Raw genomic sequence first — 144,179 nt, 5'->3', positions numbered from 1 at the left:
TAAAAGGAAGTTATTCACTGCTTCCACAGCAGAAGACATGTTGCAGACGGCTTGCTCAGTTTTAAACACTCCCACCACCACCCCTGAAAAAAATAAGAACCAAGACATATGTGTTTGCATTGAAAAACAGCCTTATTACAACCTATTTTTTGTGGATAGAGAATTAAAAGACTGAATAGTGGGTGGTGGGGATTTAGGTTCAGGAGCTCTGGGTCTTTCCTCCCTTGGTCTGAAAAGAAAAGCTGCACACCCAATGAAACTTGTGCTTCTGTGCATACTTAATCTGATGGTGCAAGTTGTTATGCAGCATGGAAATTTGATTGCTTAGTCATCATATGATTAACCAGCTTTAAAAAAACAACAACAAACAGAAGCAAACAAACAATCAGTTCACAGCCCTAAAGTGAAGTGTATTAACATCTCATTTGATGCATTCCAGGGTTAAGGCCTGACATTTGAAATAAGTTCCATCCTGATGCTCTAGGGAGGTCTGGCACAAGTTAAGCCGTTTTCTTAGCTCTTACCACTGAACTTAATTCATGTAAGAATATAAGAAGAGCCCTGCTAGGTCAGAGCAGAAGCCCATCTAGTCCAGCACTGTTCTTCTTGCAGCTGGCAACCACATAATTTGCATAAGCCCATCAGCAGAACATGAAGGTAAAAGCCACTCCCTAGGTCAGAGGTTTGCAACCTTTTGGGTCCCTGGCTCCCTTGACCAGCTACAGTCATTCTGTGGGGCTCAGGAGCCCCTTGCCTGCAAAGCTGGCAGCCTCTCATCCTTTTTCGAACTCCCTCCCTTGTGGAGTTATTTCATCAGCCTCCTCTCCTCTTCCCTCTCCTTGGGTGTCCTCTGGGCAGCTGCTGCTGCCATCCCAGTTCTCTGAGCTGCCCCCCCCCCAAAGACAGGTGCTACCTCACACTTCCCCACAAGGGCCTGGAAAGCACTCCCTGGCTAGCTCCAGAGACACCCAACACCTGGGGAGCTTGTAGCCAGGGCTGCTGTAACGAACAGCTATGCAAGCCTTTAGGAAGCAGAGATGCAAGAGGGCATCAGAGGAGGGAGGAAAGGAAAGAGGGACAGAGACCAATGTTGCCCATGGCACCCCTGACCACCATTCAAGGCACCCCAGGGTGCCACAACACACTGGTTGAAAACCATTTCCCTAGGTTGCTTCCCAGCCTCTGCTATAAGTAACAGACAGAGAATTGTCACCCAGTTCTTTGAAAACCAGCCTTCCTTGCCTCTGGACAACAGTTTTCACTGAGAGATGCCAAACTCCATTGCAGGCCATTGGTGCAGTTGCATCCAGCATCTCATTGAATGACTTGTCAGGCAATCAAGCAGCCTTTTTCTGTTTCACACCTCCCACAGTGCGCTAAAATGTGGAAACAGTTGTACCGCATGATGCATAGTAAAAGCGGGGAGAAGTCAATTAATCACATATGCAGTGAAGCTATGTTCTCCTTCATTTTGTTTCTGCTAACACAGTCACCCCTAAGCCCCACCACAATGGGCAGATATTAATCCTACACATGTTTACTCCGGGTGAGTAGTCTGCCTGAGTTCCACGAGGCTTTCCACCTCTTAGGCTGATCCGACATGGGCTACAAAACAGCACAAATTGGCCATAAACTGACATGCCTCATTTGTCCTTAGGATGTCACAAGCTGGCTAGGCGGCTAGCTGATCTGAATCATATGCTAGGAAAAAGCTTTGCAAAGGATTTCTGTGCCTCTTTGGTGTTATAATTCATCTTTAGAACAGTGCACAGATTTCAGCCTCAATTGAGTTCACGATTAGTTGCTTTACTGAGTCAGGCCTCCAGTTCACCAAAGCTCAGCATTTTAAAGCCTAAGGGCCACAGTTCCTTTCTGAGCAGCCTTCCAGGGGCCGCATGCCAGGAGTGGGGCTACCCACTTTTTGCCTTGGCTCTCCTCTGCAGGATGTCCCCCCCCCAGAAGGCCACCCAGCAGGATTGTTGTAGCAAGGGATTCCCTGCATCACCACGGGATAGACGATGACCTTGAGGTTCTTTTATTATTCTCTGATTCAAACACACAAAGCGACAGAAGGCTGCCCAAAAGAAGCATGATATTTTTAAACCGGCTTTCTAGAGTTCTTTGTGAAGTACAGTTTCTAGATTTTGAATCTTAGCTCAGTGGTCGAGCATCTGCTTTGCATGCAGGAGGTCCCGTGTTCAATCTCCAGCGGCATCTCTTGCTAGAGCTGGGAGAGTTTCTTATCTGAAACCCTGGAGAGTCGCTGCCAGTCAGTGTGGGCACTGCTGTGCTAGAGGGAACAGTGTTGTAAGGCAGATTCCAAGGTGCCTATGAGCCAGCTGCTACAGCTCTGCCTTCAACCATTATTTGATTTGAGGAAATTAGGAAGCGATGTTGCTTTTCTCTGCATCATTAAATTTCCCAAAAGTTGCATCTTAGGCTGCTCTTAACCAGCCCTGCTCTTGTGCTTTTGTGGGGTTGGGGAGGGTTTGTGATCAGCTGGCTACCTTAGGAAGGTGATTCTGATTTGCTTGTCTGTGGTTTTAAGTACAGGTTGGTGCAATGGGAATGGGATATTAACTATTCTGCATTAATTCACATGATGCAGCAATAGTGTGATAGGTGGCAGCTCATTTTCTCCTCTCTCTTTATCACCAATTTTGTGCATTTGACACAGATATTATTTTGCATGCCTTGTAGGAAGAAGGTGTAGATACAGTATCTTTATGTGCACATCATTATAAACACTGTTTTGGTGGTAGTGGTGGTGTCATTGTGGTTATTTTGAGACACCAATGTATTCATGCACCAATGATGACTTCAGTGTATCTCATAAGATTGCTCTCTCCAGGTACCTTAAAGGCAGATGGTGAGGGTCAGAATTGTTCTTCTTATTACTGCTACTCCTCTGCCGCTGCTACTATTACTAAAGTCTATTTCAAAATACTCAGATGATAAAGAGAGAGACCAGATTCTCTGTTAGGAAACAGTGAGGATAGAGAACTAGTGGCCTTCCAGTTGTTGTTGGACTACAGCTCTCATCATCACTGCCCCTTGGACCTGCTGGTTGCAGGCTGATGGGAGCTGGAGCCCAACAACTGCTGGATTTTCACAGATTCTCCATGGTGGAGGTTTGTTTGCCAAAGCTAAACCACTGCACCACATAGGTATTTTAGAGAACCTTGTGGGCATTCCTTGCTCAGCCTCCCAGAAAGCCTACATAATACTAACTTATCAGCAAATGTGCTTTGGATCAAACTGAAAAACAACACTGATTGAACTACAAATAATATTCTGGCACTTTTAAAGGCAAAGGTTGCATTCCTAAATATGATTTCCTGGGAGTAGGTGCATTGAACTAGGGTTGCCATATTGTGGGGAAAGTTGTTGCGCTTTTGTTTTCAGGGAGGGGGACAAAGTTGTTGTTGAACTTTTTTTCAGTTTTGCCCAAAGTTGTTTCCAACAACCAATTGATGGCTATGTCTGGGCCTGGCAACCCTAACTAAACAGAAAGGGGCATACATCTGAGTAAACATGTAAGAGTAAACATGTGCCAAAACTTTAATTGGCTTACTTTAGGGGGTTTTTATTTTAAAAATACTTCTTTGCAGAAAATATTAGTGAATACTAATGGCTTTAAAAGAATCAATGAAACATTAAATATAATTGAATGGAAAGACAGTCAACTGTAGCCTTTTGCATTCCTTTTAATACAAAGAACTTCCATTTTTTTCGAGATTGTTTTCTAAAAATAATTATTGGCAATATAGCCAGTAGTGAATGGACTGGCTTCCTTTCCATTTAACATTTATTTGCAAACAAACAAATGCAAAACCAATAATTGCTTAAGGCATCCACAAGCCCTGTCTAAGGAATCTTGCCCAATCTCAGTGGCTTGACGGATTCATTGGTGATGAAAGCACACCCTACACATACTCAGAGGCACTGTTGTGTGAATAAAGATTTGTTCTCCAAGGAGTGTTTATAGGTTTGGTAGTTCTATTCTGTGTGCCTGTACAATTCAAATGGTGTCTGTGAAAATGTGTTTAGCAGAGGCAGAAATGATTTCCTTCCCCACCAGCCAGTTAGAATATGCAAAACTGTTACTCTCTCATTTTACAGTTTCTGAGCTTGCTCTGAACTGAGCTTACTAGCAACCTTCATTTCAAATTAAACCCTGTTGCTAATCCAGGAAAGTTGAACCACTCATTCTAACATACATTGATGAACCATTTTATTATTTCCCCCCTGGACCACCTCATTCCCCCACCCCCTAGAAAAACTAGATTTGTCTTCATGCTGGGCATAATTCTGTCTACACAACACACACACACACCTCCACACTTAGGAGCCACTTTTGACAGACAGGGCAGTTTCCCAAGAAGTACTTCACCACAACAAACACATAAAATTAGCAGAGAACCAGCCTGGTGCAGTGGCTAGAGTGTTGACCCAGGACCAAGTGACCTGTGTTTGTTCATTTGCTTGTTTTTGTATTTATATCCCACCTTCTCACAACCCTTTAAGGCAGGTTAGAGTGAGAATTGGTGAGTGGCCCAAGGTGACTCAGTGAAAAAAGAAGCAGGGAACCCAATCATCTAGAGAAACCCCCTACCCCCATATATGTAGCTATATGCAAGTGGAGTGTGCTACCACAATGCCCCTCCTCATCCACATGCATATTCATTAGACACAGCATTATACACACATGGGGACAGGTGAACCTGTGTGCATAGGGAATAAGTGTACAACACTCAAAAGCAAAAGAGAGGAAAATGCATGAGTGAATTAGTCCTAACGTAGGCATGCAGTGTTGACTGCAGAATATCATGATGTAACATAGGTCTGCAGATGTGATATAACTAGTGATGTTGATGGTAATAGGAACAGAAGAAGAGCCCTGTTGGATCAGGCCAAAGGCCATTCTAGTCCAGCATCCTGCTTTCACAGTGGCCAGACAGATGCCTGCAGGAAACCTGCAAGCAGGACCTTTACACAAGAGCACACTCTCATCCTGTGGTTTCCAGCAACCGGCATGCAGAAGCATTACTCCCTCTGACCATGGAGACATAATAGAGGCTAGTGGCCACTGATAGCTTCATTCCTCTATTAATTTATCTAGTCCTCTTTAAAAGCCATCCAAGTTGGTGGGCATCACTCCCTTCTGTTGCCCACAAGCAGAGTGGTAGGAACACTGGAACCAGCTTTGGTCCATATAGCTCAGTACTGCCTACACTGGCCAGAAGCAGCTCTTGTGGTTCCAAGCAGAGGCCTCTCCCTGCCATACCTGGAAATGGAAAGAATTGAAACTGCATACAAAGCCGATACTCTACCACTGAGCTATGATCCTTCTGAGTGGAACGACACTTTCCCCACTTATGAAACCCAATAGCTCCCAGCATCTGTCTGTGACAGTGGAGAGAGAGCATAAATACAAAACAGGAGCTTACTCACCCTGTCTTCTTCTTCCCTTAAGTCTGGCATGGTGCTGACACAAAGGCTTATCGCTGTGGTGGCCACAAAGAGGATGGAGAGGCAAGCAAAGATTTTCCCTGGGAGGCCCGACCGGGGGTTTTCCACCATGTCCCTCAGCTTGCTCATAAACTGGCCATATTTGGTCTCCTCTTCCAGGACGCAGGCTGTCACTTTGCTCATCTGCATTTCCTCCTCTCTGCGCATCTCGGCCAGCTCCTCAGCCTTCTGGAAGAGCTTCCGGAAGCAGCAGTTCTCCAAGTTGGACTCCTCGATCCCCCAGTACTTCAACTCCTCCTGGAAGGACAAGGCACAGGTGTCGCTGAGGAGCATCAGTTTCCCTGCTGTGAGGAAGCTGACAATCACCCCAAAAGCGCTGGGGTTCCGGTCAAAGAAAAACTCTTGCGTGTCTTCATCATAGTCATCGCACAGCTGGATTATCTCTTCGTAGCTGCTGCAGAACTTCAGCTTGCTTAGCCGGGATGCGGGGAACTCGTCCAAGGTGCTCCAGGGCAACAGGTACTTGAAGCCGCCAACATTGACCATGATCTCCCTCTTCAGATCAACTGTCCGGAGCCGATCTGGGTGGTAAATCCTCTGGGCCCGTTGGTAGTGGACCCCTTTGGCGGGGGGAGTCTCGACCACTGAGATGGGAAACAGGTGGTTCAAGGAAGTGCAGGAATTGTAGCTGTAGTCGTGGTCGCTGCCACCGGAGAGAATAGGCATCTCTGAGGGTTGTCACTGGAGCTCCAACACAGAAGCAGCATCAGAGCCAAGCTGGCTAGGGAGGTGGAAGTGGGAGGGAAAACAGAGACAGGATCATGACCATTGTGAGATGAGGAAGATAGTAACATAAGAAGAGCCCTGCTGGATCAGGCTAATGGCCCATCTAGTCCAGCATCCTGTTCACCCAGGTCTCTGTGGACAACCTATAAGCAGGAGCCAAACACAAGGGCATTCTCCACTCCTGTGATTTCAAGCAACTTGTATTCAGAGGCATACCACCTCTGACAACAGAAGCACAACATAGCCATTGTAGCTAGCAGCCCCAATTTGTTGAATCTTCTGTTAAAACTACCCTAGCTGGTGGCCATCTTTTCTTCCTATGGAAGTGAGTTCCACAGTTTGGCTATGTGCTGCATGAGCAAAAGCATCTGTCTCTCCTAACCAGTTGTTGTTTTTAGAATGTTAACACCAGCTTTCTTTTTAACAAGAAATGCCAGGATAGTTTGCAAACAAATAAAGTCCAACAACAAAATATCCCTTTTCAGTGGTACCTCGGGTTACGGACGCTTCAGGTTACAGACTCTGCTAACCCAGATATAGTACCTCGGGTTAAGAACTTTACTTCAGGATGAGAACAGAAATCACGCAATGGTGGCGGGAGGCCCCATTACCTCAGGTTAAGAACAGTTTCAGGTTCAGAACGGACCTCCAGAACAAATTAAGTTCTTAACCCGAGGTACCACTGTATTTACAAGGAGGGATTGGGGATCTCAGGCCCTGCAGGCCTCTCTATCAGGCCCTCAGGACTCTCCACAGACCACACAAGAGCCATACCATCTCACTGGCCTGGCTTTACATCCTCAAGTGCTTTTGTCTGGCCGGAGTGTGTCCTCTGGCAATTTTTCTTACTTGCCTGGACAGGGGATAGAGAGGGATATGTGGGTGTGTCCAGAAACTAGCCTTCTGCACTGAGGTAAATTTCACATCTATTGCTCCGCCCACTTTTGCCTTTGGCCCCACCCACCACTGGCATGTGGCCCTTGGAAAGTTGCCCAGAAGCTACCTTCAGAATGCAGGGAATGCATCCCTCAGGCTGAAAAATGTCCCACACCCTTTGTTTATGGCACACCTTAGGTGTTTCTGCTGACACATTCTATTTTTATTTTTATTTTTTAAAGAAGGGTAGCCAGTGGATTCAATCAAAGCTCATTCCTGGGGAAACTTGGTGTATAACCTTCAAATCTGCATATATATTGAAGTCCTTCTCAGTGATACCCTGGTGGAGAAGCCACTCCTGTAGTGCAAACAGAAGTGTCGCAGTGAAAACAGCCCTGCTGGGATCAAGCCCAAAGTCTTGTCTGGGTGCAGGATATAGACAAGCTGGAATGTGTGCAGTGGAGGAGAACCAAGATGGCAAAGAGTCTGGAAACCAAGGCTTATGAGGAATGGCTGAGGGAGCTGGGGATGTTTAACCTGGAGGAGAGAAGGCTGGCAGGTGATATGATAGCCATCTTCAAATGTCTGAAGGGCTGTCCCATGGAAGATGGAGCAAGCTTGTCTTCTGCTGCTCTAGAGGGGAGGACTCGAACCAAAGCGTTCAAATTAAAAGAAAGGAGATTCTGATTAAACATTAGGATGACCTTTTTGATGGTATGAGCTATTTGACAATGGAATAGACTACCTTAGAAGGTGGTAGACTCTCCTTCGGTGGAACGCCATCTGCCAGGAATTCTTTAGTTGTGATTCCTGTATTGCAAGGGGTTGGACTAAATGACCCCTGGGGTACCTTGCAACTTTACAATCCTGTACTTTACAGCAGAGACCAGCCAGATGCCTCCAGCAGGACACGAAGGTGATGTCTTCTTCTTTGGCTTGTCCTCATCCTTTCGTATTCAGAGACACGGTGCCTCTGGATGTGAAAGTTCTATTTAACCATGAAGCCCAAAAGCTTTTGGCAGATCAACTCATCCTGAGTTTTTCTAATCCTAATAAAATAAAATAAATCTAAGCACTTTCCCCCCACCTCACTAGACCCCAATTCCATAAGTTAATCATGTTTATATGGGCAGGATTTATTTTTGCCTGCCCTGAATCTGCTGCAAATCAAGTTCATTGAGTGATGGCATTTCAGCAAGAAATCCTTCTAGGTAGTACAGCAGTACCTAGGATACTCTCAGGGATTAATTAACATGATGGCAGTTTGTCCTAAGAGAGCAGGCAACAGTACTTACAAAGGCTGCCCACCTTAGCTGGAAATTCTAAATGTTGTTCTTCTTCTGCTGATGTTTTAAAGTTATACACATTTGCACACCCCCAAAAGAGAGAGAAGCAGAAACGGCAATAACATATAAGTGAATAACTTCTCAAGGGTTTGACAAGTGTCTAACAGGATTCTCTTGAGCATCCACAGACTGGTTCCATTTCACATTCACAGGGAGACCGGAAGCTTCCTCTATACTGAGTTAGACCATTTGTCCATCTAGCTCAGTACTGTCGACACTGACTGGCAGCTGCTTTCCAGGATTTCAGTCCAGAATGTCCCCACCGCAGCTCTACCTGGAGATGCCAGAGATTGAACCTGAGACCTTCTGCATGCAAAGCTGATGCTCTGTCAATGAGCTACAACATGCCCCTTCCACATTTTACTATGGATGCAACAAAAGCAAATAGAAAATCAGAGAAGCCCGAAGTTTTACAGTTGCTGAGCTGCTGTGAATCTTGAAAAGCATAGGAGGAAGCTGAAAGTTAGCATATGTCCCCCACCATAAGCTGAAACAGCAATGATGTATGGTAGGGCTTTCTGAGCATTCAATTCCTTCACACAAATTATCTTATAACCTTTACAACAACCCTGTAAGGTAGGCCAAATATCAATATCCCCATATTGCAGACTGTGGGGCTGAGGTTGGTGTTCATCCTCTCCTTTTCACAGACACCGCCTGCAGCTGGAATTCTGCCTTATTATTGCTAAATACATACATGCCCCCCCCCCTTCAAGTAGACATCGCACGAAACCAATTAGACATACAATGCTGAGAAGCAAACCCCCTTGTAGACGTTTGGAGCTGATGGGGAGTAAGTACAAAACCCCTCCAGTCTTATTCCTCTCTGCCTCCGGCTTGCCATCCCTCCCGGCGCAGGCTGACAGCATTCCAGAACGAAGTTTCGCAAAGTTACTTACTGCGCTAAACACGGGCTGAGTCTGAGTCAACTGTCTCCCCAGCAGCAAGAGCAGAACACATTGCAAGGAATTATTGCCATTCCTGGGTGATGGAGAAGCATCAAAGCACATTTGTTGCCCTGATTCCATGGATGTAATGAAATTGCTCTTGGCCAGCATCTGCTTCTTGGTATTCTCTCTTTCCTTTATAGACTGACTCCCTCACTCAAAGACCCTTTCAAAGACTTGGAAGGCATCCCTGAATCTTCATGGGGAACTGAAAAGAGAGACAAAGTCTGTATTCTCCCTCTCTCCCGCTTTTCCTCCCTGGAGGGCTGTCAGTGTGGTCCTCCTGACAGAAGGAGGAGGGAGGGAAGAGGGAAGGGCTTAGACATAATCTCTCCCTTGTTCTCTCTTTCCAGCATCCTCCAGCCCTTCATCCTTAGAGCAGACTGCAGGGCATACCAGCAATTCAGCAGCAGTCTGGAGTGGAAGCAGAGAGACCCAACACATGCTCAATAATAAATTGATGCTGACAAAGACAGTTCTCAGCTCCATAACACTTGACAGTGTTTTTATTCTCTCCCTGTTCTTTGACTTTGGAGGCAGCAAGTGAATTGTTTCAGGGTGTTTCCCCACATACCCCAGAAGCAGCTTCCTTTCAGGTGTTGAGTTCTGAAAGTTCCAGGTTTCTAAAAAAGCACTTTACTATTCCACATAAGGTTTAATAGGGCATGTGCACGGAGTAAGTTTGCTGTTGTGGTGGTGGTTCGGGGTGTGTGTGTGTGTGCGCCAGGATGATGGATCCAGCCAGTCATCTCACTACGGGGAAGAAGGCTCCTTCCCCTTATGTAACAACCTGCTGACAAAAGGTTTGGGACAGCTCCATGAGTGACAGAGCTTGTAGGGGGTCGCACAACAGCTGTTCCTGACTTTGCATTTAGATCAAGACTCTTGCATACACACAGAGCCAATGGATGATTTGGAATATTAATATGAATTGCACATAGTATGTATGCAATGAACTTGTGTAATTTCAAACTTGTTTGGTTGAAAGCTGGCTGGTTGAAATCTCACATATTACCGTAACTGTGCGCAAGGTGGATAGCTCTAAAGTGTTGGGTTTTTCCTGGTGCAGAAACACATTTCTGCATATTCGCACCACCCCCAGAACAGAACCCCTGTGGAAGACACAATCATACTGTATATATATTTGATCTCCCACAAAAATTACTAGCCTGCTGGAGTCTGGCAGAGGAATGATGGAGTTATCTGCTGCTTCTGCAACAGCTTGGTGTTCTGGATATGATGGAGAGGACTTCCCCCATCTGGCTGCCTTCTTAGTTTCTATGCCAGGTGCAGAAGAGAGACAGAATGCTCCATCCTTCCTGCAACATTTGGCCCAATTGCCTTTAAGGAATTCCTTGTCGCCTATAGCAACTGGGCATATCCTTACAGTGTATTTTGTGTATACACACGTACTAGCTGCCAAAAATCCTTCCCACTCTCCCAACTTTCTGTCACATTCCAGTGCATGGGTAGGGAATCTCAGGCCCAGGGATTACATGTGTCCCTCCAGGGTGCTCTATCTGGCCTTCAGGACTCTTCCCAGACTACATTCCCTCACTGCCTCTGCTTTCATCCTCCTTAAGAGTTTTTGCCTGACTGGACTGTGTCCTTGAATTCTGATAGTGTTTCTTGTTTGCATGAATGGAGGATAGAGAGGGAGTCTGTGTGTGCGTGCGTGTGTGTGTGTGTGTGTAGAAACTAGTCTACTGTATAAGGGTCACTTTTTCATCCACTGTGCCACCCACTTTTGTCTCTGTCCTCTCCCAACACTGGTATGTGGCCCCTGGAAGGCTGCCTAGAAGAGTTTGAGGCCCTTGGGTTGATCATGGTTCCCTTTCCTTGGTCTAGTGTGATCCAGGTTCCTTGCATAATGGAACTTTTGAGTTATTTAGCTACATTTATATCCTGTCTTTCTTTCACCATGGAATTCAAGCTGGCATACATAGAATTGAAAGGAACCCTCAAGGGTCATCTGATCCAACCCCCTACAATCACAGCTATTGTTAGTAATCCGTGACATCCAACTTCTGTTTAAAAACCTCCAATGATGAAGAGTCCACCAGCTTCTGAGGTAGTCAAGGTATGTGTGGTATGTGTGTGTGTTTGAGTTCAGCCTGTTGGCGATCCCCAGACTCTAGACACTACATTATACCATGTTTCAAAATAGCCAGCACATAGGCTGTATAATATCTACATTTGCCTGTCTGATTATGTTCAATAGTAATTTCATTTCCTTTGATACAGGAATCCTCCTGAAAGGGATGTTGTGCAATCTGCACACTTAACATTCTTTGGGGCTTGCGCCTCTTAGGCAAAAACAGTTGCATAATTTCATAAAGAGACATTATTTATCAAACACAACACTCTCTCTCATGCCCACCATCTAACTAACATCCTCACCTGTTACATTTGCAAATGATTTAACAATAATACATGTGTAATTGGTTTCCCCGCTGCTCCGTTGCAAGCAGAGACATTTTTCAAGCTTGTGTCATCACAGAGAAGGCTATGTGTGAATGAAATTAATTTTGGGAAGGCTAAGGGGCAGGCATGGCAAGACAGAAAATCTGACTTGAAGTTCCTTTCTCCACCTATTTGAATACCAAGTAGTTTTGTTCATAGTCAATAAGAAAAACAACAAGAGGGTTGATAGCAAGTATACATTGCCTGCCTGGTTTTTCTTCTTCTCAGCATGCACATCCAAACTTTCATTTACTCTTAATAGCATTAGTATAGATTTTGCACTCTATATGCTTTGATCTGCTCATTGATGCAGGAGATGTTTCAAAGCTATAAATCTTTTAGCGTGGACACAGGTCCCCCCCCCTTCCCAAACCAAGTGTAAAGCACACTGCGGCTGCCAACATGCCATACTGTACATTTAAAGCACATTTTCCCTCTACACACACACACACACACACACAGAGAGAGAGAGAGAGAGAGAGAGAGAGAGAGAGAGAGAGAATACTGGGAATTGTAGCTTGTTATAAGGGTGCTGGGAATCATAACTCATGTGGGCTAAACTATGGTTTCCAGGATTCTCTTTTGTAGGGAAAATATGCTTTTGATGTGCTTCAAATTTACGGTGTGTGCACAGCCTGTGATTGCAGGGATTAACTTGTGAGACTTGCAACTAAATGTTGCAGTGTGGAGCCTTCCCTGCTCAGGATTCCAGCTAGTCCATTCAAACTCCCCTCCTCCCCAATTCTTAACCCTTCCCAAACATTCCCTCAGCATTCCCTGGCTACTGAGGATGCTCAGACCTCAGTCAACATTTTATGGATTTCCCCTTTTTTGATTGGGGCTTTATTTCTCATTCTTTAAAAAATGGGGGAGCTCTGCTAGCAGACTACATGGAATATTTAAAAGGTTTAACAGCCTAAATTCCCATGCAATACTGCTGCTTGCTTTTGTGACTTTAAAACTCTGCTGCAGAGTGTGCTTTAGCCATGCACTTCTGATTTAGGGATCCAGCCAAGTCTTTTATTAAGTACCCCACATGGGTGATCTATACATCTATTTCCTCCCACATTTCTGATATCATGAAATCTTCTGAAACACTACCTGGGGAATACATTCCTAGAGTTTTTACGGGAGGAAAATTGATTGCTTTTGTCTACTTGCTCCTAATACTAGACTGTAAAATTCAATTACTATACAAATTCAGCTCTGTGTTTATGATGCATTAAATGTCAGGCAAAGAGTTATTCTAATCCTTAGAGAATTCAGAGGTGATCTGTTTGAAAGGAGCACTAATAAAAGAGAGGCCTGGTTAACAAGAAGTGCATCGCAAAATTCAGGGAAGTGTGAATTCCAAAGGTATTCTTTAAAAAAAAATTGTTTAGGGAAGTGGATTCAGCCTAGTGGTGCATTAAGTCAATGGGGAACTGCCCCACCAAACTCAGTCTGCCTTCACTCAACCCTTGCCCTTCCTTCCTTCCTTCCTTCTTACAACCAGTCCAGGGGGTGACAGTGACTAACCACTATGAGACCTGTGGATATAGGGCAGTATACAAATTTAATAAATAAAAATAATCAGTGCCCTTTTTTCTAGGGGGTACTCAAGGCTATGCAGTACCGGCACCTCTTTTGTTTTTGGTGTTGCTGTTTTGTTAAAAAGTGTGGCACTTATTGTAACAACTTCATGGTGAGTAAAAGCTAAAGGTAAAGGTACCCCTGACCATTAGGTCCAGTCGCGGACGACTCTGGGGTTGCATGCTCATCTTGCTCTATAGGCCAAGGGAGCCGGCATTTGTCCGCAGACAGCTTCTGGGTCATGTGGCCAGCCTGACTAAGCCGCTTCTGGTGAACCAGAGCAGCGCACGGAAATGCTGTTTACCTTCCCGCCGGAGTGGTACCTATTTATCTACTTGCACTTTGATGTGTTTTCAAACTGCTATATTGGCAAGAGCAGCGGGAGCTCACCCCACCGTGGGGATTCGAACCACCAACTTTCCGATCAGCAAGCCCTACACTCTGTGGTTTAACCCACAGCACCACCCGCATCCCTTCATGGTGAGTACCAGCATCTATTTTTCTAGAAAAAAGAGCACTGAAAAAAATAAAAAAAATAAAGCTTCCTTCTCCTTAGTCTCAGTGTTGCCCTTTGTAGAACATGTCACAGAGGAGGATGGGGACAAAACTAGAATTTGTTGGCTCTGCCTCCTCCTCATGTGATCCTCTCTGCCTTCCCCACCCCCCATCAGTCACAGGGGGCACCAGCACTAACCTTCTCACCACTTTGCTTCACCCCAATGCAGAAAAAATCAAGTGATGATGCTGATTCCCAGGTCTTAAGAATAAGGGTTTGTCCACACTTTCACTTGCTATCTAGATATGTATCCAAGTGGTTTTGCTCCACTGCTTCCCTGGAAAATCCACTCTTTAGTGATAAATTGGAGCAAATGTCAGTCTGGAGAAAAGCTGGTTGATGTTTGCTTCAGTATTCCATGCTAAAGATTGGGTTTTCCTGGGGGAAAGTAGCAGGGCAATGACAAGTCTGGATAAGCCCTGGATAAGTGATGCTGCTGCTGCTGCTGCTGATGATGATGATGATGAGCAGGACAGCCTCCAGATGCAGCAGAGGTAGCTCACTCGATTGTGGAGTGATGCAATACACATTATCCTCTAAAGGGGGGGGGGTTCATAAGACCAATGAATTATCTCCTTATCTACTATCTCCTCCTTGAAACTAGAGATGCCAGGGACTGAACTTTGAACCTTCTGCAAGCAAAGCATGTGTGATGCCACTGAGCTGAAGGTCCCTGAGATCAGCAGCTTTGAAACCAGAGCCTGTATGTACAGGAATTAAAAGGCACCTCTCCATTGATTCTTCTTGGCCAAAGAATCCTCAGGAAAGCACTATTAACATAGAAAATAACTCTCCTGTTACAGCTGCTTGCTTTGGGGTGACAGATGTGCTAATTCCCTTTCCTCCCAACTGAGAAATCAAAACAATTCATTCCACATTTAGGAAATATTGCATCTGCAAGGATGGACTGCAGCCAGCCAAATCGACCTTTGTGGCCTCTCCATTGATTTCACAGTCCACAAGTTCTCTGATTTGTCTCTGAGATCAGTAAGTCGCAGCCTATGTAAGTCTCTTGCAACCTCTTGCACCATCAGCCAAGGTCTCTAAACTCTGGGTCCTTAGCTTCTCCTCCTAGCTACAGAAGAGAATCAGTTTCTTAAGTCTCCATGCTATGCCCAAGGCTGCCCTGTGAGCTTCAAGGCTGACTTCAACCCCAGAGCCATCTGACTCTCTGGGGCAGAGTTACCCATGCAGTTCGCAACTGACCTAGAAAATTACTTGATCTGAAAGCATCCTCATTGCAGGGGGTTCTCCTTTCATGATTCATCTGGCTCAGTCATTCCTGCTCAGTTGAAAAGGATTCCCCCTTTGCCCCCTTCTGAGAGGCCTGTTTTTGAGGAGTTCGTTATGAGTAGCAAGCAGCTTGTGAAGGCAGCTAGACCAACAGCAGAGCCTTAGAAGCCTGTCTTCAAAGAACCCCTCTCCTCAAGGATATCATGTTTGTTTTGAAAATCGATCCGCTGGCTCTATCTGCCTGGTAGGGAAGCTGGTAGGGGCTCTACTTACATCCAATTCATTTCTCTTACTCCGAACCCACCTTAATGATATCTGCAACCAAGTTGTCTGTAGTTCTAGCACCCATTAAGTGGTTCATCTCCTCCATGTTATTCTGTTATCAATCCCCCGGAGTTCACAATGGCCTGCAGTTCCTGCTGAAAGCTGCTTTACTGCTTTGAATGTATAGTGCAGATGGGGCCTCACTATTTACAACCCCCCTACTTGCTGCATGTGTACATAGACCTGAAACTCAGGATAAAACTTTGTGAATCTGATTAAGTGTTCTGCAGTCCATGAAAGCTATGGTCAAAATAAACGTGTTTATCTGTAAAGAGCAATAAGACTCTGTTGTTGTTGTTGTTGTTGGTGCAATGGATTAACACAGATACCCCTGATGGGATTGTTACATCTCAGGCCATCTCAGGCATCACACAGCTGAGAACAGCAGAGTTCTCCCTCAATCATCAGCTTACTGGGCACTCACCCCAGATGCTTAGGGTTTGAATTAAATGTGAATATTCATTTTTCTGTCCCATAATTATCTTACAAAACTAGAAGATTAAACAATCATACGGATGCATAGATGCAGTTGCTTGTTGTGCTCAGTGAGGCAAACATATTGGACTCTTGCAGAGAGTTATCCATAGGGGACCTCCCTAGTTTCATGATTTGACAACAGAGCACAGAGCAAGTTGCGAGGAGTACAATAAAGCAAAATAATATACCCAAGGTTGAAAAAATAGGCCTAGACATGTGACCCATTTTACAGAAAGAGAAGTAAGAGACTCAGGCTTGGCATTTAGTGCAGAGGTATTGTTGCTTTTAAAAAATGTATACAGCATCAGCTTGTGTGTGTGTGTGTGTGTGTGTGTGTGAAAGAGAGAGAGAGAAATATCAAGATTACAGCAGGTACAAAGGGGAGAGGTAACGCCTTTCCTTTTCCACAGACCTTGGAACAGGCAAATCTGTCAATTTCACTTTTTCTCAATTTCTCATTTTTTTACTCTTCGGGTAACATCCCCACATCAGTTTGTGATTGTTGTTGTTGTTGTTGTTGTTGTTGTTGTTAAAAATGTCCTCAATTTTGCCAAATATAACTTTTGACCAGAAGATAATGTATTTCTTTCTAAACAGCTGTCCTAGTGGTGTACATAACTTCGCTTTTATCATTCTTAAGGTTTCTTGGTTCTAGTCCTCATGGTGCCCGAGTCCATTGTACACATTGCTATAAAGCCATCCATAGGAAAGGAAAAGCCAGCTTCCTCATCTTATCTTCCCAGTTGCTGTGTTTCATTCCCAACCTCCTGGTGTGTGGACCTGGAATGTGGTGAGTTTTGATAACCTGATTCTGAAAGTTGATTTACAAGGAATCTGCACTTTTGCTAAGAGATTATATATGCAATAAAATGGGTAAAGCACACAAAGAATGTAAAACTCCAATTTGTTTTTCTTCAGAGAGAAAGTCAAGATCTGCAGGGCTAATAATTAAGATCTTTCTAATAGCTCTGAGGCTTTAGAGAGAGAGAAAAGTGTTATTCACCTCACTTGCTCTGGAGCGCTGCTGTTGATGTGTTTTAATCAAGTTCAGAGAGTTGAAAACAAGTTGGCATGCCAAGGTTTGAAGAACGGGTATTTGAGCTAATCCTTGTCAGCTTTTTCAAACATAAATCTGCCCTTTGACAAAAGCTGGCTTTCCTGCTTACCTCTCATTGCCCCCAGCCTTTCTGCCCAGGCACATGAGATACTGAGCAATGCAAATCAGAAAGCAGCACCAGCAAATTTCGGAATTGGGAGCCTTTTGGAATCAATGTGGATTTTTAGAAGACATCTGAAGACAGCCCTGTTTAGGGAAGTTTTTAATGTTTGAAGTTTTATTCTGTTTTTAATGTTTTGTTGAAAGCCTCCCAGAGTGGTTGGGAAACCCAGGCAGGTGGGCGGGAGTATTAACAACAACAACAACAACAACAACAACAACAACAACAACAATTTATTATTATTATTATTATTATTATTATTATGGCCATATCTCCTGCTTTGCACAGTACAGTTATCTGTTTCAATGTATCCTCTATCTGAAGGGTTGACTGGTCCAGTTTAAAGGCAAAGAACCCTAAGGAGAACCTCAAAACTGCCCATCCACAATTGGCACCTGCCCAGCAGATTGTGCAGGCAAACAAGCCACCTGGTTAGAGGTTCCCTCGTGTAGTGAGACTCATTGTATTTAAATTTATAGCAATTATTTCTAAATTTACTGGAAAGCGTGTTCTCCTTCATGGAGAGCACGTGTTGCGGTGGGGGCTAACAAGTCACCCCTCTGCTGCTGGGCGGGTTAGTCTGGATGGCACAACTATGATTGGGCTCTGGCTGTTGCTGGGGAGATTCATATGTTGCAACTTGTTGATGGACAGCCCAGAGCCTATAAATGACCCTGCACGCAGCGTCGGAGCTCTCCTGGCTTCATGCATCGGATCACCCGCCCTCCCACCCTGTTATTAGGCCTCTGCATTGACCTTGCTATGCCTGTCATGGGGTCGTCTGCTTTTGGAGCAGGGGCCTGGTAGGAATTTTTCCACTTGGCTGATTGGCTGGCGGTAAGGTTGGTGGTTAGGCATTGGTTATAAATTGGTTTGTGGAGGGGCAGAGTTGGCTGTGGTTGCCCCTCCTATGCTGCAAAGGGGCAGGTTAGCTGTGGTTGCCCCTTCAATGCTGCTGCTGCAAGGGGAATTCCGTTAAAGGAATCCAGGGACTCACCATGCTTGTCCGTATCCCCCGGTCGGGGGCCAGGGCCCACGCAAGAGCCCCTGGGAGCATTAGGGGAGAACAGGCGCACACTCTCTCCCCAAAGTGTTTTCCCCTATACTGACTCCACAGGCGGGTGGATGTCAGTTCTGTCCCCAGAGGGACAGATAGTCTTAACCAATGCCTAAGCAACCACTCACTTATTTTGTATTCAATAAAGTTGTGGCCAAAATAATGCCAAAAACCTTAAACTTATATCTGGTGTGAAGTGTGTTTTATTTGAGGGGTGGTTTGGGGACCTCGACACACAAACCACAGGAGGGGAGATTACTGTTGCACTCAGGTTCCTGCTTGCAGGGTTCCCACAGGCATCTGGTTGGCCGATGTGGGAATAGGCTGCAAGACTAGATGGGCCATTGGCCTGATATAGCAGGTTCTCCTTGTGTTTGCGTGTTCTTAAGACTTCCTGCAAACACCATGCACTTCAAGGTATGAGTTATGTGGAGGTACATCAGTTACATAGGCTGCAATCCTGTATACTAGGGATGAGGAACCTGTGGCCTTCCAAATGTTGCTGGACTCCAGTTCCCACCACCCCTGACTACTGGCCATGCTGGCTGGGGCTGATGGGAGTTGAAGTCCAACAGCAGGTTCCTGCTTGGATATACACTTATCTGGGAGGAAGTCCCAAGGGAGTAGAAAGCAGAGTCATCCAAATGATTGTACTGTTAGGATTGGCTCCTAGCATCACTCTAGAGTAGGTGCATGGGAGCAACAATGAGAAGGAGTTGTTCTCTGTGCTCCAAAGCTAAACATTTAGGAGCACCAGAAAAACTTGGCGCTTCAGTTTCAAGAGAATGGTGTGCAAGTTCTGTTATGTGCAACGCAGCTTCAAGGAAAACACAAATTAAGTCACTCCGAAAGGAATATATTGGAGCACTCCAAATCATTTTTCCTTGTATGTGAACAGAAAACAGAAGAGCTGGTTGGAAGGCAGCACATGGAGATCGGCACTGATCATTGCAATGCATCCCTAATTATTATTATTGTATAATTATAAGATTATTATATGCTCTTTGAAGGGCGTGTGGCTGTGAGGGGACGGCTATGAGGAGGCATAGCTGTGGTTACCATGAAGGCACCCTGCACTTCTGAATTTGCCACTACACTACTGCCATTAACCAACAAGAAATCCATGTGTTAGAGACCTGAAGAAGGCTAAGCCTCAAATGCCTCACCACAATAGATATGGTGTATGACCTTGAAATGTTTTTTGGATCACTGTAATTCTACCAAGTTCACAGTTCTGTAAACTTTGAAGATGAATGAGAAGGGGAAAGGCGCACATCAGCTCAAATGAGGGGAAAAAATGGAAACAATAATTGAAAATTAAATGAACTGGAAAAGAAGAACAGATGACTAGTTGGGGAGGGGGCAGGAAAGAAAAGCAATACAGAAACTCGGGGGTTAAAATGCCAAAGGATCAAAACAAACAGAACAAAAGAAATATGGAAAATAAAATAAAAAAAACCAGGAGAACCAAGAGGGGGAAATGTCTGTTTAAGAGGAAGGGGAAATCAAAACCAATTCTGCTATAATTATATCTATTGATAGAAAGCTATAGCGAATCACAACTTAGGCTGCATTAACATGACAATTTATTCAATTTCCCTGACATTTCTCTAACTGTTAATTTCCACAGTATATCTGTGATTTCACATAATGTAAAGGCCACTTCTGGATAACTAATGAAACATAGTTCGTGTTTAGTGCGCATTTCCCTGTTATTTGATTCCAGAAAAAAATCTGTTTGCAGCCCCCTTAACCTGGAAAATTGGAGGATTAAAATGAAGAAATTTGGGGTGATATACAGCATACAGTTCTTTATGTGGTTGTCAGGGGGAAACAGAGGCACACGTGTAAAGAAAGGGTGGGGAAATTGTCCAATGACATTTGTTGTGTCACACCATGTCCACTGTTGTAAATGAAATTGCACATGACATGCCAGTATATTGGTCACAAACCCACAGCTGCATAACACAGCAGGTACTGTAGTGCAGTATGGAAGGAACATAAGGAAATGGGATAGAAGCACTAGAGCCACATTCACGTCATACATTTAAAACAGCACCACACCACTTTAAACAGTCATGGCTTCCCCCAAAAGAATTCTGGGAGCTGTAGTTTGTGTTGTGCTGAGAGTTGTTAGGAGGCCTATTTCCCTACAATTTGCGGATTGGTTTTTAAACCAATCCCTTTTTACAGGAAACTCAGAGATTTATGGCTCTGGCAGAGGAAGAGGGGCCTCCTAACAACTCCCAGTACCCTTAGCAAACTACAGTTTGTTAATCAGAAAATGAGCTTTCAGAAGGGAGAACCCTCATCGATGCAGATTTTGCATTCATTCTAGGAGCCCGATTCGAAATGATGCCCATTGCAGCTTTATACGTGGCAAAGAATGAAGTGAGGTTGCAGCTATGGGTTGTTGTTGCTGCTGCTGCTGCTGTTGTTGTTGTTTTAAATAAAAAATGCAATTGGCCCTACATGTAAGGAAGATCTCTTTCTTCACTAACAAGAGTAAAGCTCTCTAGAGCAGAGCGGTGCAGGACATCTAAATATTTTATACCATGAATATTTAATACTTGGAAGATTACCCCTGAATTTAAGATGGCTAAAAAAAGAAGTCATCTGTTTTTTGCTGCCACCCCTTAAACTGTGGAGGCATCAGGATTGCACGATAACAGATTACTTGAGAAACAAATTTCCCTGAAACACAGATCGCTCAACACTGCCATAGAAAGTAGCCTTATACTGAGAGAGATCATTGGTTCATGTGGTCAAGCCTGGAAGGGGAAATGGCATGGAAACAACTCTCAACCAGGTTACCTGAAAGACCAGTTTCCCCTCCATTTCCTGGTAAGGGCAATGAAATCAACAAATGGAATCTGGTTAGTCTTACCACAGCCCAATGATTATCAGTTTGTGGTGATGTTGAGGTGGTCTTTTCCACTGGTGACACCAGTGTTATGGAATACGCTCCCTGCTGAAATATGAGAGGCTTCATCTGTGTTGGCTTGCCATTGGCTTTCGATGATTCACCTGTTTTCATTGGCCCTTCCTCAACCTGAGTCTCCTGTTTTAGCTGCTTTGCTGCCTTAATGGGATTGTTTTATTGTATAGTTTAATCAAGTATGTTTATATCTTATAATGCTGCATAATTGGTTTCTATACTTTGTAAACCACTTAGAATCCTATCTTGGCATTAGGCGGTATGTAAATTAAGAAATGTTCATAAAATAAACCATGTCTCAGATTCCACAACACAAGAAAGGTAGGATATAAATATACAAAAATACAAATATAAAACAGTACTTCCTCCTCGCACAGACTTCTAGTACTCTGAATTATAACCTCCATTACTTATTGAAGTTGGCTTTCTAGACATACTATGCTGGGCAGATCACTATTGCATTTGATAAAATGAAGGAAACTAACCCTTCTTAACTCATCTTCATTTCCAGTACAAGCATCTCACAATTCTCTGCCATCCATAATTAAAATACAAGAGCCTTCCTTTCATTAATAGCTAGGAAAGAGAGACGGGGTGCCTTTGTACCTGCCTGTAATGTAATCAGTCCAAAGTCTTGAGTAGATAGCATTGGTTTCTGGGCTGTTACTGGGCCCAATTTGCAACACTGGTTTTAAAGAAAGCCAGTGTGGTGTATTGTAGTGGTTAGACTGTGGGACTAGGACTTGAGAGACTGCCCTGTGTTAGGTAACTAAAAAGGTAATCAATAATCACATAGAAGGAAGGAAGGAAGGAAGGAAGGAAGGAAGGAAGGAAGGAAGGAAGGAAGGAAGGAAGGATACTTTGTGGAGTGTGTTGCTGTGTTGCTGTTGACTTGAAGAAGAAGAAGAAGAAGAAGAAGAAGAAGAAGAGGAGGAGGAGGAGTTTGGATTTGATACCCCGCTTTATCACTACCCGAAGGAGTCTCAAAGCGGCTAACATTCTCCTTTCCCTTCCTCCCCCACAACAAACACTCTGTGAGGTGAGTGGGGCTGAGAGACTCCAGAGAAGTGTGACTAGCCCAACGTCACCCAGCAGCTGCATATGGAGGAGCGGAGACATGAACCCGGTTCCCCAGATTACGAGTCTACCACTCTTAACCACTACACCACACTGGCTCTCATAGTTTTTGGTCTTATGGTTTGATGACTTAGTTTGTTTTTGTTTTTCTTATTGTAAGCAACCTGGAAAACTATGTTATGTGGTGGCATAGACAGACAGATAGATAGATAGATAGATAGATAGATAGATAGATAGATAGATAGATAGAGACAGACAGTATCTAAGAATCACAGGTAAATCCAATATGGTGCCTGATTTCATCTGCCAACCTGCTTTTTCATACACTTCCTTAGAGTATGGTCTGCTAATGGTTCCTCATTGCAAAATACTTGGTGTTACCTGTCTGTTTTATAGGAGGGAGGAGCAAAGCAACCCATACATCTGGCCTTTGCAATAGCGCTTCCTCTCCTCTGATCAAAGTCACGGGTCCTTTTCATGGGTGGCATCATTTCCCCCAACTTTCCCAAGTTCCACTTGAAATTTCAGGTCAGAGACCTGAGAAAGTGACACCTGCTTTACTTTCCTGCTGTCCTGGCTGGCGGTGACTTTTATTTCTTGGCCATTTTCTCCCATCCAATAGTGGTGACAAACAACAGCACAGGAATAGCCTGACCTCCTTTCCAATGAAATGCCAGTTACCCAATCAGGCTAATAGGCCCCAGGGGTCCTACCACTGGCACTTTCTATTGTAGACCTAAAGGAGATATATAGCAGGAGCATTAGGAACAGCCATCTGTTCCCTGTACACAGCGGTGGTGATTTGGAACCTAAGCCAACATCGCTTAAGGAAGACATGGAGCAAGTAGCTCATCAATAACAGATGGGGCTGAGTAAAGAGAAGGGACTAGATAGGATGCTTGAATCGCTCAGGTGGTTTGTGATACACTAATGTATCATATTGTTGCTCTCTTTTATTGCTGTCTGACAATGTTGATGATTACTGCTGCTTACTATGATTACTTTGTTGCTATTACTGCTGCTGCTAGCACCATTATTATTATTATTATTATTATTATTATTATTATTATTATTAGATTTGAATGAAACCAGAGTTTGCGGTGGTGGTGGTGGTTATATTGAATGAATACCCTGCCCTCCCAAACGAGTCCAAGGTGACAAACACATTAAGAACAAAACCATCTTTTTCAGAGCATTCATTTTTTTTGGAAGTATTTTTATTAAAGATTTATTGATTTACAAAAGTGTGTGCAATGTCTCTCTCTCGTATTTTTTCCATGTATCATTTTCACAAATCAGTTTCATTTGTTGAGACATTGGGAAGAAAAGGAGGAAAGAGGTGGGTGGTGGGGTGGGTGGGGTTGGGTGATGATGTTTCTATTTTGCTTAATGTATGTAGGGTTTGATGTCAGCGTTGCTTGTGCAGGTTCTCTTTCATTCGCTTGTGTTCCTTTGGTGGTGAGAGAGGTTGGGGTTGGCCTAGGGTGTGGTTGTTCATTTGTGACTGGCTGTGGTGGTCTTTGTTTTCATGTGTGAGTGGGGTGGGTGGGTGTTTTGGATCAGGTTAGCCATATTGATTTGTATGCTGTTTGTGGATTTTTGCCATTGTCTTGTTGGGCTGTGTGTGTGATAAAGGGGAGCCATACCGGAGTGAAGGCGTCTTCTTCTATTTGTACCTGTGTCATTTTCAGCTTATTGGTTAATTTTTCTAGTAAGGCTAGAAAATGCTATTTGGTACCATTGGTCCATGCTTACTCCTGACAGGTCTCTCCAGTGTCTGGTTATGATGTTTCTGGTTGCTTAAAGTAACCTCTTCGTTCTTTGTGGTGTAAGTGGGCATTATTGTCTTGGAAGATGTTTAGTAAGGCTAATTCTGGGGTGATTTCTAATACTTGCTAGGTTATTTTACATATTTCTTGTATGGTTGTTGTCCAGAATAGTTGGATTTTGGGGCACTCCCATGACATGTGGAGGTATGTGCCTGTGGAGGTTTTTCTAAAAGCAATTTTAGTCAAAACTGTCTAAAAACGGTGAAAAACATTCTCTCATCCCTGTCATCTCAGGGTTGCCAGGAACACTGTTCTTAAGCCATCAAGCATTTGGCAGACAAGAATACAACTTCCATCACTCTTGACCAATTGCCATGCTGGCTGGGGCTCATGGGAGCTGAAGTCCAAAAATGTCTGGAGCGCCACAGGTTTGCCACCCTCTGCTATTAGCTATAAAACAGGAATGGGTAACCTGGTGCCTTCCAGATCGCTTGAACTACAACTCCCTTCATTCCTGACCATTAGCCAAGTTGGCTGGGGATGATGGGATTTGGAGTTCAACAACATTTGGAGTGCCACAAGCTCCCCACATGACATGACAATGTCCACTGACCCAATCAGGGGTGGGCATTGCATGAGGCTCCAAGACCCTGGGAGCAACGTTTATTCAGGCAGCTGGTGGTTGGGGAAATCGCTGGACCAGCCGCACGGCACATTGGAAGTTCCTGCTGGTCAGCAATTTGAATTCTGGCCAATTCAGGCAGTCCTAGGGGGTGGGGCCTGGTTAAAAACTGCCACAGTAGGCTTTGCTCCCTGGGGTGGGGTCGCAACCAGCCAACTCTGAGATCCATTTAAGGCATACCCAAAGTGATGCATGTGTTCTGATGGAATTTCCCAAGGCTCTTACTTGAGAAATACATGTACCTGCTTCTAGAGTGAAGGGAAGGGCTCAGTGGCACAGCATCTGCTTGGCATGCAGAAGGTCTTGGGTTCAATTCCTGGCATCTCTAGGTAGGGCTTGGAATCTCCCCTGTGAAACCCTGGAGAGCCATAGTGATGAGCCTGGTGGGTCAAGGGGTCTAACTTGGTATAAGGAATGTGGTTCTTTTGGTGCTGGTCAAAAGTGCAATTAACAGGCACCACCATCCATGCCAAAGCCCCAATGTCTGTATACGTGATACACACAAGAAGTTTTTGCTGCTGTCCTGTGCTCAGGGCTCTCTCTCTCTCTCTCTCTCTCTCATAACTTTTTCTCAGCGGTGAGCAGAGCATCTGTTATGGGGACACATGGCTGCCCCTGGCAATGCTTTGCATCCACATATTAGCAGCAGCATAAAACATTTATGGTCAACACTTTGCTTTTTTAGATGGCTCTTAGCAGAGCCACCACATTGCCATTAATTTTTCTGCTCCCTCCCCACCACCCCAACTCTGCTTTCATTTGTCTTGATGAAATGTGAAGCTGTTGCTATGCTTTGCTGTAATCCTCTTACACTCCGTTCATGTTGTGTTTGTGTGTGTGTGTGTGTGTGAGAGAGAGAGAGAGAGAGAGAAAGAGAGAGACCGCAATAGGGAAATTCTGTGTGTGTGTGTGTGTGTGTGTGTGTGTACATACACACATACACCCAATATGCTTCTGCAGTTATGGAAAAGATTTTCAGCCTTACAACTTCGGCACCTCAAGGCTCTTGGGTGTTCTTGAGGCTAAGAAGTGCTGAGAAATCTTGACCCATCCTCTGGAACAGACTCAGCCAAGCAATCCTGCAAAATGCATCTGTTAAACATTATTTATTTGCTGGTGTGTTCTCTCACTTCATACCCCTTCCCTTTCGGACACAACAGGGCCCTTATGGCTGGTGGCTTATAACACTCCTCACAAACAGCCTCTCCAGATGTCCTTGTAATTGCGTGTTCCTATGGATTTGTGCTCGCGGTGATATCAGGGCAGTTATTTGTGATCCTGCGTTCAATAATGTTTGTGCCTGCAAAGGTTTTATGGTGACCATACTGCTTCGTTTCTGATCAGTGCTCATGCCATAGCTTCCTGCAGAAGTTATGTCACTTTTCATACCCCAAATGTTCTGGTGTGTTTGTGTGCGCTTGTTCTGTTTTGGTTGTGCCATGTGGCAAGAGGGCCCTTCCAAACAGCAAAAATGCTATAATGTTGGGGAAGCATTGCAGAACTACTAATAAAGTGGAATGATGTATTGATTGTCCAGTATAGCTCTACCACTGATGCTTTATTGTTGCATCAATGACATGTTGCAGAATATACACCCCTCCCCACAAAAAAACCTCAGCAGCCTGGAGAGTCTGTAAATAATTAAAATCCTGCTCAACAACTCCCATAAATTCAACAGGTATGGTTACACACACAGTGCAGGTAAATAAATCCCCATCACAGTAATTAAAAGCATGAAGCCTAGCAGGTTGTGGGAAGGGAGGGGGAGAGAGAGAGAAAGGTGACAGACAACCATAAAAAGTCTCCAGGGGAAGAAAAACAGGGCAAGCAAAATGTTCTAGCCTCTAATCTTGCAAATCAAACCCAATAATCTTCTTAGCTGTTCAGCAGATCTATTTTAAATGAGCCCCCACTCCTCCCAGCTGCCCCAGCCACCTGATCTCTGACTCCAGATGTGAAGCTATTGGCTAATACAGCACTTCCAGGAAGGTTTTATAATCCAGATCTAGGCACGATGTAGTTCCCTTTCATTATTACATAAATGAGATGGGAGCAACCTCCTTTGGCCACTTTGCACCACATCCGGCAAAGAAAACTGCTGTTTCCCCAATCATCAACATTTATTCAAACTTTATAAAAGATTTGTGAGGCTGAATCTTGTCAGAAAAGCATCTCTATCTTGAGCTGTGAGCCTTGCATCATGACTACTTAGTGTGTTGGCATCCTGCTGTGGTTACCCAGTGGCAGATATCATACTCTGCATGCTTATAGTTATTCTCAGATGACTGGCCATGCAAACTGGGACCAACATGAGCTGGACTCTAGCAGCATCTGGAGGGCTACAGGTTCCTCACCCCTGATTTGAAAGGACAGTCTAAAATAATAATAAAAAATAGTACAGTCACAGCAGGTTCACAAAAAGGACAACTAATAAACCCCACCGCAGCTACTCATTAACCTGAATGACTTTTTATTTCATTTTTTTTTAAAAAAAAACAAACACCTTTTTATTTCATTTTTTTGTCAAATGCACAGAATTCCATGCTTTCCTATGTTGGGTTCATGCCTGTTCCAGATTGTATTAATCCCACGTGAATAACTGTCGGAATAAACAATTATGAAACGCAGTGAGAGATTACATCCCTGGCTTACTGAAGCTGGCTTGGGAAGTGTGGACACCAGACGCTACAACACCTGTTGTTGTGGTGGTGCGGTCTGAACATGAGATTCTTGGCAAGAGCATCCATCCCTAATGGACCAGTTCATTCCATTGCCAGGTAATCTGCTTTTTTCTTTCTTTCTTTCAGAGAGGGGAGATTAGGGAAAAGGTTGCAAACAGCTGTTGCAGCACCAGCTGGGGTGGCTTTTCCAAATTACTACACACCCACCAGGATGGAGGATAGCAGCCCACACACCCATCTGTCTGGAGTGATGTCACAAGTTCCCACCCACACAGACGAAGAAGAAAATCTCTTTCGTTTTGCGCTAGGCATATATTCCCTTCCACAGGACTGCCAATCCTGCTTTGGCTGATCCCTTAATTATTGCTAGCCTTCCTTCCTTTCTTTCTTTCTTTCTTTCTTTCTTTCTTTCTTTCTTTCTTATTAAAGTTTCTCTTTTTTCAAGTTACATTTTCCATAGGTCAGTTTCATTTCTTGAGACATTAAGGTTACATTAGGAAGAAAAGGGGGGGAAGAGGTGTAGGGAGCCATGGTGAGTGGGGGTGGGGTCAGGAGGCAATGTTTCTATTTTACTTAATGTATGTATGTATGTATGTATGTATGGGTTTTGTGTTGGCGTTGCTTGTATGGGTTCTCTTTACTATTCACTTGTGTTCCTTTGGTGGTGAGAGAAGTTGGGGTTGGCCTAGGGTGTGGTTGCTTGTTTGTGATTGGCTGTGGTGAACTTTATTATCATGTATGAGTGGGGTGGGTGGGTGTTTTTGGATCAGGTTAGCCATATTGATTTGTATGCTCTTGGTGGATTCTTGTCGTTGTCTTGTTGGGCTGTGTATGTGATAAAGGGGGGCCATACCGGGATGAAGGCATCTTCTTCTATTTGTCCCCATGAGCTTGACCAAACTGCAGGAGACAGTGGAAGACAGGAGTGCCTGGCGTGCTCTGGTCCATGGGGTCAGAAAGAGTCGGACATGACTAAGCGACTAAACAACAACAATAACAGTTTCAGTTTATTGGTTAATTTTTCTAATAGGGTTGTTTCCCATACTTTGGTGCCATTGGTACATGCTTACTCCTGACTGGTCTCTTCGGTGTCTGGTTATGATGTTTCTGGTTGCTGAGAGTAGGTGGGTGTGATGGCCTGGGACTCGGGCTCAGACTCAGAACCAGAGGAGTCACGGTCTGTACCAGATCCTCTGCCTCAAACATCATCTGAACCAAGTCCAGGGCCTGATCCTGAAGAGTCCCAGTCTGCACAGATTCCCCCAGCAAACACCAGCTGGGCCGAGTCAGGGGCCTGAGCCTGTCCTGGCTCCAGATGCGGAGATTACCTCATTGCCTTCAGCTGGGCCATCACTTACAGCTGTTCCACTACCGGTTTGGTCAGGGGAGGCTGAGGCAGCCCCTGAGTCCAGTAACCCACCGGCATCTCCTGAGCTGCAGAGACTCAGGTCTGAGAGGAGGAGAGACCTGAGTACTCACAGGAGGAGTGCTCGGCTTCGGGCGAAACAGGGTGGTGAGTTACCAGGGGATCTGGACTGGCCATTGCCCTGACAAAGATAAAAGGCTGTCGGACCCCGCCCCAGGTTGTGGGAGCAACATTGCTGTAAGCCAGATCCCACCTGTGATCCTGTACCTGTCCTTGTCTGGTTTCCTGCCCTGTGTCCTGCCTTGGCTGTGTCGGACTGACTCCTCGCTGAACCTTTGGATTCTGGACCAGACCTGGACCTCGTTTCTCGGAGTACCCCTGGGCCCAGCACAGTGGGTTATGAGTTCTTTGTGATGTGAGTGGGCATTATTGTCTTGGAAGATGTTTAGTAGGGCCAATTCTGGGGTGATTTCTAATACTTGCTTAGTTATTTTACATGTTTCTCTATGGCAGTTGTACAGAATAGTTGGATTTTGGGGCATTCCCACCACATGTGGAGGTATGTGCCTGTGGAGGTGCACCCTCTCCAGCATTTTGGTGAGGTTCCGGGCGTATTAGCGCTAATTTCCTTGGTGTTAGGTACTACCTGTAGGTGAGTTTCAGAGTGAGTGCTTTCCTTTTTGTTGATATGGATTTAAAGGGGGGGGGTTAGACCACATTGTGGTCCACTGTGTGGGGTTAATCTCATAGCCTATGTCATCCTCCCATTGTTTTTTGATTACGTCTAGGAGGTTCATGGGATTTTGGAGTAGTATTTTGTATATTGCGTATACCATCCCTTTGCCATGTCCCTATGTTGTTAGGAGGAAGTTTTCAAAGGTTGTCAGGGGCCTAGTTGCTGCTGATTTTACTACTGGATTGTTTAAGAGGGCATGTAATTGCTGGAATTATTGCTAGTCTTGATTTTCACTGTGAAAAGTTGTTGTGGCAAAGCCCGTGGAAATGTTCACGACAACAAACACCTCTGTTTTCATGCATTCTGTCACTACTCATTTGCAGCAATACTTCACACTTTGTCATTGTGACAGGGAAAGGAAATTCATCCCCACTGTGAGGCCACTGACACAGTGCTTCCTCATATTCGGAAATACTGCAGACTCTCTTATATTGTCTGAGCCAATGCCTGCTGAAGAGAACAAGTTCTTTTTAACTGTAAAAGGCTGTTCCCAGAGGAAGCAAAGGTCACCGTCCAGACTGAGCTGAAGTCCTATTTGTATCTCAGTATAGGGTTGTCTATACTGGAAGCGAAAGGAAAGTCCAATGCTGTAAAGAAAAGTATTGCATAGGAACCTGGAATGTAAGAACCATGAACCTTGGTAAGCTGGATGTGGTAAAAAATGAGATGGCAAGAATAAACATTGACATCCTAGGCATCAGTGAACTAAAATGGACAGGAATGGGCGAATTCAGTTCGGATGACTATCATATCTACTACTGTGGGCAGGAATCCCGTAAAAGAAATGGAGTGGCCCTCATAGTCAACAAAAGAGTGGCGAAAGCTGTACTGGGATGCAATTTCAAAAATGATAGAATGATCTCGATACAAATCCAAGGCAGTCCTTTTAACATCACAGTAATCCAAGTTTATGCACCAACTACCAGTGCTGAAGAAACCGAAATTGACCAATTCTATGAAGACTTACAACACCTTATAGAAATGACACCAAAGAAGGATGTTCTCCTCATTATAGGGGATTGGAATGCTAAAGTAGGGAGTCAAGAGATAAAAGGAACAACTGGCAAGTTTGGCCTTGGAGATCAAAATGAAGCAGGGCAAAGGCTAATAGAGTTCTGTCAAGAGAACAAGCTGGTCATCACAAACACTCTTTTCCAACAACACAAGAGACGACTCTACACATGGACATCACCAGATGGGCAACATCGAAATCAGATTGATTATATTCTCTGCAGCCAAAGATGGAGAAGCTCTATACACTCAGCAAAAACAAGACCTGGAGCTGACTGTGGCTCAGATCATCAGCTTCTTATAGCAAAATTCCAGCTTAAACTGAAGAAAGTAGGAAAAACCACTGGGCCAGTAAGATTCAATCTAAATCAAATTCCTTATGAATATACAGTTGAAGTGAAGAACAGGTTCAAGGATTTAGATTTGGTGGATAGAGTACCTGAAGAACTGTGGATGGAGGCTCGTAACATTATACAGGAGACAGCAACGAAAACCATCCCAATGAAAAAGAAATGCAAGAAAGCAAAGTGGCTGTCCAATGAGGCCTTACAAATAGCGGGGGAGAGAAGACAAGCAAAATGCGAAGGAGATCGTGAAAGATACAGGAAATTGAATGCAGATTTCCAAAGAATAGCAAGGAGAGACAAGAGGGCCTTTCTAAACGAGCAATGCAAAGAAATAGAGGAAAATAACAGAATGGGAAAAACCAGAGATTTATTCAAGAAAATTGGAGATATGAAAGGAACATTTCGTACAAAGATTACCACAATTAAGGACAAAAGTGGAAAGGACCTAACAGAAGCAGAAGACATCAAGAAGAGGTGGCAAGAATACACAGAGGAATTATACCAGAAAGATATGGAGGTCTCATACACCCCAGGTAATGTGGTTGCTGACCTTGAGCCAGACATCCTGGAGAGTGAAGTCAAATGGGCCTTAGAAAGCCTTGCTAACAACAAGGCCAGTGGAAGTGATGATATTCCAGCTGAACTATTTAAAATTTTAAAAGAGGATGCTGTTAAGGTGCTGCACTCAATATGCCAGCAAGTTTGGAAAACTCAGCAGTGGCCAGAGGATTGGAGAAGATCAGTCTACATCCCAATCCCAAAGAAGGGCAGTGCCAAAGAATGCTCCAACTACCGCACAATTGCACTCATTTCACACGCTAGCAAGGTTATGCTTAAAATTCTACAAGGCAGGCTTAAGCAGTATGTGGACCGAGAACTCCCAGAAGTGCAAGCTGGATTTCGAAGGGGCAGAGGAACCAGAGACCAAATTGCAAACATGCGCTGGATTATGGAGAAAGCCAGAGAGTTCCAGAAAAACATCTACTTCTGCTTCATTGATTATGCAAAAGCATTTGACTGTGTCGACCACAGCAAACTATGGCAAGTTCTTAAAGAAATGGGAGTGCCGGATCACCTCATTTGCCTCCTGAGAAATCTCTATGTGGGACAAGAAGCTACAGTTAGAACTGGATATGGAACAACTGATTGGTTCAAAATTGGGAAAGGAGTACGACAAGGCTGTATATTGTCTCCCTGCTTATTTAACTTATATGCAGAATTCATCATGCGAAAGGCTGGACTGGATGAATCTCCAACCGGAATTAATATTGCCGGAAAAAATATCAACAACCTCAGATATGCTGATGATACTACCTTGATGGCAGAAAGTGAGGAAGAATTAAAGAACCTTTTAATGAGGGTGAAAGAAGAGAGCGCAAAATATGGTCTGAAGCTCAACATCAAGAAAACTAAGATCATGGCCACTGGTCCCATCACCTCCTGGCAAATAGAAGGGGAAGAAATGGAGGCAGTGAGAGATTTTACTTTCTTGGGTTCCATGATCACTGCAGATGGTGACAGCAGTCACGAAATTAGAAGACGCCTGCTTCTTGGGAGAAAAGCAATGACAAACCTAGACAGCATCTTAAAAAGCAAAGACATCACCTTGCCGACAAAGGTCCGTATAGTTAAAGCTATGGTTTTCCCAGTAGTAATGTACGGAAGTGAGAGCTGGACCATCAAGAAGGCTGATCGCCGTAGAATTGATGCTTTTGAATTATGGTGCTGGAGGAGACTCTTGAGAGTCCCATGGACTGCAAGAAGATCAAACCTATCCATTCTCAAAGAAATCAGCCCTGAGTACTCACTAGAAGGACAGATCCTGAAGTTGAGGCTCCAGTACTTTGGCCACCTCATGAGAAGAGAAGAATCCCTAGAAAAGACCCTGATGTTGGGAAAGATGGAGGGCACAAGGAGAAGGGGACGACAGAGGATGAGATGGTTGGACAGTGTTCTTGAAGCTACTAGCATGAGTTTGGCCAAACTGCGAGAGGCAGTGAAGGATAGGCGTTCCTGGCGTGCTCTGGTCCATGGGGTCACGAAGAGTCGGACACGACTGAACGACTGAACAAATAGGGTTGTCTGTTGCTGAAGCAACATTTGAGGATGCATGCATGAATCTCCAGTCTGAGCTCAACATGGAGCTGTCCATGGTGCTACCTGGAACTTGATTTTTGCCTTGTTTTGCCTTGCCTTGCCTGAAACTGGACTTTTCCTGCCTTTACATGACAGGGGGTAAAACTCTTTACGAAAGGTACCCACCTCAGTTTTGTTCCAGCACACTCACTCCACCTCAATATATTTGTAAAGTAAACAGCAACTGTGAATATAGATAGATATAGATACATAATGCTGATGGTTGCCTTAAACAGGGAAAGTTGTATTATTTAGGACTTAACACCAATTAAGCTATATTATTTTCCATTCCACTTGAGCAGAAGGATTTGGAAGAGCGGGTTCATGTCACTGATTGTCCCCAGCAACACGGAGAAGGCACCCAAATTAACTAGGTGTGGCCACTTAAGATGGCACTTCTGCTACATCACACCTGCTTGTTCAGAAACAACCTCACTCAGAACTTCTCCTAACAGTTGCCAACATTTTTACTATTTTACCTTTTCCCGCTCCTACTTCTCTGAAATCACCTGTAGAAGTTAATAGGTGGTGACTGCTTCTTTCTCTTTGCCATGGAAAACTTTGCTTGCTAATTTTGCAGAGCCAACTGCTGTGAAAGGCAGAGCAGGCCTGGCCAATTGTTTTCTGGTCAGTTGGCAACCCCCTCTCCTGCCAATAAGAAGATACCAGTCATAGATCTGAAGGCAGCAACGTCACTGCTGCAAATCTGGGGCAATCTTCATTTAGGGAGCTTGTAGTCTAGAGGAATTTCTTTTGTTACATAACATGATTTGTAAGCCAGGCTTCGCTTTGCGGCCTCGGGCAATCTCCCCTATTACACTAATAACATTTGTATTCCTGGCATGAATGCCTCAGAGGCCCTATCTGCACTATACATTTAAAGCTTGATCATACCACTTTAAATCACCTTGGCTTCCCTTGTAGAATTCTGGGAAGTGCAGTTTGTTAAGGATGATCAGCTGTTAGACCACTGTTCATGTCATAAGGCTACAATTCCCAGTGTGGCTCAACAACCAGTGCCTCTTCCCAATGAACTCTGGGAATTGAAGGGTCGTCTAAAAGTCTAACAAATTGATTAATTTAGTACTCTGTATTTTAAAACTTGAACTTTTCCCAGAAGGAAACCATTTGTCACCAATGATCACGCTTTTTGTACTGGGATCTAATGCACTTAGCATGATGCAGAGCCGTTTAATAATGAATCTCCTTAATTCCCATATGCTCAGAGGCAAATGCTTTGACAACAGCAAGGCCAGTTCCTCAAATGACCCCCCCCCCCCAGCTAGGGATGTGGGTGCAACATCTAACCCTTAAAAAGTAATAGCCTTCAAAATTATCTGTTCTCCAAAGGGTACACAAATGCATGTATTAGAGAAAAGTGTGTATATACCGAGGAAAATATTGTGCAAAAATAATGAAAGTGGGCAGAGTGCTTGCAAAATTGTATGTTAGGAAAGCTGCAAATGCAAAATGTAAATAATAGGGGAATGTAAGAAGAGCCTTGCTGGATCAGGCCAATGCGTTGTCTAGTCTAGCATCCTGTTCTGACAAGATGCCTGTGGGAAAGCAGCAAGCAGGATTAAAAAACAACAGCACTCTCCCCTAATGTGGTCTCCAGTGGTTTGTTTGCAGAAGCATTCCTGCCTCTGACTGTGGAGACAGAACAAAGCCATCATGGCTAGTAGCCATTGATTGCCCTCTCCTCCATGAATTTGTCCAGCTCTCTTTTAAAGCCATCCATGTTGGTGGCCATCGCTCTTCCTGTGGAAGTGAGTTCAACAGTTTAACTATGCACTGCATGAAGAAGTCCTTTCATTTATCTGTCCTGAATCTTCCAAAATTCAGCTTCATTGGATGCCCATGAATTTTTTGTTATGAGAGTCGAGGGGAAACCTTTTCTCCATGAGAAAAAATGAGAAACATAGAGAAACCAAAATAGACATATTTGTTCAGTGACATGACAAATTTAGGGCCATTCATTTCAATGGGTCTGCTTTGAGCAGGACTTAGTTTGACGCAATACACTAAATTCAAATTTAAAACTAACCGAGGAAAGAAGAGCAGCACATACAAAACAGCTTGGTTCTGTTTTTAAACCAGTAACTCAAAAACACATTTATATGCTCTCTGCCTCTCTTTTTCTTGCTGCCCTCATTGATATCTGGGGACCAGTTTTTTTCCCATTTTGTCAAATTGTTTTCTAATGCTTCTTATGGCTCCTGAGTAGATTATGGCTTTGAGCTTGGGAAATCTGTTTCAGAGCTCTCTGCGTGCCTGACATGGACTCAGTCAATTTAATCAGAATCTGTTTTCTTCTTTCTTTCTTTCTCTCTCTCTCTCTCTCTCCCCCCCCCCCCCGGCAACCTTCTCCGTTCACACACTATTCCCCCAGAGTTGGTTCACTGCCCCCTTGCCCTGCACTGTATCTTTAAGGAGAGCAGTTATGCGATGTATCCTTGGAAGGTGGCAGGTGATGCAGGTGGCGCTGTGGTCTAAACCACTGAGTCTCTTGAGCTTGCTGATCAGAAGGTTGCCAGTTTGAATCCACACAATGGGATGAGCTCCTGTTGTTCTGTCCCAGCTCCTGCCAACCTAGCAGTTTGAAAGCATACCAGTGCAAGTAGATGAATAGGTACCACTGCGGTGGGAAGGTAAACGGCATTTCCGTGTGATCTGGTTTCAGTCACAGTGTTCTGTTCATCAAAAGCACTTTAGTCATGCTGGCCACGTGACCCTGGCAGACGAATGCCAGCTCCCTCGGCCTGAAAGCGAGATGAGAGCCACACCCCATAGTCCAATTTGACTGGACTTAACCATCCTTTACCTTTACCTTTTACCTTTACCTTGGAAGGTTATCAACAAAGTGACAAAATTCCCACTAGTCTGGAAATGGAACAAAGAAGAATTTCAATTCAGTTCACACTGAAAGCAAACCTCCCTAATTCACACTTTCTGAAAGAATGCACAAACCAGAATACAGCCTTTTTCCAAAATTTGCTCTTCTTTTAATTTTGCTATGCAGTTCTCCCACCAAGTAAAATGTGCATAACAAGTTCATAGTTCCAGTGAAAATAAGGGGAACTCAGATCAATTTAAAAACTGTTAGATGAATTAAGAAAAATGAAATTTGTATCTAATCAATGGAGTCATTTGTTTTGATTATAGGTTACAAAAGCAATGGACAGTGTAAAGGAAAAAATAGTATTTAATAATATAGTAGAACAAATATTACGTTAGACAGAAGGTTCTTTTTTCACTTAAGATTTTTATTAATTTTTTGTAGCTTTAACTAATTAAATTAGACAGAAGATTATTTACCCTTCATGAGTGAGCAGGGATTTCAACCTGGGTCTCCCAGGTCTGCTCTAGCCACTACACCATGCTGGCTCATGCTGGAAAAAGTGTTTTCAGCAGCCGCCAAAAAGAAGACACTGTCAATAGTGGGTGCCACTACAACAAAAGACTGATGTCTTACAAATGCGGAATGTAGTTGACATTTAGTGTGCTACGTAAAGGTTAGCCTTGAAACCACTCTCCAGAGTATTTCAGCTTAAGCATAATAAAAACACTGCCTCTACATACTTTTAAAAATGGAAATGGGCATATCTTACATTTCAAATGTGTATTTTATGTTTTAAAAATTCATGCAATTTTGATGCGCCTCTTTCAAAAATAAAAATAAAAATCTGCACCAAACAGCACAGATTAGAGCTATGAATGAGGGCCAGCAAGATTGAAATGGAACAGACCATCCCTATTTCCCTGTAACCTAGAAAAATGCAGATCCTGAGCAAATGTTCTCCTCCCACCTCATCAAGCCTTCTTACAAACTCTCGTCTACCGCTTTCAATCTGGCACCTCCAAAATTAGACTGCGTGTTCTTTCAGAAATGGGACCAGATCTTCTTTTCCATACTGCAGAAGCCTCTCTCTCACTTTTCGGAAAAGGAGATCTGAAATGAAATACCTCTCCCTTTTTCCAATCAGATATACATATGCTTCCATCCAAATGCTTTATTTATTGCAGCCTGGTGCTTTCCATTCAATGTATCAATGCTGGTCAAGAACTCCAAAAGATAGGACTTCTGTCTACACAGCCACCTTTTATATGGCACAATTCAAAAATAAAATAAAATAAACGTCTCATGTGAATGTGCAATGATGGATATTAAAAGCTACATGTCAGGGTGCTCTTTCTTTTTTAAACGACCAAATGTGTTTTACCATAATGTAATTTTACATTACTTTACATTACATTAAGTTTTCTCCTGGGCGACAGCTATGCTTATTTAGAGAAATAAGGGAAATTGAAAAAATTGGTTTGATTGCTGCTATTGGAACACTTTGAGGAAAACTTGTTGGAGTCACAGAAGTGACCTGGAGTAATCTGTAGATGGCACAGACCAAGAAAAAATGGTATAGCTGGTTTAAAAATTACCTGTCTTGCAGGAATTACCTGGTGAAGCTTTTTACAAGGATGAATGCTGTTGGCTGCTAATTGCTACAAAAGCCAAGAGAAAAGTTGACAAGCCTAGCCAGGCAGTGGATGGTGAGTAGCAAGCTGGAAATGCATTCATTAAGAGAGAAAGAGTGGTCAGCAGCAAGAACAAGAGAGGGGGAGAGAGGCAGAGAGAGAAATTAACTTTAAACAAATAGAACCTGCAACAAAACATTGCAGAATGGAACGTGCCCATTGCCAGAACACTCCACTGCCCAGGAGAACGAACTTGGACCTGTGACCATGGGTGCCCAGGGCTGTGGGTGTCATGCAGCATGCATGGCCCTGGCACCAAAATTTATGGGTGCCCAGCCCCTTCATGGGGAATTTTGTGGGTGTTTGGGCACCCAGGTCCCCTGGGAGTTGGCACCTATGCCATTGCCCCTCCCTTGGTCTCAACAAGGTCCCCTTCACTTCTACTGAAAGATTGGGGGTTGGGGGGGAGCAGGGGCTTGATTTCTAAACACCTCCCTGTTGCATACTGATGGCGACATTTCAGCTACATCAGCAACAGCACTCAAAGCCTGCACACTGGAGACAGAGGAAATGCTTTCTAAGCTTTCACAATCGTATATGGGAAAAGGCTGTGGCCAATTAAGAACTCAAAGATTTAATTCTCACTGAGGTAGGAAGCCTGTCTCTTTAAAATGTACCATTTTGGATCTCAAGGCTCGGGGGCGGGGCGGGAAGCCCCACATAATAAAAGATTCTAGAAGATATAGTAAAATCATGTGGAGAGAGCCATATTGGCCACTCATGGCCTATATTAGAAGAGCCTATCTACTGGATTAGGCCAAAGGACCATTTTTCACAGTGTCCAACCAGATGCCCACGGGGAGCCGGAAAGCAGAACCTGAGCATAACAGCACTCTCCCCACTTGCAACTCGTATTCAGAGGCATACTGCCTCCAACACTGGAGGTGGATCCTAGTCATTGTGGCTAGTAGCCAACAATTCCCTTATTCTCTTTCAAAGCCATCCAAGTTGGTGGCTGAAACTACAATATGGCTTTTTAGGGTGAGATGACCAGGACTGTACACAGTATTCCAAGTGTGGTTGCACCATAGATTTGTATAACAGCATTATGCTGCTGAATTATAGCATGGAATTGACCTTTTACACAGATGCTGCACACTGGGTTTTCAGTGCATGAAATCCAATGCAGGTAGCCTGGTTTCATCAGATAAATCTCGCAATTCACTGTGCATACCCATATTTGAAGGGGAGGGCATGTGTGGTGTCACTGCCCTCCACCCATGGATCAGGCTGAAGAACCATTCAATTTAGCTGTAGAAACTGAACCAATTGAATCAAGAAAGACTTCTCTTGCTAGATCAATGGTTTGCAATCCTTGAGATTGAACTCAGATGCTGATTATAGGAACTGGTGCCCTCTTGTGGGATTCCCACAGGAAATCTCCAGGTTTAAATATGCTGAATGGGATTGGACTAGAGATTAAATGAAGCCTGCCTCTTGCCCTGATAATATTCATTTGCTAGTCTAAGCAATGCTGACACTCAACAGACGAGGACACACTACCCACAACTGAACTTCCTAAAATGCAATTCTAATCTGTCAACAACAGAAGAGGCACATTTTCTCCAGTACTATCCCAGATGTCTACAGTTTAGAAAGTCCACAATGAAAAGGCAACATGGTATGCTTCCCAAACCTAGTGCCCTCATATTTAAGACTGCAACTTCAATCAGCCTGGTCAACATGACCAATGGTCAAGGATGATGAGAGTTGTAGTCCGACAACAACTGGAAGACACTAGGTTGGGTAGCAGTAGAGGCTGCAGTTGAGATTAAATATATTTCATCATTCCAGATTAGGGTTGAGGAAGGCCAATGGTTGTATTCTAAGTCCTCCTCAGAGTGGACCCATTGAAATAAATGGATCTAAGTTAGTCATGTAAAATGTGTGCCCTTTGAGCAAGACCAGCATTGAATACAACCCAATATTTTTTCATGTGCTGATGTTTATTTGCGGCCCCTCCATATTTAGTGCTGAGAAACCAAATAATTTTTCTAAGGTACTGATCTCTCTTGGAGGGCAATGATTTTACTTGGGTCCTGCTTCTGGCCTTCCTGTTGGGGCACCTGGTTCTCCACTGAGGACATCCTGCTGGGTTGAATGGGCCTTTGGTCTGATCTGACAGGGCATTTCTTACATTCCTATCGTTTTCAGCTGGGGACCCCAAGTGAGTTTGACGTGCATTTGCTCTTGATAACTAGCCCTGCTGTATTTATGCCTCCACTAATTTCCCTTTGATTACATTTCTCATTGCCTTGTGTGAGGCCTGTTGTTAATTTGTAATCTTATATAAAGTGCCATATGTGAAGTGATTTAACTTCCAACTCAATCGGAAATGAGAAGCCTAAGTCTGGTTTCCGTTTCACTCGTCTGCAAATCAGTTTCGCAGGCATGCTCTGCACACCGCCATGGCCTCCTTAAATTGTTCATGACCATGGCGACTATTTGAGGGGTTGAATTTAAATGCACTGTAGTGAGTCAGACAGACAACTATCTTGGATCAATAGGCCAAGCAGAACCTGTAGGCTAGAGTCTAGCTGTGTTGTGAATCTTTATACAAGAATAGGGTTGCCAGGTGAGGAACATCCCAGACCCTGATATTTCCAAACCTGAGACCCAGGGGCAGTCCCTGGTGATGTCATAGGGTTGCTCTAGCTCAGAACTTTCCAAACTGTTTGTCGCAACATGTTAGTGAGAATCAAGCCCTCCACCTGCCACTTGGATGTATCAGACTGTGGTCTAACATTCTTCTTTCCAACAGTCTCTAGGTCTTGTGTGATCTCATCCACAGTTTTGCTGTTCCTCCATTCAGCTGGTCCCTTTCTCACATACTACACAATCTCCTGTTGGTAGGCATCCGTCTCTCTCGGGAGACTATGGAGGAGTGCACCTTCGGGGGTGAAATCAAGTCACTGGAGATTTACAGCACTTGGTGTGGCTGTAGAGGCCAAAACAGGAGAGACCTGTTTTGTTGAAACTGGGGCAGATGAATGCATCTGGTTGTGCTGATGCATGGTGCATCTGAGCAGTCGTTCATCCTCTACTCATTGCTACATGACCTGACTGATTGTCTCCAGGTACTGTGGTCATCTGCAAGGGATTCTCACACATCGGGTTTAATATTGCCAGCCTTTATGTCACATTTGCAAACATATTTGTAGCACAGAATTGGTCCCTTATACAGATACATACACATTATTTTCTTCAGACAAAAGGCTGCCTCCTGCAGAGAATGAGCACTGCTCTGGATAGAATTTGCTGATGCTCAGCAAAATGTACGTAATCACTCTGGTGGGAACTGGAAATACAAAACCACATCATTGTCATTCCTGCCAGCAAGGAAGTCCTTCCGCACACTATTCCTCCCCTTTATTAGGACTGATTCGTAAAATATTAATGGTTTCATCGGAACAAAAAAAAAATCTCCTGGGGAAAATGAGTCAATTAGTACTCTGTGTATCATTTCCACCATGAGGTAGAAATATTTCATTCTGAGTACCCAGGCACTATGAATTAACTATGAGCTGTCCCCTTCAATGCAACCCAGATTCTCTTCTCCCACTCTTCCTTTAGCCTACCAGAAGAAGATGGGAGGACATAACTGCTGCAGGTTCATGTTAAGAGGCCTGCCAGGGAATTATATAAACACTGTTCATAATTAACCAGCTCCTGGTAGAGCTTGAATTGATTTTACAGGTAACACACTGCACAGCACCAGTTCACTGCTGTAAAGTTATCCCTTTCTTTTTTTTTTACCATTCTCCTTTAATAGGTGAGAAAAGAAATTGAAAATATGAAAATTAGCAAAGGGAAAATAACACTAGCAACAGAATTTGGGGGCTGTTGTTTGTTTTTTTAAGCATGGAGTATAACATATGCAGCTGTTTGGCCTAGTTCCTGGGACCAGCTTCTGAGATGCTTGTTTGAAGGTCAGGGCTATCCCAAATTCCTGAAGTGTTTATAAGTGAGGGCTGAAGTCCAGCTGCAGCCAAGAAGGCTGAAATGCTGTGACAGAAGGCCATTGGTTCCAGATGCCTTCTACCAAGTCAGATACACTAAGAGCAACAGTACCTTCCTTCAAAACTGGATTATTACAACCATGGGCTGGTTTGCTGCCTCACAGAGTTTCTGTGCTAGTATGCTGCAGTGCTTTGAAGAACACTTTCAGTATGCTAGATAAATATGCTAACTGTACAAGTATGCATTCCTTGGCATTGTTAAACTGTTAAACCACAGCTAAATGGTGCTGCTTCCACAAGAGGGAGCTACAATCTAATTTTATTTTTCATCAAAAAATGAGTTTTCAGAGGAAACACTGTGCTTGATTTCTAACAGAAGACATCTCATGGCTCAAATGCATTTAGAAGCCATGGATTAAACCTAAAGACTTTTGTTTTAACAAAATAAAAAATAAAAAATTCCTTCCAGTAGCACCTTAGAGACCAACTAAGTTTGTTCTTGGTATGAGCTTTCGTCTGAAGAAGTGTGCATGCACACGAAAGCTCATACCAAGAACAAACTTAGTTGGTCTCTAAGGTGCTACTGGAAGGAATTTTTTTATTTTGTTTTGACTATGGCAGACCAACACGGCTACCTACCTGTAACTGGGACTTTTGTTTTAGTTAGTGGTAAGAGGATGGTTCACTGTACATGCCCAGATGCACTCTTCTGAATCATATTCTGCATCACTACAGAAAAGAGGTTGCGGATCTAATAGTAGTTTAGCTTAGGACGGAACCTAAACCTCTCAGAGGAGAATTTCGGTCTGAATTTGGGAAGGAGTGGGGAAAGAGAACAAGGGTGAAGGGAAGGGAATATATTCTTAAATTTGTGTCTGGCAAGTGGTTGATACAAGAAGAATATTTATGGTCTGCCTTTTCTGGACAAAATCTTCTTAAGACCCTTTGAGAAGATTCAAATTTAACTTGGTGCTGTAGACTGGTTTCCTACCTTTCAGAGTTGCCAGGGCTCAGGGACACATCATGCAATGCATAGTGAAGCTATGGAACTCCCTGCCACAGGAGGTACTAATAGCCACCAACCTGGATAGTTTTAAAAGACGATTAGAAAAATTCAGAGAGGACTATTGTTGTAAGCCAAAAATAGCTTATCTCCTGAGTTTATGCCAATAAAAAAACTCAGAAACGCGAGGAGTTGGGAGTCCAACCTTTATTGCAAAGCAATAGGTTACAGTCGGATAGTTCTGCGAAACTGCAACCCCACCCAGTGGTCCAGGCGGTGGTATTTATAACATTTCAAACAAAGCATTTCAGTTTTCACCAATCATATACATCATTACCTCATTTCATGTTTTACAAGTGTGCGATAAGCTCTGGCAATTTGTGCTGATTCAGGTTTGATTCTCACCGTGTTTTGTTACATTGTGTTACTCTGCAAGTTGGGAACCTGTGTTACTTGCAGCCATTTGCACCATGTAGCAACTTATGTTCTAGCTTTGAGCTGTATCTTTGTAACAGTCTTTGTAACAGCTTTGTAACAATAAGATCGTGGGAGCTTGCATAGCCCCTTGTCGACGTATTTTACAAGCTATGGAGCTTTTTTTTTTAAACTTAAATTTAGGTTTCTACCTTTGGAATGAAGCTTAATTAGAATCACGAGTTGGAATATTACCACTCACTATCTGGGAGTGTTCTTTTTGTTTGAAGTTTCTTATCCTCCCCCTATATTCAACAGCAACTGAGCTATCTTGAGTAATAATAAATATAATTTCCTTTTTTCCCCTTCTGAGGAAACTGATTGATCATAACAGTGAAACGAGATTTTTAGCCGGCAACTCGTCAAGGTTGTTTGGTAGTTATTTTTGGTATTCGGAGTTATTTGTTAAGTTTGTTAAGTTATTATTTTTTCCTTTGGATTAGTTTATAACTTTTTGAAGTGTTTTTTGAGCTATTCTGCTCTCGTATACATTGGTTATTTAAGTATTACTATATAAATATATGCTCATCTCGTTACAGGGATCTTTCACGGTGTGGATTTTTTCTTCTTATTTGAGCTGTATCTTAGCTTTGAGCTGTATCTTTGTGATTCACATTATTAGCTGTATTTCTGCCCCAATTGGGGGGGGGGGCGGGGGGCAGGGCGGCAACTTGCAAAATCATCAATTTTCTAAAGCAACAGGTTACCATAACTTCTCTATTAGAAGCACACTCAATGATTTCCAGGGGTACACATTATCACATTTATTGTGGCCCTTTGGTTTGTTATGTAGGGATACTCATGTCTAAGTTCTTTTTCCTCCCCAGTGAAGTAGGAGGTCAGCTGGCTGTCCCGCTGTACAATGATCTGAGGCATGAGATCGGCTGAAGCATCTTTGATAGGAGGTACCCAAACATGGAAAACCCAGGAATGGTCCCCCACTCATATCATTAAAGAATTTGGCCCAGCCACTTGGTGTCAGGATGGTGTGCAAGGGTACCGTACCCCAGTATATGTCTTGAATCGCCTTATCCACCATCCAAGCCATGGTAGAGATAATTACCAATTGCACAGCCACAGTGTTAGAATTACTCTCAGACCAAAGCTCCCAAATGAGAGAGGCCATCTATCAAACTACAATGGCCCTAGATTATCTGCTGGCTGAAGAAGTAGCTGTGTGCAGAAAATTAAATCTGATCGACTGCTGTCTGAAAATTGATGACCATGAGCATTGACTTTGAGTTTGACACCATCTCAGTCTGCAGTCTAGGAGAAGAGGGGGACATTCTTCTGAGTGTCCCAGCACCACTGGGTGCTGCTGAGCCCAAGTGGCACTCTTTGCCTTTTCTGTGTTGGCAAAGCAGTGCCTGGAGAGTGTAGTGGGATATCTGCAACCAGTTCCATTTGAGTGACAGTGGCAAGATCTGGAAGGTGGTTCTTAGCTCTGCAGATCACCCTCACTTGATCCATCTGCTGATCCGATGAAGGGCCACCTTCAAGGAGTCCACCACCACACTATCAATGGCTATTTAGCTCAGGATGAATATGCTGTGCCTCCAGTAAATGCTGCTGAATGTTGCTGGAAACCACAGGAGGGGAGAGTGCTTGGATCCTGCTAGAGGGTTTCCCACAGGCGCTTGGTTGGCCACTGTGAGAACAAGATGGTGGTTTGAGGGACCATTGGCCTGATCCAGCAGGCTCTTCTTAAGTTCTTACATTCCAGGAGGGTGTTGAGCAGGTCTGATGATGTGGGAATTAGACGCTAGTTTCCATTTGCTAGGGAATGCGGAAGACAGCCCTGGGTCATTTGACCCTTTAATTAGTTCTCTTTTCCCCTCCTATAAAAACTATGCAAGACACTCTCTTTGATAGTTTAAAGAACCAGTAACTTGTACTTGCAGATGCAGATTAAAAACACAAAGCAGGTGGATGTTTCTTTAATATGTCTTACATAGTTTAAACTGTTACAGACTAACTCTCTCTGAGGCAGACAGCAGCACAACACAGCATACCTGCTGCTCCAACTGTTAAGACTGTTCTGCTAACTGCCATAACTGTACCAACTGCCACAACTGCCTCAGATATATGACATCGCAGAATTCTATAGTTCTTCCAATCGACCCTTTACTTATGCATTTTGGATGCTAGCATCCTACAGCTGAGGAATGAGGAGGGGTGGCTGTCTGAGAGTGCCAAGGGCCAAATGGATAGGACTTGAGGGCCACATCTGGCCCATTGCTCTGCAGGGCCACAACCATGTGACCAGCGAGTTCTTTAGACCTGGTTCCCATTAGCATTTCAGCCGGAGCCTGCCAAGGATCTGGCAGCTCCTCACTTGAAGCCTGGCCTGTGTTTTCTTACCACCTGGCCAATCTAACCCTGCTCAGTCATGCAGAGTGGCAGCGCACAGGGCAGAGCGGAGCCTTCCAGTTTACATCTTGTTTAGTCTGTTCCTTCAGCTCTGCCGCTTAGCCTTCCTTGATGGATGCCTCATTCCCAGGCAGACTCCGCTGTGCCTAATTGGAAGATCTCGCAACAGGCACGCAACAGAGAAGGAAACTGACAAGGCAGCCGAGCATCAGAGTAATGAGCCTACGGAACTGCGGGCTGCTGAGCTGGCTCATGAGAAGTTGGGATAAGGAATGAGTGCGAGCGAGTTTTAGAAAATTATGTGGGAAAATATAACAGAGATTTTGAAAAAATCACATCCCTATCTCAAAGCCATATACTGCATATTTTAAACAATCAAATCAATTACACATGGTTTTTTTTAAAACAACAACAACCCTATTACACACATAAAAACAATTGCATATACAGTTTAAAACTATTTAAAATTCACACAATAATTGTGATACATGTTTTAAAAATCTTCAAAAGCTTGTTGAAAGAGGAAAGTCACTGAATGAGTGCTGGAAAGACAATAGTTTGTAGGTTGCTTTGACTTATTTTATGAGTAAAGTGATGTAGTTGTAGTAGTAGTAATGTCTGATCAAAGGGTTGATGCCTACATGATGTAGAGACAGTGGACCTCGTAAAGAGACAATATCTGCAGGATGCCCTCTTCTGCAGAGGTTTGGGATGAGAATATCTTTTAGGTATCCTTGTCCCAAGCTGTGTAGTCCTTTGCATGCCAGTACCACCAGCTTGAACCTAGCTCAGTGATGTAGCCTCCTGTGAATAAACAACACTGTGTTTACTAAATGTACTTTGACCACATGAGAAATAACAATAGGGAGATTAGCTGCTTCAAAGTGGATCCAGATTTTAGAGTTTCAGGCTTCTTTATACCATGGCTTCTGCTTATATAATCTTCAATTAAAGAAAATAGCATAAGAAAACCCTCAAACTACCAGACTCTGCGGGTCAAGATGAAAAATGCCCTGATTAAGATTGTTCCGTGGTGAAACATCCACCAAGAGCCCCACCTGGTACCTTCCAGATGTTTTAGACTCCATCACCCATCAGTCCCATCCAACATGGCCGATGGTCAGGGCTGATGGGAGTTATAAACCAGCCACATCTGCAGAAGGCTGTTCCAAGGCAGCCAAACATAAGAGTCAATGTAGCCTGTGCTAAGTTCTTTGTGGATAAATAAATGCAATCTATAGTACTAAACATTAGAAACAACAAACCCCCACTTTGGTTTTACTTTAGAGAAAAAAACATTCTCATTGGTTTGTCCCTCAATCAACATTTCCAAAGCAGAAAGAGGAAGAGAAGGAAGTTTAGGAATGCTTTTTCGTGGTCAGCCAATACATTCCCTCAGTGTCATTCCCTCTCTTTTTCCCAATGCACAGGCGCTGTTCCTTAAAAGGTACAGTGGAACCTCAGTTTTCGAACATAATCCATTCCGGAAGACCGTTCAACTTTTGAAATGTTTGAAAAGCGAGGCTCAGAGGGCAGACAGCAAATTTACAGAGAAAATTGAGAAAAATACAGTGGTGCCTCGGCAGAAGCCGTTTGGCTTCCGAGACGCGTTAAAAAATGGAAGCATTTACTTCCGGGTTTTCGGTGTTCCAAAACATTCATCAGTGGAGGCATTCAAAACCCGAGGTACCACTGTATATTTATAGTGTTTGGGTGCAACTCAGTTTCTTGAGAGGGGCTTGCATGGAGGAGAGGACTGTTGATGGTTACTAGCCATCATGGCTATGTTCTGCGCCTCCACAGTCAGAGGCAGGGATGATTCTTAATGCCTCTGAATGCCAGTTGCTGGGAACCACAGGTGAGGGGAGAACCGCCACCCTCAGGTCCTGCTTGCAAACTTCTCATAGGTATCTGGTTGGCCATTGCAAGAACAGCACTCTGGGCTAGATGAGTCTTTGGCCGGATCACTCAAAATCTCCGTATGTTCTTATTGACATAGATATTGAAAATCTAGCAAGCAGGTTCTTTATCACTCTTCTTTTTTTCTTTTTTTTTAAAGCAACAACTAACATATATCAAGCTGGGTTGAAAACCTCAATTATGATAGGAAATTTTGCAATGATACGGTTCAGACATTTATTGACCTCCTGGCGCCTGAGCTGTTGTAAGGTCCTGTCTGAGATGTTTTCTTGTTGATTGATGCATTTCCACACAAAAGCTGAGGTTACAGGGAGGGCGCAACCTTCCACTCCATCCCTTGCACTGAAAACAGATGACATTTGGTTGCTGCTTTCTAACTGCCGCCGCCTTTCTAATTTGTCACCTTGATGTGCCAAAGCATTTCCCTGACTGCCCTTCCCTCTCTTCCTTTAAATTCCTCGAATCCGAGTCCTCCTTCTCTTTTGGAGAAGTCTTCCCTGGCCCCACCTTCCATTCCTCTCCTTTCCAGGTTCTTCACACACAGCGCAACCCTGTGCAAAGCTACTCCAGAAGCCAAATTACGATAAACAGGAGGGTGAGCTAAGTGTGTACGAGATTGCAAGTCTAACTTGCTCTCGCCTTCAGCTTTCTACTGTTAATATTCCCTCAGTTCTGTTCTCAGCTGCTTTGTATTTGCTAGTGACTGTTAAACATTAAATGCTGCATTAGCCTATAGAAGCATTAACACAAACCCATTTCCTACTTTCCAGAAAGGAAATAATATCCCTTTGTCCACAGTTTTAAATGTGGAAGCAGGGGCTGGGTGGCAGCTATTGGTTTGGTTTGTTCTGTTATTTTTATTACATATGTTGTGTTTTTTATATCGTATTTTTATGCTGTGAACCATCCTAAGATCTTTGGATGAAGGTATAAAAAATTAAAAAAATAAATGTAGGCCTAAGCATGGAGATCAAGTGATGGAGGTCTACTGCACCTGTTGTACTTCTGGCTGCCAGGCATACTGGAGCTCTGCTGCACAGGGGCAAAAGAGATGTTTGTTGAGTCTGCATGCTAAAGTGAACCAGTCTTGTTTGCCAGTCCTGGGTTTATACATTAATTGAAATGCACCTCTCAATGGATTGCACACATCTCCATACTTTGCAATATAGTTTCAGGGTGTTGTGTTTTTTATGCCAAGTATTTGAGGCAAATAATGCATGAAAAATGAAAACAAAATGGATACAATTTAAACATGCATTTTTCATGTATTTTTTTAAAATAGGAACAGAACAGTCCTATGATTGAGCACACAAGAAACTAGCATGGAAACAAGCTGATCCACCAGTTACTGCTACTGGGAGGTAGGGGGTTGGAGTGGCAAATATACCACCACCCAATTACATATGTAAAATAAAAACATATTTGCTGTCATTAACAGCATTGCTGGAATGTCCTTGGCTTTTTAATTATTCTAAAGTCAGGCAGTTCTACACATTTGCTCCCTCCTCTGTTTTCCAACCACAACTATGAAACAGTTGCTCCTTAAATTATACATACTGTGGGTGCTGTCAGGAGCGATTAAGGGCACTGGGCAACCTCCCCCACCCCCTTCCTGTCTTTTTTTTTTTTAAGGAGGGGAAAGCTTTCCAGGGGAATCAATGCTTGCTAATCTTTAGAAAATTACTCTAACAAGCTCCAGGCCTGAACAGCTGGAGTCTAGCTCACTGGCCTCTGAAAGCACGCACAGGCCATTAGTAGAACAGGACTTTAATGAACCAAAAAATCTGTCCCAAGCCATGGCTTTCAGGCTTCTGCATCTGACATTCTGATTAAATGTCAAGCAGCCAAAGAGGAAAAGATAAGCAATGCTCTGGGCTCAGGCAAGAGGCGGTGCAGCAGACTTCAGAAATCAACAGGTGCCAGACTATCTCTAACCCCAACCCAACAGTCAACAAGGGAGGGATGGGGGACAACAGAAATGCTTTCTGGGATAGGGACCCTCCGGACTGTGGTCTGTATGTGGGAGCCCATGGGATATCTCCACCTGACCCTCAGCCTTCCCTCACACATGGGTGGTTTCTTGCACATTATATATAGATATAGATACATTTTTTAAAATTACATTTATATTCTACCTTTTCTCCAAGGAGTGCAAGGTGGTGTATGTGATTCTCCCCCACCTTTTTCCTCACAACAACCCTGTGAGGTAGGCTAGGCTGGGAGAGGGCGACTGGCCCAAGGTTACCCAGAGAGCTTCATGGCCAACTGGGGACTAGAACCCCAGACTCTCAGGTTTTAGTTCAGCACTCTAACTCCTACACCTCTCGGGCTTTCTCTAACCCACTGCATCACACTACCAAAGAGGACACATTTTGCCGATGTGCATATGTAGATGCAAATTTAGAAATATTTGGTCTAACTTAAAAAGAAGTATAGTATATATCTCCATTGTGGTGAAGGTGATGACCAGCTGAGCTATTTGCCAGTTCAGTCTGCTTCTCAGCTGCTAGCTTTTTCTTTCTTTCTTTAACAAAATTTATACCCCACTTTATTACATTCAAGACGCTAAGCAAGTTTTACAAAAGTATAAAATAAAACATTACAATTCTTGACTGAACCCCCCCCCCCCCAGTTAAAAACATGTACTTAAGAGATAAAACACACATAACTTCTACATATCTGGAGAGGTGTGCCTAAACAAAAATGTGTTAAGCAGGTGCTGAAAAGAGTGCAGCAAAGACACCTGGTTGGAATCAAAAGGCAAGGGGTTCCAAAGTGTAGGTGCTGCCACACTAAAAGATGGATTTCTTACAAGCACGGAATGGGTATTATGTGGTAACTGCAAAAGTGCTAGTTCCTCAGATCGAAGCTGTTGAGTGGGCATATATGGAATAAGGTGATCCTGCAAGTAAACTGGACCCAAACCGCTTATATACCAACAGCAACACCTTGGAATTGACCTGGTAGCAAATGGGTGGCCAGTGCAGATCTCTGAGCAGAGTTCTTACATGTAGACAGCATCTCACTCCTGTCAGCAGCATTCTGTACTAACTATAGCTTCCAGATCAGGTGCAAGGGAAGCCCCACACAGAGTGCATTGCAGCAATCCAGCCTTGAAGCCGTAGCTTCAGCACCAGGTGCAGCTGGTATAAAACACTCTATTGATGAGTGATTTCAAGGCTCCTGCTCTCTGTGTTTTGGGCTGTATCTAATTTCAATCATGTTTAGAGTAAACTCATTGAAATTAATGGATATGATGACCAACCTTTGTCATTAAAGCAGGCTTTGATGGGACAGTCCTTCAAATTGAGAGCTCCTATAGAGAACTGTTTTCTGTAAAGCAGGACATTATCATGAGAGAGAGAGAGAGATTTTTGCTTTAAAGCCATATCCGAAAGAATTTGTGTTCCTTGGCTTGCACAATTTCCATATGGAGTCTTTTCTCAGAGGACTTTCAGGAATCCTGCCCTCTCAAGCTATGGTCACTTCACAGTCTTTGTACTTGGCAATAGATGGAAAAGAAAGAAACAAAGCACGCACACAATCTTGCGTTTGATTTTGGGGTGGTGGTGATACAACGTTTAGTTGTCTAATCTTTCAAGGAAGTTCTGGCAGAAGGTAAGGCCTCCCCCTGTCACTCTGGCAGCCAGCTCAGCTGTCCTAGAGCGAGAATTATACTTTCATGTTTGGAAGCAACTCCACAGCCATAGCAGCAATGTCAGTTTTGACACACACACCCCGCCATGCACACATACAGCAAAGAAAAAAGGAGGGGGAGGTATTTGAAGAATTCACAAAATATATGTCTACTGGCCATAAGCCATGACAGCTAAAACAATGCGCCTTGTAAAAAAGCAAGGTTGCCAAATGATCTGTGGGGAAATAGTCTGGCCCCTGCTCCTGTGCTTTTGACTGTGGTTTGATCTGTCAATATCTGCAAATGACGCTTTTCGCAGCACAAACGTCACCTGTATCCTTGACTAACATCTGGACATTAAGCCAATGTTAAAGGCTCAGCTACAGAGGCTGGCTGAAATATTGATAATCTTACCTCAAACTAGGGGCAAAACTAGGCTTTATTTCACCTGGGTCAGAGACCCAGTTTGGCATCCACCCATGTACAGTGGTACCTCTGGTTAAGTACTTAATTCGTTCTGGAGGTCCGTTCTTAACCTGAAACTGTTCTTATCCTGAAGCACCACTTTAGTTAATGGGACCTCGTGCTGCTGCTGCGCTGCCAGAGCACAATTTCTGTTCTTATCCTGAAGCAAAGTTCTTAACCTGAAGCGTTATTTCTGGGTTAGCGGAGCCTGTAACCTGAAATGTATGTAACCCGAGGTACCACTGTATATTTCTGTACACACACGCACAGGCTGGGAGCATCAATGGTGGCCCTCTGGAGGGTTCACCCCGGGCAAAAAAAACACCTGGATAGTCCTGCCCCACCCCATAGCTATGGCTCTGCTCAAAGGATGGATGCCAGAAGCAAAAGGTGTATTGTATTCAGGAGTCTTGGCAACCCATCCTCATTCAATCCCCCTGTTTGGCTATAAGAAAGTTGTCTCAGGCCTGTGTTGGGAGCCCTGCTAGGAAACTGTATAAAGTCTTGCACATAAAAACCTTCCATAGTTTAACAATGTTCTGTTTGAATATGTCCTGTCTTTTAACTGCCCTGAATCTTCCAACATTCAGCTTCCTTGGATGTCCACAAGCCTTAATGTCCTGAGAGAGGGGAAAAACTTGTTCCCCTATCCACTTTCTCCATGCCAAAATAATTTTATAAGTTTCTATCATGTCTCTTCTTGCTCAACCAGAAGGCATGAGACAGGTCACACTTGACAGGAGGTATTGAACTTGATGGAACTCTTGATCTGAGCCAGCATTGCCCTTGTATTGTTATGAGGAACCTGCTTGTCTCCAGCATGAGCAGAAGGCTCTGCCCAGCACAGACAGCGTTTCATCTGGAGATCTTGGAAATTCCCATCTGCCAGTTTTATGACTTTCCAGACCTGGTCTCCAGCAGTAGCCTGACTATAACCAACACTATAAATCAACTAAATACACACAGGGAACTCATTCTTTCAGCAGAAACCATTCTTAAGATAGAGAGTACCCGGTAAATTCAGTTACTGCTTAGAAAATCCCAGAGGCCCAGATCTTCTTTTCCTGACAGTTCAAAACATACCTCAGCAGCTGCAGTGTGTCAAATGTTAGGCTGTGCACTGCACCGAGCTTTAATGCTCATGCATGCAAATTAACATGTATGCACAGGGCCGGATTTAGGTTTGATGAGGCACTAAGCTACTAAAGGTAATGGGGCCCTTTATATGTCCAGCTGTCCTTTGTCAACAACAAATTGTCGCTGTTTTTTGTGTTGAATATATGCTATATAGTAATTTATGGACCTGATAGGTATCTAAAGCCATTTGCACGTAACAAAATATGTATATCATAGGAGCCTACACAACACAAAACACTGTTGCTGTATGTAGGTTTTATTTTATTTGTTTTTATCTTATATTTTGGAAATGTACATCCAGTTTTTTCCCTTTAACTTTTTTGGGGCCCCCAAGAGAGTAGGGCCCTAAGCTATAGCTTGTTTAGCTTATACATACAGTAAATCTGGCACTGTTGCAAGTTAGAAACAAGATAGTGGGAAGATATCGTCTCATGTAGTGTAGTAGTCAGAATGCTGGATAAGAACTTGGGAGACCAGGCTCAAATCTACACTCAGCCAGAAAATTCACTGGGTGGTTAACCTTTGGGCTGGTCATTGTCTTGCAGTTCAACCTACCTTACAGGGGTGTTGGGATGACAAAATAGGGAGGAGCAGAACCATGTTTTCCTCCATGAGCTCCTTGAAAGATATATCTAATAAATAAATGGAAACATCTCATAAATTTTAATTTCTAGAGATGCCAGAAAGGGAGTTAATTCCTGAAGGATGATGTTTGGAGCTCATGTTAATATTTTTAATAAGGCACCCACAAATGGAGACCAAAAGAAGAAGATTCAACAATGCAAGACCTGAACACAGGAAGAAAGGCTACCAGTGACCACTAGCCATAATGGCTATGATCTCTCTCCATAGTTAGAGGTGGTATGCTTTTGAATAGCAGTTGCTCAGAATCATAGAAGGAAGGGGAGAGTGCTGTTGTTGCACTCAGGGCATTTGTTGGCCACTGTGTAAACAGGCTATTTGCAGTCTTTCCTGACCTTCAGTCTCTAGATGTTGGTGGGCTACAACTCCCATCATCCTTGGCTAGCAGGACCAGTGATCAGGGATGATGGGAGTTGTAGTTCAGCAACATCTGGGGACCCAAGGTTGAGAAAGGCTGCCGGGGGGGGGGGGGCTGTGCCTGTTAAATGGCCATGAAACTGATGTTAGTTTACAGAGATTATATGCAGAAGAAGAAATTAACTTTAGTTAAATGGCGCCTTGCTTAGAGAAAGCATCTAGTTTAAAGGCATCCAGGCTGACTTTGTATAAAATAAGAAAGCTTATATTTATTAAAGGAAGTACACTATTGAAAGGAAAGAGTTCTATCCTAATTAATTATCTAATTGGACAAACAAAAATGTCATACTTGCTTCTTTGTTTTCAAAAGATAGATCCACATTAAAGTGTGTGAGAGGGAGGAGGAAGTTGAAACAGGATGCAACCTAAGATGTATCAGTCTAAACATCAAAGAGACAGAGAGAAATCAGCATAGGTATAGGGATAGTCTGGGAAACTGGCTATCTGTCTTATTCTGTCTGTCTTAACCCATGCAAATCTCTCTCAGCAAACTGAGTGTTGTAGATATGCTCTTACTGCCTCAATCTGCCTCCCTTATTCTCAAATAAATTCTGGGTGATTATATTACCCATGCATGGAATAAACAGAAAAATTCCAAAGTTAATTCTAAATTTAGATAAGTTGAAATGTTTGCCTGTAAGCATCTTTAAAAGGAAAGGAATCAGGCATGTGTTGGTGACAAATGTTTAAAAACATGTGCATTGATAAAGCTTGGCTGAGTGCTCTGTAGTGGATGAAATTCACATGGTGTGAGACTAGAGGAATGAATGGCTAAATGGAGAGGCTGGAGTTTGCGTTCCTGTTGTGGGCTTTTATAAATGTGCATATGGGGTGCTTCCAGGCTGTCACTATGTTTGGGCGGGATTCAATCACGTGCTGATTTGGAGCTGTCGCGGAACAAAATCGTGTCCTCCCTCAAAGAGGGCACGTGTTGCGGTGCGACCTGGCAACCAAACCCTTGTGTTGTGGGTGGGAATGTTTGGATAGCCACAACACCCTTTTGGTAGGTCCCTTGATGCTGGGTGTAATCGGACCAATGGGATGCTGACTAAATGGATTGAGGGGCCTACATAAGCCCATGCACGTGTCCCTGAGCTGAGCTTCCTCTTTTGGCACGTGCATCGGAACACCTGCCCACCTCTCCCTATATTTAGGGCTTGTGCTTGATCTTGCTATGCCACCGTGTGTCGTCTGTTGTTGGGACAGGGGCACAGCAGGAATTTTCCCCGCTTGGCTGATTGGCTGTTGCTATTTGGGTTTCGCCTGCCATGTAACAAATTGTCACAACTTGTAAGGTTGCGGATAGGCTCTGGTTCAGGTGATAGGGATGGGGGAATGCTCTCGCCATCCCTAAGTGAAGGGTATTCCATTAAAGGAATCCAGGGACCCAATGGTTTGGTCAACCCTGAGAGGGGTTGTGCCCGTGCCTGAGTCCAGGGGGACATCTGGGTGGTGGACTAGCATGACCCTGCTTTCCGCTGTTCCAGGTATTCACCCAGGCTGACCTATGCTGGTGCCCTGGGTCAGCGCTACCTGCCACGGTGCAGGGAGCTAGTCGAACCAGAGCCTATGCAAACACTTACTTGCTGTAATCAATAAAGTTGTAGCCTAAATTCTGGCAAAAACCAAACCAAAATTTGAGTCTTATCTGAATTTATTTAATGGGGAGGTTAAAGGTCTAAACAAGCAACTCTCAAAAGATCATAGAACCTCCCTGCAGATGCATAAAGAGTGGATAATCATTAAATAGCCACCATTATACAATCTCTCTGTACATGGTTCAGGGGAGATGCTCAATAGACAAGTCATCTGCAACAACCCTCAATCACATATTGGCAATTTCAAGTTTCACAATTCCCAGAGTGGTGGTTTAACAATCAGTCCCTCTTCCCAAGGGACTTTGGGAATTGTAGTTCTTTGGGGGGAATATGGGTCTCCTAACAGCTCTCAGCACCCTTAACAAACTACCCTTCCCAGAATTCTTTGAGGAAAGCCATGATTGTTTAAAAGTGGCATGTTATGGCTTTGAATATGCTTACTGTGTCAAGAACTTGGTGCAGAGCACACCAATGAGAAAATGCCTGTTTGCAGGGACACTTAGGAAGAATGCTAACAGAACTAAATAAATATGAAACAATACTAAGATTATTCAGTTTTACTGTGGTTATCTTGGTTATTTTTATTGGTTATATTTTATTGGTACTCCCATTCATGCATTAGTTTACTGTATTTATATGCTGTTTGATCCAAAGGCTCCCAAAGCAGTGGACAGATTAACACAATAGTATCACGAGAAAATTACAGCAGATACAAATGCAAGAGTACAATAAATCAATAAAAAAAATGTAAAATAGCAAAACAACAACAACAACCCAGAAGCACTTAATTCATTCATGAGCTTCATATGTGCTCACAAGTGGTGTGTGTTCATCTGAGTGCTGTGTGCTTGCTTGTCTGTTACTACTACAATTTCTGTTAAAATATATTTGTTAGTCACCCTGGGCTCCCTTTTGTGAGGAAAGGTGGGATATAAATGTGTGGAAATAAATAAGCAAATAAAAATTATATGTTAGTAATTACGTGGAATGTTTGAAAATTTCTTCCTGAAGACTCCTTAAGATTTTTTGCTAAGATAGAAATATTAGCAAAACAACCATGTTGTTAAAAAAAAAAAGTGTTGCCTTCAGAGATGCATTGGCCAGCCTTGGCAGGAGTGGAACATGGCGGTGAGGACATTTTCATAACGCTCGGACTGAGGAAATGTCAGGGCAGGAAGGAAGATGAGAAGATGGATGAGGCAGCTAACTCCAAGGCAGGCTTTGCTTCCACTGAGCAATTCCATGGTCGGACATGACCTCTGGACCCTTGGATGCCCTCAGAGCAAAACCCTCAACAGGCATCATTGACAGAATGCTTTTGTCTTCCGTTATGGGTGATCGAGTGCAGTGATGTTCCCATTCCTGACAGGACCAGGCTCCTTGTATGACTTGCTACCGTTGGGTCAGTGGTGTACTGTGCTGTACCACCAATGCCATGTTCCACATAGGTTATTTGAGGTATGCGGTTTTTAATGCTTCAGCACAGACATTTCTGAACATTGAGCTGTATAAGTGGTATCCTTGTTCCATTGGTGAATACCAATAGAATAGGGTTGCTCAAGAGAAGGCATAAGCAAGTTGCTGGTAACTTTGCTGCACAATAGATTGCACAATCTCTTACACAATGAGCTTCCACATATTATATGGAAGCTACATATTATATGTATTATCCATGTTAGGTACATATTATATGTAGCAGCAGGACAAAGAGCCAGAAATCCTTGTTACTCTTATCTATCTGGTTTTCCCTTTCTTTCCCCTTTCTCTCCCTTTCTCTCTCTGTCTCTCTCTCTCTCTCTCTCTCTCTCTCTCTCTCTCTCTCTCTCTCTCAGGTCTCTCCTTTTCTTGTTTTTCCTTTCTTTCTGACTTTGTGCATCCAGCAATACAGTAAGAAGGATGAGTGCTGGCTCACCCCACTAAAAGATGAGCATCACAGTAGAGGCTAACTACCAAAGGCCTGGGTGGGTACAAATGTCTTAGCCTGATGCCTAAAAACTGACAATGATGGCACCAGGTGCGTTTCACTGGGGAGGGCATTCCACAAACAGGAGGCCAACACTGAAAAAGCCTGTTCTCGACATGTTGATCCTCTGCACCTCCCTTGGCTGAGGCACACAGAGAAGGGACTCTGATGAAGATCGCAGGGTCTGGGCTAGTTCATGTGGGGAGAAGTGGTCCTTGAGGTATTTGGGCTTCAGCTACATAGGGCTTTGAATAACTGAATAAGCCCAAAGCATTCCACAAGGAGTCTTTACTGCTTGACATCTGTCCTTGCTCCCTTCCTGGCAGCCTAAAGGGAAAACAAGTTCATTGGCTGGCTCTAGTCTGGTGTTCTTGAGGTTTTTTTTTGGGGGGGGGGGCATTTAAATCCTTCCTTCTACTTTTGAGACAGCTTCCTCTTTTCAGCAGAATAATACATTGCCCTATTCAACATCTTTGTGCTAATTTAACCCACTAGGCACTTTCTGGGTTTATGAGAATACCTCCTTAATAAGACACATATGGCTTAATTCTTTCACTGCACGGCTGCATAAGTAGAGACAGGCAAGGGCTCTAAACTTTTCAGTCTGGTCCTACTACACATTTACTGAGGAGCATCACAGACTTTTCGCCAAGAGTGGTGATGGTGGGGTAACTCTGTGTCTGGGCTGTGCCATTGCAGACCACATATGACGGGGTCGAGATGGAGGAGAATTTGGAGTCAGATCACATTTGAAGGTGAACCTAGCTAATCTGCACTTTCTGAAACAATGCATGGACCAAAATGCAGGCACCCTTTGAAATTTGGATTTCTCTGAGTTTTTGCAATGCAGTTCTCCCCCCTCCCCCAGCCAAGTGATGTGTTCAAAAATGCATGTACTAGGGTAAAAATGCATATACGCCTGTGAAAAACAACATTCAAAAATGCATGATCCTAGAGGAAATTGCTTTGCAAAACAGGTATATTTGAAGAAATTGTGTACGAATATGTGCATATTAGGAGAAAAATGCAGGAAAATGCTTATGGATTTTATTGAGGACTTAAAAAAAAATCCATTAGAAAACAGATGCAGAGAACCAAACACAAGATTGGAAAAATGAGAAACTGATCGAAAGAGAAATTGACAGATTTGCCTCTACACTAGTCATGGTGAGGAGCCTTGCCATGGGAAGACTTGAGAGATTTTGCTTGCGCTTGCCCTGCCTATTCCTTGGAGACCTTTAAAAAAACAAAAAACAAAATCAGCTCCCCCCCCCTTCCCTCCTTACAGCAGCTGTCATCTGATCCTCTCCTTCTCTCTGGCTTTGAATGGGCCTCTCTCTCTCTCTAGGAGTGCCAGATGTTGAAACAAAGGTCTAAAAATAATCTTTCCATCTTTCCAGGGAGGTGGGGGGGGGGGCACAGCCGTTGCAGCAGCTGCGAGATCGGACAACCTGATCAAACTTGGGAGCACAAAACTTCTCCGACAACGTTCTCAGACGCAGAGCTCCTACGACCCTCTTTTAGGACTAATAGCTGTGTGTGCTTGCATGAAAGGGGCTGGCTGAGCTGGACTTTTGCCTGACCGAAACCAGCCTCCTCTTTTCTGCTCTAAAGAAATCTGAAGCCAGCCTCGTCCTTGCTGAATTTGGAGTCGGGGAGTTTCTAATCGTTCACGGTGTAAGGAGAAGAGACGGGTCTGTGCGTGTGTGTCAGAATGGGGTGCAGACAGCATTTCTTGGTGGTCACTCTGTGCTTGACGCTTCTCCTATCCCCACATTGCTGCTGTGGGAAAAAGCGCTGGAGGAGAGCCTCACACCTGAAGCTGGCAGAGAAATATGATGTAAGTAGATTTGGCTTGGAAGGTGGAGGGCAGGGAAACCAGAGGTGCGGGCGGAGGGGGGGGAATTGTCTAGTGGAAGAATATGCAGAAGGGCCCTTTTTTAATCCTTAGCTTTTCAGCCTGAAACCCTTGAGAGCCACTGCCAGCCCGTGTAAACAGTACTGAGCTAGATGGATTTAGTGGGCTGACTTAGTGCAAGGCAGCTTCCTGTGTACTGAAGAAGTGTGTTGCATTTGGGGATGGATAATGCATTGGGTCTTCCTTGAAAGTAAAATCAGAGGTGCACAAGCAAAAGAAATGGGGTATCTGTAGAGGTTACCCAGTCATATGCAGAGTAGATCAATGGATTTGGGTCTACTCTATGAGTATTATTTGCCAGGAAACCACATTTCCCCCCTTTTTAAAATCTTGTAAACCACCTCTGCTTCAGTTTCTGCAGCTCTCCTGTATGCAAATAAATGAATAAAGGGGAGAAATAATCTGAAACACAGGGCTAAATAACCAAAAACCAGAAGTTTGATTGGGAATATGCAGACAGGGGGGTAAACTCACACCCTAAAGGTCACTATTCAATTCCAAGGGTCACATAAGACATAATTGGTCTTTTATAACCTGCCTTTCATAAAGATGATCCCAGCACAGGGTAGAAGATACAGATTCCACAAAATTACGTTCTGCTTCTACTTTCAGCTACAGTAATGCTTTATGAATGCCAGTTGCTGGGAACCACAGGAGGAGAGAGGGCTCTTGTGCTCGGGTCCTGCTTACGGGTTTCCCATGGGCATCTGGTTGGCCACTGTGAGAACAGAATGCTGGACTAAAGGGGCCACTGGCCTGATCCAGCAGGGCTCTTATGTTCTTACGTAAAAATAGCCACAAATCATTTTTTAAAGTCTAAGATGGCAGCCTTACCCCTTTTACATGGGAGTAAACCCCATTGAATTTAATGGGATCTATATACATTGTGCAGCTGATTTTACTTTCAAGAACATTTAAAAATAGTGATAATTAAGAGGGACATATGTTTATAATTTTACTAAAAAGCCAGGAAATTATATGAGCAGAGCAGATTCAATGCAGCCATATAAGTGAAAACAAAGTGTAAGGTCAGATGTTGTCTTGAAATGGAATACACATTTCTTTAAATTTACAGTATTAGGGGTTTGCCTCCTCTGGTGATTTTTTGTTTGTTTAATTGGGAATGCTTATATGAAGCATTGATTCTTTTGTGCCTGCGTGTGTGATCAATTGTTTTCAAATTATTGTGATTTACATTCTTCGGGTTGACTGCATCCCTAGTACTTCTCCTCTACAAATCTGTGCTTTTGATGTGACACTAATAAGGATGTCTTGATCATTATATTAACTGAATGAGTATTTATGCATGCTAGGCTGTTCTGATTGCCAGCTAGATGCTGGAATAGATGGGCCTTTAGATGGACCCCAGAAGGGCTCTTCTTACTTTTGGTCTTGCCTTCTGGTGTGTATGTATATTATTCTTATTTTTAAATTGGAGAGAGGGCTCCTGCAGCGACTCTTTTATTTCCTTTGTTTCTAACCCACCTTTCCTCCAAGGAGCTCAATGTGGAATCCATGGTTCTTGCCCTGCTTGCCATTTCATCCACAAACAAGCCTGCAAGGCAGGTTCGAGTGCCAGACTATGATTGGCTCCAGGCCAACTAGTTTCATGGCCCAGTGGGGATTTGAACCCTGATCTCCCAAGCTTCTGGTCTGACCCTCTATAATAAATAGTGGGTGGACATAGCCCAATCCCTGAACGTCACTTTCAATCCCTCATTTGCATGTGCGGACCTGAGTGAGAACTGCAGCAGAATGAACTATATACACACACCCCTAGTGGCCTAGGGTGATAACTTTAATACATAACACTCTAATTTGCCGTCTTCTCTCTCTTCTCTTGCATTCTGGAGATCTCTCTGGATTGTGTGTGTGTGTGTGTATTTAGGAAGCTTGCTGTTACTTGCCTCTCCTCTTCATGGTATTTGCACTTTGGGCAAGCTGCCAATCATACGATATGCTGAGCTGGCAAGGTTCAGGATTCCCCTCCCCTGCTGCCCACCCTCCTGCATGTCGAAGGATCACTGTCTTTGAATACAGTATGTCCCAAGGAGAAATGTAGACAGGTCTTCTCCAGAGGGTGGGCTCGTCGCTGGGACTTGGTTTCACTGTAGGGAATAAGCAGGCCTTTCATAGTATGAAAACTGCAGGGTGGGACGTGCTGGTTGATTTATATGCCCCTTTTTGACCCAAAGGTCTCCAGAGCGGTGAGCTGCACATTAATGCAAAAACTAATAATAATAATAATAATAATAATAATAATAATGCAATGACAGTGCAAGCCTAACTGAGTCTACTTGGAAGTAAATCCTATTACATTCCATGGGTTTGCTCCAGGGAAGTGAGGCTAGACTTGTAACCTAAAGTCAATTATCAGACTCACATAACAATGCATCGGCTCCAAGCATGACATGCACACCCACCCCGCATCCGATTCCCAGAAGTGGGAGGACTCATAGCCACATCCATCCGGATCCACAGTGCACCCTTTCTGTCATTGCTTCCATCAAAGCAGCAAGAGCACTGGAGGTTTCTATGCCTGCAACAGAGAGGCTTGAGAAGATGGGCTTAGGGACATCGGAAGCGGTTGTTCTACTGAGCATTCATCCATCTAGCTCAGAATTCTGGCCCTGACTAGTCAGGCTTTGATACTGCAGAGAGAGGCAGGATAATGACCACAGAGTTGAAAGAAAGTGGCTGGGTAGAGAGAGCCAATCCTAGGTTAGGCCCCATCTACACCATCCCTCCCCCAAAAAATCATTCCACTTTCACCTCCCATGGCTTCACCATTTTATAGATCAAATCGGGGAAAAATAAATACAGTAAATGGACAAAAGTACAAAGATTCACAAAATGTTTAGGGGCATGCGTACCCCTGCGTCCCCCCCAGGAAAAAAAGCACTGGACAGGAGGCCAAGCTGTATTGGGTGGGATTGAGCTTCTTCAGAGAGGAAATCTACTGTAGGTCAGGTGGAAGTCAGAAGGGCCCCCAAGTATTGTTTTAATCGCTGTTTCCTTGAAAGCTCATTTCCTTGAAAGCTCATTTCCTATTATTGTTAGCAGGAACTCTTTAGGATTACTAAGAAAGGAAAGTGATCAAAAGGCAGCAGGGAGGGCTCTCTTTGAAAAAAGAAGGCGTTGAAAGGGGTGATTTCAGGCGGACTTAGGTCAGGGAATTGATTAGTTTTAAAGTCCACTCATAAATTAGATTGGAAGGGAAGGGAATTGTTATTAGTAGACAGGTTCTGCACAATTTCACTCTATGTGGTCCACTAAGTCAAGAACAGACACACTCAGGTCTGAAAGACACTTACTCAGAAGTAGGTGGGAGAATCTGTCAATTTCCATTTCTCGGGTCCCCTCGCCCACCCCCACCCTGAAAAAAAAAATCAAAAACATCTGAATTTCAGTATCTGAATTTCCCTATCAGTTGTGATTTATTATTTTTAAAGGTCCTCTCAAAAATTCACCAGCATTTAGTTGTCATTCCTCCTAATAGACATGCTTCTGTATGCAATTTGTCTAATATGCATGCATTTTGGCAAGTGCTTTTCTCTAATATCCATTTCTGTAAGTCGTTTTTCATTATTATATGGATTTTTATGCACGCTTTTCTCTACTATGCGCATTTTTGCACACGACTCAGCTGGAGAACTTCACTGCAAATTCAGAAATGTGCAAATAAGAATGGCTGTCCTTCAGTTTGCATTATTGTTTTGGGAGCTGTGAATTAAGTAGGTTTATGCTGAAATGCAAGTCAGCAGGTCACAATGGGCTCAATACATATTACTAAGTATATGGTTGGGTAGCTTTTTAAAATTAATAATCCAACAAGAATGATGTAGAGAGTTGCATGAAGTTAGATAACATGTAGATAACATGGATCTGAAAGCATTGCACGAACCACCATCTGTCATACAGATGTGTTCATGGGTCCTTTTTTTTTAGTTTCCACGCCCTACGCCCTACCTGAAACTTTGAGTTCACAGCCAGAATGTGGCTGGCCACTTCTTCAAAGAATTTCATGGATTTGACAACACATTATTATGATCATTCTGTTGAAATGATTTCAAAAAAATGTGCATGTAAAGGGTTGTGAACATGTTAGCATGTTTTATAAATGCCTATACATTTCCACTCCATCATATCTCCCCCCAAAAAACCCACATTACAACACCACACCACACACACACACACACACACACCATTTTATTTGGAGAAGAAAGAGTCAGAAGGCCCACTTTCTACTCAGAACTCAACACAGAGGTCTCTTTTCTAAAACATGAATTCTGTGTGCATGGTTGAACACATGGGAGTTTCTGGTGTTACCTGGAGCAAAGCATTACTGATCCATGTGTTAACCATAATGAAGCAAAGCAGTTTGTCAAACGGTGACCCCCTAGTGGCAGAGTGCAGCAATAACTTTCTTATGGTGGGAGAAATCATACAGAGTGACACCTAGTGGCAGAACATGGTATTAGCCCTCCTATGATAAAGTCACAGGTGGAAATGAGGGTGCTTACCTCCAGATTTATTGATGATAAGGAATGGGAGAAACCTAGCTGGTACTGTAATAACAGACAGATTGAAGATATTCAATACAAAGGAGCAATCCTGGGAGAAACTGAGAAAGGATTAAATTTGCAACTGAATATTTTGGGAACTGCAGGGACCTACAATAAGCTAGAAGTGAACAGACAGGCATCTTCTAGAGGTGTTGTTTGCATAGTGGAACAATGAGGCTTTGTTTCATAAACATAATGGAAATCAGATATAGTTTGTCAATATCATTTATATCATGTACTATGATAAAAATAGAGCTTGGTGTGTCTGTGTATGTTTTTGTGCGTGTAGCTGCATAATCTCAGCCCAGAGGGATGACACGGTGGAGCAGGAACAATGTTAACAGCATGGTAATACATGACAAATAGGCACGGTGCCCAATCCCTCCAGGATTTCCAGTTTACATGTCATCCAGGTGCTACTGAACTGGCAAAGACCCTAGATGTTCTTAGATTAAAAGGATCTGTGAGCAGAGGCGGGTCTACCAGGAGGCAAAAAATGAAATACCTGCCTCAGGGGTGTGGGACAAGGAGCTGGTTGCCATTAAGGTGAGCGATGGAGAGGCTAGATGCAAGAGACTTAGTCTAGATCATGTGTGTGTGTGTGTGTGCGTGCGTGTGCGTGCGTGCACACACACACACACACCTTCCCACATAAAAGTGTTGCCTCCCTCCCCAACCATTATTTGTCCATTAATAGGATAAGAAATTGCATCAGAAAAGTATCAAAGGGAAGACAACATTGCAAAGGGCCACAGGTCGGTGGAAAGTCATCTGCCTTGCATGCAGAAGGTCTTAGGTTTAATCCCCAGCATTTCCAGGTAGGGCTGAGAGAGACCCCTGTTGAAACCCTGAACAACTGTCAGTGTGAAAAATACTGAGCTAAATGGGCAGGTGCTCTGGTTCTATATAAGGCAGCTTCCTACATTCCTGTTACACTGAAATGCTAATTGGTGGGGCTCTGGGGTATTGTTGCTCTTAAGGTAGCCAAGGTGTGTTTGTGAGTATACTTTTTTCTAGCGGTCTGCACTCTTCCTCAACACATCCAAATAAACAAACAAACAAGCCATGCCATTATTGGACAAGGGCAGCCCAGATTTTTTAAGGCTCAGTAGGGAGTGACCCCTGGCTCCTTCTGATCAATGAGTGCCACAGTCAGGTATGTAAGGTATGTCAAATATCTCAGGTAGGCTTTTTGTATTTGACTAGAACTGGTTGGGGGGAGAAAGTGACTGCTGGGCATATGAGACATGGCGGGGGGGGGCAGGAGGGGATCAAGGCCTGTCATCACAAAGAAGAGACAATTAACTTCATTTGTGATATAAACTTGCATGGACTTCTTCTAGGCTCAGCATCTGACTCCATTGTCTGGTTTCAGAATCCACACCACACCAATACTTTTTATCCAAAGAGAGATTTTAAAAAGCATTGGGGGGGGCATTGCAAAGAGTTTGTGCCCCCTTGCAAAAAGTTTATTAGGGCTATTAAACGTTCTTCTTTTTAAACAAATGTACTTCATTTCCACGAGATGTGGGAATGACTGTTAACTTTGATGACTTAAATAGCACTAGAGTTGACACATTCCTGGGAGATTATGAATGGCTATGAGCCATGATTGTTACAGAGGCAAAAGATCTAGAAACGTCTTGGCAAATTTTCAAATGAAAGGGTGGCTTCCATAACCACAACCTAAAGAGACTCAAAAAATTCAGGCAGCTGTGCTGATTTCTATCTTTATACCCCACAAAGAAGAACACATCATAGCATAAAATCCAGATTATTCAGTTTACAGTCCCAGATCAGGGGAATGGACTACCTCAGAAGGTAGTGCGCTCTCCTTCATTGGAGGTTTTGAAATGGGTTTGATTGTCATCTGTTGGGGATTCCTTAGCTGTGTTTCCTGCATTACAGGGGGTTGGGCTGGATGACTCTGGGTGTCCCTTCCAACTCTGCAATTCTATGAGGAGTGAGAAACCTTTTCTGGCAGGCAGGCAGGCCAGATCTTCATCTCTCCACCCTCAGAGGCCCAATCTGACAGGTGGGTGGGGCTGCCCACCTCTCAGTCACCAGGCATCATAGTGATGTCAAGTAATGCAGTACTTGGAAGCCCTGACTTTTGACACCCCAGAGCACAGTGTGGGGCTGTTTGAATCATAGAATCATAGAGTTGGAAGAGACCACAAGGGCCATCCAGTCCAACCCCCTGCCAAGCAGGAAACACCATCAAAGCATTCCTGACATATGGCTGTCAAGCCTCTGCTTAAAGACCTCCAAAGAAGGAGACTCCACCACACTCCTTGGCAGCAAATTCCACTGTCAAACAGCTCTCACTGTCAGGAAGTTCTTCCTAATGTTCGGTCCTGGAGGTTCTTCTAAATATGATACGAAAAGAGAACCAGATTAAAGGAATAAGGGTGGGAGAGAAGGAATACAAGGTACGTGCCTTTGCCGATGACTTAATGTTATCCCTACAAGATCCTGAAAGTAGTGTCCCCAAAGCGTTGGAATTAATCGAGAAGTATGGGCAGGTAGCCGGCTTCAAACTTAACAAACAGAAGACCAAAGTGTTGACTAAAAATATGAAAACAGAACAAATACAAGTGCTGCAAGAATCCACTGGCCTCAGTTTTGCCAAGAAAGTAAAATATCTAGGGATCAATCTCACTGCAAAAAACCTGAACTTGTACAAGGACAACTATGAGAAGCTGTGGACCGAGATAAAAAAGGACTTAGAGATATGGACAAGATTGAAACTTTCACTAATGGGTAGAATAGCTGCTGTGAAGATGAATGTCCTGCCAAGGATGCTGTTTTTATTTCAAGCCATTCCAATTTTAGACAAGTTGGATTGTTTTAAAACATGGCAAAAGGACCTATCAAAATTCTTATGGCAAGGGAAAAAGCCCAGAATTAAATTCAAGATTTTAACGGACTCTAAAGAGAGAGGAGGCTTTGCTCTGCCGGACTTAAGGATTTATTTTGAAGCGGCGGCCTTTTGCTGGCTGAAAGATTGGTTCAAATTGGAAAATACGGATGTTTTAGATTTGGAAGGCTTTGACAACATGTTTGGATGGCACGCTTATCTTTGGTACGACAAGGCCAAGGTCCACAAGACTTTTAAAAATCATATAGTTAGAAAAGCCTTGTATCAGGTTTGGGCGAGATATAAAGACTTGTTAGAGAGAAAGACTCCTAGATGGATTTCACCAGTGGAGGCCAAGGCCTATAAGAGACCCAACATGTCTGCAAGATGGTTAAGATATATAGATATATTGCAGCAGGAAGGTGAATCGTTTAAACTGAAAGGATATGACCAGGTAAAAAGCGAGGTCACCGACTGGCTGCAATATCATCAAATTTATGAGATTTTCAAAGCAGACAAGAAGATTGGTTTTCAAGTTGAAAAATCAAAACTGGAAACAGAGCTAATAGAATCGAATTCAAAAAACCTTTCCAAAATGTATAATTTGCTGCTAGAGTGGCATACGAAAGATGAAATGGTTAAATCAACAATGATAGATTGGGCAAAAGATGTGGGACATAATATTATGTTAGAGGACTGGGAAAGACTGTGGAAGGAAGGTATCCAATTTACAGCTTGTAATAACTTAAGAGAGAACATTATGAAAATGTTATATAGATGGTATCTAACACCAGTTAAAATCGCTAAGATGAATCCGTCAATGACTAACTTGTGTTGGAAATGTAAATCAGTGGAAGGTACCTTTTATCATATGTGGTGGACATGCCCAAGGGTTAAAGCCTTCTGGGATAAGATTTACAATGAACTCAAAAAGGTAATGAAAATTACCTTTAGTAAGAAACCAGAGGCTTTCCTTTTGAGCATGACCAATGAACAGATACCCAGCCAAGACAGAGTATTTTTTATGTATGCCACAACAGCAGCTAGGATTTTATTGGCAAGAAACTGGAAGGGTGAAGAGATCCCAACGGTGGAAGAATGGCAGATGAAGTTAATGGACTTTATGGAGCTTGCTGAACTGACCGCGAGAATCCGAGACCAGAGGGAGGAGAAGGTGTCGAAGGATTGGAAGAAATTTAAGGATTATTTAGTTAATAGTGTAAAATTGAATATCTGAGCAGAATTAGCTGTCGAATAGGCTTAAGCTAGATAAATATAAGTTAAAGTTTTGGTAAGAATTTTATAGTATAAGATATAAATAAGAATGTCTGAAGATTTTGGGAATAGATTAAGAACTATGTTTTAGTAAATGAATCTAAGGACAAATAAGATGGTTATTAGTTATGAAAGTAGATATATAGCTACTTAAAGTATATTTGGATCAACAATGCAGTGGAGGGTGTGGGGGAAGTCCCCCTATGCTTAGAGAAAAAAATAAGAATGAGATAAAGATTAGTGTTTAGACAGGTTTGTATGTGTTTTTCTTATGTTCATTGTGTTGTTGTTTGAGTTGTTTATTGTGTATTGTATTTCGTATTTTCAGTGTATTGTTGTATGCTTTGTTCTCTTTATATATGCATATGGAAAAATAATAAAATCTTATAAAAAAAAAGGAAGTTCTTCCTAATGTTTAGGTGGAATCTTCTTTCTTGTAGTTTGAATCCATTGCTCTGTGTCCGCCCTTTTGCAAACAGCCCCATGCTGTTTTTTTGAACTGCCAGGTTTTTTAAGTTTAAGGAGCAGCACGGGGTTGATAGTGGATCTACACTGATCTGTTTAGTGTTGTTAGAACTATATTAGATATATTGTTCTAAAATGTCACAGCACATACTTGTAAAATGAAGCGTTTCTTACCTTCCCCTCCCCATGAAAATGCTGTTCCCTGCTGCTGGTTGCTCTGCGGCGCCTTCAAGTGTCACATTTTAAGAATGCACTATGAAGGTTAAAAGTTGGACTTCATGTGTCCATATGGTTATCAAAACCATTCCTTAACCCTTCCTTAATGTTAAAAACCATGGCTGTAGGTTCGCCCCAAGGCTGCAAGTGCCCCTTTCCATTAGGGCAGGCTTTCTCGACTTTGGGTCCCCAGATGTTGTTGGACTACAACTCCCACCATCCCTAACATGGCTAGCTAGGGATGATGGGAGTTGTAGTCCAACGACTTCTGGAGAAGTTGAGAAAGGCTGTGATACACGAGGGAAGCAGCCCCCTGTAGGAACGGACCCTCTGCTCATCAGCTGATAGGTGGGGGCTTCAAACCTGCTTACTGCACAGGTCTGCTTTGCCAGCCTGTTCCCTGCACAAAATGCACAGACAAAGCAGATCCTACCAGGATTCAACCCTTTCCTCCGTACCCAGTAGCCGATCTCCCCCTGTGATATCAGCTGAATGGCCTTTATGGAGCAATCTGGACACCCTGGTGAGCCAAGGATTGGCCCAGGGGCTGGATTTCACCTCCTCTGGAGTAGATAATCATGGCATAAAAATAAATACACCTTGGAAAACACATTGAGCTATAACAAAATCTTCAACCGGCTGGTGTGCAGCTTTAGCTTTCGAATAGAGGTGCAAACAATCTTTCACTAGAAACAAAATGCTTCCCACGCCTCCCACATGGAAATTTAAAAGGGTGCGACAAAGGAAGAAGGAAGCGTCGGTTTAAAATGTAGCAAAGTGTAATGGGAAGATGAAGAAAAGTTATTGAAAGCACAATACATGTTAATGGATGGTCCCTAAATGAAGGGCTCTTCATAGCTGTTATCGCTGCCAGTTAGCGCCATCTGCTGGACCATCTGAGTAATGCAGACAACCCTCAAAATCTTAATAGCAGAAGTTAAGGCTGCACAGTTTATTGAGAAATATATGTACACTTCTAATTAAAATGGTTAACAACAACTCAGTTACATTCAGTTGGTAGGTTTGGAAGTAGTTGCAGGGAGAAACATGTAAAATCCTGAACTGGGAAGTTCTACCTTGGATGATTATCTTCAAAAATTAGGAATCCGACCCCCCCCCCCCTGTTTTACAGTCCTCTGTTTGAAGGAGTCCTCTGTTTTAAGGGTTGTTTCAACCAAGTCTGGTTGAAAGATAAAACTTGCTAAGAAGACGAGAACAGGAGCCACAAAGCTCACCTGGACAGAGTCGTCCCTACTTTGGAGAGGTGTATTATATTTCCGTTTTAAATTATAGTCATATTTTTAAATTTATATGTATACCTATACATTAACTAGCACATGCAGTGCAAATCTGTGTCCTCTTTTATCTTTCTTTCTTGGCAATACCCAAGGAGCCACCCTACCCCCTTCTCCAAAGTGTCCCCCTTTTAAGCATGGTGTTTGAACATGAATTTGAGACTCAGTGTGGCTTCCCTGGACTTTCTAGAACTGAAATTATTTTGGAACCAAAACATATACTGTATCTGAATTCCATGATTAATGTGCAACATAAAATATTGATGCATTTTGTTCTAAGGCCATCTCCAGACCGCCTGTATTTTGCAGGAGGGATTCAAGAATATAATAGGAAAATTGAGTTTGTGAATGAATGTGTTCTGTCATCCAAACACAAGAAATCCACTTAAACAAAAATCAGCAATGGGCTTTTGCAGGTGGGAAAGTGATGGGGAAATGCATTGGAAAATGTGGAATGAAAAAATGATGAACAGGAAGCTGTATACCACCCCCCACAAGCAAATCAGGATGAGTGCACAATAGATGATGTCTCCATAATAGTGCCCATCGGGACTGGCAGGTTGGAAAGGAGGAAGATCAACAGTAGGGGGCGCCAGAGCCAATGCTAGCCAAAGCCAATGAGCGGTACAGCCAATTGATTCTAGTTTTGAGACTAGGGAGGAGGAAGTTATCAGGCAGTGCCAAACCCTTGTACTGCTTGTAAGTATGAAATCAGACAGGTGAGGAGTAGCTGGGGTCAGATTGAGGCTGGTGGGGCAGTGCCCTATTTTCCCCAAGTACTCCCTGCAAACAAATCAGAATAAATGCTCAATAAAGACTGGATATGTTCTAATTCTTCTAGGACTATGAGTACCCCCTTCATTCCCATGGAACGCCTTACCAGAAGAACGACCGCTGCCCCCCTCCACCGCAGACGCTGCTGACCGGGCGTGCGAGGTGCCCAGCTGTCGCTCGGACTCCGAGTGCGAGAGACACAAGCGCTGCTGCTACAATGGGTGCATCTATGCTTGCCTGGAGTCAGTGCCCCCACCTCCAGGTATGCCAGCCCATAATATGTCATGCTGGACCAGATGAGGGATGAGAGAGAGAAAGGGTGTTATTGATCTCTAGCATAAAATATTCGATCAGAAGGATACATGGAGGTCTGCCTTTGGCAGATCAAATATGGTAAGTGCTGCTTCCAGGTTCAGCTGCATGGTATCAGAAGAAGGCTGCATTCCCACAATTTATTCCATTTCCCCGGTGTTCCCTAACTGTTAATGTCCACTTTCCCCTGGACAGCTCAGTTGGTTAGAGTGTGGTGCTAATAATGCCAAGGTTGCAGGTTTGATCTCTGTAAGAAGCAGCTACATATTTCCTGCATTGCAGAAGGTAGATGATTGTCATGGTCCCTTCCAGCTCTGTGATTCTATGATCTATGAGGTTTCAAATGACATAAAAGTCACTTCTGGAAATCTGGCAGAACATAGTGGAAGCTTATCACTCGGTTCTATGTTAATTGCTTCCAGAAATATCCATTTGGAAGCCCATTAACCCAGAAAAACATGGGAGTAAGTCCTTTCCTGCTGTTTTCATGGGGGAATAATGTATGTGCAATACAATCAATAAAAAAAAATTAAAAATGGGGTAACAGAAGCACGCGTGTGCTGGAAGGGCGTGGGAGAAGCCACGTTGTCCAATGGTTAACGTTGTTCGTCACCATGTAAATGACCTTAGCATGACCTGAGGTATATTGATCCAAAAGCCACAGTTCTCTAATGCTACAGGTACTGCCATGTGGAAAGCAAGGTTAGAACCAGAACAGAAGCACTAGCATTATAATCAGGAAAACTAGTGCAATGTTCTGCATTTCTGAATGCACCCAGGAAGAAAATACCACCACCACCACCCTGCTTATGAACTTCCCTGGAGTATCCACCTGCCCACTGTCAATTGACAGATCACTGGGCGGCCATCAACCACTGATCCATCGTAGCAAAGCAACCCTTGAGTTCTTCTATTCACTTTTCAGTGCTCTCATTCTTCATAACAATGTCTGGTTTCTGGGAACAGTTTTGGATTGGTGGTTCAGCCCAAGCCACGCTGGCTGGGTGGAAATGGCTGGCTTCTCGACGGACCGGAAGAAGTTTTACAAGGTCAGAAAAATGTGTGCATCATTTGGAAGGTGTCAGAATATTGATAGTGCTCTACAAATATATTTCCCCATTTGGATATAGCATTGTAGGATATGCAAGGATGCAGGTGGGGGGAGGAATTGGCCTGGATTTCATCTTTTGGTCCCCTCTGAGGCTGGTGCTTTTATATCTGTAAGAGATCTGTAGAAAGCAAGATTCTGGGTAAAATGGTCAGACCAGTCTCTTGTTAAGTTAAGGACTCTAGCTAGGCCTGCAAGTATTTCTTTGCATGTCTAAACAGTACAAATACTACTAGCTAGAAATGCTTCCAGGAGACAGGCTTTCTCCCCCTCACCTGTCTGGAGGTGATGCAGTAAACAAGTATAAGAGAACAGACCTGAGCTGGTCTGCTTTGCGGTCTGTGCTGAACCCCAGGCTGTGGCTTTGGGGCACAGACACCTCCACCGCCCGCAAGAAACCTAATGGAGAAGCAAAATCTGTTTTAATACTACGAGCTCTTCCATCTTATGCCAGCTTGTGCATATGTGTAAACAAATAAAATTATCCACCATCTCTGGTGACCCTTCATTCCAAGGAAACCCAAACTGACCTATGTGCTGGAACCCTTGAAATCTCCACTTGGAGATTGGCGTGTGTGTAACAATAGGATGTTGCCTCCATCCAGACCAGTAATGTCTACTCTGACTGGCAGCGGCTTTCCAGAGTCTCAGGCAAAGACTCTGCCTACTCTCTGGTCCTTTTAAGTGGAGACACTCTGACGCTGAGTGAGGGTTCTCTGCTCTGGCTCCCCAGAGAAAGGCAGCAAAAGGTAGCAAACCTGGTCTCTTTTCTAGCATGATTCTCTCTGTGTCTCTTTCCTTCTCTGATGTTGCCAGCTGATCATAAAAAACTGAACTGGCATGCTCTTGTGTTTTAAGCACACTTCAGTTGCAGAAATCATCTCATAAAACTTTTCACAGCACAGAGAGAAACGTGATCACTTGCTAATGCCGACACACTGAGCAGCTGTTAAAAAGCAGAAGAGGCTGGGGCAGGATGAAAGCTGGCAGCCTTGTACTCTTGGGCCAAGGCTTTGGACTTCTTTTGGATAAAACTACTTTAATTCACACAGCCTAATAGGGATGAACAATCAGGGTTATCTAATGACTAGGAAAAACGCCCCCCTCCCCACAAAGCCAATTGATTTGCAACTGTCCCGGGTAGAGATCTGAGTTCAAGGCCCAAGGGAGGAACATTGAAAGACATAGGTAAAGGGACCCCTCAACATTAGGTCCAGTTGCGGACGACTCTGGGGTAGCAGTGCTCATCTTGCTTTATTGGCTGATGGATCCGGCGTACAGCTTCCGGGTCATGTGGCCAGCGTGACTAAGCTGCTTCTGGCAAACAAGAGCAGTGCATGGAAACACTGTTTACCTTCCTGCCAGAGCGGTACCTATTTATCTAATTGCACTTTGACATGCTTTCAAACTGCTAGGTTGGCAGGAGCAGGGACTGAGCAACGGGAGCTCACCCCGTCGCGGGGATTAGAACTGCCGACCTTCTGATCGGCAAGCCCTAGGCTCTGTGGTTTAACCCACAGCGCCACCCGCGTCCCTATTGAAAGACATAGTGGGCCACTAACTGAGCAGTGAGGTTTTGTGGGCACATAACTGTATCCATGTCATGTTCTTGTCACATTTGGGCTGAGAAGGCAACCAGCAAACCAAGCCAGCAGGGAGGATCCTTGACCATGGCTTGGTCAACGCAGCAGCCTCAACACACTAAGCCAGATGGACCTTTGGCCTGGCCTGGTGGGGGCCTTCTCATGTTTCCCCATGACTCTTTCTGCAGCCGAAGCATGCAGCACCACAGAAGATGGAGACGAGCCTCTGCACTGCCCAACAGGATATGAATGCCACATCATTAATCCTGGCAATGCCGCTGAGGGCATTCCCAACAGGGGCCAGTGTATCAAGCTCCGTGGGAACTCTGGTAGGTCTACACCTTCTGGGGGGGGGTCACATGCCCTTGACCTTCTGAGGGTCAAGAGGTGGAACAACAACAAACGTGACTCTTAATTGTGTACAGCAGGGTACATTTATGCCACACACAAATCAGAGGTTTCTATGCACGCACCTATCCATTTTGGCAAGCAGGATTGAAGACACATTCCAGCAAAAGTGCTTGAGAGCACAAATGGGTGGGTGGCCTGGGGGCCACCTGGCCTGAGGTTCCCCACCTCTGATCCACACATAATGTGCGAGTCAGTGCTGATCTGTTCTGATTCTTCTGTACTTCTGGCTTCCAGACACTAGGTGTGACTGTAAGTGTTCTGCAGATCATTGAGAAGGAAAAGCCAACATGGTGCCCTTCAGATTTTTTGGGACTGCAGCTTCCATCATTCCCAGCCAGCATGACCAATATTCAGGGATATTGGGAGTTGTGGTCCACAACTTCTGGAGTCCACTGCATTGGCTACACACTGTTATAGAGGAAACTGGGTAAGCTCCCTATATTGTCCGGAGTTCAGATTTGTTACTGCCTCACTTCGAAAGGGCTGTGCAACATAATGGTTTCAGCAAAGTCAGGAGAACATCCAGCCAGCATGTTGTGGTCAATGCAAGATAGTCATTCCAATTTTACTATCTGGAGCTCATTTTCATTTGTTTTTCTCCCCAGATGGGTGGAATCTAAGGCCTAAATATTACAAGGAATATTTTGGTAAGACTCCACCATTGCGATTTGGATCATGAGAATTTCAGCTTAAATGCATATTGCTGTTTTTTTTGTTTCAAAATGTATATATATTGCTTTTTTGGCCCTGAAAAGTGCCCCCAATAGAATAATTAATGCATAATTAAAGTCAGTTTAAGCACAATTATTTATAAAGAAACCAAGAGCAGAATGAGATAACCCAGACATATTAACAATCATCCAACAGTCCACTTGAACCATCATGAATTCCTTCCTAGGATTCCAAGCCAGTTGCTGGAAATCACAGCCAGGGAGAGGGCTGCTGCTTATGGGGTTCCCAAAGACATGGCCCTATGAGAACAGGTTGCTGGACTAGGTTGGCCTTTGGCCTGATCCAGCAGGCTCTTCTTCATGCATTGCGTGGTTAAACTGTGGAACTCATTCTAGGGGAGGCAGTGATGGCCACTAACTTGGATGGCTTTAAATGAGGATTAGAAAAAATTATGCAGGAGAGGGCTGTCATTGCCTGTTAGTCATGGTAGCTATGCTCTGCCTCCACATATGGAGGCAGCAATGCTTCTGAATACAGTTGTTGGAAACCACAGGGAGAGAGAGGTCTCTTGTGCTCAAATCCTGCTAGGGGGTTTCCCTCAGGCATCTGGCTGGCCACTGTGAGAGCAGGATTCTGGACTGGATGGGCCATTGGCCTGATCCAACAGGGCTCTACATATGTAAACAGCTGCTGTTCTCTTCCTATCCCACTGTCCTGCCCATGAAGCGGGTCTTCACCTTGTAATTCTATAACCCCATTACACCACGATATTCTTGAATGGATTCGCATTCTTAAATGTTCACGTTTAACATCTATTCTGCCCATTGTTGTTTTACAGGAGGCAGTTCCAATAACGTGGTGGGCTACGTCAAACAACAGCAGAAACACCTTGGTTAATTCCGGCAAAGCCTTCGGGGGGGGGATTCTCTCGATAAATGGGGACACGACGTGGAAATGTGCGATGGTGCCTCTGCTTTCTGCTGCAGCTCCCAGGTCTTCCCCACAATCTAAGATCCAGAAGAAACACACGGCACCTTTGAGATGTCATTGCACTAAAGCTCCCATCAAACCCCAGGTAGCCTGGTCAGTGGCCAAGGACCATGGGAGTCATATTCCAATATCTTATTGAGGGCACCACATTAGATACCCTTCTCCTGAATTCCTGGTAGTGCCCTAACATTGTTAGACTCCAACTCCCATCAGCCCTGGCCAGCATGGCCAATAGTCAAGGATGATGGCAGCTGTAGTCCAAGTATATCTGGAGGGTCCATCGCTTTGCTAACCCCTGGCTCCAACCAGTGATAAGACTCAGATAGGAAACCATGTCTTGCAGAGAAATGCTGAATAAACTCCCAGTTATCTGGATCACACTTCCACCTGTCACTTTGCATTGCATTCTTAAAAGCCACTGTATTCTTCTCTGTTTTCTGAGCTTGACCTTTTGCTATTATTCGTATTTCGATAATAGAGTTTATGATTGGCAGTAAAGTCTTCTCATCTGCACACACAAAATAAATGCATCTTGTCCAGGGGAACTGCTCTGTCTATTTATTTCTTTTGGTGTATTTCAAATGGAGCGGCGCTGTATGATATAGGTGAACAGATTTCCATCCAAGTGCCCTTGCCCAGATACCAACTGCTTTGGAAATACAGCTAATCTGCACATGCCAAGTGCATTATCACCATTCTTTCTATTTCCAGTGTCCAGGCTGTGATATCAATATAGGAACAGGTGGTATGGTGTTATGGACTAGGACTAGGAGACCAGAGTTCAAATTCTGCTCACAGGGTGATTGTGGGCCAGTTGAACCTACCTGACAGGGTTGTGAGGATAGGATGGGGAAGGGAGGACTTGAGCTCCTTGGGGGGGAAGGTAGGGCAATAAATGTTAAAATAAATGCAAATTAAATCAGCAGCATTTGCACAGAACAAATAAGTTATCAGCAAGCTTGAAGAAATTCCAGATTTATGTAAACACACACATAACCTTTAGGAAAGGTTGGGGGCGGGAATAATAGCCCAATGAGGACTGAGCATGCTCAGTAGCCTCCATGCTGGTGGACTGTTGGGGCAGGGCAATGAAAAATGGTGGTGAGGAATGGAAGGATGAAATCCTGAACAGCATCATGCCCCGCTGCCACATTTTGTGTCGATGACCTGCTTGCAAATTCAATCCATTTGTATGCAGATGATTCATATATAAATGAGGTGGATGTCAGGCACCCACTTTGCTTTGTCCCAGCTCCTGCCAACCTACCAGTTTGAAAGCATACCAGTGCACATAGATAAATAGGTACCGCTGTGGTGGGAAGGTAAACAGCGTTTCCGTGAGCTCTGGCTTCCGTCACTGTGTTCCGTTGCACCAGAAGCGGTTTAGTCATGCTGGCCACATGACCCAGAAAGCTGTCTGTGGACAAATGCCGGCTCCCTCGGCCTGAAAGCAAAGATGAGTGCAGCACCCCATAGTCAAATTTGACTGGACTTAACTGTCCAGGGATCCTTTACCTTTTCCCCAACCAAGGACCCTCCAGTGGTGGCTGGTGCCCATTGAGGCTGGTAGGGTGGCAGGCAGGGAGCTGAACAGTAGGTGGCGCCAGAACAAATGAGAGGCAGAACCACTTAATTCTAGTTTTGTTTCCATCCTCCCTGCTGAGTTCTATGAAGGCAATACTGAGAGGAGAGGAGGAGGAGGAAGCTGACAGATAGTGGTGCCTTCTTGAAGTAAGAAGGCAGACAGGAGGGGGCTGTCTCACTGATGGCTAGGGTGGCTGTGTGCCCTACTTTGCAGAGGACACTCCTCCGTGGGAAGACATCTCTATTTGAAGGGCTGTTTGATGCCAGGTACATTTAAAGATAAGCCTAAGAAGGGAGCACAGAGGCCATGAAGCCGTCTATCAAGAGTTAGCAGCTAGATTGCAGACTGATAGCACAAATCTCCTGGTCCCTCAGTCCCATCAAGGCACTACAGTTAAATCCTAGCAATTCATTTTGAATTTGCACATATACATATGAATTGGCACTCGCAAGTGTCTGTGTCATCATTTATCCTCTTTTTCTGGGGATGCATTTCCTGTTTCTTGGCAATACATAAGCAGACACCCTGACCACGACTGCCATCAGTTCCTGTTGCCCAATGAAGGGCTGCAGCTCAGCAGTAGAGCATCTGCTTTGCATGCAGAAGTTCCCAGGTTCAATCCACAGCATTCACAGGGAGAACGAAGAGAGAATCTTGGAGAGCTGCTGCCAGTCAGTGTAGACAACACTGAGCTAGATGGACCAACGTTCTGATTCAGTATAAAGGCAGCTTTCTGCTTTTCTTCTAAGGGAAGACAGAAGCTTGGCTGGATCAATGCTGGATAAAGTTTCCTACATAAACCTTTCAGGGGGATATTTTATGACCCATTCTGCTGCACAGCCGATCATTTTATGGAATGACTTTCCCTTGTTAGAGAATCTTCTCTTCTGTGCCCAGAGGGAAAACGCCTTTAGCACAGACATAAAGGAAAATGAGGGGCAGTGACCTTTCCCGACCCATTCTGCAGCTCAGAAAACCTGGTGAAGTCTTGTGGCATCTTGTTCGGGTTCTTAACTAGGAATACAACCTAGTTCAGCCAATGAATCAATCAAATATGTTTGTAATCAACTAAAAATTATGAGGATCATTTATTAAATCTGTTAGATGGTCGTTATGCAAAAAGGTCTCCGAGAGTTGTACACAATGAAATACACAATTGCCAGAAACACGTGCAATTCATAAAAATAAATAAATCCCAAAGCAACCTCCAATTAATGGCTACTAGCCTTGCTGGCCATAGTCTACCTCTGCCCATTCCTTGGTCCAACAGACACACAAATTGCTGGAGAAAGGAGAGCTGAGAGCTGCTTTATCCTATGTAGTGAGAGTGTAAAGGCAGCCCACGCTCCTTGGGTCTCACCCAGATCCCAGAAGAGCACGCTGGTCTCTTACAACTCTGATCCTAAACTTCCAGCAGCATGAATGCCAAGCGTCTAACCCCAAGGTTGGCAATCACACACACTTCAGTGCTTCAATCAGGAAATTTTATTTAAAATAAAAGATGCGAGGAAAAGCTGGGAAAAGTTCAAAACAGAATGCAAAATAGGCCAAAGAACTGTGGCTCTAAAAATCTACTAATGCAAGCCCATTTACTACACCCTAGTTCAGGGGTAGGCAACCTAAGGTCTGGGGGCCAGATGCGGCCCAATCACCTTCTTACTTCAGCCCATGGACGGTCCGAGAATCAGCGTGTTTTTACATAAGTAGAATGTGTCCTTTTATTTAAAATGCATCTCTGGGTTATTTGTGGAGCAGGAATTCGTTCATCCCCCCCCCCCCCCAAAAAAATTAGTCCAGCCCACCACATGGTCTGAGGGACGGTGGACCGGCCCACAGCTGAAAAAGGTTGCTGACCCCTGCCCTAGTTGGTCTGATTTACTCTCAAGGAAGCATGTGTGTGTGTGTGTGTGTGTGTGTGTGTGTGTGTTTCCGTTTCCTCTCCTGGGAGGAGTGACCCTTGACTATTTCTGACCAATAGGATCCAGATTCAGTTGCTCAGGTCCCTCACATTTCTTGGGTAGGCATCTTAAGTTCCCTTTTTTCTTTGAAGAGGATGCCTGGAAGATATGTGACAACTTAACTTGGAGGACACCAAATTCCTGTGTGACAGTAACCACAGCCTTTTCCTCTCTGACATTTTCCTTCTCCCTCTTTCTGTTAAGCGAGTAAAATACTGTACCTGCTTTCTCCTGAAACAACATTCTGCTACCATCTAGTGACAAAATGTTGTAAATGCAGCCTCTTTTTACCTACTGCTGCTGCCCTCTTACCCATTACACCATTACAGTATTGTACTGTATTGCAAAATTACTTTCTGTTTACACGCTGCTGCCATCTGGTGGCATAATCGTGCAAACTGCAGCCTCTTTCTACATGCTGTTGCCAGTTGATGTTTGCAGGACAGGTTTCCCCAAAATGAGCAAAAATGTGGTCCATCAGCCAGGACTTCAAATAATGAGCAAAAATGTGGCCCATGATTTTGTTTGTTTTTCAGCTCCTGCCCAGGTGGGTCACATTTTCACTCATTTTTCAGAGTCCTCACCCATGAGTCATATTTTTGGATGAGTTTACAGTATTGCTCTTTTTATGTTTGATCTCAACACCTTCACTCTTTCTATTTTTATTGTGTAAGTTGCTTTGAGACACCTAATAAATATTTATTTTTATTATTTGGGTTGGGTTTTTTTTTAATTGTAGCAGTGCGACTGCTATTAATCACTTCCCTGCCCATGAATGGATGGAAGTTTGCAATCTGCTCACATAACTGCAATGGAAGACCACGGACAGCTACGCACTTGACTCAGCAAGGATTTCTGCCTGAGAGCCAGTGAAGCACACTTCAATGGTCAAAAGTGGTATATTTAACTGCAAGTGATTAAGTGTCCAAGCCTGGATTTAAAGTGTCCCACTAGGGCCGTACTTATCAGTTAATAGCTAGGGGTTTCAAATCTACTCTGCTCTCTCACCTTGAAAATCAATACGGCTGTAGCTGAACTAAAAAGGTAATATAAAAAATATAAAAATATCTAGGGATGCCACACCTCCGGAATTTCCCAGTATTCGGCCCTCGTAAACAGCATCCGGGTGGAAAATCAGTGAATGTCCAGGAAAATCCGGACGTAGGACAGCCCATGCATGACGGAAGTGTTGAAAGTCCATGATGGAAGATGAACAATGAAAAGCTCAATAACTTTTGTGTCCAGATTTTTGCTCTTTGAAATATGGAATGAAACTCATTATCTCAAATCTAAGTTGCATTGACCCACCTAGTCTTGCCAGCTGTTCATTATGTCAAAGACGTAAATACTTCGGCCAACATGCTTTCCTAGGAGTAAAATTCACAGAACCCAGCGGGGCTGCTGTTTTCAGTAAACATGCAGAAGATTGTGCTTCTCAGGGATATTTTAAACTGCGATTTAATCAACCTAAAGTAGGATGGAGGGGAACTTCTGGCCTTGGGGCCTAAGGCAGCCCTCCAGGCCTCTCTAGGTGGCCCTGGGTACTCTCCCCAGGCCACATCCCTCCTATTGCGACGGTCAGCAGGACCTAGAGACCTAGGAAACGTAGAGAGCCAGACCATTGGTTCATATGGTCCCTTCTAGACTATATTTATTGAAAAAATTGCCCTGATTTGCTTGCACCAAGTTCTCAGGTAGGTTAGGCAGCACCAGCTATTTATCATGCATTCATCCTGATTTGTTTAGATCACATTTGTGTCAAGCAAATGTTATCCCACACTTTACAGTGCATCTTTCCATCACTTTCCTTATTGCAAAATACATTAAAAAAAATAGGGGCAGCAGGTTTGTTGCGCAAGGAGAGCTCAAAATCGACTCCAGTTGCACAATGTGAATTTGCTGGTTGCAGCTGGTATGTGATTGAATGCCATCTTCAGAACAGCAGCAGCCTGGAAATGCCCTCAGTACCGGGACTTGCAGCAGCAGCTTTCTGGGGTTCACCTAGGAATCTTTTCCCAGTCCTACCTGGAGATGCCAAGAACTGAAGTTTTTTCATGCAAAACATTTATTGGGAGACAGCTGTTCATTTGAACATAGGAAGCTGCCTTATAGTGGGTTACACCATTGGTCTTCTTTTTTATTTTTCTGTTACAGAATTGCACACAAGTCATAAAACATGACTTTGTCAGAAAATGGATCCCTGGGGTGGGGATAAAATACTAAATATATTGTTTTTCAATGCATAAAATGAGATGATTACAGTAAACCACTTCAGTGGATTCTTCAAAAAATCAACCCTGAAATCATAGAATAAGAGTGATCTAAAGAGTACTGCCTGCTTATTTACACCATATTGCAATGTCAGTTGTAGGAATTTCTCATCCATGTGTGTTTCATCTGTATATTTAACAAAATCTTACCATACAGTGTAAAAATGATATTGTTTTTTCCCTCCCCTTGCCACCTCCAGTTTTTTGCGACAACTTTTCCATTATGGCTGTTTGCCGGAACAGTGAACAATATTCATTAATTGTAAGGTTTTCCAAGTTCTGGCTATCCCTATTTTAGCTGAAGTTAATAAATGTGCCTTACTTCTTAAACTCCTATTGTTCTCTCTCCAGCTCGGTACTGTCAGCAGTGACTGGCAGTGGATCTCCTGGGTTTTAAGACACTGCTCTCTCTCACTCACCTGAAAATCTCAAGGACTGGACCTGGGATCAAAACAAAATCGAAAATTCTTTCTAGTAGCACCTTAGAGACCAACTGAGTTTGTTCCTGGTATGAGCTTTCGTGTGCATGCACACTTCTTCAGATACACACAGAAGTGTGCATGCACACGAAAGCTCATACCAGGAACAAACTCAGTTGGTCTCTAAGGTGCTACTAGAAAGAATTTTCGATTTTGTTTTGACTATGGCAGACCAACACGGCTACCCACCTGTAACTGGACCTGGGATCTTTTGCATGCAAAGCAGATGCTGTGCCATTCAGCTACAGCCCTTTGCAGTGTGTCACACTGTCTAGGGTTGAGAGATGGGCTGTGGGGAGGAAACCTGGGCATACAGAGGCATGACAAACCAATTTATTAGTTTTAAAAAAACAAAACACCAAAACTTATTATTAGGCTACTTGGCTCGTTCTTTTAAAGTACTGATGTTCAGATGTAAAGGGTTTTAAATGCAGTTTTTAAATTAAAAAGAATATCTGCAAACTTCTTTTTTTAATCAATCTCTCTCGCTTTTTTTTTTTGCTTTTTTTAAAATTTGGAACTGGAACAAATAAATAGCAACCCGTTTTCGCGCCTGTCCATCAAGAAACCAGCAGTATGTCCAAACGGCGCAGACTGAAAGTCTTTCTATGCCTCCATACCGCAGCCAATCGCTAGCGGGGGCTAGCCCACATTTTATCCAATTAAAAACCACCCTCGGCTCCCCACTCCCCACCCCCGCCACTCTGACAGCGACTACTGTAATGGCAAAGGGACGTAGGCGGGCACGGATGATTCAGCCAATTTAACCAAGCGCACCTCTCCGCTTATAGGTGGGAGAGGTGGACCACTGATCAGGCTCAGCCAATCCGAGGGGCTTTTGGTTTTATTTATTTATTTTGCCGCACCTGCAACCAAGCTTGGCCTTGGAAATTCCCTCCGTCGGCGGAGAGCAGGGAGCGGGGCGGGGCGGAGCGGGGGTTGGGCTTGGGCCGGGCAGCCAATAGGCAGGAAGAGCCGGCGGCGAGCGGCAGGAGGCGGGAGGTGAGAGCTGGAATGGCAGCATCAGCGGTGGCAAGAGCAGGGTAGGGTGCGCGCCTTGAAGCCGCTGCCTGCGTCTCTGAGGGGACGAGGATGGGGAAGGCGAGGAGGTGGAGGAGGCGGAGGCGGCGGGTAGGAGGAGCCCCTGAGGCGGCGGCGGCGGCGGCGGGGAGACGGGAGAGGCGAGGGGCAGCGGCGGCGGCTGCGGCCTGAGCCGCGAGGGAGCAGCAGGAGGATGGTAATGCCGGCAGCGCCGCTGGGCCGGAGGCGGAGCAGTAGTTGGGGTGGCGGCGGGCGGCGGGCGGCGGCGGGGAGACGATTGCAGCCTCTTCTGGGGTGGGGCTCCGGCGGCGAGTAGCATTCGCGGAGAAGGAACGTAATGGAGCGCCCATTGCGGGTCCCGGGAGGGAGGGAATACCTGCGCTCCCCCCTCCCCCCCCCACTTCATATTTCCTTTCGCTTTCTGTATTATCCTTATTATTCTTAGTTACAGGCCAGTGTTGGTCCTACTCAGCGTAGGCGCATTGGGCAGAGAGGCTCACGGACTCACGCTCTGGACCAGCTTCTGAGCTTGAATTTTAGCCAGGTGCAAATGCTCACCCGTGATGCTGTTGTTGATGATGATCATGAAATTATTATTGGCTAGACGGCCTTAATCCTACTTGGCCTAGCCCTAGACCATAAATGGCCATGGTTGGCATAGCAGGTTCATTGATTTCAGGGTCTTCTCTGGAATAGAGAGTGGTTGGGTACATATACTGTACAGTACTGACCATTATTGTTATTTTATTATTACCAGTATAAAATCATTATTGGATGTAGACCAGCCTAGTTTTACTCAGAAGGAGGCCCATTGAAGTAAGTGGCCATGACTGCCTTAACGTTTCTTAATTTCAGTGGGTCCATTCCGAGCTGGAATTAAATAGTTGGGTGTGGATATTATATATTACAATCAAATTATTATTGCTTTTAGGTGATCTTAGTCCTGTTCAGACTCGTCCCATTGAAGTAAGTGGATATGGCATAGTAAGTCATTGAAGTAAGTGGATATGGCATATGTCAGTAAGTCTACTCTGAGCTAGAACTTAGTTGGATACAAATACTACCTATCATCCTCGCCATCATTGGTGATGAATAAGACAATCCTAGTCTTATTCAGAGGACAGAGGTTGAGATGGTTGGACAGTGTTCTCGAAGCTACTAACTTGAGTTTGACCAAACTGCGGGAGGCAGTGGAAGACAGGAGTGCCTGGCGTGCTCTGGTCCATGGGGTCACGAAGAGTCAGACACGACTAAACAACAACAACAAAGTCTTATTCAGAGCAGATCCATTGAAGTAAATGGACATGGCTGACAAGTTTATTAATTTCAGTGGATCTGCTCTGAATAAGACATAGTTGGATACAAATACTACTCATTATTATGTACCGGTAATTAATATTGGCCATAGACAATCCTTGTTCTACTCAGCCTAAACCCATGGAAGAAAATGACAACCAGTGGCATAAGAATTTAGTTGGATACCTCAGTTCCCACTTCCCTTCTGTAGTGTTGAATTTTTTAAAATTGTACTGTATTTAGCACATTAGCTGGCCGCCATGTCAACAAAGGCCTCTGAGTAGTTCACACAGGCTTCAGGCAATGTATAATTTTAGCATTAAAATGCTAAAAATCAGTTTTAATTGGTGGCATCTCAGGGCAGGGACCTGCCCTCTTGCACTTTGTAAAGTGCCCTGCACACTGATGTTGCTGATTCATGATCATTGTAGTACTCATATTAGCAACAAATATTTGTGTTCTTATTTGATTTTATATGAGGAAGTAGTTCCTTATTTTTTCTTATGTAGTTTGGCAAATGTGTTCTTATTTTCATGTGCTTTTTTGGGGGGGGTATTTTTCATCTGTCTTCTACAGTATCTAGTTATCTTACTTTGGCAGCTGATATCAGAATTAAATAAAAAAGAATCACCAAACAGCTTTTCCCATACAGCATACATAGTTACCGGTAACTTGTTCCAAATGGCTGTGTTTGTGTATGTTGCAGAAAGCCCACAAAATTGATTCATCTTTCACTTCAAAAGTCTGACATACTTGTTGTGGCAGAAGCTTTTGTGGACTCGCCCAGATCCCTCTTTGTAAGATGTGTGAACTGTTTGCCTGATTTGTTTGTTTAGTTTGCATTTATATTCCACCTTTGCTACAAGGAACTCTCCATTCTATCACCACAACAACCCTGTGATGTAGGTTAAGTCATGGCTGAGTGAGGATTTGAACCCTGGACTTCCAGGTTCTAGCCCAGCACTCTACAGCTATAGCCAACATGGTGCCCTTCAGATGTTGTTGCGCTACAACTCCCATCAGCCCCACCAATCTGACTAAGGGTGAGGAATGTTGAGAATTGCTGTTCATCATGTTGAGAGATGCAGACAGATGCTGCAAAGGTTTAACAGTGTGCCCCGAAGGTCAAGAAATTCATTGGGTACAGAGAGTGTGTACCATTTCTACACAGAAATCAAACAAGTACAATCACAGTAACCATTTCCCACAGAAATATCTGGCCGTAACATATTCCTACCTTTGATGCTGTGTTATGGCCAGATCCTGGCATGGTGCATTATCACTGTGCTTCTCTTATGCTTTGCATAGAAGTACCACAGACAGTACAGATTTTGAATATTATAGCCTATGGTGCTGAGTTTCCATCCTCTCCGAAGGTGTGCACCTATGCATATGTGCATGCATGTTATACATTTACTGATAATGATACTTCATTGGATACACAAGGTGAGTTACGCTGCTATACCAACGTGGTGCCTTAGTATTGCAGCTCGGGCTGGGGAGACCTGGGCTCTGATTTTGGCGTCAGCTGAAGAGCTGACCTTGAGACTGAGCATCTTTCATGCCAACCTACCTCACAGGGGATAAAATGGGACAGGTGGCCATGTTTGCTGCCTTGAGTTCTTTGGGGTGGGGAGAAAGAAAGGTTATAAATGTAGCTAAAAAATAAATAGCAAAAGTGTATGCCACACAGTAAATCTTTAAGGAAATAAGACTCTCTGAGGAATTATATCCCACAAGGTGTGGTGATGGCTTGCCTAAGTGGTTATTTAAAAAAAAACAAATAAAAATAGAATTAGGCATATTCTTGGAGGAGGAGGGTAGATTTATAATTGGCTGTTAGCTGTAGTAGCTAAATAGAGCTTCCATGTTCAAAGGTCGTGTACCTCTGAATAGCAACTGTGATACTAATAAATAAAATGAGGGAGGGCTATTGCCTTCATGCTCTTGTTTTCAAGTTGTCCTCTGGGTAATGTATGACGTAACATAAGAGGACAATGAAACCACAGTACAATTAAACATGATACTAAAAATAAACGGAATAAAAATCTTAACATTGTAAAGCCTGTATAAACATCAAATTGCCAGCAAACAAAACAACCCCAGGTTATTAAAAGGTAACTTTGCTGTGCACTCCCAAACGCCTGCTGCGATAAACTTTCATCAGTTTCATAAAAAACATTAGGTCTGGCCTGCTAAACTTATACAGTGGTACCTTTGGTTACGAACGGGATCTGTTCCGGAGCCTCGTTCGTAACCCGTGACGTGCACAACCTGAAGCACCGCATCTGCGCATGTACGCAACGTGATTCGGCACTTCTGTGCATGCGCGACGCGGTGAGCCCGGAAGTAACCCGTTCCATTACTTCCGGGTCGCTGCAGTGCGTATCCCAAACGTATGCATCCTGAAGCATTCGTAACTAGAGGTATGACTGTATAAGGGAGAAAAATATGTAGTGAAGGTGCCTCTGCCAAAAAGCCTCATTCATACCCCACTCCATCCCCTGTCACTTGTGGAATTTTTTATTTTACTCTTCTAACATACAAGACAAGGGCAATAAAGAAAGAGTCTACTGTATTCACTAAACCACTTCATCATGAGCTGCCCATATGTTCTAAATGCTCCCCAAATGAAGAGAGAAACATGTCATAGTTTACAGGCAGAACACACACTTTGCATTCAGAAGGCCTGAGGTTCATCACCTGGTGCAGCTGGGGAATATTTCTGTCTTAAAACACTGGATGGCTGTGGCCAGTCAGTTTACAGCACTGATGGGGGAACCTTTGGCCCTCCAGATGTTACTGATCTACAACTCCCATCAGTCCCAGTAATCATGACCATGCTTGCTAGGGACAATGGGAGTTGTAGTTCAGCAACATGGGGGGGGGCACAGGTTCCCCGTTTTTGGTATAGACAATATTGAGTTAGATGGAGCAGTAGTATAGGGCAGTTTCCTACGTTCAGAAAGAAACACACAGTTGTGTAGTATTTCTGCTCTAGGTTTCTTTGTTTCTTGTGTCAAAAGATTAAGAACTGTCTTGCTGTATCAGACCATAACTAAGTATCCTCCTTCCAACAGCAGCCCCACCAGATGCTTCCAGGTTACTCAGAAGCACAGTGGTGACCTTTCCTCATCATTTGTTCTCATCCTGCAGCCTTCAGTAGCCTCTGTACATTTAACCACCATGGCAAATAGGTGTTAATAGATTTGAGCTAGTGACTATGCACATTTTGTCAGGTCCTGAGCTTGTTGGTGGAAGGTTAGGATGCATATATAACAAATAACCAACTTTCCCTCATATAACACCACCCAGGGACATTTTTGGGGGAAGGAGCAAGTTGAAGGGCCAAATTTGACAGGTGGATGGAGCCACCCACTTGTCAGTCACCAAACCCATAGTGACAGCAGGTGATGCTGCCCTTTGAAACCCTGACTGTTGGCTTCAAAGCAAAGCATGGAGTAACTGAAAGCACTTTTGTAAACAGCCCCACACAGCAGGGGAAGAGTTGCACAGACAAACCGAGCAGTTAAATAAGCATGTGTGTATTACTTATGCATGGCAGTGTGTGTTTAACAGTCTTGTAAGTTTTTTTGGGGGATCCATACCTCCCTTGATTCTCATCTTAGGGGATCCTTTTACAGCCAATTTAGCTGAAAGGCACCTAGAAAGAACTTTGGTGCCCTTTTCAATCTCTAATAGTTGAGTATTTCATCTCCGATATATTTTGTTCTGTGCTTCTTTGGGAAACATGTCATGACTAAGAACAACTTTTGACTGAATCTGAGGATGACTATTGAGTTCACCAAGCTATTTCTGGAAATGGTTAATCCACTTGCTGCTTTTGTGATACTGTATTGTGAATTGCTTTTGTGTGCAAAAAAATTGAGCTGTACTTCTGTGAACTTCCATTGTAGTCCTCTCCGGTGATATATTTCTTGTTGCCTGTCTCTTTCCAAAACAATAAACAAATGAATCCTGTATATTGGGTTCATTCTTCTTAAAAATGGGGAAACTATTTTAGTCTGCAGTAGCAAAGCAGAAACTGGTGTACACTTGTTCAAGTTTTAAATAAGGATTATATAGACCAGATATCTCCAGTCACAATGAAGGTGAGGCTGCAAATATAGCATTAGGTCTATTTTATTATGCAGATGAAATCTTCAGCATGACCTTTGTGGCTACCCAAGTATCTCTCTCTTGCCAGCTGGTTGCTGTCATAGATCTATAAAAACCTGTGTTGTTTCTTTGGAAAGTGGTTTGTTTTCTTTTGCTTTGTTCTTACTATGACATCCTTCAGCTGCCACTGAAACTATGTTTTTTTTTGTGTCCAGGTCATCTGTTCTGGATTTAGCTCATTAGGACATGGATGAAGAATCATTAACTCACTATGGGAAATCAAACGGGGGCCTTTTAGTAGGAACATCTAATTCCTTTGCAGTTACGTTGGCAACTTGGCTTTCTTGAACGTTTCTTCTTTGTATTCATACAAAGCTTGAACCATATTGAATCTAGGTTTGTGGAGTTAAAAAAAAAAGGCAGCATGTCCTATTGGGAAGAGCGTATATTTATTTGCTTCTCCAGGAATGCAGCATTGTCGACAAACAGACTCAAAAACTGTTGAAAGTACCCAAGGGAAGCATTGGCCAGTTCGTTCAAGACCGTTCTTCAGGAGGACACACCAGAAGCAATCCTTCGTCAAAAAGCAAAAAATTGCAGATAGGAATCAAAATTTTGGAGCAGCCCCATGTGGTCCTCTTGGTGGATGAAAAAGAAGTTGTTGAAATAGATGAGAACGAGCAGAACTGCTGTTGGCAATTACCAATTGTGAGGAGAGATACAGTATATTTAAAAGTAAAGGTAGACTGAGCAAGGGTCTCCATATTGATGTCGGCTCACCGGTGAAAGTACAGCTGCGATTAGGAGATGAGAATATCCTGGAGTTGTTCGCTTCAGAGGGCCATTAATACAAGAAAGATCACTCTCTGGGATATTTTTTGGAGTGGAGCTTCTGGTAAGTTTTCTTCTTCCTCTAAGGCTCTATGCATTGGGTCAATCAGACACTGTGTGTTGCTGTAGAAACATTCTGAAAAGGTGCACAGTATGAGTCTTTTTACTTAGTATATTTGTATCCTATTTCTCCTCTGAGGAGCAGAGGCCGAAGTATATTGATCGCCACATGATTTTATCCTCTCAACTAACTTGTGAGGTAGGTTGGGCTCAGAGTGTTGAGCGACCATCCTAAGATCTGGAGGAACCTCATGACCAAGCATAGGTTTCAACCTTGGTCTCCCCAAAGACCAACATTTCAATTACTCCTATGACAGTTCTTAATGAGCTATGTTTTCTCTCTCTCCTGCAAACCTAGGAAGAAGGCCGTGGTCAGGGTTTTACTGATGGACAGTACCAAGGCAAACAGCTGTTCAGATGTGACGAGGACTGTGGAGTGTTTGTTGCACTGGACAAACTAGAGCTGGTGGAAGATGATGACAATGAGCTGGAGAATGACTATGCAGCTCCAGTTGACTCAATGCAGGTAGAACTTCCTCCTTTGGAGCTCAACTCCAGGGTTTCTGTGAAGATAGGAAAGAATATAGAGTATGGGACAGTTATATTCTGTGATGTCTTACCAGGAAACGAGAGTTTAGGATACGTTGTTGGAGTGGACATGGTAAGAAATTAACCTGATTCTTAACTTTTTGCATGTGTTTAAATAGAAGTACATGCAATAGTGGTGGGGAGAGGTGGAATATTGGCAAGCTACCTACAGCTCTCATTGCTATGTATAATTGCCACCCAGCAGCTTTTTTAAGCATTGGGTAAAAATGTATTGAGTTAGGCTTGGGAACAGCCACTTGCCTGATCATGCATGGCGAGAAAGAATCTTCTCCAGGGGATCAGATGGTGCAGCTTTACTAAAGTGTTCTTTCTCCCTTGCTGAGCCATAAATGATTGCCCATGTGTATCCACATTAGGCAAGCTATTAAATTTATTGTATGCACTAGTAACTTATGTGGGCCTATTTACAGGGCCTTACTAAATCTTACCTGACACTAGCCAGGCAAAATACCCATTTTCTTGCTTCTGATGACCAGCCTGCTTTGCTAAATAATGTTCCAGGGTTGGCACTACTGATCTTTTATAGTTTTCCTCTGAAAATACAGCCACGTCAATTTTTGCCTGCAAGGAAAATGCGAGGCTCTGGTGTAATGTAATTCTGTATGTTGAGTGCAATTCTCAAGCACTACAGTAACATATGCTGATCCTCGTCTTTCTCCTACTTGTGTTTTGAAACCAGAAGACTTACTGAGGCTTGAAATAAAGAGAATGAAACTGAACTACTGTACCCTTAGAATATTAGTAGACATTCAACATGAAAAATTGCACCTTAATGTACCGGTACTTGTTCACCCTTGCTCTTTGTTAAGTAGGCAAGTCTCCCCAGTGCTGGAAGCTGCCTCTTAATGCCAGAGAGATGAAATATATCCTTCAGGCATGAAAGCCATTTATGTACCTGTTGTGAATGGCTTCAGTTGTGAAACTTCTGGCTTCAGTTGTGGAACTTCTGTGCTGCTGACAAACTTTGCTTGGCTTTTCTCCCACCACTTGGGAGGAGTGTTTTTTGCTTTTGTTTTAATGTTGCCATCATCAGTGTATTAATGTCTGTGGCACATTTGTAACCAAACAACATTGCAGAATGCAATCTGTTTCTCTAAATGTGGAAGACGAAATGACAACACTACAAGTGTGACACTTGAAATGTTGTTGCAGAGCAAGTGTTTGCATTTCTTGTGAAAGCTCGTGCTTCCTGTCTGGGCTGCATGTAGCCAAGAACTTTAATTGAACCATGTAGATGGTTTCTTGAATATCTTCACTTGGGCAACGTGTAATGGTGTTTTAAAACGATTTTTAGGATAATCCAATTGGAAATTGGGATGGAAGATACAATGGACAACAGCTCTGCAGTTTTGCAAGTGTTGAAAGCACACTTCTCTTGCATATCAATGATGTTATCCCAGGTACAATTTGTATATTTTGTCTTTAAAAAAGAAAAGTGAGCAAACCCCAGTTCTTAGCACACATCCTTGCATCTAATCATAGTTTTAATGTTGCTCAGGATTCAATCATTTTGCTTTATTCTTAAACTAAGTTTGTGGGGGGGGGGGGACTCCACTGAACTATTCATTGGTTATATTATTGCTTTGCTGCCTTGTCTTGCTTTATTTCTGGATATGCTCCTGTGACTCCTACATGCTTCTGTGTATGCCTCTCCCTTCCCTCTCTCACTATGATGTGCCATAGTAACATAGTGCTGTCTTTTGGTATTGGTGGTTCCTTGGGCCTTTCCTGGTGTTAGAATTTGAAGGTTGAAGGCTTATGGTCACTGCAATGTGGCACTGCGTTTTCTCATTTGATGAATTTTACTGCTGTATTGTAGTATTGTATGTGGTAGGGAAAAGGCAAAACAGTTCTTATTTGCCACTAATAACTGATTCTACATAATTACGTGTCTGCCAGTCAGTATTTTAAAGGCCATACGTAGATAGTGAAAAATAGCACATAAATGCCTTTCCAGGTGGTTCTGCTGTTTTTCATGCAGTAATATTTGCTTAATCAGAAGGGCACTGTGCACTGGATTGTTTTCTTACACTTTCTTCAAAGGAATATGTTCCAGTGATGCCCACATATGCTCCGACAAAAGAATTGGCACTTGTGAGCAGTGCTTGGAGCCACAGGCAATCTGTTCTTTCTTCCCTGTTATTAGAGTGCTGCATTTTCTGTTCAGAAGCTCTTGCTGCATGGTCACTTCTGTGCTGCATATGGGGCTACAATATGGAAGCTTTCGTTGCTTGGCTTTTTGACCATGTGGCAGGGTTAACAAATGCCCTCCCTGAACAGGGAGAGATTTGGTGGTTTGCCCAGTCAGGATCTACTAAGTTGAACCACAGGGAGGAATAAGCATAATGCTAGTTTGCTGGACAGGCCTTGTGTTGACCCTTGCACTAAACAGAAAAAGTAATGGCTAGGCTGCCAGGGTGCCTAGAATTTTGTACAGCAGTCTCGTGAGATGATGGTGTCAGAAATCTAGAGGTTCACCAGGGAAAGGGGAGTTGGGATTTAAAAGGGAGACCAGGCTGCTGTCTGAGGAGAGTTTCTTTCCTGCAGCAGGAAGTTGCAGATGCAACTAATGCTGTTATATTTGAGCTAATACCTCTTTGAGTTTACTGAGGTGGATGGGTCACTCTGGTGTATTAAGTGATAGGATGCAGCAGGATCTGTGATGTACATGAACTTTAGAGAACATGAGAGCAAATATTAACTTGGAAACAACACATGCTTCAAAGTGTTTTTTTTAAAAAATGAAATAGGACTCTTTAATTGTAAGGCAGATGCTATAGACAGATTGCCATTTTAAGCGTAATTGTCGTATTGTACAAACTTGAGGCGGTGCTTTGCTCCTGTTGCTTCTTTCTTAAAGAAACCTACTAGGACATTTTTTTCTTGAAAGATCAGTCTTTTGAAAAGATGCTTTCTTCACTGTCTGGCTAGAGATGAGCTCCAGCAAAAGTGACAAGTGTTTTAATAGAGTTATTCCCCAGGCAACTTGGTTAAAATGCAATTGAACAGCTGTATTCCAATTATGAAACATGAAGACACATTTCATTTGAACTCTTTAGTGGATACATGGCATGGTTAAAATCCTCAGATGTTATGCAGAGTAAATGGCAATCTTCTGTGTGTATGAAAGCCCATACTATTTTGGTGTTGAGTCCAATTGAGCAAAAAGCACAATATTTTCTATTTGAATTACTGCTTTTTAATGCATGCCTAGCTTTCTTCTCCTCTATCTTTTTCTTATTGTTGTTGCTGCTGTTGTTCAATCACATGTCCAGCAAAAAGATTTTTTTAAAAAAAGTTCCAGTGATGGGGGCCTTTTTATCTTTTTTAAGTTGGATAAGTATTTTGCTTCTTCCAAACCACACATGAAGCAAATAAACTTAACATGAAGCCAGTGATAACTCTGGAATTTTTCTTTGGCTGTGTTATTTCTCAATACAGCATTTTACAATGTTCACCATAATTGATTGGTGTGGTGTGGGAGGAAACATATTCTAAAACTTCTGTGAGAGCAAATCCACCTTTTTTGCTTCAGTGTTAGTAAAATGGAGCTATGCCCTGAGATTTTTGAAGGGGAAAAAAGGATAGGCTAGATGTCCCATTGAGTTTAAAAGTATATATTAATAGCTATAGCCATCCTTATTTAGCAGTTTTGTATGGATCCGAAGGGAGGCTGCCTTCCCTATTATGGTTCCTACTTATGTGAGTGTTCCTGCAACTGATTAGTTTTGTCCAAGTCACTACCTGAAAGAAATTCTGGATTTCACAAGTACTACTGTGACTTGCTTTATATCCTAATGGCACATCTATTTTGTAGTAAACTGATCCTTTAAAGCTAATGCTATCTATACTATGTACTGTGTGTGGTGTAAGATATCTTAACCTTCTACTCTATTTAGAGGCTGTGTCTCAAGACAGGAGACCTCCCAAACTTGCCTTTACATCTAGAAGTGGCTGTGACAAAGGATTCAATCACAGTAAGCCAAAGTCTACAGGTACTTTTACTCAACTACTATTTAGCAAAATGCCAGGTATTTCTACTGTCCTTGTACATGAGAATTGCGACATGCAGTCCCTTGGAGTTGTGGGTTCAGAGGCTGGCTTCCACAGAACTGATCCCACATGTTTTGTAGAACAGTGGCTCCCCAATAAGTGGAATGTGTAACAAGATACTACATTTGCTTGCATAGTTAGCATATGAAGGAGGTTAGATTGTACAACTTGTGAAACATTTCTGAGGATTTTCCTGTCTTGCACTTGTTTTGTAAAACTGGGGGAGGGATTTCTCTTCCCCCCAGACTGAGTGCATGTATAGCCTACACATGCCTATGGAAGTAGAATTTTTTGCTTGGTTTCAGCCGGCTCTGACCACAGTGACATATGCCTTAGTTACATTTTGTTTGTATTACTGTAACACGCCACCTGCACACTGAACTGCCTTTAAAGAGTGTTCAGAAATCAGCTGATTCAGAATGCTGCAGCTCAGCCTGTTGACCAGGGCTGGGTATAGGGAGCATGTAATTCCCACGCTACAACAATTTTGCTGGTTACTTGACTGTTTTCTGGTCACAATACACAGTGCTTGTTGCTAAATATAAAGCCCTTCTTGACTGGGGACCAGATACTTGAAAGACCGTATTTTCCTATTCAAGCATGCTGTGTTTTTTAGATATTTGGTAGAGTCTTCCTGTCTTACCAACATTTTAAGCACGCCGTTGGTAACTCAAGAGAGTGCTACCGTGGTGACTGCTTCTGGACTCTAGAATTCTTTGCCAAGGGAAGCCTGACTAGCACTTCTCGGATGACCTTCTGCTGGGAAGCCAATACACTTTTATTCAGACATACCTTTAGGCTCATAAGTTGACTGTTATAGCCAAGGTAAAAGTTGCAGTTTGGGCAACTGGCTGTTGTGTGTGTGGTTTTAAGGGATGGTTTTAAGGTTTGTATTTTTTCTTGTTGGTCACCTTCAGCACCTTTTGATGGAAAGGTGAAATATTAATTTAACAAATGAAGTTAATAAATGGATAAGCACTTTGTTCCATTGCTCTGGAAAGCATTAGAAGTGGTTATTACTGCAATTTGCAGCATGTTAAAGGCTAACAAATGTACTATGGCAGAAGCTTATGTGGGCTAGAGTCCATTTCATCAAATGTGTGAACCTTACTCTCACTTAGGAGGTATATGGAGGAATCAACAGAAGCTGATCCATTAAGAAATGTGTTCATTCCATTGAAGCAAAAAACCCCACAAAACTTTGTAGCATCTTAAAGACAGCTACTTCTCTAAGAGTGCAAAGGTCAAGTAATTCTAACCTAAAGTGGCCAATTAAATCCTCCATGTACGTTCCTTTGGAAGTAAACATTCTGAAGTGAAAGCTCCATATTTTTGAATTGTTCCTGAAAGTAATAAAGGGAACAGAGTTCCACTGAATAGGAGATTGAGGAAGTTAAAGAGGTACAGTTAATTGTTTGCAACTTGAAAGGTTCTCTCTGTGTAGCTTGAAAATGCAAACCGAGAACATTAACAATGTGGGTGCAGAGGGGGTTATACCTTTGTTGCAGAGTTTGGACCAGATGACTGGCAGGTTTGTTTTTTTAAAAGTTGTACAAGTTAGTCTCTGGTAATGACACTTTTACAGACCCTACTTTTAGTAAGCTTAGCAGGGAGACTTGGTTTAAAGGACTGTAAGGCTTGTTTTTCCCCCATAACGCAGCATTTTTTATGTTTTTTTCCTCCCCTTTGTCTCCTTTATGACATGATTTGTGTCTTAGGTGCACTCTCAGACCCTGGAAATAGAAACAGATCAGAAATTTTCTACACTTTAAATGGCTCTTCAGTAGATTCCCAACCACAGATGAAATCAAAAAACACATGGTGTATTGATGAAGGTAATGAGACTAGACATTAAGTTTGATCACAGGCGTAATAACAAATTATATGATGATTAAATTTACTGCCTTCAGATTATTCTGGCCACATTTTGTGTGTACTCCCTACCAAAAGACTTTTTGAAGGGCTTACTTCATTTGAGATGTGTATTATTATCCTGTGTAGTGGCCAGAATCCAAAGAGCTACTTAAGCTCACATGAGGGGCTTGGTGCTAGCCCAGGGGAATTTATTTTACTGTCTCATTTGCACAGCTGACCCCTATACAAACTGCTTTTGAAAATTGCCCTCTTTTTCTGAAGCAGTTTGCTATGGTTGGGGACTCTGAGAAAAAGGAATGGGCTCACAATGTTAGTTTTCCTTTTTCTTTGGATCCTGGCCTAAGTTTATTGAACAACTTAAGGCATTTTACTTGGCACATCTCACATAGTAACTTGAGCTTTTCAGCCATAATAGATAATTCCATTGGCTACATTCTGTGCACATTTGAGCCTAGCCTTCTTATTAGACCAGCTGGACTGTAGGCACAGGATGCAAGATGCTTATAAATAGTAACTTACCACTATCACAACTTGTGACCTCATGCTGAGCATTGACTCATGATTTATTTACATATCTTCAGGTAGTGTTGGTGACTTTATTATTTGGAACCTCTGAGTTGACAGGTCCTGCCTTTGCTAGAATTAGGGTTGGGGTGCAAAGTTAACATTTTTGAATTACAGACTTTTCCATTACAGAGTGGCAGCATTCAGTTTTTTCAGACCCAGGACTTAGCTAAGTCTATCATGCATCATGAAATTCAGTTTAAATCTTTCAGTTATATATGTTTTCCCCAGTTCCTTCATTTTCTTTTTCTGAGAACATTTACACTGCACACATGCTAGGTTTGCTTCTCCCCAGGGAACTTTGGGAATTGTATTTCAGGGATGGGGAAAGACAACAGTACTTTCTAAGTGAATTCTTTTTATCTGTGATGAATTACAATTCCTAATGTTTTAAGTCACAACAGTTAAGCTAGTGTGTAACCAGTGTAAATTTGTAGTACAAATGCATTTTTCCCCATCTCTCCCCATCTGGGATTGTAGTTAATGAGTTTCCCAATAGTCTTCTTTAAATAATAATAATATAATAATTAATTAAAAAAACTGCCAACACAAAATGCAGACTGCACGCTGGAAGTTACATTTTGAAGAATACAGAACAGTGGTCCCCACCCTTTCTACGTTCAGGGAACCCTTTCCATGCAAGCTTGTCTCCTGAGGAACCCATCTGCCATAGGAACCCTGTGCACTGGAGAGGAAACTGGAGAGTTTTATAGGGTGTACGTACAGTTTGTACAGAGCAAAGGCCAAACTTGTATGGTACTTCTGATGCCTGCGTGAACTGAAAGCTTGCAAGAACCCCAACAAACACAAACATTCACATGCAGGTTGGGCTCAATGCAGAAGATTGGTAGCAAGAACACCAGTTTCATAGAATTTAGTTCAAAAACCACTCCTTTAGTTGTAATTAAAGTAACACCCTTGCATTGCAGCTAAACGTTAATCAGTTTGTTGACTGGCATATTAAGAAAAATCTGATGTCCTTTTGATCTTTTTGCTTCCTCTGAAGTTTTCTGTCAGAGTAAGAGCATAGATATTCACTTGGAAGTAGGTCCCATTATGCCAATGGGGCTTACTCCCATAAATGTGTGTATAGGATTGTAGCCTGAGTCTCTTCTTTTCTCTCCCCCATCCCTCCCTTGGAAAAATGATTGGAAAAATGCCTGTCCCTTGTTACCTCATCTCGCTTGGCTTTTTCTGAGCAATTCCCAGAGTATGCTGTTTTAAATATAAGTAGGTCATTCTTTTCGAATAGAATCTAGTGCAAGAGAGAGATGACATGCATATTTTACTCCTTTTGTGTAGAAAGCACACAGCATTAGTTCAGACATTAGTAATTATATTCTAATTCATATGCTTATTTACTGTTTTTTTAAAAACAATTCAACAGTTGCTGAAGATTCTGCAAAGTCCCTTAACGACTCCTCTACTGGGTTTGGGCACTCTTCGCCGCCGCCGCAGCCTCCCCCAACGAACACTTTATCTGCCGAAAACAGATTCCATTCCCTGCCTTTCAGTCTGACTAAGATGTCCAGCGGCAGCAATGCTATTGGACACAGTCCGCTCTCTTTATCTGTACAGTCGGTTATTGGAGAGGGGAACGCAGGGGCCACCCAGGAGAGCACACCGCCGATGGTAGCGCCCATCAACATGCATGGGCTAGAAGCAGGTTCCTTGGCGGAAGTAAAGGAGACCCACCTTTCTACGGAGTAATCCGTTGGATTGGGCAGCCTCCGGGAGTCAACGAAGTGCTAGCGGGCTTGAACTGGTAAATAACATTCGTTTGAAAAGTTTGCCACTCCTGCCCATTTTATGTCCGGCTACTTCTTCTTTTCTTTTAAGAGACACCTGAGCCCTATTCAGGTGTTCTTCCCTCTGCGCAGTTACCATCACGTGGTGATTGGGAGAGCAGGGTGTGCTTCTTGTCCCTGCCGACTCTGTATCGCAGTCACCACTTCCACAGTCCTCCAGATCATAGTTCTAAATTGCATGTGGAGCCCTCATGAATAGAAACATCTCCCTGCTGAAGAGGCTTGGGGGCTGTTGGCAGAGCAGGGTGGAACACAGAAGCACTCCCCTTAAAAAGTTGGTAATTGCGTGGGGGGGGGACGACACCTGCAGAGGGCTCTTGTTCTGCTGAACTTTGTAGTTCAAACTTGTGGCATCAGTAGAATCTGATTCTTAGCAGTGTGAAAAGTTGTAGCGTGGTTCACAGCACAGATTTACCTTGCCACTTATCTCTTCAGATAGATGGCAAGTAACAATTGTGTTTCCAGGCAAGCAGAAAAGTGGCAGAATTGCATCCCTCCTTTCCCTGCTGCCCCTTTGGTTTTGACTGGAAAGAGTAGCAAGAAGATATCCAGGCCAGTCGCAATGATAAAGAGGTGAATGAGCAACTGGAATAGTATGGATCCGGTGTGCGTGTGTACATACACTCAGTGATTCCATGACTATTTGAAAAGCTGAGATTCTTGCCTTGCTTAATTGCCTTGAACCTGGAGTTGTCTGACCTTTTCTGTTTATGTGGCAAGGCAGTCTCAAAGGAAGTGCTTTATGCCAGGAATTCTAGGTTAAAGAACTGCATTTTAAAAACTTTGCTACTTGAGGGATCCCACATCAACATTGAACCCCTTGCATGCTGCAGAAGCTTCTGGGAAAAGGCATTCAAGAAGTGTGTGTGCAGGGCACTGGTGAGATCTGTTGAGCCTTGCTGCCAACCTGCATCAGCTGGGTATGTTATAAGGTACACTTGCCAAGCCTCTGCAGCTTCATATTGCTGGGAAATATAAGCAAGCTATTTTCCAGAGAAGCCTCTCTGCCATTATTGGATCTTCTCCTTCCTGAAACCATTTGAAAGCCACTAAGGTACTATTCCAGCAGGATGATAGTATTTTAGATGCTGGATACATTCGCAATGTAAGACTTGTTTAATTATCACAGTTTACATGTACTCATTACCTGCTTTCTCCCTGTAAAGAAGCAAATTGCAACAGGAAATGTAAAGTGATGTTGAAACCTGTTGCTTGTATATGTATTGCTGTATTAGCTAGTAAGCTATTTTCTTAGCAAAAAGCCCAGAAGCTTTTGGGCATAATGACTTGATGTTCACATTAGAGAGAGATTGCACTACACAGCATCCTTAAAATCATTGCACTTAAGAATTAATAGCATGCATGCTTAACTCCCGCATGGCTAAACAAATGTTGGTACCTTTGCATACAGTAATTCCCCATGGAACTTGCTGTGGGCTGATGTGTTTTGTGGGAGGGATGCAGAACAATCCATCACCACACTTGGGGGGAAAATGGGATGGTGAAAAATAGAATGCACTCATATTTTCATTTTCCTCCATAACCTACAATGGGCTAGCAGACTAAATATGAAAATTTTGAGCTACCTATTCAAAAGGTACACAAAGCACTTGGATTTGCTCTCTCCAAATGCCTTATTAAATTTGCATTTTCAGTTCTATGTTGAGCTGTCCATGAGTTTTGAGTGTTTAGATAGGTGGTCTCTTTCTCCGTTGACTTAGGTTTTCCCCACCAAAATAGTTTTACAATTGTAAATAGAATTTTCAGAGAAGATGGCATTGCTTAATGTGGCTTTTAGCATGATGTTGCTGTGGCTTAATCAGGTCAACCCTTTATAGCTGTTATGGCAGACTTGGCAAACACAGCACAACCTTGTCAAACACTGCTGTTGCTTGACTGCCATTTGTTTTGGCCATGTGTGGGCAGAGGCTCTTGGGGAGACTGGAGGATGCTTACAGGATTGCACCCAGTTCATGGCTTCATAGCCAAAAAACTGTTAGGTGCTTCAAATATGATATTAAGGAATAGCTTCCAAGGTGCTGCATGTGTTAGTTTTTCCATTAAGGCAGGTAAGTCTGCCTGTTTGCCTTTTCCAGGAAGACGAATGTGCAGGCTGTACTGATGGAACATTTAAAGGAACTCGATACTTTACCTGTGCACCCAAGAAGGCTCTCTTCGTTAAGTTGAAGAGCTGCAGGCCAGATTCCAGATTTGCTTCATTGCAGCCTGTGTCCAACCAGATTGAACGCTGCAACTCCTTAGGTATTGCTCTTTTCTTTCCCTCTGTTTCCTATTTCTATCTAGCCATGTAAAATTAAGTCAGTTAGGAGTAAATTTAATACATTATCACTTTATTTATAGTTAGCACCTTCAAAAGGCTTTAAAAAAAAACCAATTTGAAATGGCTGACAAATGAAAAACTCTTGAACAAGCAGATTATTATTTTATTGTTTACTAAATTTCCATCCTGCCCTTCATCCTGAAGGAGCCCAGGGCGGTAACAACAGCTCCAGCATCCGGGCAGGTTGATGTGGGAAAAAGCACTCTTTCAGGTATTTTGGACCCAAGTCAATTAGGGCTTTATATGTCTGTGTTGAACACTGGGCTCAGTAGCAAATTGGCAACCAGTAGACTTTATTAAGTAAGAAAAGACTGTAAAAGAAATGCTAGTTTTCATGCTGTTGCTTCCTATACTTAAGGCATCTGAAGTATATTTGAAATTAGTGTCAGTTATAGCTAGTATTTGGAAGGATCAGCACGAAGATGGCCTCTGTGGTTTTAGATCCTTGTTTTTATGGATACTGAAGTTGAAACGTACTACAGGCTTGGGACACTTGAGCTTTTTGACATGTATGAACTGTCCTCTTTAACTTCACCCTAGCGTCTTCAGTGTTGGTTTGTTATTGCTAGCAGGTTACCTTTGTTCTGTGTTGGAAGAAGTTATTTTCGTGTAGCATAGCCCCCTGCTCTATTCTAAAGCAAAAAAAGTGGCTGGGGGGTGCTGGAGAAAATTGTAAGAACGTCCAAGCGCAAAGGGAGGCAGGATGATCAGATACTGCTTGGTTGTGTACGTGGGAGAAATTAAAACTGCCAAAGCCAAGGAGGTGAGGTGGTGGAGGAGGAGCAGGTAGCTACTTCTATGCAAGCCGTACCAGTCAAAGAACCCCTGAGGCCTCACCATCTGCTTCTCAGTTCCCCCAAGGACAAACACTGCCACTTCATTCTCCCTTGCTGCTGCAGCTCTTGGAGCCACGAAGGAGTTTGAGTCCCTTGCTTACTCTCACCCTTTTGTCTTTAAGCTTTTGGGGGTTACCTAAGTGAAGTGGTTGAAGAAAACACTCCCCCCAAAATGGAAAAAGAAGGTCTAGAAACAATGATCGGAAAGAAGAAAGGAATTCAGGGTCACTATAACTCCTGCTACCTGGATTCCACCTTGTTCTGGTAAGTAAGGAGCTGTCCTTTGAATGCCTAGGTGAGGGGAAAGGACATGAGTGCACAACAAACAGTGCAAATATTTCAGATGACAGTTCAATAGAGTGGCATTAGCTGTCTGTTGTGCCCTGCTGTGCAATGAATGGAGCTCACTGAAAGTAACTTGACCTGTAAAGGTGAGGGATTCAGTGTGGGTGATTTTCTCAATGAACCCATTTCCTGATGTTTTAATGTTTCATCTTCATCTGTATCAGATTTCTTTTTGGGGAGGCTGGGAAGCACCCCACTGCCTCTTGCATGGCTGGGTGAGTGGATGAGGAGGAGGAAGTAGTGGCAGGTGAAGGTCCATGGGGAAGGTTGTGAATGGATCAAATGAGGTGACTGTTGTAATGTGTCCAGGGAAACGGGAACAACGGGCATGCTCCCTGCTGGGCCAAACACCCCCGGCCGAACTGCCGGTCGAACTTCAAAGCCCTGGAACAGCAGCAGAAACCAGAGACCTAGCTTCAGAAAGCCAGGCACTCTTTCTGTTCACTTAGCAGCAGAAGATGCACCACAGAGGCTGGTATGAGCATTATAGTTAAGCATTTATTAGGCGAACATGAGGACAAAAGAAAGCATACGTGCAGTTACCTCCATGTTCGGAAAACGAAAGAGAAAGTACAGACTGAGGAACGGAAGTTCCCAGCAGCACACTGGAACACTATACAGACATGTGACAAGCTCCCATCCTCAGTCTGTTGTTAAGGTGGAATGGGAATTACAACATTGACACCACTGTGGCTCTGCTGTGGCCTTGTCCACAGTATGGGATGTAACACGACCAGCCTCTGTATGTTGCACTTATAGAATACCTAGCTCTGTGATAGATGGCCATTACAGTGGAGTCTGAGCAGCCAGAAATTGCAAAATCAACTCTGCTTTGTTGTGCTTCCTTAGCACAGCAAACACACCTGTCTCAATAACGTTGGAGAGCACCTGATCCTTCCCTGTTGTTGTCTCACTGTCTTCTACAGCAAGGATGGGGAACCTGTGGCCCTCCAGAGGTTGTTGGACTACAACTCCCATCAGCCCTGGTCCTTATGGCCAGTGGCCACGGATGATGGGAGTTCATCAGCACTCGGGGGGTGCAGATTCCTCATCCCTGTGCTACAGGCCTAAATCTTTCCATAGGGTTTAGAGTTCTTCCCCTCCACTTTCATGGTAGGGTGGTGGTAGCAGAGCCACATCTGTTTGCTAGATCACATAAAATTGTGATGTAGCAGCCAGCCCCTTAACCAGCTGTTCTCTCCAGGAAGTAGAATGACTGTGAGTTCTATGCCATAAAGCTGTCAATAATAAACATAAAAATAAAGGCAAAAACCCTCCCTGCAGACCTCATGTCATAATATGACAGTCGTATTGACTATCATAATCACTTGAGAGTGGGATTCCACTTCTGGCTGCTGTTTGACAGCTTTGGCTTAATCTCATCCTGGCAGGCAAGCTTTGCATCCTCCCCCCCCCCACCCCGAGAAAACTGGGAAGGATGGTATGCTTCAGATGTCTTGCAATCAAAATTGGCTAACTTCATCTCTCCTAGCTTCTTGTCTGCTCCTTATTCTACTTGCTGCCCCTCTTAATATTTGATGGGAGAGTTCACATTCTGCATACTATGCAAAGTGGCTCAAACTTCCTTTGTAAAGTGTAAGGTATTACGCACAGTAGCCCTCATCTTTTGGCAGACTGGAAAAATTCCCTGCCAAAACTCAAATCCTCTTGCTGGCAGTAAGGATAGTTCTAGTTTCTTCTGTTAGTAGCAGCAGTCCATAGTGGCAATGCAAGAGTGAGATGCCCTTCACAAGCATCTCAGCTTTTAGGGTATCCTCTTATTTTGCTGCATTTCCAGATTGAATTAGCTTCTCCCCTCTTTCAGCTTGTTTGCATTCAGCTCTGTTTGGGACACAGTCTTGCTTAGACCTAAAGAGAAAAATGATGTAGAATATTACAGTGAAACTCAAGAGCTTCTGCGGACAGAGATAGTGAATCCTCTCAGAATGTAAGTATGGGCAAATGAATTGTTTCAAATTTTCAGTAGTTTTCAAAATTTATTCCTCGCTTACCAGGTTGGTAGGTATTCAAGGATTCCTTGAAAGCAGAAAGTTTGAAAACGACTGTGCTAAAAATCAACCCCCTAGTTTCTACCTAGCCCTTTCAGCTCTTTCCTTGTTACACCCATACTGCTTTTTTCCCAGCTCCCTGGGTTTTGTCAGCACTAGGTGTGGCATTCCTGATGTGGAAACTAGTATCATTTCTGCTGGGATGAGTACAATGAGAACATGAAAGGGCCCTTTGTTTTCATTTCCTAGAAGGAGCAATTGGAAGAATGTTGTACTATATTCAGATATGTATAGGGGCTTCGAAACAAGTTGTCTCGGATATAGCTGCATTGCCCTCAGTTCAGAAAACCGATATACTAGTTCAAAATGTGGAGCTCAGAAAACTGAGAGCCCATTATTAGGCTACCTTAGCATCTCTTTGTTGCTTGGTCTCATTCTGTTTCCTGTGTGAAACAAGGAAGTTTTATAGTTACCCATTCTGCCAGTTCTGTGTATCCCCATGGCCTAAGCTCCGTATGCCCTTGAGGTTCACCATTTCTCTCTCTCCTCAGACTCTTCATCTTTTATTCTAGATATGGATATGTGTGTGCAACAAAAATAATGAAGCTGAGGAAAATCCTGGAAAAAGTGGAAGCAGCTTCAGGGTTTACCTCTGAAGAGAAACGGTAACTTGGTTTATTTCTTTTTATTTAAGAAGTTTATACACTGCTTTTCATTGTATATCCCAAAGTGGATTACTGAAAATAAAATAAAATGCAATTTTATTTGAGCTTTATCAGACTCTGTAGCATTGGTGAGGGAAAGGGAGTAAATAGGGATGGGTGTTTGGTAACAAACTGAAAGTTGTGAATTGTGAATGATTGAGAGAGATGGTTCTGATCTGGTGCCGAATTTATTAGTGACTGCCAGAACGTTACTATTTGTCAGAAAAAAATCTGAAATACCACCCATTTCAGTGTTGATCAGAAAAGTTTGGAACATGATGCTCTTGACCAAATGATGTATTTTTCCAGGAGCTATTATAGAAAGCAAGCGGATAGGTTTGTGTAAATATGCTTCTATTTATTTATTGTGCTGTTAGAAACAGTTTCCAAGATTAATGGAAGCGGTGGATCCAACGAAGTGCAAGGATTCCATTTGCTCAACAGAACTTCTCGTTCCTCTCCTCCCTGCTGTCTGACCCCACCCCCAATCTGTTCTGGAGGTTCCCCAGTCCTCAGAGCTGATTTGGGATTGGCGCAGGGGGAATGTGGGAAGGGGGGGGGGGAAGGTTCCATTGCACAATCCTTGTGCTTATGGAATGACCTGATCGGATACAACCCCAATCTGTTTCCGCCCTCAAAGTTTTAGTTTAACTCTCTTGTGCTCTTATACCATGCTTACACGTACTATATTTCTGCTATATGGCTTTTTAAGAGCATTTTTTTAGAGAGAATCCGCTACATGTTTTGGAAATTGTTTGTCTGTTAGCTATGCATTTGGACACTCTTAAGATATTGCAAACCAAAGTTCCTGAAATCATTTGGATACCATTGGGTGCCATTTGATCTTTTGAAATGGCACTTTTTTCAACCAGTGATTTCATACAGCTGAGGGGTTTTCTGCTTAGAATTCCTGACTGATCTTGGGTATGAGGTGTTTAATGCTTAATATAGCTAGATTATGTACTATATTCTTTTTGTGTGTGTGCATAATAATGTCTTTAGAATATTGGAGAGTTTCAGCTAAATTTGTGGGGGGTTTTTTAGAATGATGATGGAGGAATTGCGTCTTCATAATCTTGACTATTTAACTGTTTTATAAATCTTTTTGTATTCAACTGTATATAAAATAATGCTCCCTGCTCTTTGCCAGTTTGGTTAGAATGATTTTTTATGTGACATTCATTTTAAAATTATTTGGGTTTACATATTAGTCTATGTTTTTATATACAACTCTCTTTTTCCCCCAGATCCTGAAGAATTCTTGAATATTTTGTTTCACCATATTTTGAGATGTAGAGCCACTGTTAAAAATAAGGTAAAATATTCCTCTGTTTAAGTCACTTTTCAAAATGAAGTTAGGACTTCCAGGAAACATGAGCTTTCAGAGAACGTTTGGTTGGAATCAAGGCTCTGGCTTTTTAGAGGTATAAAATTCTATAGTCTGACTGCACTCAAGACATAGATTTATTATGGAAATGCAGTGGAAAACTGAGTTGAGCTTAATCCTTTGCCTGGTGATCATAGGCAACAAGGAACTTACACAGGCAAGTGGGTTACAGGATGCTGGGGGTGGAGGTGGGGGACAGGACTAAAGCATCCGCCCCATCCTTCTGGCAGCCCCTCCATTTCCATGACTTGCCCTTTGTCTACACCCCACTTAAAATCACAGCCTACATATTTAGTTTGCTATCTAAAAAATAACAAAACCCACCACCAGCCCTTCGTATCACTAAAAGCAGACTAGTAAAAAAAAAAAAAAAAGGCATCTACTAACTAGTGGCCTTCAGTGTATGGGTCCTTTAGTTGGGCATCTCTTTAGATGTTGTACTACTGTTTATGACATTGGGATTCACCACCACCACCTCTGTTCCAAAAAATTGCCATGATTTTGGGAGGTGGTGTGTGTTCTGTTGAATGGCCATACATCCAATTTTTCATACATACCTGGGCCAAAAATTTAGCTCTGCGTAATAAGCACACAAAGTTGCTCAACCTGATAGAAAACTAGTAGCTTGCATTCCCCTGCATTGAATTCCTGATTGGTTATGACAACCAGGCAAGTTTGTAAATATGAAGCAAGTTTTAGTTTTATCCTTTCATATCAAGTGTTTGGGATGCCCCCACAAGATCTCATATCCATCCTTCTTCACAGTAGTGCAAACTTTCCCTTCCCGGCTCTCCCTTGTAAGTATTAAATATGATTCAGCAGTACATCTGCTTGGGTACAATGACCCTTGTTAAACAGTGGTTACAATCTGTATAACTGAACATTCATTTCAGAATTATGGGAGTCAACATTACTGTATTCGCTTGGTTATGAATGGTCTTAACTGATACATAATAGTGAAAGGGCTGCGTAAAAACACTGAAACCCAGGTAATCCAACAGGTATTTCTATATCTTAGTTGGAACTTCATAGCTGACAAAACCGGTGGTAATCTTTGAGAGATGACCCCATATTTAAACACTGTCTTGAACACTCATTTAGGAAAAGAAGGTTGGATTAAGACGAATTAGTTGAACTTGGATCCCACAAATGTGACAAATCATGACTTAAATCCAATTGAAAACAATGGGACTTGAGATCAACTACATAATCTGGATCCGGCTCTATTTTTTAAAATTGCCTTACAAAATGCTTAATCTTTCCCAAAGTTATTTTTTAGTTTTTGTAACAGAAAACATTTGTCCAAATGGATGAAAGAATAGTTAAATGCCCTCTTGTTTCATCATTAAGCCTTATCGTTTTTTTTAATCAAAAACTCTTTTGAAAATACTCTTCTTAGATCAGCTGGTCAAAAGGTTCAAGACTGCTACTTCTATCAGATTTTATTGACAAGAATGAGAAGGTTGGAGTTCCTACAATTCAGCAGCTACTGGAATGGTCCTTTTATCAACAGCAACTTGAAATTTGCAGAGGTTTGGAGGGATATTATTTGCTTTCATAAAAATTTTAACCCATTGGATATATAATTTCACTAAAACAGCTACATTTTTTTCTTGGCTCTTGCTAGGCACCCTCATGTCTGATTATTCAGATGCCTCGATTTGGAAAGGACTTCAAAATGTTCAACAAAATCGTTCCGTCACTGGAATTAAATATCACAGACCTACTGGAAGACAGTGAGCATAAACTATTGTTCATGACACTATAGCTGATCATAGAGTAGTTAGAAATAGTTTTATTTCTTCTGGTAATTGGTATGTTTGGCTACTGCACATACAAGTACTGGTGGTGCTATGAGCCATGGTGAATCATATTTTATTTCTGTTAACAGAAATTTTGTCTAACATTCTGCTCACAAAATATTAGAGAACCCATATTGGTGGTTGACTGTGGACAGGCTTTAGGGGTGGTACAACCTTGACCACAATGCCTTCTGCCTTCATTCTCTTTTTGTCAGGATAGATGACGTTTATATACATGCAAAACTAGACCCATTTTTCCAGACCTTGTTTATTACACTAGTAGTCTTACCTGCCATCAGGAAACTTGGAACATACACAGCAGAACTGGTGAATCTGTAGTTCTCCTGATACTGCTGGGCCTCTGAACTCCCATTAACCCCTGGCCAATAAACAAGGATGCTGGCTATAATTTATTATCCACTCTTCACCCTAAGGTTCTGGGTTGCAACAATTAAAGCACAACATGAAAAAAACAGTTTAAAACAACTTAAAATCACAAAAATAAGGTGGGTTCTAAAAATATGCACCTCAAAAACACGTAGAGGATTTTTTTTCTACAATCAAGCAGTATATAAAGTTTATGAAATAAAACAAATGTCAAAGGGCCAGCATAAAGTGGTGTTTATTCAGCATTCACCAAAAGTTGTATAATGAAGATGCCAGATGCACATTTGTGGGGTGGAAGTACCACGACTTAGGGGCAGCCACCGATAATACCTTTTCCTGGGCTGCCACCTAACCCCCCTTCAAGCTTTTGGGAGTTGTCAGATGACCAATAGGGTCTCTTTGCTGATCTTAACACCTGAGTGGGTCTGTAGGAAATGGTAGTCCAGCAACATCTAGCAAGTCACTAGTACTTCACTCTAGATGTGTATGGAGTTCCCTGGCAGTCTCCCATCCTATCCATTCTGCTAAGTTTCAGAGGTACTTTGGGTGCCTTCGGGTTCTTCTTCCTCTCCATCAGCTTATTAATTGTTAATAGAAGAAGAACTGGGCTTAATTTCTGTGTGCAGCCCTTTGGAAAAGTCTTTTCTTTTTCTCATCAAAATTATGAATGGAAGCATTCCATCCATTTTCTTCACCTTCCCTCAACCAACCAGTTGGGTTTTTTGGCATGAACTTAAAACTGAAGGAATTCTTTATGGCTTGTGTCTGCAGAGTAGAGATTTATTTCACGGATGCATTTCTTTTATAAACATGCATGAGTGAAATATAGTGTGCTGTAAACAGGGCTGTTGCTTTTCTTTTTGCTTCAGTGTTGGAGAAATTCTTGCAGGAGTGTCGCCTTGTTCTGTTTCAACAATATATCAAACTGTGTTAAGTCGTTCAGCCCACTTTTTTTGTACACAAAATCATGATTTGCTATAAAAAGCACCCCTCCCCCCTATTTATATTAAGGCATGCCTATGTTTGTCTTAACATGTTCATGCTTTGAAGGGATGGCTGCTTCCACTGTTCATACACAATTTTGATAGTTGCATCTTGCTAAATACAGCTCCTAGGCAGTGCCGTATCTGTGGAGGACTTGCAATGTATGAATGCCGAGAATGCTACGAGGATACCGACATTTCTGCTGGGAAGATCAAGCAGTTTTGCAAAACCTGCAACACTCAAGTAAGTTACTCTTTCAGAATGTCTTGGGACTGGTGTCTGCTCAGAGCTCAGTGCCAGGAATCTCTCCAGGGGCAGTGGGTGCCTTCTCAGAGAACTGAGATTTGGTTTCCTTCAGAAAACAGTAAGGCAGAAGATGACCTTGTAAAAAACTTATTCTAACCCTCCTTGTCAATTACAGGTTCACCTTCATCCCAAAAGGCAGAGTCATAAATTCAATCCAGTGTCACTCCCTAAAGATTTACCAGACTGGGATTGGAGACACGGCTGCATACCTTGTCAGAAGATGGAGTTATTCGCCGTTCTTTGTATAGAGACAAGCCACTATGTGGCTTTCGTTAAATACGGCAAGGGGGACTCTGCCTGGCTCTTCTTTGACAGCATGGCTGATCGGGATGGTATGTCTGTTCATTTGGCCTTGTTTCCTTTCTCTGGTGTTCATGTAGCTTTGAGTAACCTTAACTGTAACCTCGGAAATACACTTTCTCCAAAAGGCTTCCACAATTTTGGCCACTAGTGTAAATTGAATTAAACTTAACGTAGTGAACCTTCTCTGTTTAATACTTTATTCCCTTATGAATGAGCAGTGTTAATAGAAAACCAAAATATAGTAAAAAATAAGCTTGAAATAGAGTGGTGAGTGTCAAGACTTCAAGCCCTTCAAATCCTGATCTGCCATGTTACTCAGTGGGTGACCTTGAACCTGGCACTCGCCCACCAATCCTACCTCACAGGGCTCTTGTGGAGAGACAAGGGAGGGCAAAAGTATGTATGCCACCCTGCGCCTTTGGGAAGAAATGTAGGGTAAAAATGTGATAAATGAATGGATAATGGATGTGAGATTTTTGAGTCCAGCATAAGACATGCGCAGAATATGTGCCCTTTATAAGAGCTTACCTTCAGATATAAGGCTCTTTTAAAAAACCCAGTAACTGGGGAAATGATAATTATAATAGGTGGAGTATACACAGAAGGGAAATTTGTATACTACAAATGTCTCCTGAGTGGATGCAGTACATGTCTTCACCTGGCAACCTTTCCTTCCAATGAAGAAGCATTTGCTTACAGGGGGGGGGGGGATTTTTTTTTTAAACAGCCACAATCTTCTCTTGCTAATCTGTTGATCTGGGGTTGCCACTGCTTCCTGCTCTCAGTGCCTCCACCTGCTTAAACATTGAGCTTGCTTCTCTCTCTTTAGCCCTGAGATAGGGAGGCTGTGGCCCTCCAGCTATTGGACTCTCAACGCCTGTCATCCCCGGTCAGCAGTGGGCAGGGATAATGGGAGTTGTAAGTCTGTCATCGTTTGGAGGGCTACAGGTTGCCCACCCCAATTCAGTCCTATCCTTTGTCTTCATTCCTTGGTCATGTAGAGTAGGGACCTGAAGTTGAGAATTGGCATTTAAATAGATTTATAATCGAATGTCAAACTGATTTACGACTTTTTTTTTTAATGACATGGTGGAGATTTAATTGGCATCAAGAAGAACTCATGTTCCTTACCATTGCACACCAATGGGGGGCTACAGTCTCAGGACTGCATAGTTGGCAGTGAATTATGTGTCCCCCTCCCCCTTGAATTAACTCCTCTGCCCTCTCCTCTTCCTTCTTCTCTCAAAAGGAGGACAGAATGGCTTTAATATCCCTCAAGTGACTCCATGCCCAGAAGTTGGCGAATACCTGAAAATGTCCCTTGAGGAATTGCATTCTCTGGACTCGAGAAGAATTCAAGGCTGTGCACGAAGGCTACTTTGTGACGCTTATATGTGCATGTATCAGAGCCCAACCATGAGCTTGTACAAGTGAAAAGTTTTCGACTGGAAGAAGGGAAGCAGCTTCCCAGCAACTTGACTGTGGCCCAAGAAGATTCAGCAGGACTGTCGGCGCACTTGCTCGTGCATCTGTTGCCGGCAATGGATGCTTCAAAGGGGGTGGAAAGCAAACGTCTATGGCAAAAGAAGTGCATATTTTAAAGAAGGGGTGAAAAAAACCTTACAATGCAATGTTCTGTTGCTAAAGTACTTAATAAGCATTTTGCACTCTAGGAAGTGTGTGTGTGTGTGTGCGTGCGTTTAGGGTTTTTCTAAAAAAAAAAATAAAAGTCTAAATGAAGCTATTAAAACGTTTAGGCTGCATTTTCAGAGGAGTTGTGTACATGGAGTGAAGTTTTATGTGTTTCAAAATTGCCTTGTGGAATTTTCTGCATAGACCTCATCCAGGGAACCACAAAGCCTAAGGGAGAGGACTGTATTAATATGTGTGTTTTCTCCAGCATTGTATAGGTTGTACAATCAAGGCACTTCACCTCTGTAATACACTGGATGCTGGCCTGAATCTTGGCACTGAGGCTTTTGTTTTGCTTATTTTGACCTGGTATAAGTTAAATCACAACAGGAACAAAACGTCTTTATTGTGTTGAGTGAGCGTGCAAAACGCATTAGCTGTCTGTTTCCTCCGTTGTATTCCCCTGGACCAAGAATGCTCAGTGTTCCCTTTGTAGCTAATGGTTGCCTGCTGGAAAACGGTGAAGATTAAGCTGGTGTAAATGTTTTACAGCTACAAGTTGGTGTTTAGACTAATTCCCATAGTTGGAAGCATTGCGGTGTTTTCCTTCATCCACACAACTCACTCAGTCTATTCTGTGAACTGGATGCTGTTTGCAGGATCATCTCTGAGCAGGTTGTGTGGATGACTCATTCCATATTGGGCGCACCCACATAAAATTCTTCTGAAAGGTATTCCATGCTTGCAAAGTATTAACATTGGCACTGTGTTCAAGCTTGACTTTCAGTTGAAGTTTGCTTTTTAAAAACTGATTCTTATACTCTGGTATTCTCCTACGTTTGGAAAACTCCTTAGCAAACTTCCCACATGTCTGCTTTTATGGATTTTTTAATCCCCCCCGCCCTGACACTGCCCAGTCACTTGGAACTTCTGACTCCAGTGTAATTTTACTTCTGAGAGTCAAAGACCATCCTATGACTTGCAGCTGTGATTGGTAAAAAGAAGGTGGCAAAGTTGATTTAGAAAGGTTCAAAAACAGCAGGGATGTTAAAGAGCTAACCTTTTAAAAGTGTATTTTTCTATAGTGTGTGAGTGTGTGTGTGTGTGTGTAAAAATCAAATCTAGGTCACATAAGGAATTCAGCCGTGTAGTATTTGTACACCACAGCCTTTCTTTGAGGGAATATGATGTTCACCACCCACTATGCTAAGGCATTACTGGTGAGGAAGTTCTGTTGCTGTGGTTTTCCCTACAGTTGGTGTGATTGCCAATCAAGGTAGTACAGAATAATAGGCTGGGGCAGCCAACATGGTGTCCTTTAGATGCTGTTGGACTACAACTTACATCACCGGTCACCATTGGCCAGGCTGGTTGGGGCTGATGGGAATCCTGATAACAGTTGAAGTCCACCATGTCGGCTACCCAAAAATAGTCTTTGTCCTTATTCTGCTTGCCTGTGTGGGACTATCAGGTGCACCTTGCTTGTGAGGTGGATTTGACAGCATTTTAATTGAGAGGGCAATACATACCTTCAAGTTGTTGGGATAAAATATCCTCTCCAGACACCCATGCATAATATTAATAGGTTCAAGACACAAGGTGGCACCCTTGACAGTATGTTCAGCTTTTTGCCTCAGGGAACATCATTGGCTCAGAAGTCTGTAGTCTATAAATTGGAATCTGATGCTTTAGACTGAATTTATTTTCTTTCTCTTTTTTTGAGATTGCTTACACATTTATCATCTTAAAAGGATTAAGTAAGGTCTTTGTGTATTCAGACCATTTGACTTGCTGCTCAGTACATACAAAAAGTTACTTTTTGCTTTCAAGTATCTTGTAGTGTATTTAATATTTTTATGAACTGTTGAGTCTAATAGTTCTCTGCAGTGGGAAAAAATATCTCCTGTTGTAGTTGCCTTAAGTATTTCGTTTTTAAAAAAGAGCAGCTAAATGCACATCCAGTATGAACAAAATTTGAATGTGGCAAGGAGAAATTGTACTCTTCTTCTTCTTCTTTTTAATTTGGGGTGGGTGAATGGGTAGACACCGTGAGTAGTCTTGGGTCAGGTTGCTGTTTAGAAACGGGAGAGAGTAAGAGACACTTAGGGCTGCTTTGGATGAAGTTTTGCTGCAGTGCAGGCTTGCACTCACACACTTGGTTGCCTCATAAGCATCCAGGCCTGCTAAACACTCACACGTGGGGTGCAATATCTGCATCATCTACATAGGACTAAATTCCACCTGGTTTGGGATGCGAACTGTGTATTCATTAAGTCGCATAAAATGAAATCGTCCATCTTCTCCCCACCTCCACCTTGTGTTGGTTCACTTTTAATTTGCCACTTTATTTTGTTGCAATATAGCAGAGGTGGCAAAAGCCCCTGGAGCTATATAGTGAAATGGCTGGGACCCCTACCCAGCCCCCAATACCTGCCACCTGCTTTCTCAACCCCATGACTCCTCCTCCCTGCTGATTTTCCCATTCTGTCCTGCCATTTATTTTTTCCTTAGTCCACAACCTCTTTCCTGCTACAACCAGTGGCTGCTGTTTTTTTTAAAATCAAGTTCAATTTTAAATTGCACTCAATTTGCAGACAGTGCCTCTTAATTTGGAAGTAAAAAAGAGACCTTCAGGCAAGTAACGGTACAGGCTCAGCAGCAGACACAGGGCTCAGGCATCATGATCCAGGAGTAGAGAAAGAAATTCAGAAGTGACAAAAGTTTCCCCAAGCTTTTGAAGACGAGGAGCGATTTGTTCCCTTGTCTTGTGGAAATACAGAGTTTGCAAGTTCCTGCTCCGTTGGGGCGGTCGTCTCTCATCCCATCTGCAATGGGGGCACCTGGTTCTGACCAGGAAAGGCTGCACTTTCCTGTCCAGGTTTTGTTCAGTTCTCACCACCTCTTGTTCAGCTCCCCCCCCCCCAATAATCAAAGCCTTCCTCTGCCTCCACTGAGACTTCATGCACCGGCCAGCATCCCTGCTCCCCCTTTCAAAGCAACTGAAATCAGAGTGGGTAGGGGATATCTTCCCTCTTCTGGCCCAAGTTCCCCAAGCCCCCCCCCCCCCCGTTTCTTCCACTTCATCCTCTGCCTGATCCTGACAGCACTGCAGGACCACCCAAACATCTCTATATAGTACCCAAGCTTTCTGAAAGCTGCTGTATTCTTTACTGCTGTTTTGGTAGCCCTAATACAGATTTTGGGATATTTCTTATAGGTCAACACCGCTACCTTTTATACTTAAAACATTTTCTAGTGTTTGTTCTCATTCATTTAGAACGAGATTGCACTGTTCTCCCTTTTGCATCTATGCTGCTGTTATCTGCAAACTATTAACTGTGGCCCTAAGGTTTGTATGTGTGCTTCCCAGCTTCCCTGAAGATACCAAAACAGTTTGCAAAACTACTGTTTCCGACAGTGAGAGAAATTGATCAACTTATAAAAAATCCCATTTTATACACTTTCTACTGTATTCACAACGCTCAGGGCAGCTGACAGTAAATCTAAATAATTTAAAACAGTGCAGCAAAGAAAACCACCTTTGGCAAAATGTTCTCTTGGAGGTCGTTCTTAACTTGCTGCAGGCCGTTGAGCAGGTAGCCTATGCTAGAGGCATGTGTGAATAGGGCCTGGCACAACACTGCTTCCTGGTCTCCATCAATTGCTGTAGTTTTCCAGTTTTAAATCTGAGGCCAGACGTAAAATTGAATCATGGTGAGACAATGGTAAAATGTTAACTGACAAAAGTGAAGTGGATAGATTGGGGGTCCCCAAACTAAGGCCCGGGGGCTGGATGCGGCCCAATCGCCTTCTAAATCTGGCCCGCAGACGGTCCGGGAATCAGCGTGTTTTTACATGAGTAGAATGTGTCCTTTTATTTAAAATGCATCTCTGGGTTATTTGTGGGGCATAGGAATTCGTTCATATTTTTTTTCAAAATGTAGTCCGGCCCCCCACAAGGTCTGAAAAGTGGAACACACCTGAAATCGACTGGAGTTGGAACTGTTTATCTTCAGATTCTCCAGCTATCTATTAGCAACGTCCTATATGAAAAGGTTTGCTGACCCCTGGGATAGAGCATTTAAGAGCAGAAATGTGTTGGATAATACTTTTGGCATCTCTGATGATTCATATTTTTGAGGGAAGGAGAACTTTCCACTGCAAAAGTACACAGGGTTTGTTCCTGAGACTTGTGGATGCAACAGGCTACAAATTTAAATGCATGTTACAACTACAAACACCTTTCAAAAACCTTTGGGAAGGAGATTAAACTATATGCGGGGGTGGGCGGGTTTTGGGTTTTTTTTTTGCAGTGGAGGAACTGTGACTTGTGAACTTAAATTGTCCAACTTTCTGGAAATCTTTTAAGTTTGATCCTGTTTATAAAATCCAGACTACATATACTGCAGCCACACATAACGATTTGCCTGGTTAGCCCCTTGATGCGAAGCAAACAAAACTCCCTTAGGAGGAATTGCTTTAGATCAAGGGTAACCTGGCCTTCGTCAGTGCTCTAAGGACCTGTGTTTGCTTTCTGGTAAACTGCTCTGGGACATTGGACGGAGCTAAGAACTGCTCCCCTTCTCCCCTGTTCTGTTGCAAAACACCTTCCCAAGTATACTTTGCAATGGAGGGGAGATTACCTTGCCTGATATTACCTGTGGCTTGCCATAGTTTGGCTTTTGCAAAATATGTCTGAGCCACTTGCAGGAAACAATCGGGGACATGGCTGCCCCATTTATCCCACCCCAGACCACATGGTCTATGAAAGGAGCAGAAGACTCCTTCTCTTGAACCTTTGAAAAACACCCTCTTCATTTGTAGCATTTTCTGGTTCTGTTGCTCGTAATCCTGGTGTTTCGATACTTGTATTCTGAACACTGTTGCAGCAATCTTTCCCACTTTGCTTTTGTGGCTTCTGCTACTTGACACTATGAGAAGCCTTAAATTTTTTGAAATAAGGCCCATGTGGGAAATGTGCAAGAGGATGAGAGATGCGGTTGAGGTGGCTAAGTCACTGTTTGTGATCGTGTAACTTGTGAAGCTTCAGCTTCTGCTGGGAAGTAGCAAAATTGAACGTATCTGTACTTTAGGGGCCTTGTTCCTTTAATACAATGCCTTTTTTATTTTAAACTCAGCAAAGCAGTGAGAGCTGGTGTTACGTACAGTGAGACAGCATACATCCCAATACTTGGGCTGCCTCCATTGAAAAGTGCTGTGTGTGTGTTGAGGTGATGTATATAATACTGTAAGCCCTGTTTTTTGTGGTGGTTTTTGATCTGTGGTGGTGGTTTTCCCATCTTCAAATCATCATCACTTGCTGTCGCAGTTCCTCCGTAGCAGTTATGCCTCTGTGAACTCTCCCTTCTGACTGTGATGTGAAATAGAGAAGAAGAAAAAAAACAAACTAGCGTCATCTTTACATATCTCATCCCCTCAAAAACGACCTCGCACGCATCCTGGTTTCCTTCCTCTTTTGAATTGCGCATTGTAGTTCTGGCATTCTAATACTGTCCCTTTAATCCTCTCATGTCAGCTGTATAAAGGTGAACATTTAAACACTCTCATATACAGAACGAAATGTCTACGGATGTGGAATCATTTTGTTTCTAGGTCGTGTTTCAGGTTTTCCCGCAGACGTTGCAACGGTGCCCAAACCCTGGTGTCGTGCTCCCAGGGCTGAGATGGTTACAGAAGAGCTGCGTTTGTGTGAACGTGAAGGTGGAACTTTTTATTTTTCTTCAGGCTGCCTCTCTTGAGGTTTTGGGTTTTATTTATTCCGCCATTGTAACAAAGCGTGTTTTGCATTGGCCTGCACAGTTCCTGGTGTTTTTGTTAAATAAACATCCTGTGCTCGAGTGCAGTCGTCTCCTTGGTAGATTGTCTCCACTAAGAGCTTAGAGAAGTGTTTTATATCGGGTTGCTGTAATTAAGCCTTAATTTCCCAGAGAAGAGACTGTACCATATCCTATTTCTGTATTCATATTTATTAAAAACTTATCATTTTTATGGCTGTCTAAATTACTTGGGGGAGCTTTGAAAGGCACCTGATCCTTGAAAGGGGTTTATTCTGTGGTGTTTACATGATCTTCTTTGGGTGGTTTATACATGGCAGAGGGGCAGACCGGTGCAAGGAAAAAAAATGTGATAATGTATAGCACAGATGGGGAGCCCTGGGGCCTTCCTGAGGTTGTTGGACCACAACCCCCATTCTTCTTTGACTTTCGGCATTGCTTATGGAAGTTGGCATCCAGTAAAACTGGAGGACCGCAGGTTCCCCGTCTGATGCATAACTTCATCACTCTTGAGACCCAAATGTTTGCACATGTGACTCTTCCTGTGTGAAGTCCCACGTTTGAAATGTACTCTAGCCTCTGTGCATTGGGTATAGTATGTTCAAGGACTACCTTGCACTAATGGGGCGGCCCAATCCTTCCCTCAACCCCCACACCTTGGCTCTGGTATTTTGTAATTTTATTTAAAATATGTTTAGCTGTGGAACCATTGTTTCATTATATATCTTGAACTTGGAATGGCAAAACGTCTGTTTCTCAGTTTTGCCACCAGCTAGCTTCTGGCTGAAATACATGCATCAGGTGCCATCTTGTGGCGAAAAGACACAACTGCTGACTGCTTCCCCTCTCTGCTGAGATGCTCTGAAATGCAACTAATTTGCATTAATTTTTCTTAAGTGCCAATTAATTTGTTCACATTATCCCAGTTATTTTACATACTCAAGCTGAACAGTAGTTATAATTGCATATATATATATATATATATATATATATATATATATATATATATATATATATATATATGTGTGTGTGTGTGTGTGTGTGTGTGTGTGTGTGTGCGCGCGCGCATGCATGTTTAAATAAGGTTTTAATGTGTATGAGTTAATCACATTTTAATCCCATGCTTTCCTACCCGGCAGCATAGGATGATATAGTGGGTGTGGGGAGCTAGCTCATATTATCTTCATAACAGTTGTGCAGAGAGTCAGAGCGATAGAAGTAGAGTCCTGCTGTATCAAACCACAGACCTTAAGTAGACCCATGTGCAGTCCACTTCTTGAACCAGGGTTCAGGGGCATGAACTGGATGCTTAACTATAGTGGACCTCTGTAGCACAACCCAGTTCCTGCCTAAAGCATGAAACTTGCTATAAGCGCTGAACAATGCTTGCAGCTAGTCTGGCAGGGAAAGGTTTCCACATGGGCAAATGGATGCTTCACCTGACGTTCTGATGCTCTATCAGGTGATTGACAGGTGGCTGAATCCAAGAGCCGGAGAACAGGAGGATCTGGCCTGTCTGTTGGATCCAACTCCCCACCTCTTTTTGAAACATGGATGATTTAATATGGGCATGGAGGGAGGGGGGTGTACATGTGATTAATCTGGATCACCTTGCTTCCCATACCTTAAATGTGGTTTACAGAGCATTACAGAGTTTTGCAGTTTTGTGCGGGAGCTGGTGGGATCTGCATCTGCAGAGGGGCATCCTTTCAACTTGACGGTTCCATCTCCACCCAGGGATTTTGTCTATTGCCCACCAACAGATAGATTAATCGACGCAACTGAGAAAACTACCTCAGCTCCTCTGGATTTTGAAATGTACCGGATAGTTCTCAGACCATAAAATGGGTGGGAGGGTGGGAATGTGTATATTTAGTGGTGGGGGGGGGTTGCATAAAAAAGTGTTTTGTTTTTTTTTAGAATAACATATATAATATGCTCTAGAAAGGTGCACAAATGCTTAAATGAGCATACAGTATTAGGAGAGACGTGCAAAAAGTGGGTGTGAATTTTTCATGCTGATTTTTAATGCCACGAAAATGGGATGAACGGAAGAGGTTTTGCTTTTATTTTATTTTTGGTAAGGCATTTTCTTCCTGGCTTGTGCAAGACTACCCTGTCTGATCCTGAAATGGCTTCATCCAGACCTAATGTTCTTTTCACTATTCCACAGACCTCTTACTGCATTTTGGTCAACAGCCACTGAACAAAAATAGGAGGACCAACACCCCATAATTCCCGCTGGATCTCTTGTATTTCAAAACACAGGGCTGGGAGTCCCAAATATTGGTTGTTTACAACTCTCCTCTACCCCCCACAAATGCCATTACTTGGCTCAACTTCAGAAATTTCCTGGGTTTTTTGCTTTGTTTTGTTTCTAAGAGATCCTAGGAAAACATCGGCTAGCTTTTGAACTCTGTGATTATTTAAAATAGGGCAATTTTGGGTGGGGGTGGAAATCCTTTTGATGTGAGCTATATTGAAGAGTTGGGCTTCAGGCCAGCTGCAGGTTTCAAACAATTCTTTAAACAGGAGAACAGGGACACCACTGCTTTTCCTTAACAAGACCTGCAGCGACAAAGCAAAATGTTAAAAAGTGTAGATTTATAGGTACATTCACCCATTCTCTTCTGCCACGTGCCGGGGACCCTCAAAGAGCGGGGAAGAGGAGGCTAGAGTCTCCCTAAGGTGACAGTGCGGGAGTGGCTGAAATTTTACCACCATGTTCAAGCACAGGAGCAGCAGGCCAAAGGACCACTGATCCAACTTCCCACACCCAGCAACAGAGAGCGAATTTTGATTTGTGGGGCAGGAGAAGCCTTCCAAACAACGAGCAGCAATCCTGTGAGGATGACCTTCAAACCTGCCACTGCCTTTATGAAAAACTGGCTTATTTTTACCAGCTGTGTTTCTATATAAAATGCAACCCAACCTACCTCAAAATTGTTTTTTGCTCTGCAAGCCTCTTCTTTTGGGGGTGGGTGGGTGGGTGGAAGTCTTGTGATGACTGACTTTTCAGGCAGCACCATTTAAACAACCCCCTTGGCCAGACAAGAGACAATTATTTTTGGAAGCTGGCACCTGATAGAGCTTCCCCTAAGGAATCAGAACCCAAACATCAGTTGCATGAACTTGAAAGAGACTTACTGCTGCAACAGACTTGTACCGGCGATCTGTAGCTGGTGGTTTGTAGCATTCATCACTTGGGATTCTGTATAGGTTTGCTTTAAATAAACAGCACCCCCCCCCAAACCAATACAAAATCCCAAATACCACAAATGCTGTGAACCACCAACTATGCAGAAACTGGCTGTTTATCAATAATCCAAAGAGTCTCAAGTTCATGCGGCTGATTATGCTGTTAGTGTAATACAGAAGCCGCTTGTATATATTTGAGTCTCTCTCTTTATTGTGGTGGGTTTTAATCTGCCTGTGGCAGCAAAGAAAATACTGAGCCCGTCTTGCGGCTTAGCATTTTGGTTTGTGTGGACCCAGTTATGGAACCATTCCGAGGCTCTGCAGTCACTGGCAGGCCCATGCTCACTGGGCCCTCTGTGTCCCCTGCTCAATGGACATTGACAGAAACATTTGCTTGCTCTCCGAGTGTCTGGCAGACAGGAGCACTGGGACGCTAGCCAGCTGGCAGCGATTCTCCTCCTCAAGAAAGTTGGCTAATTAGCCAGAGGAAGGGCTTTGAAGAAGTAGCAAAGGGGAGGGAGGGAGCTTGCTCAAGATGAGGGTAAGGACATAAAGTCGCTTCATGTTGGATCGGACATTTGCTCCACCAGATGCTGTCTTGCTTGTGGTTGCTCTCCAGGCAGAGGTTGTCATGAGTCCTGCAGAGATGTCCTGGAGAGAATGGTCAGATCCTGAAGAGGAGTGGGAGGAGATTGTGGAATTTGGGACTGGATAGACATGGAGAATGTCCTAGGTGGTTGGGGAGGTGACAACAGGGCTTCAGGAAACGTCAGAGCTGGAGGAGAAAGCCGGTGATCAAGTGGAGGGACCACAAGGTGTTCTGCCCCTGTGTTATTGGACCCCTGCCCTTCGTCAGGCAGCTCCTACAGTAGAGGCAGTGCTGGCTCCTATCTGTGAGGAGCCTTCCCCTTTAGGAGTGGTGACTGGGAGTAAGATGCTGAACTGGTGCTGAGGACACCAACAAACATCACAGGCCCAGCCCACTCAAAGGAGTGCCTGACTGCTTGACTCAAGTCGTTTGCTGTGTGAAGAGCTGTGCCCACCCCATTCTTCAAGAGGAAGAGGAAGAGCTGTATCAAATTGCAGCTGCATCTTCTTCCTTCGGCTTTCTTTCCGAACTTGGATCTGTTTTGGTCATCTCTCAGGGAAGAGCCATAGCTCAGTAGTAGAGCATCAGCTCTGCACTCAGAAGGACCCAAGTTCAATTCCTGGCATCTCCAGATAGGGCTGGGAGAGAACCCCACCTGAAATCCTGGAGAGCTGCTGCCAGTCAGAGTAGACAATACTGAGCTAGATGGTCTGACTCTGAATAAGGCTATGTCCTGTGTTCACTCAATCCTTTTTTGATGACACATTCTTTTTTAATGACAATCGTGCCGGCCCTAATTTTTGTGTTCACTGCTGCACATCTGTGAAGCAAACTGGAAGCTTACAGTGCATGGATTGGTCCCCAGAGACACAGTCTCTGTAAATGCAAGTGTGGGGAAGCTTTGACCTTCGAAAAGTTGCAGTTGGCCATCCTTGCTGGGGTAGTTTAGCAACATCTGGAGGGCTAAAGGTTCCTCACCCCTGCTGTCAGTCAGGAAAGCTATGAGGGTTGCGTGAGATGATCATTTATGAACCTCTAAGTAATTAAAACCTAGTGTATATTAATTTGCAGAGTGTGTGTCAATTCAATTCATAGCCAATTGCACTAGAGCTGAAAGAGTATTAGCCCAAATTGAAAGGGAAATCATTTTATTGAAACAGAAGGCTGAAGATAGGCAGTCTTGGTCATGAAAACAACAATGGGCCTATAACGAAGTTGCAGCAGTGGTGACTCTCGATGGCCACACATCGAACCTCATTTGTACCTGCTGTGATAATATTGATTTTCCTGCAATTATTTGACAGTCATGCCTTTTTTGTGTAGCTCTTCCATTATTGCATGTTCAGAGGCGTGCCTGTTGAACTTCTGTCTGTGATGCACCTTTTAAAAAGCAGGGGTACTCTGCCAGGAAAATAAGTTTTCTATGTTTGCATGGTTTGTATAACTTAGGTTTTCCATTCTTTTGTGGCCTGATGTAATCAGGATTGTATGCCCTTAATGCAGGGATAGCCAAGATGATACTGTCTGGATCTTCTAGGCCTACAGCTCCCACCATCCTTGACCAATGGCTGTGCTGGCATAACCTCATGGGAGCTGTAGTCCAGCAACATCTGGAGGGTTCCTAATTGGCTATCTCTGGTTTAATCTTTTAGGAAGCAGGAGGAAGGAACTCACTCAAGTGTGCTGCATGCGGAAAGTCCCAGGTTTATTCCCTGGTGGAGCAGGGACAGAAATCATGGCACACTGCAGTTGCATCTAGCATACCCTCCCACATTTCTCCATAGAAAATAGGGACGTCCCATTCCATAATAATAATTTTATTATTTATACTCCACACATCTTACTGGGTTGCCTCAGCCACTCTGGGCAGCTTCCAACATATATAACACACATAAAAACATAATAAAACATTAAACATAAAAACTTCCCAATACAGGATTGCATTCAGATAGCTCAGGGATCGGATAACTCCATACCCTCCAATATTTCTCCAGTGAAAATAGGGACATCCTAAGGAAAAGTGGGACATTCCGGGATCAAATCAGAAACCAGGGCAGTTTCTCTAAATCACAGGCATCCCTGGAAAATAGGGACATCTGGAGGGTTTGGTCTAGGCCAGGTAGATCAACTTCATGTCTTTGTAAATGTCCACATCACACATCTGAAAAGACCAGCCACAACCTTCGGGGCACCTACCCAGACCACCACACTTGTGTCTGCATAAGAAGACTAACAGCTGAATGGGATAGCCACAGCTTTTGCAATGCATGGGCCCCCGGCTGTATTGTTTATATATAATGAATAACTAAACTCAGGGGTGGAGCACATGCCTTCTAAGTCAGGCATAGGCAAACTCCGGCCCTCCAGATGTGTGGGACTACAATTCCCATCATCCCTGACCACTGGTCCTGTTAGCTAGGGATGATGGGAATTGTAGTCCCAAACATCTGGAGGGCTGGAGTTTGCCTATGCCTGTTCTAAGCAGAAGGACCAGCATCCATCTAGTCAAGCCTCCTCTAGTGTGGCCCAGAGCTGAAACTGGGACCTTGGGTGATCATGCACCTCAGGAGAGAGACTGTGCTAAATGAACTGGGTCTCCTTGGTAGTGTCCAGCCCCTGACATCTCCAGTTTTTAAAAGGATCAAGGATGATTATTCTATCTTATTATGAATCTATGAATTACCTTTTTCATAATGCTCAAGGGGACTTGCAGTCATACAATGAAAACCATTTAAAAAGGGTTTAGAAGCAATGCAGAAACAACTAAAAGTGGTTTGGAAAACAATACAAATAAGTACCCAGGCCAGATACTTTGATAATAATAATAATAATAATAATAATAATAATAATAATAATTGAGCCAGGAAAGTTTGTCAAAACAAGAATGTCTTCCAATTATTTGCTGTAAGTGGAAGTAGTGGGTACCTGTCCTAGCTCAGCAGGGATGTTGAGGCAGGTGCACTGAAAGCCCTGCTCTGAGTCGCTGTGAAGCGGCCTTCTGGTATTTGGGGGACTGTAAGGAGACAGTTGCCTGCAGGATGCATTGGGTGTGTAAGGGGTGAGTCAGTATCTCATGTAGCAGATATGTCAAGACTGCTGTTAGAGTGGATCATACCTTGCTAGATCAACCAACAGCTTGGCATGGTGTAAGGTGACTTCTCAAGTAAATTTTTGACCAAAGTTCCAGCTGCATGGAAATTAAACGTGAGTAAATTTAAGAAGGCAGAAACTACATAAACGTAGATTTACATGTGCAAGGTCTTCTTGTAAATGAGCTGGCAGATGGGAGCCTTAACTTACCCAAATGTATCTCAAAAAAGCTACCTTGGGGTTGATGCTCTGTGCCACTTTCTGCTGTTATATATTGCTCTTGCTTTTGGGGTAGAGCATCTGCTCTGCATGCATAAACTTTCAGGTTCAATCCCAGGTGCTGTGCTAGAAAAAATACTTGGGTGTGTGTGTGTGTACGAAATCACATGAGATCACGACAACTGAAATGGCCACTATGCTCTTGCAATAGAAAAGTGGGAACATAAAATTTAGAATTGGAACCCATGGAGGGAAGGAAGGAGGTATCAAGGTTTGAAAGAACCCCTTTTTAATGTGTGAAAATGTTATGTTTATGGTGTATAACCTTTATGCAAAACTAATAAAAAATTATAGAAGAAGAAGAAGAAGAAGAAGAAGAAGAAGAAGAAGAAGAAGAAGAAGAAGAAGAAGAAGAAGAAGAAGAAGAAGAAGAGCAGGAATATGATGTCTCAGATTTTTGGCTTCAAAGTGTTGGAACATATGCCATTGGACATGATGACTGGTGCTGATGCTGGTGGGAGTTGTAGTCCAAAATATCTGGAGGGCTCCCCTCTCAAGGGCCAGCCCACCCAGGAGGCAATGTGGGGCGACTGCCTCAGGCAGCAGGATCTGCAGATCCTGGTGTAGATTATTATTCTCCCCATTGTTCCTGATGTCGATCTTCATTCACCCCTCCTTCCCTGGTGGGAAGGGAGACGCCATTTTGTGGTTTGCTTCAGGTGCCAAAATGTCTTGGGCCGCCCCTTCCTCTCTCCATCCTCCATCCAGGTGAGAAAGAGGCATTATCAAAGTTGTGAGTGCCTCACAAATGCACTCACAGAAGATGTGAAGTGAGGCCACCAAGAAGGGTAAGAAGGGTGGTCCTGGAGTGAATCTCAGTGAATAATAGAAAGACCTGAAGAGATTCATTTGGCCCCCGAGCCTGAGATTCCCCATCCCTTGTCTAAAGTAACTAACAGGGACTCTGCACAGTTTCAGACAGCTTTTCTTGGAGATGCTGGGTATTGAACTTGGGATCTTCTGCATGCAAAGCAGATGCTCTGCCACTGAGCTACAGCCCTCCCCCATCTCCATTTGGAGCACTGGCTTTAGCTGTATAAGAGACACTTATGCCAGCCATTTGGACTCACCATGCCTATCATCGACTGGATTCTCTGTGCTGTTTTGATCTCAAGCCTATGGAAGCAATTTGCAAAGGTACTTGTATTCCCAGCTCTCAATTACAATAAATTAGTGAATAAGTGGCGCATAATGCTGCATTTAAATGTATAATGATATGGGCGGCAGCAGCTATTAATCAATGCAGAGCAATATGCCCAAAGGTGGATAAACTCTTCCTCCCTACCCCCTTCTTGCAAGCCAGGTGATGATCTCTCAAGGACGGCAGCTGTTGTACATGTAAATGAACTCGCATGTCATATGGGTGCTAACCATAATACTCTTCTCCAGGCCACATTATCGCATCCATATCGGTTCTTCCACGCTTTCTTTTCTCCCTGAATAATCAAGATGCAGGAATCAGTAATTGATTGCCTTCAAAAGGGAGATCTCTGGGAGCAAGTTATTCCCTTGGAGTCTTCCACCCAACTCACGTTAGTAGATTTGCATAACTCCATTCTTGTACAACAGTTGTGGTGAGAGGTTGGACTAGTGAATGGTAGCAAGACTAGGAAATGGGTTTATTTATTTATTCACATTTATTAGTTGCTTCCCCCTTCTAAAAAAAAAGTCACCTAAATTGACTTACAAAACTTTTCAACTAAATATAAAAACCAAAACAAAATGAGAACCCAAAAACAAGATCATGTGGGGGCAGTACGAATTCAAGTTCTTGCAAGCAATGTTGGAAGGAATTGCTTGAGAATGCAGGTGCAGAAAATGGAAAAAAGAGAAGTAATGTAGTTACATATTTTAAAACTATATATTCTGCCCTTTGTCATGGGACCACAGGGCAGTTTACAACATAGACCATAATAAACAATGTGACATAATTATGTAATGCAATGCAAAAAAACAGCAAAACAATTCTATGGATATGATTTATTTTTATTTTTATTTTTAAAAAATAAGCCATACATAGTAATAGATAATACATAATGGTGCATCATCCATAATGAGCAATACATGCTGAGCCACATATCAAACCATGCACATTGTCAACCCAGCAATAACCTCCACAACTCAAACCCTTCTGAAATACAGAGCCTCATAATGCATTGCCTACCCATCTCAAGCACAGCTATAAAACATAATACATATCTGAAAACAAGAGCCTTCTGAAGAATGGGAGAGGTGCAAAATCAGCAGCGGTGTGCCTGAATGGTGTACACAAATCTCTGTACAAAACTAGTTTTTCCTGAGTTTCAGCCAACATCTACACTTAAGCCCCTTAGGTCTAATCCTGTTCTGAGGGAAGGGGAGAGGAAAAGTGAAGCTGAACATTGTGGCTTCCCTAACAGATATTTGCACTAGAGAAATCCTGGCACTCACTCATGTTTGCCCAGAGGTTCCGCTGGCTTCAGTGTGTTCTGTCATAAATGTGCTTAGAATTGCAGCCTTGGCCATTGTGCTGTATCTGCTTTCAAGATGTCTGTAAGGATGCTAAGGGGAAAAAAAATAAGTGAGATGCTGAGTTTAGAACTCGGATGGAACTTCTGCCCCACATCTGCACTCTCTGGCTGGGACTGTCTCAGCAGCAGAGTGAGATGGTAGAGTCCTCAGTTTGTACAGCAGGCCGTACCATTTCAGACTGCAAGTAGGGAAATACTATTTTTTTAAATGTTCCACATCAGGTTGGGGTGGGGAGCACTTCAGGAAGGATGTGCTAATCTCTAATGTGCTACTTTTCTACCTCCATTAAGTTGTTGTTGTTGTTGTTGTTGTTGTTGTTGTTGTTGTTGTTGTTGTTGTTGTTGTTTGTTGTTGTTGTTTTTGTTTGTTTGTTTTTAAGCATTCAAAAATGGTGCCGCTACCACCACCTGCCGTCCTGAAGTGGTACAGCCTCCTCTCCAACCCCAGCACTCTACCACATTGTTCTGCAGCACATCTAAATCTGGACTGTGATGGAATTTTGAGTCAGAGCGCATCAGGTGCAGAGGAATGAAACCATTACGTGGGGGGAAGGGGAGGAGGAAGCCACCTTCGGTTCAAAGTAAAGAGAACTATGATAAATAGATCTGTGCATATTTCTTTACCCTCATTCCTCACTTGCCAAGTCGGATGCTATTTTCATTAGGTCATGTTACCCAGCCGTGTCATTTTATGCCAAGCTGCCGTATATCACGACTGGGAGGTAGAGGTGCTTGTAGTCGGACACGAATGAGCTTGTAATGGTCCATCTGCTTTGATTTTATTTAGTGATCCCTCAAGGGCTGGGAGCTGGAGTGAGAATAACAATGCTGCAGCCCATCTGCTATTGTAGTATCAGCCCCAGTTTGAATTATCACATGTTCTGAGTGGCTGGCATATGCTGTCACATAAAGCTACAAGGAAGTGTTGCTCTCCAGCTGTTGTGTTGACATACTTTTGAGCCAGCCATTAACTTCAGCTCAATAACCGGGCTGGTGGGGCGGGGGAGGAACAAAGGGGGAACCGCCGCTAAAAGTTGGTTATTATTTCTTAAGAATTGCAATGCGAGGTGTGACTGTTTCAAGAACTAACGACTGTGTGGTTTCTCTTGTTTCTAACTGACGGTGTCGAACAGATGAATGAATGAAAAGGATGGGTCACCTGGTTCGACCAGCTGCAGATGTGCTGATCGAGGCGATCACCTTCCTGTGGAGTGAGGTGTTTGAAAATGGGCGGTGCTTTCAACAGCCAATGGCTGAAGTCCAAGGTTTGCGTCTCCAGTTCCATGTATTTGGTCAAGGTCTGGAGGAAGAGGAGGAGGAGGAGATTGCTTTGGCTGGGCCCTGCTCCAAATATCCTGCTCCTCTACTGAATGCTTGGAGCTGAAGGCATGACTTGAGATGGCCTGTATTCCACATTGGGAGCTGTGTGAGTTCAAGGTCCCTGATAGTGAGATTGTGCCTGATGCAGAGAGACTGGGAAGAGAGCCTGTTTGTGTGATCCTACACCTCCTAGTGCAAGAGTCTCTAACCTTTTGGGGGCCTATTGACACAATTGCAAACAGAAGAAACTAGCCACTCATTGTAATTGGATACAATAGAAAACTTCAATTGGCTACAATAGAAAACTTCCCTCAAACCTGTAACTGGCCACCTATAGTTGCCTCTAGGAGAGTTGCTTCTAGGAGAATTTCTTCTAAAGGAAGAGCACATGCTCAACTGATTTTCCTCTTCATTCATATTCTGCCTTTCCAAACTAGGCTCAAAGTAGCTCACAAAAGCATTAAGCAAATCAACACTCAGGTGTATGAGTGGACCCCTGCAAAGTGAATGGACTGGAAATGGACTGTTCCATCCTCCCCTCCTCACTTTGAAGACGGGCATTTTGCTAGTAATATGTTGGTATGAGCTTTGGGGTTTAACATCTTTGGGAACCCTATAAAAGGTGCTGAAACACTGAACCAGGTGGCCTTCTGGCCTGCTCCAGTCTCCCAACTTTGGGACTACTATCTTCCGGGAGGTTGTCTTGCAAGAGTCCAGGAACAAACAAATGTACATAAAGATACCAGTTCTGAAACAAATGACTTAAGTCACTTCCAGATGACTATTTAGCACTTACCCTGATTTGCTTGTGAAAAGATTATACAACGTTACACCCATCAATTGCCATCCCACATTGCCCAGTGCATTTTGTCATCACCTTTGTGACTGCAAAAGCTCGGATTATTTTTGGAAGTGGGTTTTGTTGCCCTGAATTTCCCAGTTGGGCATTAGACCCCACTTGCAAAAAAGTAACAGTCTGAAAGTGCCCTTAAAGTGGTTTCCTAAACACCGCTGCTAGTGATGTGCTTGATGCTAGCAACATGCTTTTCCTTCTTTAAGCCCTAGAGTTCTCACTTTCAGGCCTCGCAGCCAACCAGCCATTTGTTACTTTACTTATTTATCTGCATCTATTGGCATGTCAAGATGTTACGCTCTTGCCACATGTGGGCCAAGCCTTTGAATCCTTAAATATGACTTATACTTGCGTTTGCGCTGCAAGACAATGGAGATGAGTTCATGTTGGCATGTTGCAATTTGAGAGGTTTATGTTTCTTATTGTGTCCCAAGACCTGTGGGTACCAGCTGCCTTTGGGGCTGTTCCCGTATTCTGATCCCCTGGCTAGCATATGAATTGTTGATTAGATTCTCTTTGATTCAGTTGATTACCATGAATAATAGGGCAAGAAATGCTGTCAGCATTTTGACTTTAACTATAACTGTTACAATTAATTATGGGTTTAATTAGCATGCATGTCTGGCAGCAGCGAATATAACACTTCATAGTTAACAGATGACCCTGCAGCTGTACCAGCATGTATGATAGGGGGCCCCAGGACAGACAGAAAGAGTTATTAATAAATGGCTCCTATTGTTTGACGTCCTTATTTATACAAATTAGCAGGCACTACATAATCAACTTAAACTGTATAATTTATAATAATTGATTTCATTTTGACTGACCACCGGTCAGTCTCTGGAAGAAAAATGGCCCTATTAGGATAAGTTTAATCCTAAACATAGCTAATGAATCCTATTACTTTAAGGTCATATTTGAAGCTTTTGTTAATTGTCAGAACCATTTTAAATTGATTAGAGTTAAATTAAATCAATGTAATGTTTAGAAAAAACAATATTTCTAATGGATGAGGCCGAGCTGACCTCGAATAAACATATATATCAACCGATTTCAGCGAATGAGAAGGCTAACAGCTGGGCTCATAATTCACAATTGTCTATAATATGGGAAATGTCACTATCTTGGCAATTAATTATGTCAGGTTATAAATCTGTTGCTTACCGTTAACCATTTGCCAGTTGGGAAGGTTGACAGTCCTTGTAGCAAACGGATGATGTGTTATGACCCACCCCTTGCTCAAACTTTACTCAAGAGAAATTTAAAACACACAGGGAGCTTTTTGTTTTGTTTTGTTTTTAGAGCAAAGTCCAGGACTTCACAATCTATTTTCCTGAAACTTATTTCCCAAGCCAATAAGCAGCAGAATAATGTAAGCCTGAGTACTACGTCATCAACTGTGGCCTTCCAACGTCTGAGAACCCAGCAGGTATCAGAGCATAGGAAGCTGTCTCTTATGCTGAGCCAGACCATTGCTCCATCTAGCTCAGTATTGTCTATGCTGACCGGCAGTGGCTCTCCAGGATTTCAGATACCTGGCCCTATCTGGAGATGCCGGGGATTGAACCTGGGACCTTCTGCATGCAAAGCAGATGCTCTACCATTGAGCCATGGCTCTTCTTAAGTGGTGAAGGTGGCAAAGCTTCTCTAAGGGCCAGCCAAAGACATTGTGCCACTGGAGGTGAAGGACAGAGGCGCCATCTTCTTGGGATGATTGAGGGGGCCCAACGTGGCATCCTGATGTTGTGCATGCAATGTCATGAGGAACCAGGTGGCAGAGCCAAATACCTTCTGTGCATTGAGGGGACCAGCACGGGGGACGATGACACAAAAGTGCCTCAGTCCCTAGGAGTTGGCACCTATGGTGAAGGACGAGGTGCACCTCCCTTCTTTCCATGCATAGAAGCTGAGTAGATGGGCAGTTGAACGTAACATCAACACTGTTAATGGGCCAAGGTCCTCCACCGTACTTGAGGGCAGCAGACTACTTTAAGGAGTGAAAGGCAGGCCATGTGGCCATTCTCAGATTGTGTGGAATGGACCTCCTGAAAATATGGGAATTGCCGGATGCCGTCTCCTGCGATTGGTTGCGTTATCTAGGGGATGAGGAACTCTGTTAGGTATCCTGGTCCCAAACTGTGTTGAGCTTTGTACACCGATACCAGAACCTTGAAGTGAGCCCAGTACAAGGTGATCTTGAAAATACCCTGGTGCTAGCCTCTTTTACATCGAAACTTCCTGCAATGGGCTCCAACTTCTTTAAAATGTCTGTGTCTTCTGAACCCCCACAGCTCCTTTAATCCCCACAACCCAGCCTGCAAAGAATTCACAGGGTTCTTCACTAAACTCATCAAAATTGTTGCTCAAGTTGTATCTATCATAAGTCAAACACCTCACATCCCAGAAACTGATGTATTTTTTTAAAAAAACAAAACAAAACCCAAAACCCACAAATGCTTCTCCTCCTCTTTAAGATCACAGATACATTATTACAGTACTGGTCTCATAAAACAACAGCCTTGCATGTCAATCCACCCCCACTTTAACCTTACTAGAGTGGTCCTTGTGTTAATTATAGTAACTCCACACCACGATATTAAAGTGTTCGATTCTCAAACATATTCTTATTTATTTTAGGCCTCTTGTTTTTTTTCTCCCTCTCCCAGGTAATGAAATGTCAGAACCCTACTTTTTCTGGTTTTGTAGTATGTTGATCAAAGTGACCTTTGCTTGGCAAGCAGACACAAATCAATATCACGCGCCCACAACGTTTGACAGAGAAAGGTGCAACATATAATAAATGACAATCACTGACGAGGGGAGCAAGAAAATACCTGCCAACTTCAGTTCATACCGGCAATTTTCAGACAATGCCGCATGTTATGTTCAAAGCGAAATTCATTTGTCCATCTAATAACAGAGATGGGGAGATATTAAAGGCCTCGGTTTTGTTAAAGAAATGTTTCATCTCACGGTAATAATTCAGGGACCAGCCAGGGTCTGAGTCACTGACGTGCAGGTAAAGTTATTACGTTTTGAAAAGCAGTTGAGAGTAGCAATTTTCCTCTGGGTAAAGGGAAAGCAAACTTTTGTTCAGAGAACCAAATTCAACAGACAGTTCCCAGCCCATTTGTGCCCCTGCTCCCCCATCTGCACAAACAGGCCAGTCAAGTTGCACTAAAATTGCAATCCTAACCAAGTCTACTCAGAAGTAAGTCCCATTGAATTAAATTGGGTTTATTACAAAGGAAGGTGGAATTACGATTGCAGGCTAACTGTATGTGCCCCCCCTCCAGATGTCCATTTTATTATGCCTTATAATTATTTTTGTTCATGATGATAAGGGTAATTTTTAAAATGTTTACAAATTTAATATAGAAATGGCACAACTTATTTATTTTTGCATGGAATCAGAAACTGAGGTGTAAAGATAATGAACCTCTGCCTCTGCTGCCACCCTTTTGTGTTTGGGACGATGTTCTACTCCCTTTTTAAAAAAAATACTTTACTCCCCAATCAGCTACAGCTAAATCCAAGGTACCTAAATTATTTTCTGTGGGGCAGCAAACATTTACCTACAAGGGTGTAGACCAGGGCTGAGGCATCTGTGGCCCTCCAGATGTTATTGGACTCAAACTCCCATCAGTCCCTAGCCAGCATGACCAATAGTCAAGGTTGATGGAAGTTGGACTCCAAGAGTTGGAGCCAGTCAGAGTTGGATCTGCAATGGTTGCTGCTTTAACTTATCTGAAGATCTGTCCACAAACAGGAAGCCACAAGTGTCAATGCAATGGATCATAGAATCACAGAATGGTAGAGTTAGAAGGGACCCTGAGGGTCATCTAGTCCAACCCCCAGCAGTCAGGCATGTCAACTAAAACATCCATGACAGATGGCCACCCAACCTCTGGTTAGAAACCTCCAGTGAAGGAGAATCCACGACCTTTCGAGGGAGTCCGTTTCATGGTTGAACAGATGTTTAGTAGGAATCTCCTGTCTAGTAACTTGAATCCATTGGTTCAGTTCCTACCTTCCATAGCAGGAGAAAAGAGGCTTGCTTCATCTTCAATGTGACAGCCCTTTTAGATATTATGGAGTTATTTATTTATTTATTTCATAAAAGCTACGCACAGCTTGATTGTAAACAAAACAAAACAAAAAAACCTTGTTACAGGTAGGTAGCCGTGTTGGTCTGTCATAGTCAAAACAAAACAAAATAAAAAATTCATTCCAGTAGCACCTTAGAGACCAACTAAGTTTGTTCTTGGTATGAGCTTTCGTGTGCATGCACACTTCTTCAGATACCTTGAAGTGGTTTGCAAAGAGAATGAAACAATTATCAATTACCAGTTAAAAACAACTATTTAAAACTTTTTTCTTTTTTTTTTTTGCACCACGGGTCGGAGTGGGTACAAAAACTAATGGATATGCAGAATTAGACAACTTAACAGAAAGAATGAGAGGCAGGTCGAATCAAACCTTTATTACAAAATGGGGTATATTTAAGAGATACCTTACAGAGTGTTGTAACAGTATGAAATCCGTGACAGCTTTTGAATAGCTTCCATATTACATGGATTAAGTGATGAAGATAAACTATTAATAATATTAATAAAACTGATATGATTATGCACTATGTAAATACTTGTTTAAACCACGTATGGAGAAGATGGGAAGTCGATTCGATGCTTAGAAGACCTAGCTTAAAATGTATTAAACAGTGACAAACTTTTACGTTATTTATGTTATTTGATTTTGTGTTTGTCTTTATAGGTTCAATAAAGCATTTAAAAAAACATTTAAAAAAATGGGGAAAAATAAAACCAGCAATAAACTAAAAACAGATGAAATACACACCAACATTCTATATGTCTGGGTAGGCTTGTCTATAGGTGCACCTGTCTGATTTCAATAGGCAGGGAGTCCCAAAGTGCAGGTGCTACCATACTAAAAGACTGATGTCTTACGAATGTGGGATAGATATTATATGTGGCGCCCGTGCCTGTTTCACAGATTGAAGTGGTTGAGTAGGGTAAGGTGATCTTGCAGGTGAACTGAGTGAGGGACCAGGTCTGCTTTAGGATGCTCTTGTCACCCGCAGTGAAATACTCCGGTAGTGCTTGTCAACTTGAGATGTGTCATTTATGCATAACTGGCAATTTATTCATATGATTTATGGGTGTCCAGAATCTACAGCTGCTCTACTCTGACCACGTAGGTTAGTTTATGTAAAGTCCATTAGGGCCAGCTTGATCTAGGGCAGTTTTAAAAACCAAAGCAACACGCAGCCCTGTCACCTTCTCCCTAACATCTGCTTGACTGAAAGACAGTGCACAGTGCATCTCGTTCTACCTGAGATCACCTGGGGTGTGCACTGCAGCTTGCACAGCATATGGCTGTGCTTATGACATCAATAGCAGAGACTGAATAATGCAATTCTTTTCCGCAGTCATCTTTTATTACTATCATAGGTCTGTCTAGCTCTCTTTGTTTCTCTCAGCCTCCTGTAGATCCCGCCCCTCCCCCCACCCTTATTAATTATATTGACAGCATGATTGAATTAGCCAGTGGGCTTTGCCAAGACATACCAGATTGCTAGCAGTTAAGGGCCTTTTTCACAAGAGATGATAACTTCCTGTTGTTGTTGTTGTTGTTTTAAAAAAATCCCCATCTCTGTAAATCTAAAGAGCCACACGGTTAAAAAACAATGTACATTTCTTTATGCTGCCCTGTGCTGCAAAACCACAAAGATGTGTCTGGGTAGCCCGCATTCTTCTACCTTGTATACATCATCCAAATGAAGGATTACTGCCTCTAACTTTTTCTCTCATTTTGCACAACTTATGCTCCAGTTTTGATTAAGTCGCACAATTTTTGACTAATTGTGCTAGTCAAGAAGATTGGTAAGAAGCTATATCCACCACTGAATCCCTGCCCTTTGATCAATTCATATCGCCATTAGCAGGGGTTAACCACATACTTCCAAGTACATCTCTGCAATCATAAGGACTAGGAACTTAACATTTTAAAAGAAAAGAGATGACCTTTTTAGGTAATTCTGCAGCTAATGCCACTACAGCTTTTCTCTGCGTGGGTTTTACATTCCAGTATCCCTCTCCTTATCTAAAGCCAGTGTGGGGAAGCCTGTGGCCTTTCAGATGTTGGAATCCAACCCCCCATCAGCCCCTGCCAGCAAGGCCAATGGCCAATGGCCAGGGATGATGGGAGTTGTAGTCCAGCAACTTCTACTTTGCTGCTCCTGGTCTAAAGCAGGCTCTCTATTCCATTTATGTGCTTGAAAGAACTTCAAAGGCTGTTTCCAAGTGAATTTGTTCCCAGGGATCCTGATCTATTCTTTCTGGCGAAGGTGGTTAGACTTAAAAAGGAAAATGTCGCTGGGGCTGGAGATGTGTCATCAGGAAAACATGAAAAGAACAGGTGGGCCACAGGAAGAGGCAGAGAAGACGCTCTTTTCTCAGAGCCTTCACTGACCAAGGAACTAGAGGTAAAATGACTCCATGACTGAGGATGGAACTCATTCCATTTGTGCACAGGTGTTTTGCTTTATTTCATTAGAGGTAATATTGTCTTTGGAAATATCAGAGCCACTCTGTTAGAAATTATGGAGAGAATTAATTTTGGAAGCCAAGATGGAAAGAATAAAAATAATAAGAGTAATAAAAATAGGGCGGGAGGGGGGGGGCAAGAGGATTTGAATTACTGAGCTGGTGCATTAGTAACGTCACTGACTCTATTTGGATGCCTCCCGCATCTTGTGCATCTGAATGTCTTTAAAAACAGCTTGCTTGATATCAATTATCCTGATGTCAAATCAATTGTTTATGACACTCTCATGTCCGGAGGGTGGGTTTCATTTCTCCATGCTGGGATGATGGATTGTGACTTTAAAAAAAGAAGAAGAAAAGGCTTGTTTTAATTGGGACTACTGATCATAAATGCCGCTGTTTTGCCATTTTCTCTTATGCACCTAAAAAAGAAGAAGTTTGTTTTAGACTTTTAGATTGCAAACTTCCTGATGGCGGAAAGGTGCTGTGAATTAATGCGGCAAAACATCAGTGAGTCTATAAGAACATAAGAAGATTCTACTGAATCAGGCCAATAGCCCATCTAGTCCAGCATCCTGTTCTCACAATGGCTGACCAGATGCCTGTGGGAATCGCATAAGCAGGACCCAGGCACAAGAGCCCTCTCCCTTCCTGAGCTTTCCAGCAACTGGTATTCAGAAGCATTACTGCAGGGGTAGGCAACCTAAGGCCCATGGGCCGGATGCGGCCCAGTCGCCTTCTCAATCTGGCCTGCGGACGGTTTGGGAATCAGCGTTTTTTTACATGAGTAGAATGTGTCCTTTTATTTAAAATGCATCTCTGGGTTATTTGTGGGTCATAGGAATAAGTTCATTCCCCCCCCCCCCCCAAAAAAAATATATAGCCCAGCCCACCACATGGACTGAGGGACGGTGGACCGGCCCACAGCTGAAAAAGGTTGCTGACCCCTGCATTACTGCCTCCAACCACGGAGGCAGAGCATAGCTTTCATCATAGCCATATGTTCCATGAATTTGGTCTGTCCTCTTTAAGTTTCAAACTAATCCTGAAAGATGACGAGAGGGAGAGTTTGTATGTATGTACCTCTCTGCATCAGAGAGAACATTTCTTCTTCTCATCATGAGGGATAATGACCGGTGTTCCTTGCTTGCTTCCTTAACCAGTCCGAAGTCAAAGATTCCAAATCTTTTAAAAGAGGTGCACTCTCAGCCCTCATTTCTTTTTTTCTGCATGTGACATTAATGCAGCTGGGCCCTGTGTCAATCATATGGTATTGACTCTCCGACTTGTAAACAAAGACACAAGACAATTACAGGTTCAATAATATCATTGGCTCTGCCAAGGCCTGCCAATTATTCTTTATGGCTCAAGAGACAAAGACTTGCCCTGCAATAAAAAAAGGGGCCGTGCTAAGTAAATGAGCTCTTTTAGAGTTGAAGACGACAATAAGGGGAAATAAATTAAGGCAAAAGGAAAGGCAGCTTTAAAATCAGAATAAATATGTGTTTAAAAGAAAGCAAAGCTCCCTTCATCTATGCTGCTTACTGAGTGTTTCAGTGTAAGACGCTGTCCTTTGGCCTAGCCCTGCCTCACAAGGCCGTTGTGAAGATAAATTAAGTTGATAATTTTTAGAGTGCTCTGTAGTCCAAAAGACACTTTTGGAAAGAGGAAGAATAGTGGGTGAAGTAGGACTAACTTCTAACCATGCAAGCTCACTCCCACAGGAGGCAGTGATGGCTGCCAACATGGATAGTTTTAAAAGGGAACTGGACATTCAGGGAGAACAATGCTACCATTGGCTGTTAGCCATGATGGCTATGCTCTGCCTCCATGGCCCAAGGCAGTAATGCTTCTGAATACCACTGGCTGGAAGCCACCCAGGAAGAGGGAGTGCTCTTGCATTCATGTCCTGCTTGTGGGTTTCCCCACAGGCATCTGGTTGGCCACTATGAGAACAGGATGCTGAACTAGATGGGCTATTGGCCTGATTCAGCAGGGCTCTTCTTGTGTTCTTATTGGCTGTGCAGGAATGTTGGATAGTGCCACAAGCAGCTCTCTACAACTGCCAATTGCAGACTCCTTGGGGCATGTGCATTTTCGGTTGTTGCTCTAAAAGCCCCCCACACATGGACAGTGCTGCATCAAACAACATCATTTTAGCAGATCCGTTTCTGAATTCAAATGCCATGATGGAGCTATCACAGATCTGCAATGTATGGATATGGTTTTTTTCCCTCCTCTCCTCTCCTCTTCCCTCCCTTCTGGAAAGCATGTGATTTTTATGTGCCGTTTCCCTCCTCCCTGCATGTATTAAACAAATTGCACAGCTGAATAGCTTTTCTTAAAAACTGGACATTCACCAGAAAGTTTGGCAGCATAGACAATTAAGCTTTCTTCTTTTAACAATGCAGTGACTGACTGGCACATTTGAAATGCAAGCGAAATTTTTTCCCCTCTTTGTTCCTCTCTTCGCCCTTTGAGCTGATAAACAGGAACAATGGGAAACAGCTGGGACAGGGAAGCGTTTGAGTTTTAGATTTCCAAAGCCAGCAAGAAATATGCGTGCCAGATCGCATCTTCTGCCTTGGGGGTAGTCTACAATTGGGTTGCTGTTTTTTGGGGGGGGGGGATTGAAGTGGGGGAGGAGGAAGAAATACTATCCATATTTTTTAATCGAACATTACATATTTATTAATGTGCAGCTGTCCCATTGTTGTGTGCGATTGTTACACCCTCCACACCCATCGGATGTGGTGCGTTGTGTCCATCAGGCAAACACAGCTCTATAGCTGAGATTCGTCTCTAAGAAACAGAGAGCTGGTCCGACTAGAGCATCCGACGGCAAAATGGCTCTTTTGGTATTATTTGAGGCACGTGACATGGGAGCCATCTGAAGTCCATGCTATTTTCAAGTCCATTTTGATGCACCTGTGATGTGGCAGGCAAAACTGCATTTTCTCTACACCCCAATTTTGCAATCGAGGCAGACACAAAAAAAATGCATGCAGTCCTTGGGGGGGAAATGTGTGTGTGTGTGTGTGTGTGTGTGTTTTAAGCAAAGTAAAATGACAAAGATCAGTTAAATTCAATCTCCATCCCTTTTATTCAGATGAAACTTTCAGCAGCGCTTTGCCGGTAGTAGCAAAGGTTTGGCTGTTCATTAGTTGTGGGGTTTGGCCTTGTCAATTTCCATTGACTGTTGACTAAAAGGCTCACTTTATCATCATTTGTCTGCCACAGAGACGCTCTTTTATTCTGCCTTGATTCCTCTCGGGCCGCAGCTGTCATAACTTCATTGGCTTTATAGGGGCGAGTCCTGTTTCACGAGCCCCCTCGGTAATTGCCTAATAGACTTCGTTCGCCTTTTAATATTTGTTATGCTATGCGGAAAGCTGCTGACATGGAAGTGCACGCAGGGGAGGGGTATGCAGACCTCTTCGCTTCGTGCACCACAAGCTTTCCTGCCTAACACGAAGGCAGAGGCAAGGGGGCAGCACTTTTGCAAGGCAGAATCTGTGAGCAGCAGAGGGTTGCTTAAAGCCCATGGTGGCCGGGGGCCCATTGGAATGGATAATAGGGTGGAAGGCAGGGAGATCAGCAGTTGTAGGAGGCAAAGTTAACAGATTCTACTGCCCACCCCCTGTCCCTGCTGAGATCCTCAAGGGCAACAGAGAGGCAGTGCTGCCTCCTCCTGGACTGGATGGAGGTAAGAAGGCAGGCAAGTTGCTGCAGGCTGAGGTGGGTGGGGCTGTGCCCCATCCATCCTGATGGATCAGTCACCACTGCTTAACACCTTCCCCACCTGTTGCTTCATTACCTGCAATATCTCTTCCTGGGTTGCTCAGCTAGGGAATGGGAGAGAAAATTGATTCTGTCCTCATTTAAAGGTAAAATTGCTTATTGTTTCAGAAAATGTGAATTAGGTAAACTGAAATGCAGCCATCCCTTGAAATTCACACACTTCTGAATTTTGTAATGCTGTTCTCCAGACAGATAAAGTGTACAAATATGTGTATCCCATGGTAAAGTGTGCACAGAAATGCACCTATGTGTGAAAACAACATGCAAAAAATGCATTCTATTAGGGGGGATTGCATTGCAAAAACAACAACAACATGTTAGCAAAATTGCATACAAAAATATGTGTCTTGGGAGAAATTCGCACAATGTGGAAATGCGAAGAACTGAACTCAAAACTGGAAGAATGGAAATGGGGGAAACCGAAAGGGACAGATTTGCTCATCCCTAGCTGTTTTCCATCTGTTGGGCTTCCCAGAATCTCAGATCCTGGCTGGGATTTGTGGGGCGGTGAAGTGGCCAAGTAGAACCACTTTGAAGCTGGGAAGTTAAGCCTCATTCCTGTTGCCCATCTGCTTGTTCCTTGTTAATGCAGGAGCTAAAGGTCAAGGCTGGATACGTGAGAAGGCTGGATCAGTGAGAACCGTGGCCAGTTAGGGTCGACAACGTTGTCTCTGAGCACTGCCCTGTCTATGTATGAACCTGTATCTTGCAATTGCCGATCTTGTTTGGATGTCTCTTTGGACATATGGACTGCTTATATATTAATATAGATGTTGGCATTAGGGTTGATGGGTTACTCTTATTCTTAACACCAGCTGCTGCTGTTCTTTCTTTCTGTTAGATCTGCATTTAAAAGAAATCAAAGAAAGAAATAGAGAAAAGCTGGAAGTGACATCTACATTTCTGGCTTGTTCCACAACACATTCCTTAAACTGTGGAACCTCTTTTTGCAGGAGGTAGTGATAACCGCCAGTTTGGATGGCTTTAAAAGGGATTGGGCAAAGCCATGGAGGAGAAGGCTATCAATGGTTATGAGCCATGGTGGCAGTGTACTGCCTACATTGTAAGAGGCATCTGAAAGCCACTTGCTAGGGATCACAAGTGAGGAGAGTGGTGTTGTACTTGGGTCCTGCTTGTGGGCTTCCAATGGGCATTTGTTTGGCTACAGTGAGAACAAAGTGCTGAACTAGATGGGGTCTTCTCCTGATCCACCAAGGCCCTTCTTTACTTAGTTCCTGCCACGCTTCAGTCTGCTTCCCATGGCCCAGTCAAGCCCAGGTTTCTCAATGTCAAAGGAACGCTGTGATTTCCCGCTCACGCAAACCATCCCCAGTCCTACTGCAGCATCACTTACCGTAAAAACCAGATTATGACATTCCTCCCCAGTCACATTTCATCCCATGTGAAAACAGCTGGAGACTGCATACAATGGAGTCCACATGCTATGTTGTTAGCAGCTTTTCCCCGAGACACCTTTGCCATTTATAATCTTTATTTTTTAAAGGATGCTGTATAATGTGCCACTGTAGCCAAAAGGAGTATATCAGGAGACAGCCCTGAATGGAGAGAGCTTTAAAAATATATAAAAATTATATTGGTCTGCACAGAATCCTCTTTTCAGGGAACTGTTTGAAGGGGGTGGGGAAACTTTTGCAGACAGATGATGCATTAAAAAAACCCTATTAAATTAAGGTTACGGTCTGAAGGGAAACCCACAATAAAGACATACTTTGTGACTGGATCCCCATATTCATGGAAGGAGATTGCCAGCAGGGACTGGGTGTCTAGAGGTGGGAAGTAAGGCGCTTTGGTGTAGAGGTGGCTTGGGGGCTGAAGTTCATTGAGCATGGGTCCGAGGGGCAGCTTCCTGAGCTTGCCTGCCAGCTGATCTGATTTGAGTGTCATGGGAGGAATGGGTACATGCAACTTCCCCCCTCCATCATGGTGGGGGACCTCAGTCTCAGAGGCCAAAGACCCTATCTATTTGGCCCCAGACATTCTCCCCAGTATGGAGGACACTGATTCTGATAACGTGTGTGTGTGTGTGTGTGTGTGTGTGTGTGTGTGTGTGTGTGTATTTTGGGGGTGGGGTGGGAGTTATGGACACACTGCTTTACCCCAAAGCCTTGAAGGAAGCGACAGTAAACATCCTGAGAAGGAAATGCTTAGTATGGTTACACTCAGACTCCTTTCACTAGTCCATGTGTAGACTTCTTCTTCTTCTTCTTCTTCTTCTTCTTCTTCTTCTTCTTCTTCTTCTTCTTCTTCTTCTTGCTGGGTTTCCCCAGGGAAATGAGACCACATTGCCAAAACTTGTCTGCCCCGATATTATCGATGAAAGTGTAGCAGCTACAGTGTGTGTGGTGTGTTTGAGATTTTCATTAGGAATGCTGGCATCTGCTTTATACTGAGTCAGATCACTGGTTCATCTAGATTTGTATTGTCTGCACTGACAGGCAAGAGCTCTCTAGGGCTTAAGGCAAAGGTCTCTCCAAAGCCTATCTGGAGATGCCATTCGAGATCGAACCTCTACCACTGAGTTACACCAAGCACACTTGCATGCATGGCTAGAACCAGTAGCCATGGACCCAAAATTTAACACTGAGGCTGGTAGATGCTTTCAAGCGGCATAGAATAATATGCTTTTTCAGCCATTTTTTTTTTTAAAGCAAAGATAGCCAGAGACTGCCAGGCAGTTTTATGGAGTCCTAAATCTTCATTCAGAGCCCCTTTGCATCTCCAAATGAAGATTTAAAGTGAAATAAAAACTTGGTGGCGATGCTTGGCATGGCTGTGTGCTAATCAAAGAAGAGACAAGAAGAGAGTTCACCTTATGAGGAACATAATCACCAGTCAAACTTTCATTTTCCACGTCTAGTTAGTTGGCTTTGCATTCACTTTTTAGTGCCAATACTGAAGCAGATTTAGGGCCTTATCCCGGCTTTACGTGCAAACGATTTAAAATTGATGAGAGGGGAGGGTGGGGGAAAGAGGAGGGCAGTTTCATACTTCGGGTTCAGTTGTGGTGCAAAATGAAGGAAACTCTGCTTCTGTGAAGAAGAGATGCAAAGAGTGTCCATGCATGCTGGCAAAGCACTTTCCGTGCCGATCTCCCCTCTCCAATCACAGCCAGTTTCCAGGTGGGGCTGGGGATGTGCCCCATTTGAAACCCCAGAGAGCTGCTCCCAGTCAATGCTGAGCTAGATGGACCAGTGGTCTGACTCAGTATAATGCACCTTGCTGTGCGTTTCTAGGCAAGGGCTATAGCTCATGGGTAGAACATCTGCTTTGCATGAAGAAGGTTCCAGGGTGAATCCCCAGCATCTCCAGCTGGGGCTGGTGGTGTCCTCTCTCTGTGAAACTCTGGGGAGCTGCTTCTTGTGATCTGGACATAAAGCCAGAGGCCGCAGGGGCACCAGATTTGGATGAGGACTCAGAGCTGACTGCGGAAGATAGGGAGCCCCTTGTGCCTGAGGTGGTTGGCTAAGAACAATAGCTGTCAACCCTCCCTGCTGTTTCCCAATGCTGTAATAAGGGAATTTCCCACAAAAAGGGAAAGGTTGACAGCTATGCTAAGAACTCCAAGAGGAACATGCCAGATCACCAGAGCCTACAGGGCCAGAGCATAGAGCCTCACAGGAACCTCCCCCTGAGCTGGAAGAACCAGCTGCCTCCCACTGCACATCACCAGTCTGGCAGCAGCGGGAGTACACCAGCAAGGGAGGCTATGAAATGAAGGAGGAGCAATCTTCCTCAGCCCAGAGGGTTGGCCCTTTAAGACTCTGAGGTTCTCTCAAGTGGTGGAGCCTGCAGGAGAAAAGGCCTCAGTCTGATCCATAGCTGTCAACGTTCCCCCCCCCCCTTTTTGACGGGAAATTCCCTTATTATAGCATTGGGAAACAGCAGGGAGGGTTGAGAGCTATGATCTGATCCCAACCTTGTTGGAGCAAGTTGCTCACTTGGAGCTGTCCATGGTTCATCAGAAGGGTCTCCAGCCCTGGCTCTTTCCACAATCAGGCCAAAACGTGACACTACTAGTCAGTGTAGACAGTTTCTGAGGTAAGTGGACCAATGGTTTGACTCGGCCTAAGTCAGCTTCCTGTTCTCCTGTTTCATGCCCTAAAGTTCAGAGAATATGTTTCATAAGATACAGCGGGTGTTTTTATGATCTGTATCTAAAATGCACAGAGTGCTCCATACTCTGAGGGAACTTTTGTGTGAAATTAGAACGGCAGCTCTGAGACAGTGGCGGAGAAAGGGGGTTGCGGTGGGGGCGGTACACCCCATGTGTCATCCCTGAGGGGGGTTACATTGCCACAACGCCTCCCTGGGACGCTAGCTGTGGGTGCTTGCCCCGCCCCTGTGGGTGGATCGCCCCCCCCCCCCGGTGCACAGCATATGCGCCGTTCTCCACCTCTGCTCTGAGATGCAACCACCCCAGAGAAAATAGCCTGATGTCAGTGGTGATAGACTCTTCCGGAACACAGGTGCCCTGGCAGCTGCCCCAAGATGCTGAGTGCTGATGCCAGGCTTGCAGACAGATGCCTGCAGATGAGATCAACACTCCTGCAAGTTCATGCAGGTAAGAAGGGGAAGAGGAAGAAAAGGTCCAAAATAGGGGTGAAGAACCTGTGTCCCTCCTGGTGTTGTTGGACTCCAAGCTGGCAAGGCCCAACAGCCAACAGTATCTCTATAGAGAGCTGCAGGTTCCCCAGTCCTGGCCTAAACCTTGGAGGGCCACTCAGCTGGATAGAACACTTATCATTTGGAAATAATATCAACTTTGGGGGGAAGAGAAGGGGCTCTATATTATTGGTTACCTAGTCAGAAACCTCTCCCCAAGCAGCCTCATAATGAAAAAGCTAACTCTTATACACTGGAATTATGATTATATCCTTTTAATGTTTTCAGGGAACTTCTTGAAAAAAACCACCCTTCTCTACAATTTTTTTCTGCAATGTTT

The 144,179-nt window shown here is 43.4% G+C and overlaps 3 protein-coding genes across 3 annotated transcripts in view; 2 read left to right on the top strand and 1 right to left on the bottom strand.

Moving 5' to 3' along the window:
• The window catches only part of KCNG4 (potassium voltage-gated channel modifier subfamily G member 4), a 15,786-nt gene extending 5,925 nt beyond the window's left edge, over positions 1–9,861 (bottom strand). The window contains exons 1-2 of the mRNA XM_033156819.1: positions 9,380–9,861; positions 5,455–6,253 (exon numbers count right to left, since the gene is read on the bottom strand). Coding sequence (XP_033012710.1) covers positions 5,455–6,198 — 744 coding nt within the window. The 5' untranslated portion in view covers positions 6,199–6,253; positions 9,380–9,861. The remainder of the gene's footprint in view (positions 1–5,454; positions 6,254–9,379) is intronic.
• Positions 9,862–58,636: 48,775 nt separating this feature from the next.
• On the top strand, positions 58,637–75,572 carry WFDC1 (WAP four-disulfide core domain 1). Its single transcript, XM_033156817.1, is given in 8 exon segments — positions 58,637–59,027; positions 70,623–70,698; positions 70,701–70,817; positions 71,834–71,842; positions 71,845–71,916; positions 73,747–73,887; positions 74,575–74,616; positions 75,480–75,572. Coding segments are annotated over 8 exon segments (642 nt in total). The 5' UTR covers positions 58,637–58,901; the 3' UTR covers positions 75,539–75,572.
• Positions 75,573–82,865: 7,293 nt separating this feature from the next.
• On the top strand, positions 82,866–111,553 carry CYLD (CYLD lysine 63 deubiquitinase). The gene is given in 17 exon segments (XM_033156816.1): positions 82,866–82,966; positions 88,595–89,274; positions 89,629–89,931; positions 91,174–91,279; positions 93,779–93,874; positions 101,479–101,620; positions 103,527–103,649; positions 104,283–104,372; positions 105,660–105,705; positions 105,707–105,729; positions 107,201–107,238; positions 107,241–107,302; positions 107,304–107,333; positions 107,429–107,537; positions 109,099–109,217; positions 109,396–109,612; positions 110,833–111,553. Coding segments are annotated over 15 exon segments (1,527 nt in total). The 5' UTR covers positions 82,866–82,966; positions 88,595–89,274; positions 89,629–89,790; the 3' UTR covers positions 111,018–111,553.
• Positions 111,554–144,179: the final 32,626 nt, after the last annotated feature.

This window comes from Lacerta agilis, chromosome 8, assembly GCF_009819535.1.
Source record: "Lacerta agilis isolate rLacAgi1 chromosome 8, rLacAgi1.pri, whole genome shotgun sequence".
Classification (NCBI taxonomy): domain Eukaryota; kingdom Metazoa; phylum Chordata; class Lepidosauria; order Squamata; family Lacertidae; genus Lacerta; species Lacerta agilis.
This window is presented reverse-complemented; position numbering and strand designations above follow the sequence as displayed.